This window comes from Ambystoma mexicanum, chromosome 6q, assembly GCF_040938575.1.
Source record: "Ambystoma mexicanum isolate Mex_15411 chromosome 6q, UKY_AmexF1_1, whole genome shotgun sequence".
Classification (NCBI taxonomy): Eukaryota; Metazoa; Chordata; class Amphibia; order Caudata; family Ambystomatidae; genus Ambystoma; species Ambystoma mexicanum.
The window spans coordinates 1550247319-1550391497 of NC_090937.1; positions in this window are offsets into that span (position 1 = coordinate 1550247319).

The following is a 144179-nucleotide window of genomic DNA, read 5'->3' on the forward strand; positions in this document are numbered from 1 at the left end:
CTGTGGTGTAGTGCATGCCATTGGCTATCTCCAGTTGAGGAAGTGTACTCCTTGATGTGTGTTTAACTTGGCCTTCCCTCTCACTGTCAATCTCTCTCCCTCTCTCTGTTGTGCTACTCTGCACTCACGGGCAGATCACAATCTATGCCCTTTCACCCTCTTGCACCCTGTGGTGCTTCTGCAGTGGGTGCTCTCTGCGCATTTTCATGATCGATTCATGTGTTTTCATGGATGTGCATGTTCTTTCTGTTGTTACTATGCATGCCATTGCATTTAGGGGATGTGTCTCCTGATGGGTTGCATCATATGCAAGGCAGGTGGGCACCCTGTGCAGATAAGTGAAGCACATTTCCAGATGCTTGTGTGGTGTTTGGCTGTGAGTCTTGCACTGTGTGTGATCACTTTGGATTGCTGTGGTGTTACTTGGGTGGATGGGAGTGGGTGGCAGGGCTGGCTGTTTGTGGCCTGTGACAGGTGTTGATGGTTGTGCTGGTGTGTGTCCCATTGCACTTTGACCATGTGTACCCGAGTGACACTTCACATCCCTTCCCTTGCAATGTTTATTGGGTAATGGATCAAGGGCACATTTGCCCTCTCTTGCTTAGGGTTCCACAATTATGTTGTGCAGCCCCAGTTACGAGCCACAACCATGGAACCATTGATGCACATTTTTGGGATGCTATGTTGTGAACTGGCACATTGCAGTGTTGGTGTTTTCACATGCATGTCCAATGCATGTTGCACCATGGTTGACTGCAGCTGGGTGCGTGGTACTGCTGCTTTCACCTGAATGCACAATTGGACCAATTGTATGCTATCACAATGAAGATGCATTGACCTTGCACTTTTACTTTGCATCCAACATTTAGCATGCATTTATCCTTTTTTGCAGTATCACATAGCGTTGTCTTGTCTGCTTATGTCTTCCATGGCAGTTGTCTCGGTGGCCAACCTTCCAGTCTGACATCGGCCTCTGTGAATTGATGCCTCAAGCATGATGCTACCTGCAGAGAAAGAGGTGAGTATTTGTGCACTGGCCTTCTTGTGCTTTGCATCATGGGCTCCCATTACTGTGTTCACTGCACTGTGCCAATACTACGCAGGTGATGGCATGCCTTGTCATGTCATTAATAGTCTTCCAGGGGTGTCCCTAAGTTTTTGGGGGCTCAATTATCTGCATATGTGATGTCTTATTATTTTCCTGCATCATGTTGACTGAGCCATCCGTTGTGTATGTGCCATCGTCTTGGAATGGGAATATGTGACTTGCACATTTGCTGCATGTCATTCAGGGGACAGGCAGTGTGGGGGTTGTTATTGTTTGTCAATATGTGGGTTTTGTGTGTTTGATTTGCATGCAGTGTCAGTTGTTGCTGCATGCGTGCTGGGACACATATTGATGGTTGTCTTGTGAGTTGTTGTTTGCATGTGTTGTATGTCACTGAGGGGGGCAGTGGGTCTCGAGTTGTTGGGTGCATGGATGTGTTGGCTGCACTCTGTTTCATTTTGCTCATTGTCTGCAGTTCCTTCCGTCAGTGAATGATGGCTATTTCATGGGATGAAATTTGACTGTCGACTGCATGCCAAGGGGACAGGTAAGATGTGCATTTATCTTGATCGTTAGGGAATGGTTACAATAGTTGCTGCATGTCTGGATGCAGCCATTCTGGTGTGTTACCCTCTTTGTCACAATTGTAAATTACCTCTTGTTAATTTGTGCTTTTGGGATGGGGTTTATTATGGTTGTGTTGCCCGATTGTTTCACATGTGTATTGTTACTGCACTACTGTTCTACATCCCAGAATCGGGACATGTTTGTGTGCATCATGCACATTCTAGGACATGTGTGCAGCAATATGCCATTGTGCTTGTATTTTGTGTCCATGTTAATTTTGTAGGCCATGTACAGCTTGGCATTTCAGACAAGATGATTCAGGATTTATCGCTGCTTATACATTTGACAGGTATGCTAGTTAGTCATATGGGATGTTTTTAGTGCCAAAGGGGTGATTTTATTAAATGGTTTGCATGGTGGTAGTGATGTCCTCCCTCTTCAATGGGTTTCTTTTGGAAACACAAATGAGATGTCTCATTTAGTTCTATGGGATGCACAACAATGTGCACTCCCAAGGCCACTTTCTCAGGGTGGTTTTGTGTGCACAGTGGATTGGCCCATTGTCATCATTGAATGGCACCTGGGATTTTGCAGGATCATTTGCACTCCACAGGGGAAGGATTTTAGGTGAAAAAAGATTGCACAAGCTGGGTATGTGCAGACTCTGCACGTGCCCTTTGCCCAGCCATACACAAGTGGTGTGCCTGTGGTTGTGGAAGGTGTGCCACCACCATATATACAGAGACGCCACGCCGTGTCACAACATTGTGCAGGATACATGCTGCCACAATGATCCTGCAGATTGCTGGTGGTCATATAGCGGAGTGGTCAAAGGAACGGAAATGTGACTTGAGCACTCCGAATCTGCACTTCGCTATGCCCCAAGTCGCAATATGGGCAGTATTTTACCTTACCTCGTCAGGTGTGTTGGGGTTGGGTATGGGCATCCTCATGTATGTGCTCAGAGGGTATGCACTGTCCCCTGTAGAGGTGAGAATGGTTGCCATTGTCATGTGTTGACAGTGTTTATTGGTCTTTGTGAAACATACATTCATATGCATGGCCATTCTTACTCACCAATGAGCCATGTGTTGCCATTCTTCCCAGCTTCCAGGGCCTGGTGTAGCAGAGACACCTGAAGATGTAACTAACATGTGTCCTACCAGGATAGTTGGTATCCACTTCAGTAATGATGCCCTTGGCATTACACACAACCTGAACATTGATAGAGTGCCAATGTTTCCAGGTTGCGGTAGATGTGCTATGTTGCTCTAGGTGGACGTAGAGCAACATGGGCGCAATCAATGACACCTAGCACTTTTGGGAAGCGCACCACCCCATAAAAGCCCTGGACCACGATTGCTTTTCTGATGGTGTTTTGGGCATATAGATATGCTGGTGGATAGAAGGACGTGCAGTTATGATTGCCAACACCTGGTGTAAACTGTGAGACTGTGTGGCCTGGGAGATGCCACCTGCTAAAGCGGTGGTCCGCTGTAATGAGCAAGTGGCCAAAAGATGCAGAGTAGTTAGCACCTTTTGCATGGGCTCAGTGCTTGTGAGCACATGGTGGGTGATGTGAGGTAATCTTCCCACTCCGTGAACAGGTATAGGATGATAAGGATGGGGGGGCTATACCTGCCATTGGCCTGGCCATCAGGCATCCCAAAAAGGTTGGTCCTTGGGTAGAAGATCCGGGCCCTGGCCATCCTCCTCCTGTGGTGTCCCTGGATGATTGCTGGAATAAATGGTGCATTCATCATGGTTGTATCCGTGCGTTTGTTGACCGTGTGTGATTTTTATGCATTTGTTAGTGTGTGTGTTGACATTTATGCCTGCTATCACATGGCGTAGGTGTTTCTTGTTTTTGTGCATGCTTTTTTGCAACCCGGCGTTCACAGTTCAATTCCATTAATACATTTGTTTTGTGCGCGTATGGGCGATGCGATTGTTTGACGGTGTAACGTCCCTCGTAACGCCTACATTATGCTTGTTCTTCCTCATTCCATGTGTTCTGCCCCCTTTTTAGCTGGCTGCGCAGGCCCGGCTGGCCCTTCATCGGGTTGCAGTGACGTGGTGGACCCGCGCGGTCCCGGGTAAGTCCTGCGCATTGTTTTCATGTAATTTCGTGTGCAAATCCCTTTTTTTTACCTGCAGATTATTCCATGATTCAGTCCCATACAAAGGACTGTGTAACACAAAACTCGACTGAAGCAATGACATTCAGAAAATATATTTTTGTAGGCTATAATACCTGACGCATCTAATTATAAGACAATATTGATGCATGCACTCTACCATGACTTTTTACTAGATACTCATCCCAAAAAAGGTGAGAGATGTTTCCATTTCTTTCATAATGATTACATGGTTTTATTGATTTAATTAATTTATTTTTGCATTTATAAAGCACCACAAACCTGTGGGCATCAGGGCGCTATTAATAGGGAATAGAATAGGTATAAGTCATGGGTTAAAGCTTATATCTCCATAAGCTGAACATTGAGAGAACATTATAGATAATAATTAAGTGTTGGCTAGGAACTATGAGGTGTCCTCTGATTTTTTCACTGATCACAAAGAATTTCAATATTATCCCAAAAAAAGTGCAGGGTGACTCCTGCCCCCTGTCTTTCCTGCAACCCTCTTCTATATATGAAACCCAAACTGTAGTTCTGTGGTAGAAAAATAGTGGTAAACAAATTGGCCCCAAAAGGTTCGGCAAAGTTGCACTCGGGAAAAGTGAAGAATACTGTTGGCTCAACTGATCACTTACACATCATGTACCATTTCTTTGGCATGAAATAATATTTATAATTTAGTAAAAATGAGTAACTAAGTGCATAATAATATGGTGCGCTAATTCGACATACATATTTTTGTCTAGGTATTTGATAACAAGCCAAGACCATGAAAAAAGCACACAAAGTGGAAGAAACATATTCCAAGCAGTGTGAACCAACTGTTAGGATTTAGTTAATGCAGTAGACAATCTGAAGATCAGATCAATGCAGCACAAGATCAAACTAACTGTGAGACCACCATGTAGATTCATGTATGACTTGATTAATGTCACAGAGTAAGATACAATTAATAAGTATTTGTGGGGTGCATTTACAGCCCCCAAACAGAAATCCCCTTAACCTAAAAACCGTATTAAACATTGCCTCCAAAAACGGCTGTGTTCTGCTTCCCTGGCAGATGTGTGGCGAGCATTTGAACACTTCACCAACAACGGCTCTGCATTTGCTTTTCTTTCATCTGAATAATAAGAAAGTCTGCCCTGCATTCAGAACAGCTCTGCGGTTGCTTTTCGTGCATTTGAATAACAAAAAGTATGCACTACATCCAAACCGGCCTTGTTTTACTGTTAATTCACAAGAGGGTCAAGGACTTCTACTTTGCAAACCGACACAGCTTTTTTTCCCTTTCATGTGAAACGCAATGCTCAAAACACTGCAAATGAAAAAAAACGGCTTGGCTTTTGGCTTTTCCTTTTTATTCCGTGCCAAATCAAAGAACCTTGTGCAGTACCCCTCACTGTAAATGGACGAGCAGCAGATACAAATCAAAAGAATCCCATACCCACAGAACAGCATTTCAAACGTTAGATGAAAAATGTCTTGCACACATGTTCTAAATAAAAGAAATTACTTTAAAAAACCTTTGTGAAAGGGATCTTTGCTTGCATAGAAAATGTCAGTGAAATATGCTGTGGGTGGAGCATTGAATAAAGCCATGTACATTATGTTCTCCCCCACAAGACTTCCATCACCTTGAGGCTCAGAATACCAGAAAAAACAGTTTTTGGTCTCAGGCACAATTGAAAGCCTTGCCTCCCACTGGAAGTCGCACCAATAAGTGAACCATTCCGCAGTGCCAGACTAGAAGGCAGCATTAGCAAGGAGTACGAAGAAAGCAAGTGTGGCTAGTGCATGACCAAGAGATGAGAGTTCCTCCAGCACCCACTACCAAGGACAAACTGACAAACTTCAGAGGGCGTAAAAAGTCCTTTGTTGAAAACTGAGCCAGAGGGACACATTTGGCTGTGGGGCATGAAGAACCACCCTCCCATATGTGCTAGATCCTCCAAATTGACATTAAAGCATTTTTTTCCCAGAACTCAGAATAAGAAATAATTTAGTTTCATGATATTTTTACATGTGATTTCCAGAGGGTTATACAAGGGGGAATTGTACTAGACACAGTGGACACACAGAATTCGGGGAGATAGGAGGAGGAAGGAGAGGAGGCAGCTGATCCCATCCAAGGGAGTGCAGAGACCAGATCACCTTGCCTAGCTGTCCAGAGGGTCCGGAGATCCAGCTGACTTTCCAGAATCCCAAACCAAGTCTTAATTCGTAAGTAGCAAATAACCCCAGTACCAAATTGCATACCCCTCTCCTTTTGGAACATTGCATCCCATTGAAAATCCCATTGAAAGTACCAAATTGCCAGTATAATTCATTCACCTTTCCATAGAAGAATCTGCATTAGCCTGTGTATGTTAGCATATTCATTTGATACATCTTTCAGTTGTCTGTATAAGTGCTTAGTATAATTTTGAAATAAATTAATTAATTCCCCCATTGAAATTCACACTCAAAATTGTTGCCATTCGAAATCAACAATCTCGTCGAGTGGATTTATTAACTATAGTCATTAAAGTATAGCCTCAACAGAATTAGTCTCTGTGTACCTGAAAATGAAATTTTCCCATGTATTGTGTGCAATACCCCACAAACTCCTAACTTGCATCTGTCCTATTAAAAATCATAACTGTAGTCACCTTGAGAGCAATCCCTTTTTCTAGCAGCTTACCTGCTATGTACTTCTGTCTTTGTCCGTGAAAACCAATTTCCAATTTTGACAGCTAAACCCCTTCCTTAGCTGCCTGTCATTGCAAATCCTGTGTAAAATGAATTTCCATTTGCCTTTTGTATTTTTCTTTTGCATTTACTGTCTCCCCAAATTCAATTTCCTACCTTATTTCCATGTTGTCCTGTGCACGGATGTCATGCACCTGCAGTGGCATATTTGGCAACGCTGGAAGTATCCGTACAGAACTGTACAACATGTTGGATTTGGCCCTAGAATTCATAGTGATGGTCTAGACTTCATTCAAGATGGCCGCTAAACGTCACTATATCAACACACTATGCAGTCCACGTAGTGGGTTGTATCCGTCTTGCTTCCGGGTATTCTATGCTGCTTTCTGCGGTTTCCCATCCTTCCTGCGTAGCAATCTTTCACTGTTCCTCCTCGCTCCTCTATCCTGTGCCCGTCAGCCTTCACCTCCAGCTTTTTTCTTTCCTTTCGGCTCCCTTTGATTATTCTAGTTGACGGCGAGCCGCAGCTCGTTTGCAGTTCATTCTCCTTTGGTTTCAGCTTGCCGTTTCTCCCTCGCTCCCTTCAGCTTCTACGCTACTCATAAGTAGTTACTTTTATTCTGTATATCTGTACAACCTATAACCATTCTGGTATTCTTTCTGTCACTTGCTCCGTCTGTGCTCTTTCTGCTTTACTCTGCCTACCTTTGGTTCCTTCTTCCTGTTCACCCATCGCATCAGCAGCTCCATTTACAAACCCACTGACATGTTCCTCAGTTTTGGACTAGATTTCACATGTAGAGGAATTTCAACAAACAGTGCTACCCAAGACTTAAGGATTGTGCCATCAGCAGGGTTTTTTGGTGCCATCAAGCTTTTTCCCTGCAATTTGGGTTTGGCTCCCTGGGGTTCCCTTTGGGCTAGGACTTCAGATCCTGCAAAGCTGGCCTGCGGGGGAGCCAGACCGTACCTTCACACCAAGAAGGAAAAGAAGAATTTACTGAAATACCCTACCCCTATGTAGCTTTATGTGATGTCCAACAAACATAGCCTTGTATTTGCCATGCTTACTTTGAAACAGCTTAACTCACTCAGTTATCATTGCATTGATCAGCCTCCCTCTATAAGTGCTGTGTAGTTGTTGCATGCCTCCTCTCACCTTCTTAGTATTATTGCCACTTGAGGACAGCCCTTCCCGGTCTGCTTGCCTCCTCGCGTGTATCTAGCCTTTTGTTAGATGCCTAGCCAGTCGCCGAGCAATTCCGAAGCCACCTTCACAAGCCCACTTCTCCGCCGCTACGAAAGTCAGAACTCTACGTATACTTACCCATAAGTACTTTAATGGCCATGACCTTATCTCGAATGCCGCATTTTGCTGTGCCCTACCCTTTCAAGTTGTTGCATTTGCTGCTGCCTCATTTTGATTTTCTGCACTGTATTGTATGCTACCCCATGACCCTTTATCTTTATCTCCGCATTGTGTTGCTGTCCCACTTTGAACAGATGTTGCACGGTGCTCCTGCCTTACGCTGATCTGCTGCACTGTACTAACACTTATATTGAATGCAGCTCTATGACCTTATCCTAATTCCGCATTGTATCGCTACCCTACTCTGATTAGTTGTTGCATTATATTGTAGCTCCATTTTGATTTGCTGCACTGTACCACTGCCCTATCCTGATTTGCTGCACTGTACTAATTGGTCCTATATTGAATGTTGCCGCGTGACTCTATCCTGAATGCTGTATTGTACTGCTGCCATACATCAAATGCTTTACTATACTGATGCCACTACCTCAAATGCTGTTTATGCCTAAGCACTTCTGCCACCCCTAAGAGCTGCCTCACGCTGGTACTAATACCTCTTATATTAGATCACCATTGGCCCTAGGTACCAGCTGCCTTGAAAGTGACACAATCACTAATTACTAGCATGCTTATTACAGCCACCAGCCAGACTACTGGCATTGTATGTCTCATACAGAGCCTTATATTGTACCTTATGAGACTTCACATAACATATACGACCCTTGAGAGTCTATCCATAATGGCACCCACCTATCTGTCCAGCAACACCACTACCAAACAACTCTCAGTTACGAATGACTATAAACACCTAGCAATACCGAGCAATCCCTGCACTACCAAGGCTAGGAATACTCGTCTCAGAGCTAGGTTAGCCAAATATTCGAGCCGCCTATCAGCTCACTTCCGTCCACTGTAGGAAAAAGGACACCTAAAACTCTGCCTAACCCAATGCTTCTAGCACTAATATAGCACACAACGGCCCTCCTAGGACAAAAAATTGCATAGCCCAGAACCACAAACCTAAATTCCACCCAGTTCCCCTCCCAACCACTATAACAGCCATGAGCCCTCCTATCAAAGGAGCCCTAATAAACTCTAGATCGTTAGTAGCACACGTCACGGAAATTGCTGACCTGATCTTGAGTGCCGATCTAGACTTCCTCGCCATCACCGAGACCTGGCTACACATTGCAGCAGGCCCTGACGGCTACATCATTCTGAGACAAGACAGACAAGAGTCTAGAGATGTTGCTATAATTTGAAAATGCACCTCTCTATGAGATTAGCCACCCGAATCGACACTCAATCTTATGAAGCATTATCAGTCAAAGTACCTTTGACTAATGCCCAAACCCTTAATATCCATCTGATATATCGCCCCCCAGGTCCAATGAGGACATTTGAGGAGGATATCATCACCATTCTATCCAGCAACCTTAAAAGCTCAACGCAAGTACTTCTACTTGGAGACTTCAATTTGGGCTTCAATGACCCCTCAGACCAGCCTGCATTAGCAACGGCAAATATTCTATCAGAACTTGGCTTCACTCAGAGAAGTAAAACATCCACCCACAACAAAGGTAGAATACTAGATTGGGTGGCAGACTACAACCGCCATGCCAATATCCTCTCTATCTCACTGCTAGCCTGGATTTACCACTACCTACTCTCATTCATGCTCTCTACCAACAGACCCCCGTCTATACCCGCCACCAGGGCTCCACCCACACTAACTAGAAATAAAAAGAGTATTACAGTGGATAGACTTATCCCTGCCTTACTCCCTACCCTTAACTCATTGCCCAACAGCACTGACTCAGAGAGTCTGGTCAAGGAGTACACTAAAATTATGGCCTCCTCCCTAGACCTGATCGCCCCCATCAAACTTAGACCAAGTAAACCAAAAATCCATCTGAACAAATGGCTTACAACATTTCTAAAAAACCTAAGGCAACAAAAAAGAAACTGCGAGGCTGCGTGGAAAACACTACCTTCAAAAGCCAACAAACTCAAGCTCATCAAACTGTCATCCCTCTACAAAAAAGAAATATGTCTTGCTAAACGAATATCCTACGACACTTGCATATCACAAGGGAAATCCAATATGAAGGAATTATTTACCATTCTCAAAGAAATAGAGATGCCTATAGCAATACCAGACACCTGCGCTAAGGATAGCAAATGGTGCTCAGACATCCAACATGTGCTAGCTAATAAAATATCCAACTTACAAAATAAAATATTTAATAAAAGAGCTTCTCTGAAGGACTCATCCTCACCTCAAATAATAGGGAATACCAACAAAGTCCAACCTACCCGGTTCAATTTCGCCAAAGTATCTATTCTTGAGGTGGAAAGAACCATCCTGACTCTCAAACCATGCAATTGTCAGTGTGATCTTTGTCCAGCACAGTTAATCAAGGATGCGGCTCGTGATCTATCACCATTTATAACTAAGCTTATCAATACATCCTTTGCAACCGGCACCATCCCCACCAACCTAAAACAATCATGGGTACTCCCACTCCTGAAAAAACTGACCCTAGAGCCATCCACACCTACTAAATATAGGCCAATCACAACAGTGCCCTTTCTATTAAAGATTCTGGACAAGGTGGCCTATATGCAAATACAAAAGTATCTGGAACTACACCACCTACTAGGAGCCAGACAATCAGGCTTCCGTCCACAACATGGAACGAAGACGGCCCTCATCGATCTTAAAACCCAACTCGATGAGCTTAGGGACAATGGCAAATCAGCCCTACTCCTCCTTCTAGACCTGTCAGCTGCATTCGACTTGGTTGATCATACAATTCTATGCAACCATCTCGACACTGCAGCACAATTCTCCAAGGACGCCATAACCCGGATCAGATCCTTCCTAAGTGGCAGAACAATGAGGGTCTTTTCGCCCTTAGCAGCAGCAGACCCCATACCCATCACAGGGGTCCTGTGTCTCACCCACATTGTACACCATTTTTACCAAGCCCCTTTTCGACGACCTGGACCATTTCGGTGTCAACTACACTAACTATACAGATGACACCCAGATCCTCCTCCCACTTTTAGCGGATTTGTCCTTGGTAAACAGAGTGTACATCATCATCCAGGCATGGATGGCCATGCATGGTCTATGCTTGAATGATGATAAAACAGAACTCATCATCCTGGGCACCCCTAATAACTTAAAAAAACTAGGATCAGACTATTCCTCATTCATAATTGACGGCAACTGCATTAAAGTAGCACAGAAGGTAAAACCACTAGGTTTTTATCTTGACTCTACCCTCTCCTTTGCCAAACAGGTTAACTCACTAGCTTCCACTACAGCCTATATGTGTAAACTTATTAGAACCTTTTCTCTCCAAGAGCAACTGCACTATCCTGGCCAGAGCCCTCATCCTGTCCCGCCTGGACTACTGCAACGCCCTTTACCTAGGCTCTACAAAAGCCACCGTTAGAAGAATCCAAACACTACAAAACAACGTCAGAACAACTGGCTCCGAGCTAATGACAAAATCCTCCTAAAAACCTTGTCACTCACCCATAAATCCCTGAACGAAGCTGCCCCCATCTACCTGTCTGAGAGATTCCACAAACAGACTTCCCTAAGACTATCCAGATCAGCCAATAAAGATTGCCCGTCCATCCCCAGATTCAAACTCTTTACAATTGGTGGTAACAGCTTCCCAGTGAAAGCAGCCAAATTATGGAATTCCTTACCTCCTACACTGAGATTAGACCAATCTTACCGAAACTTTAGAACCAACATTATCCTGTGGCTGAAATCTAATGAACTCTAAATTTCATGACACAGAATCCTGCAGCGTAACTATTAATGACTCTCTGCTAACGTTATATAACGACACAGCCTGCCTTGAAATACCTCTATCTTTGCGACTCACTACCAGCTAGCCCCACAATGTTAACCATAAACTTTCTACACACTACTTGTAATAGTTGTAAATATCTATGTATATCCTGTACTAACTGCAAATACCTGTATATACCATTTCTGTAAATATTTTATGTAAGTAATTGTTTTGATACTATGCTCTTGTAACTAAACTTCGCATATTCTTGTAAATGCTGCGCCCTGATACCCCTGGGTCTGAAGCACATTATAAATAATAAATAAACAAACAAACAAACAAACAAGATCAAGAAAGTTAAGGAGCCACAGAGGATACAAGACAAGTCTTCATCCGAGACTCTAAAGGTCTCCACAGAAGAAAGAGGTGAGAAGGGGTCACGGGAGACAGAATACAAAACCCGAAAACAAAGATGGCTTCCCTGGAGAAATACCAGGAGATGGTAGCCCCTATCCAAGGACTGACTGCAGAAGTCCAGAATGTACGTGCAGAAAACGCTGTATTGAAACAGCAGGTGGCCAATTGGGATGTGGCCAGAGGAGGTTTGCCTCATATCCCCTTATCATTCGGGAAGTATGATGGTAACCCTCAAGCTCTTAAGGAGTTCATAGATGCCTGTCAAGTATATTTTACTTTCTGACCCAAGACCTATGAAACTGCCAGGTCCCAAGTAAGATTTGTAGTTTCAAACCTTGCAGGTAATGCCCTGGCTTGGGCAACCCCTCTGGTAACTAGCAATGAACCAGCTCTACAGGATTTCAATCAGTTTATACAACAATTCCGTACCAGATTTGAGAAAGACCGGAAGTTCAATTTTCTTCACATGAAGCAATGCTTGACCACTGTCAAGGCACGACTGATGTCCTCACTTATGTATCAAGCTTCCAGAAGCTCGCAGTAGAGGCTGGTTGGCCGGACTCTGCTCAACAGACATTATTCCGGAGAGGTCTCCATGAGGACTTAAAGGATGAATTAGCAAGGGTGGCTGGACCGACAACTTTTCATGACCTAGTGACTCTAACTTTACATATTGAATACCGCTTAACGGAGCGTCGGCAAGAAAGAAGAGGTCGTACCTACCCTCCTATGACCAGCCTTCTCCCTCAAACCAAGGAAGGGGGCCCTCCAGATCGACCTACTGAAGAACCCATGCAGATCTGACTCACCCGGGGTCCCTTGACACCTGAAAAACATCTGCGGAGAAGAGCTGTGGGACTCTGCATGTATTGCGGATCTGCTAAACATTTATTAAGAAACTGCCCAGAAGTACCACCTAGAAGGCAGGTAAACTACAGCCCCCGATCCTATGCAGGGGAGATATCGGGGGAGACCACTGCAATCCCTGAAACCACACCCAAACAATAAGACCTGAAGAAGACATAAGATTGATGGTTTTTTCAGTAAGCTTACAGATCAACCCCAGGAGAACTATCAATGTGTTAGCCATGCTAGATTGTGGAGTGGCCATAAACTTTATAGATGTGAACTGGGTAAAGGAACAAGGCATTCCCCTAACCACTAAGCAAAGGCTGATTCCGGGATTCCACTTTCCTCCGGTCCCATCGTCATGGAGACAGAAGCCCTTCAGCTGTATATGGGAAGACATCAGGAATAACTAGGGTTCGACATCATCCGTGCGGCGCACTTTCCATTAATTTTGGGAATCCCATGGCTCCGCAAGCACAATCTCAGGATTGACTGGAAGTAGAACATCCTAAATTTTGACTCCGCCTACTGCTTTCATAACTGCCTACCTCACTCAGAGATTGAAGATAAGCATCAAGGACAAGCTGTTCCTTTGACACATCCTGTGGTATCAGCATTTCCTCCATATTACCTCCAGTTTTCAGTCTTTGAGGACAAGAAACCTAGACTGCTGCCTTCGCACAGACCTGAGGATTGCTCAATAGACCTACTGGAAGATTCTACTGTACCTTTTGGGCGGATGTACCCCATTTCTCTTCCAGAGAAGAAGGCACTCCGTGATTACCTAGATGACAACTTACAGAATGGGCTAATCACTGAGTCTAGGTGTTCAGGAGGAGCATCTCTCTTTTTCATTTAAAAAATGTGTACTACAGAACTAAGACCCTGTATAGACTACCGGGGTCTCTACAGCTTAACCAAGAGAGATCGATACACTTTGTCACTCATACGGGACATATTAGAAGCAGTGCAAGGTTCCATGATCTTTACCAAGCTGGACCTCAGGGGAGCCTACCATCTCCTGAGGATCAAAGAAGGGAACGAATGGAAGACCGCCTTTCATACCCCATTGGGTCTCTCCGAATATAGTGTAATACCTTTTGGCCTCGTAAACGCCCCTGTGATTTTCAGAGATTAATAGACAAGATCCTCTCAGACCTCTTGTTTAGATCTGTAGTGATATATCTGGACGACATACTGATCTTCTCATCTTCCGAGAAGGAACACTATGGTCATGTCACAGAGGTTTTATGGTGTCTTCTCTACAACGATCTCTATGCCAAACCTGAGAAATGACAGTTCCATGTTCCCTCAGTATCTTACTTGGGATATATCCTGTCAATTGAAGGTCTACACATGGATCCCTGTAAGGTCGATGCCATACTCGGATGGACAATACCCCAGAATGTGAAGGAAGTACAAAGGTGTCTATGCCTTGCTAAATTCTATAGACATTTCATTCCTCGCTTTTCAGAGATCGTCTTGCCTATTACAGCCCTACTTAAGAAGGGAGTGGTGTTTCACATGGATACTAATGCCTTAGAAGCTTTTCAAAGACTGAAGACCTTGTTTTCTACTGCACCAGTTCTAGTCCAACCGGATCAGTTCTGCCAGTTTATCCTGGAAACAGATGCTTCCGACAGTGCCCTGGGCGCAGTGTTACCCCAAATGACTGCGGATAAGCAAGAACATCCCATCGAGTACTACTCGAGAACCCACACAGCCAGTGAGAAGAATTACACTGTACTCGAGAAGGAGCTGCTTGCTATCAAGCCCGCCTGTGAAGAGTGGAGACATTTATTGCAGGGTACCGCCCAGCCCTTTTTGATCAGAACCGATCATCGCAATTTAAAGGTGCTTCAACAGTTGGAATGTACAAATGCGAGACATGCTAGGTTGGCCTATTATTTCTCTCAATATGACTTTCAACTTACCTGCATTCCAGGGTCCCAAAAAAAGGTGTCTAATGCTCTTTCCAGAAGCCCGAGACTGCCTATTGAGAAGACTCGGAGTGGAGAGCTACTCTTACCGGATAAGAAATTCATAATCCATGTATCAAATTTTCTTCAGGCTGTCAGAGAAAGTGTCCGTAACACTGATACTTTCTCACTTCAGCTGATCCCGAGGGATGGGTTACTGTTTCATGATTCTGCATTATACTTTCCAATCAAACCTTTGCAAGAGACTTTTCTCTCCTGGTGTCACGAGTCTCCCTTAGCAGGGCATAAGGGGCAAAAGGGTACGCTAGATCTTTTAAAACGAAGTTTCTGGTGGCCTACTGTAACTAAGGATGTTACACAATACGTTTCTTCATGTCCTATCTGTGCCTCTAGTAAGGTGGCCAGAAGACGTCCTATTGGTCAGCTACAACATCCTCCTTTACCATCTCATCCCTGTGAACATGTTTCCACTGACTTTATTGTGGACCTTCCATTCTCCAAAGGACATTGGGCCATAATGGTCACTGTAGATTCCTACAGCAAACTGGCCCATTTCTCTGCCCTACCCAGCTTACCATCAGCTCCAGAAATGGCATTTGTCTTCCTCAGAGAGATAGTCAGTTTACATGGCATTCCTAAGACTCTGGTTTCTGATAGAGGATCCCAATTCACCTCGAAATTTTGGTCAGTCTTATGTAATCAATTGGGAATCCAACGTGCCCTCTCCTCAGGATTCCATCCTCAAAGCAACAGCCAGACTGAACGTCTCAATGCTACCGTCAAGCAGTATTTACGCTGTTTTTGCAATCACAAACAGGACAATTGGTCATCATTGCTACCATTAGCAGAATTTTCATACAACAATGCCTACCATACAGCCATCCGAATGAGTCCTTTTTTTTTGCACCTTTGGCTATCACCCCCCAACGCCTTCCTTGGGAAGGATTTACCACCACAAATACACCTTCGGTGGACCAACTGCTTCATAGCATCCAAGAAGCCCATAAGGATGCCAGAACGTCTTTGGAGGAGAGCAGGAAAGGATTTAAGAATTTGGCAGATCTAAGGAGAAGGGCCAATCCGGATTGGAGTCGAGGCACACTGGTGTGGATATCAACCAAATACCTTCCCAGATGGGTGCATACCGGAAAGTTTTCTCCCAGATATATTGGTCCTTACCACACAAATGCTCGAATCAACCCAGTAGCCTATAAACATAGACTGCCAAAGTGTCTACAAAAGGTTCACCCTGTCTTCCATACGTCCCTTCTTAAGGAATATATATATTTGACCCTAACCAAAGAAGGAAGAAGACATTTATGACCAATTCCCCTGAAGAGCCTAAGGAATAGGAAGTTTCCTGGATTGTTGACTCAAGGTACCGGAGAGGTGTATTACAGTACATAATCCACTGGAAGGGGTATTCGACCTCTGATTGGACCTGGGAGCCTAAGACTCATGTTCATGCACCCCAACTATTACAACAATACCTCGTTTCACTCAAGATGGCCGCCGACATCACTATATCAACACACTATGCGGTCCACGTAGTGCGTTGTATCTGTCTTCCTTTCGGGTATTCGCTGCTGCTTTCTGCAGTTTCCCAGCCTTCCTGCATAGCAATCTTTCCCTGTTCCTCCTCACTCCTCTATCCTGTGCCCGTCAGCCTTCACCTCCAGCTTTTTTCTTATCTTTCGGCTCCCTTTGACTATTCTAGTTCACGGTGAGCTGCAGCTGTGTTTGCAGTTCATTCTCCTTCGGTTCCGGCTTGCCGTTTCTTCCACGCTCCCTTCAGCTTCTAGGCTACTCGTAAGTAGTTACTTTTATTCTGTACATCTGTACAACCTATACAAATTCTGGTATTTCTTTCTGTCACTCTCCATTGCTCCGTCTGTGCTCTTTCTGCTTTAGTCTGCCTACCTTTGGTTCCTTCTTCCTGTTCATTCATCGCATCAGCAGGTCCGTTTACAAACCCACACACATACGTGCTGTTCATCAGGTTGGACCAGATTTCACACAGAGAGTATTTTCAACAAACAGTGCTACCCAAGACTTAAGGATTGTGCTATCAGCAGGTTTTTTTTGGTGCCATCAAGTTTTTTCCCTGCAATTTGGGTTTGGCTCCCTGGGGTTCCCTTTGGGCTAGGACTTTGGATCCTGCCAAGGTGGCCTCCGGGGGACCCAGACCGTACCTTCACACCAAGAAGGAAAAGAAGATCAAGAAAGTTAAGGAGCCACGGAGGATATGACACAAGTCTTCAGTCGAGACTCTAAAGGACTCAGCAGAAGAAAGAGGTGAGAAGGGGTCACAGAAGGGTACACCTGAATCATCCAAGCAAGACAACTGATTAGTAGTTTCTAAGTTACCCTATCTCCTCAAGTGTAGCAACACACATTTCTTGTCATTCTGTTCCACCGCAGTTGTGAATAGCCGTGCGAGTAGTAAGCAAAGTCTGATTCTGCCGCTTTGCTCCAAAAACAGGTTTTCACTTTCTTTTCTGTCTTCCCATCTTGGGGTGGTGGGCTTTATTCCAAATCTGACTTTTCTCCCTCTATCCTTACTCCTTGCCACTGCCTTCCATTCAAAGGGAATTAAGCTAGCTGATGTTTGGGGGTGAGTGTTGCAGGGGGAGTGCTTAACCTCGGTGCTATCACTTGCTTTATAACTATTTTTCCTGTGCTGTCATTAAAGATCCGTGTGAACTGTGTTAGGATTTCTGAACCAATTGTTCTGTAGGAATCATTGCATTTGTGTTGCCACTACATTGGGGCTGTTGTAAAATTGTTTGATTTTTCTTTTCATTAAACCATATATTAATAAATATCTTATTGGTACACACTAGCTGGGTTCCTAGTCCATTGTGGTGTTTGTGAAGGTGGGGTGCGAAATGGGTTGGGAGCCTAGTCAAATAAAAGAACCTGTGTGTAAAGATAAAAAGCGTTTTTATTGGGCGGCACATTCATGGTCAGGGAAAGGAGTCCCTGGCTGGAGTGTGCTGTGTTATTAAACTATGACATATTGAACATTGATTTATGATGACCAATCCATTATGAAAATCTGTACATAAATATTTCAGCAGCAGTTAATTTAATGTGGTTGTTTGATTATTGTACAAGCATTAATTAATTAAACATAATTATTGAATCTAAGTTCCTTGGGATGCAACATATTTTCTGTACATGTGTTTCAGCATTATAAACAGGTGTACTGCACTCCAGCATTCCATTAGCAGGAACGTGCACATAATTCCTCTAGAATTACCAGCGCAGACTTTCACAGATCACCTGTTATTCATTTTCCTTCAGCTTTTATTGGCCCTTCCTAATCTGTCAGGTGGCGAAGCCTTGGCAGCGGTGACTAGCCACACATTGAGAATGACTGTTCAAATTCGAGCATAAGGCAGGAGTTGAGAGAACCATAACATAAAGTTGCAATCTGCTGGGGAAGCCTGCACTGGAAAATGCATAATGAGAATGTACATGCAACTGACCACTGAGAACTAGGGGTGCAAGAGCATTTCTTGGCCAAAGGGGCCGAAGTCTCTGCATTTGGAATGCACCGCTCTAGTGTGTGAGTCCAATGCTGGTCCTCTGGGAGACATCACACAGGGCTGCATTAACAATATCTCAATTCTGTCTAATTATGACATTTTCAAGACTCTATCATATTCCCTCAGCCAACCAGGAGCTGCTCAAATGTGCATGCCAGATTTTAGGTAGCTACTGCCCAGAAAAGGTTTATTGGTAGATGTAATGCCGGCTGAGCCAGAAGAGCATCAGTGACGTAATGCTTTATCTCGAGCAAGCCACCATATTATGCTGTATTATTAAGGGGCAGAATACAAAAAATATCCTGGTCATTATAAATACAAATCAAATTATGGGGCTTTACAGGAGTGGGCGCTGTGTAGACCGTTGACCCCGGTGGCATGACAAGGAGACAAGTGGTGGCGAATCGTTAGATCTCAGCACACATTGCTGTAGAAGGGATATATGGGGCCAATACACTGGAGACATGTATCAACCAAACGGCTTGTTCAGGCAATAAATAAAGAGTGTTCACTCCAAATATCACTCCCAAGTAGGGTAGGTCGACCACTTTGGAATCAGCGTGATTCTAATGCAGTGCATACGACTGGCGTTAAGCATATTTTCTATAATGATGAGATTGTAAAGACCATGACACATGTCCACTTTAAGATCACAAACATAACTCTTTCAATTGTCCATGCCTCCAATTGAATAACCTCTACTGATCCTGTCTGTATGTGTTAGTCTTAGTAACTTCTGCCACCAGACGCTAGGACAATTTCTCTTACTGCTGCATTGAGGGTATGAAAGAAAGTTCTAGCCCCAGGGAAATGGGTCCTACAAACATTCCCTATGTCGCCAAACCACAACTGTGGTCGAGCACTTAAGTTCAAATATTAGGATCGAAATTTGCCAGACACAGAATACATCTTTGACTAACGATGGAAGGCCCGCACAAAGATTTGAAACATGTTCATTAAGTCTTGTGCCAGGAAAGGATGATATTGATAAAGAGATGTGTGGGATGTCTGGCACATTAACCACCAGATGGCCGTACCCTATGGGTCAAGTTCAGGTGACTTGTTATTGATCCAATAAGGTCCCTACAGACCTGCAGAGCGAAAGAAAGCACCAGTCCTGTTATCATCGCAGACTCAACACTTATTAGACTTCACTCGTTACTGGGTGTCTCTATGGAGTGACAGAGGAAAACAAGGTCTACTGAGGGCGTATGGATTGAGGCACCCCACTGTGTTGCATAACTGTTCTCAAGTACCACATGCTACTGGCATTCTTGGTTTCAGGTGCTTCACACTCATTGTGACAGATGTACTCAGGGCAAAAACAAAGAGGTGATGGCTGGAAGGTTTAGACTGAATCTTAACCACTGGCATTGCTCGGGGCAACCCTCCAGACCATCGTTCTTCGCCTGCCAAGCCATTACAGAAGGGGAAAGACCATATGCAAATCAGGCTTGGCCCCACCCCAAAAGGGGAAGTCCAGCCCGAACTGCTAGGTCACATCCCTTCTGCACGAGACCAAGGGTGAAACATGTGCCAGTGGTTAAGATTCAGTCTAAACCTTCCAGCCATCACCTCTTTGTTTTTGCTTTGTCACCCCGAGTGGGACGGGTATGCCCAGACGTGGGTCCCGTGCCTGCTGGGCCTAGAGATCCAAGCTACTCCTCACTGATGAGCCCCAACAAGGGTGAAACATGTTTGGGGATGCTTGTGGTCTCGTGCAGAAGGGATGTGACCTAGCAGTTCGGGCTGGACTTCCCCTTTTGGGGTGGGGCCAAGCCTGATTTGCATATGGTCTTTCCCCTTCTGTAATGGCTTGGCAGGCGAAGAACGATGGTCTGGAGGGTTGCCCCGAGCAATGCCAGTGGTTAAGATTCAGTCTAAACCTTCCAGCCATCACCTCTTTGTTTTTGCTTTGTCACCCCGAGTGGGACGGGTATGCCCAGACGTGGGTCCCGTGCCTGCTGGGCCTAGAGATCCAAGCTACTCCTCACTGATGAGCCCCAACAAGGGTGAAACATGTTTGGGGATGCTTGTGGTCTCGTGCAGAAGGGATGTGACCTAGCAGTTCGGGCTGGACTTCCCCTTTTGGGGTGGGGCCAAGCCTGATTTGCATATGGTCTTTCCCCTTCTGTAATGGCTTGGCAGGCGAAGAACGATGGTCTGGAGGGTTGCCCCGAGCAATGCCAGTGGTTAAGATTCAGTCTAAACCTTCCAGCCATCACCTCTTTGTTTTTGCTTTGTCACCCCGAGTGGGACGGGTATGCCCAGACGTGGGTCCCGTGCCTGCTGGGCCTAGAGATCCAAGCTACTCCTCACTGATGAGCCCCAACAAGGGTGAAACATGTTTGGGGATGCTTGTGGTCTCGTGCAGAAGGGATGTGACCTAGCAGTTCGGGCTGGACTTCCCCTTTTGGGGTGGGGCCAAGCCTGATTTGCATATGGTCTTTCCCCTTCTGTAATGGCTTGGCAGGCGAAGAACGATGGTCTGGAGGGTTGCCCCGAGCAATGCCAGTGGTTAAGATTCAGTCTAAACCTTCCAGCCATCACCTCTTTGTTTTTGCTTTGTCACCCCGAGTGGGACGGGTATGCCCAGACGTGGGTCCCGTGCCTGCTGGGCCTAGAGATCCAAGCTACTCCTCACTGATGAGCCCCAACAAGGGTGAAACATGTTTGGGGATGCTTGTGGTCTCGTGCAGAAGGGATGTGACCTAGCAGTTCGGGCTGGACTTCCCCTTTTGGGGTGGGGCCAAGCCTGATTTGCATATGGTCTTTCCCCTTCTGTAATGGCTTGGCAGGCGAAGAACGATGGTCTGGAGGGTTGCCCCGAGCAATGCCAGTGGTTAAGATTCAGTCTAAACCTTCCAGCCATCACCTCTTTGTTTCAGATGTACTCAGGGACAAGCTAAAGCAGCAAGGTTCTTTGGGTGCAAAATCTCATTGAGCTGGCAACTTTGATGAGCTTGTCAGGGCAAAGGACATGGGCACCACAACTTTGCCTCTCTCTGGGCGATGAAGAAGATCATTAGAGGCGATGGTTTTTAGTAGAAAATATGTCCCATTGGTTTTCGCAACTATTAGATTTTTAGAAGCAATTGAGATAAGGAATATTTGAATTAATTGCATATAATTGTTTATTGTAAGCAGATTAGGTGGTAATTTAGAAGCGATCAATGAGTGAATTATTGAGTGACAAATAATGTAATGATTGACATGTTTATCTTTTTGTATTATTTTATTATACAGACATTTTATGTTCAACTATTAAATATGGTATCTATGGTAAATGTTGATTAATTGCATTTTATCCATGTTTGAAGGTGGATAATTCAGCCGTAACAATACAACAAAATTAAACAAGAAAAAGAAAACAGGACAACTCTGGGGGCCCAAATTCCACAATGCATACTTTATTTAGTGGGCCATATTGGATTCCCATATACAATGAGGTCTTTGACGAAGACTCATTGGGAAAACCTCACATCAGAGGTGCACATTAAGACTTTCATAAACTGTTTTTATAGTCGTTATAGGTGCCTCCTCCTCTTGTGAAGTATGAGTCCCGCACCATCTGTGGGAATTTTAGGGTATAAAAAGGGGATCCGTTGAGATTGACCCGGGAGCATGTCCAGGTCAACCGGGTGACAGTGCTGCAGATCATGCAACATGAAGCGCGGGGAACACTTTCCTGAGGCAAAAGGCAATCACACATGGGCAAGCAAGCAACTGTCAGGTGTGCTTAGGGATTAGCGGGTTCATAGTGGGTGGCTGTTTTGATTTAGTATCTTTGCTATTGAGCTCGAGTGGGCAATAATGGTTTGCCCATTGAGGATTGGGGTCCACAGGCCATTTCAAAATCTACCTATTAGTCAATGCCCCAATAGCAATTGCAAATTGTTATCAACCCTGTGTAGAAACAAAGCAAATATTTAATGATGCAGGTGAGCTCTGTTGTCTAGGGACATATTTTACTTGATTTAGAAATACAGAATAGTAATTTCACAAGGGAAATGGAATGTTACTCAGTGGCCACAAACTACAAAGGGAGTTTTATTGAGGCTCACAGGACTTGGCAAGCACTTAACCAGCAAACAGTGTTCTTTCATGGCACCATGTGACAAGACAAGAGTCCACAAGAGGTTAAAGCTTCTGTTATAATCCTTGGATCAGTCATCCCTCTGGCTGCCTCTATCAGTTGACACATTTCTTGGTGCTGAGTGTCAGCTTTTATTACAAAACGGAGGGTGGAGAAAACCCCGAACCCCGAATTATAAACACGTGAGCCATTCAAACATATGGCAGCCAGTCAATCATTACAGATGATCACACACCAATCTTTGCAGGACTTTCTGCAGTCAAGCAAAAGAAAAATGCTTTCCAGATGAACCCTAGACAGCCACCCCCATTTACACACCCACAAACACACCAACACATTCCTCTTGGGCTCCTGGCAGGGCTCATGCCAGAAGATGACCCTGCAATGTAATTCCCGAATAGCACACAAGGGCAACAAAGTGCAGTTGTCTGGTTACTGGATTTCACAATATTGGAGAGTCCATTTTGTGTACATCCCAAAAAAAAAGGCTTCACGTGAGATAAAAAGATTTACATTTCTTCTACCACTGTATTAAAGTACACTGGAATAAACTAGGATCAGTACAAGGTTGGTTGGTGGTTTCCCTTTCATTACAGGGTTCCATGGTGTAGAAAATGATTCAAAAGCTCGACGTTTGTGATGTTGGAGGAAACAGTGATAAGTAAAAGCGCTCAGTTTTGTAGTATATATTGGTGATTTTTAATTGCACAGTTTAGTCGACACGTGTTTCAACCCAACAAGGGTCTTTTTCAAGGTGTAGGTGGGGTGCAGGTTAGGTGGGCTTGAAAGAATAATGCTCTTAATTCAAGCCTCTGAATGGGATAGCCTTTAAGGCCCGGGGGGCCTTTGCAAACAGTTAAGCGGTCTCTGAAAAGTGATTTGTTGGGTCGAAACACATGTCGGCTAAACTGTGCAATTAACAATGGAAAATTCCTAATACAGAATCTTCTGAAGAGAAACCCATGGCATGTTCCTCTCCTGACGCCTTATCTTGCCTGTGGTTATGAATTGAGGTCCGCTGCCCCGACACCACAAAGTATTGGGGTGGGGTGAGATAGCGTCTTGAAGTGGAGACTCGGATGGTGACACTGGTGTGGGGGTACTGCTCCTCCACACTCACAGTAAAGCTGCACTCCCAAAAATTGTAATGCCACCCCCTCTACTTTCTTTTACACTTTGCTAGCAAGTACCAACCTTTTGAGAATATGTGTTGCATTTTGATAGTTTGTAGCAAACGTATTTCCATTTTAAAATTTGAGGCACTGGGGGTTGAAATAAAAGAAAATAAATGGAGCAAGAAAATAAGCTGCCGGGTCAACAAATGAATAACAATTTTAACTGAAAAAAGAATGAACTGCGTGTATCGAAGAGTGCAAGAAATGTCAGAAAAAAGAATATGTAATCAAAAACTAAAAATACAATATACCTCTCTTCCACTCCAGACAACGGAAAGTATTCAATCACAAAACATTAGCTTGTACAGATTCTTACCTTTTCCAGTAACAAATCAAAATAAAGAAAAAAGATAAAAAAGAAACAAAACAATTGGAAAATAAATTTGTACAAAAGAAAAGTTACACAACTCATAGCTCAAAGCTCCAGAGTAAATGCTACTTAATTTTAAAATGATATGAAAAATAAATTAAAATGCATTTTATGAACAATGTTGTGAAATTGAAAATGTCAAAAAAATTCACAAATTCTGTCTGCAGATTGCTGATTGAGCATTGGCTTAATGAATCAAGCTCTCATTGTTTTTCTTTCTATTGTAAGAAAGCAAACTAAAATTAAACCAACATAGACACCTTTTCTTAAGATAAAAGCATTCAACTTCAAAAAATGTCCAGTTTCTAAAACTAGATGGAGATTCAGAGTCAGATGGCTTTAGATTATGCACACAAGGTCTAGAGGATTGTGTCTCTGCCCTCCTTGCAACAGAATGGCTCCAGGCAGTAAATCATACCCCTATCTGATAATTTCCTCAACCAAGATTTAAGCTGAATCAAACCAATAAGATCATTTGACCTATTCAAGCGCTTGAGTTCTGCTTTGAAAGTGTTAAACCATTTGGCGCTTCAGAAGTTCAGATCCCAAAGGCAGGAATAGTTGGAGCCAATTGGAAGACCCTTTTTTAGTGTGGGCTATTAGATGGCGCTCTTGCGTCACCTATAAGCCGGACATATTGCATTAGGGTACAGATAGGGAGAATTGGCATATGGGGTGGGACACAAAGCTTGTAAGTGTTGTTCGTTTATTTGGCCACTCTAAACCCTATGGCCATTCCCTCCCAGTTCTTGCCCCTCCCCCCCAAAACACCTCGTCATGGGACCGCTTTGCACTACCTGCATTCAAGCCTTACTATCAAACTTCGCACTTGAATTTTCTGCCAGTGTTTTCTCAAAGCAGTCTTGTGAGAGTTAATGGTCCTAATTTACAAAGCCGTTTTCAATGGGGGTTTCCCATTCAAAAACCCTTTGGTAAATCAGGCCAAATTACTTCATTGGAGTTGTAAACGTGCGACTGGTGCAATAAAAATGTATAGACCAGGTCTGCCTCCAGCCACTCGATATATAAGCACTGTGTGTGTCCTTCACTGCAGGCCTGCTAAAAGCAAGCATTACCAAAATAAATAAAACAAACATTGGCAAAGACAACAGTTTTGGCTTGTGTATACGTATTAGGCATTTGCCAGGCACTGCTATTAGATGCCCAGGTACTCGTAACATTTGCACCTGCTACCATTAACAGCCAGTTAATGGCAGTGCTGGCAAGTGCCTTTCACTTGCCTACGCAAAAGCCCAGACTGTTGGCATTGCCAATATTTTGCTAGGCTTCGCTCATCCCTCTAAACAGCCAGGTCACCACAAAGACCAAGCAACAAATGGGGCACCCTCTTTGGTTCTAAGCCTCTGCACAGACACATGCAGCGTGGCCATTTCCAGCTATTGCAGCAATCTCTGTGTATCTGGGGCACAACCAGCGAGGAGGACCAAGCACCGATCCGTCCCGCGCCTCCCAGGAAAGGATATCTATAATGGAATCGCCACTCGCTTATGCTTTCTGTGCATTCAGTAAAGTCAGAGGGAGAGAAGAGACAACCAGCTGTGGCAGCGCAACACACTTAACCTGAAGATTCACCTCGCGACCCCCGCCGGCAATCTGATATACAGGCGAGCTGTATTGAGCTGTTGGGAGGGCGTAATCTCCCGGGAGCCATCCATCACTCTGCTCAGTGCACTCCCCGTCTCTAGGCTGCAGCTAGGTTATGAGTCCCTGGCCGGATGCACGCTTACCACACCACCCAGGGATGCGAGGGAGCGCGCTCTCGGAGGACGAATTGTTTCCTTCTTCGTGATTCTCCATCAGCGAGATTGTTTTCGTCAGTAAATCGTAGAGACGCAGGGATGTCGGACATGAGCAGACCACACCTGAGGGCCATAACTCACGCATCGTGGGGGAGCATCAGGGCGGGCTCGGTTCCTGCGAAGCCTGAAGGGAACACGAGGGCCTGGCCCACGATGTTTGAAACAAAATGCATCCATCCACTACATACAAACAGGCTTTGGCAAAGTCAACAGCGTTGGCCTCTGTGTAGGCATGGGATAGGCACTGACATAATGGCACTTCCTGGCCATAAAATGGGCAACAGCTGGAAGATGGTGTTCAGTAACAGGGCATATGACAACTTTGCCTGACAAATGGCTAATGACTATGAACAATCCGAAAACTGCTGGCGTTGACAATGCTCGCTTTTAGCAGGACTTCTGTGCAAGGAACAATTGTGAGGACACAGACAATACTTATAAATTAAGTGGATGTGTGCACCCTTGTTTAAAACATTTGTATTACACCAGTAGTGCAATTAAGCCCGTAACTCCCAGAAAACCGCTTAGAAAGAACAGTGGCCTACCCTATGCAGCACCAAATTTGATTTTACTAATTGATAATTGTTGGGTGGTGGGACAGGCAGTGGGCGGGGATGGCAGGAGTGTTAGCATGACCATGAGCAGTAAATGAATGGGTAAAGAATACCCAACATCCACAAGATGCCTGTCCGTCCGCACATCTCATCACACTCCAATCTGTACCACAATGCAATAGTTTCGACTTATAGCTGGCACTTAAGCAACACTAACAGCCAAAACTGAAAAACTAACATTTTCCTGATTGGTCAAATACACAAGGATTGGAGGCCTTCTTACCAAAGCTTTGCATTCGTACACAACCATTTACACATGGGAAATCTTTTCTACAGTTCCAAAATGCATTGAAGTGATAAATGTAAAGGGGACAATTGTTGTCCTGTTACAAATTGCAATGCAAAATCACACTGCAGCAGTAGCCATTTTCTGCAGTACAGCTCCAGATGTTATACTTACATTACAGGTGCAAATGGCAAGCATGTGTCAGGCAGTATGAGATGTGTGATTCATGCACTGAGCACACAATGCAAATGAATGAGTGACTGGATCAGTGATTGGTATGCACTTGTTTCCAGTTATTGATATGAAGTAAAGCGCAACATCTGCCATTTGCATGGCGTCTTGGAGTTGACTGTGTTTGGAGGAGAAACCTGTCTCGCTGGAAAGTAAAACTTTGACAGCAGTTCTGGTAGGGCTGCCCCCCTTTTGGTCAGACCAAGCTTGCTTTACCCTTCTGTAATTGCATGTCAGGCAGTGCTGGACATGGAAAACGTTTACTGGGGGCACTGTCAGGGGTGTGGGCTGTGGGAAGGAGGAGGCAGGACCAAAGGGCGTGACTGGCAATACAGTATCCCTTCATAGAACCCAATCCTGGCAATTTGCATAAAATCAAAGGGCATTATGGGAACATAATAATGTCTACAATTTTGCAATTTTAAATGTTAAACAAGTTCTAACAGTGATTCAAGAAGAACGCTTTTTAAGCGAATAAAGAACTCTTCTGTTTTGACTCGTTACAATACTCAGTCTAATAGAGAGATGTCTATAAATTGCAGGACATATATAAATGTTTAGACTGCTACAACCTGCGTGAAAGGTTTTCGAGGTCGCCAGTACTGAGTCTGCAGACAGTTCTTGAAAAACGTATTATTAGTGTGTATGATACTTGCGACACTGCAACTTCAGAACAGATCTACTTGGTAGTGTCCAGTGCTATATCACCTGGGTGGTCTGTGGCAGTGCTCTCTGACCTCTGTGCTGAATCTTCTGAAAGAAGTCTGCTTTTTTTGAGGTGCAGGAGGGGAGAGTCATGTGTGGAGCTGCATTCTGACAACACAATGTTTGCCGTAGTGCCACTCCATCTTGTTCTTGTCCATCTACGCTGATGTCAGGCTGAAAAACGGGGGGCTGGAGTGTTTCCAGGAGCAAATGCTTTATAACCTTCCAGCCATCATATTTTACTGTTGCATATGTCACCCAAAGTCGGATATGTATGCCCAGACTTGCGGGCCCACTGTGCCTAGAGACCTACGCTACACATCACTGTTGATGCCTTCCTTATGGTCACATAGAGAGTGGATACGATCTAGCAGTGTGGGCTGCATCGTCCCATTTGCGGCGGGACCAGTCGTGATTTGCACAAGCTCTTCTGTCATAAGGTGGCAGGCTGACCAAAGATGACCCGAAGGGTTGCACAGAGCATTTGCTAGGCAGCAACATTTAGTGTTGCAATTCTGGAAAGTGTACAATGGGCTACTGGGAGCTGGCATCCATGAGCGTGTCTCTTAGAAGCCATTCACGTAGGCAGTATTCTGTGCAGACAGATGTCGGCATTGCCTTTACGCTTGGCACTTTCTCCTGCATCAGGCCTTTGAACTGGTGAGAGAGGAAACTGCCAGAGGGACTGCCACAGCCCAGTGGACACCCTTCTCTGTATCAGAATTCAGCCACTTGTATAGCACTCACCCGGGGCGCGCATTTGGCAGGCATGCACAAACCACACACCCAAGTGGATTTGCACATGCAGTTTTGCTTCTGCGAATCAACACAACGAAAACATGTGTTTCTTTTTTTCTCAGTTTGCGTGCACATGCGAAAAAGTGCATGAATGAGCCAGGTCTCATTTTTCAGGCTGCCATTATTTTCTAAATATGTAGCTGCTGCAGTTGTCGAAGTGTACGAAAAGACGTAGTGGATCTATGTTCCCTACTGGTCTGCAGCGCGCCCCACAAACCCCATCACCACACCCCCTCCCATGCACAATACAGACCCCAAAAGACACGTGCATGGTGTGTAAGGAAACGTCCAGTGCAGTGCACTGAAAGTGCAAGTTTCAACTTCTTCCCATACTTTTATTTTACAACAAAACCATTCCGGAACGGTTTCTTTTTAAAATAAAAGTATAGGAACGGAAAAACTTAATTAAAAGAAGTAGAGGAGCACTGCTCCCGACCGCTTCCACCCACTTCGACCGCTGAGCTGCTGACTTTGAAACTGGAAGACCTTGGGCCTAATATACAAAAAAGCGCTACTGATGCACTAAAGTGTTAACGCGTGCGCTAAGATTGCACGGCGTAAATGCATAGCACGGGAAGCAGATTCACAGAAATAAGTGCGTGCAGAAACCTGCAGTGCAAAGAATTACATTTAGCGTCTGACACACCCAGCACACGTCCCCAGCACAAGCCAAAATAGCGTCATATAAGATGTTTGCACGTGTCATTGGACACGCCAAAGTCATAACAGTAATCTCTGATTACGTACAAGAAATCATTAATTCCTCCTAAACCTTCTATCCCTCGTCCCAGTACAAAAAAACGTCTCCTAAATGCACATTACACCAACAGCCACGCTTCCTCGCCCCAGTACTTCCACCAATCTGTGTCCCCCAAATGCATATCATGCCTATACCCACCCTTTCTCATCCCAGTACTTACACCAATCTGCGTCTCCCCAATCCTCATAACTCCACGGCCACACTTCCTTATCACAGTACTTGCACCAACAAGGCACCCCCCCAAATCCTCATATCTCCACATACAGACTTACTCATGACAGTGCATTTAAGGCCTTGAACAGAAATCCCTTTCACCTAAAAAACGCATTTAAACATTGCCACCAAAAACGGCTGTGCTTTGCTTCCCTGGCACATGTGTGTCAAGCATTTAAAAGTTTTACCAAGAACGGCTCTCTGTTGGCTTTTCTTTCATCTGAATAATAAGAAGTTATTCCCTGCATTCAGAACGGCCCTGCGTTTGATTTTCTTGCATCTGAATGTACTGCATCCAAAAGGGCTTCGTCACATTGTTAATTCACATGAGTGGCAAGGATTTCTACATTGCAACCCAACACGGCTTTTGTTTTCCCTTTCATTTGAACCGCAATGCTCAAAAAACTGCAAATGAAAAAAACAGCTCTGCTTTTCCTTTTCATCCCATATCAAATTAAAATAACCCTGTGCAGGGGGTCTACCCCTCTGTGTAACACAGTAAATGCACACCCACTCAAAAGGACAAATTAAAAGAAAATCCCATTGATAGGAAAGATTTCATATGTGTATGTAATTTTCCCTCCATGTGTCAACCCCCAAACTTTTTGCTGCTGTTTAGACGCCATTGACTGACTTTGCCAGTGAAGCACAGCCTTCAGCTGCACTCCTCTGGGCTTTTGCTCACTTTTTATGGGGAAACTGACATGCCCGTAAGACAGTCAGTACTAGGAGACTTTGTTTCCCTTAGTCCTTTTCTCATGTTGCAACTTTTGTGCAACATGTAACAAGTGTGCAATGTATTTTACCATACAGCACACTTGGGTCTATAGGCATTTCCAAAGGCCCTAGAATTATCTCTCTCTGGACTTTTTATGAACTGTGCAGATGTGTCATGGACAGGACTGGTGGCAGCTATCGTTTCACATTATTTTTAACCCTTTCCTGCCATATTAACTGTGTTAACCACGTTTGGCACAAATACGTGGCCTGGCTCCAAAATGGCCATGCCACAGGGTTCTTTGTCCTGTCCTTTGGCCATCTTTCCCCTTCAGTTTCCCCAGGTCGAGTCGGCCAGGCTAGTCCTTATTTGGTCATGCATTTTCCTGCCAATGCCAATGCTTTCGCGGGCTTCTGCATGCCTTGTGTGTGTGCCTCCAGGATGTGGGCTGGGATGTCTGGTTCCAATACACATCCTGGGTACCAGAGAGCCTGGAGTCTCCTGAATGCCTTGAGACCACCGTGGTCTGTGATTCGTCCACGTATGGAGTGAGTGTTTGTGAGCAGATCTCCCATTGGGTCCTCTCCATTTTGGCGCAAAGGAAACTTTGGATAAGAGGAGGCTCGAAACACCACTACCATGTTGATCTCCTGAGTTCTCACTGAACAAAGGATAGGATCCATGTATCCTGCAACTATGAAGCTGAGTCGAGGAACCGCTGGCGACCCGCTGGAAGGTTTGGCACCCTGAGCCCGCTGTCGCCCCGTGGGACCCCTCTGCATCTGGTCGTCCTAGAAGGCCTGCGAAGATGCTTCGACCCATTGGAATAGTGGGACCAACTGTTCTCGGCACCTTCACCAATTCTGCAAGTAGGCTTTCTCGGAAGTGTCCCTGGGCCAACCAGTGGGCTGACCAGCTTACGCAGGACCTTTGCTCTGTCTCCGACGTCGTTTTGAGGAGGCCCTCGAAACTTGGTATACTGCTAGCTCTTGTCCACCAGACCCTCACTCCGAATTTCGTACACTTGGCATTCCCAGATCTGAAGTGAGACGAGTGCGCCCGGACCAGAGTAAACGCAGTTACCATGTTGCCCTCCTGTGGCAACGTCCTTTGCAAGTCTGCTACATTTGTGACCTTCTTGCCCCTGAAGCTTGCTGCAGTGAAATTGGGGTGATTCATCCACCCGGAGTGGAGAAATCACCACTGTCCCATTTGGGAATCATTGCAGGATCTCAGGAACTAAACGGTGCCGAGACGTCCTTTTTGCCGCATTCAAACCTGCAACCGAATTGGACTAACCTGACGAAGTTTGGGTCTCCTTGCATCAGGGACCGGTGAGTAATCAATACCCCAACTGGTGGCCCCTGGCGCAAGAGCCCATTTTTACGCATGAGTGGCCCCTGGGTGCCCCTCTCCTGTCCACCGCTATTGCACAATAGCAACTCCATCACAAACTCTCGAACTGCCTCTGCCTTCAAGTGTAGGTCCTTCTTGAATAGTGGGAATTTATTCATCATCACCTCATCCACCTTCCTGAGCTGCTAGAGACCCCTGAAGAGACCCTGTTTTGCCCATTGGAACAACCGTGTGTGTTGGCATACATGTACTATTGAGCACAAGGCTCCCCTCTTCCTAGGGCTTGAACTGCCTCTTAGTTAGGTGAATAACTGATGTCAAACTGGGTCTAAAGATTAACTGCACTGCCTGTTTCCTTCCCCTCTAGGTTGTCAACATATTTCGTGCAGTCACCCTTTTAGACCCCCCTGGTCTTGTGTATATATATTGTATTGAGTGTGATGTATTGGTTTACTTAGTGTTACTGTGATTCTTTGCTATGGTCTATGTTACAAAGGCCTTGTAATAAATGTGTCTCTATTTTTAATATAACACCTGTCTGGAGTAATTTGTAAGTGTCCTTTCTCTGTGTGCTCATTGAGGTCCTTCATTCACCCTCACCCCTCCTGAGACTTAGTCTTGACCGCCTCCATAGCTACCCTGATTGGTCTGGCTTGTCCAGAGGTTACCCTGGACAGAGTTCAGAAATCCTTCTTAAGAAATTGGTGTAGAGCGGTGGGATAGGACTGAAGGTATTCAGTGTTGCACACTAGTGAAGGCATTTCAAGTTATTCCTACCAGGACACATAGTGAAATGTTGTAGTATAACTGAAAAAGACCATAGTCCTATCAAACAGTATGGAAACAAGTACCTTGTTAACTTTAAATGTTTCTAAATCTGAAACATAGAGAAAGATGTGTGCTGAGAGAGGTGTTTATGCTCAAGGCACAAAAACTGAAATGATCCAAAGAATCATGGACTGGCAAGAAGCTCAGCTTAGTGCCATAGCTCCTGTGGACAGTACAGAAGGAGGTGGGGCTGCTCCCACTGGCAGAACTACAGTTCTGTCGCTGCACTTGTTCATGAGACCCATGAGGATTTGGAGGATGTAATGTCTAGTGTTTCCTCTGCCAGTATTGAAGGCGAGGCCATGCTTGAATTCAAGACGCAAGAACTGCTGTTTAGACAGAAGGAGCTTGAATTTAACATGACCAAACTGAAAATAGTGCAGGCAGAAAAAGAGAAAGACAGGGATCACCAGTTGGAACTGGCCAAGCTTCACGTTTCCAATGGATCCAAGGGTCTTGGACATGGGTCTGGGGCCTCCTCTCATCCAAGGTTTCCTAAGGATCTGCTCAGTGTGTATGAGGAAAAGAATGACATTATGGACTGGCTGAATACATTTGAGTATGCATGTGAAGTTCAACAAGTGGACAATGCTGATAAAATTGCCTGGTTACTTACAGACTGCCCCATTCTGGCTTTAGTGCCATTATGGAAATGTCAAAAGCTGAGAGAGAAGATTTTGCAATGTTGAAGGAAACTCTCATCTTAAAGTTTGGAAAGACTCCTGCCCAATACTTAAAAAGGTTCAGATAGTACAAAAATAATGAATGTGGTACCTGGTATCTTATGTAACTGAATCCTTAAAAAAACGTGACTGGCTGGGTTGAAGGTTCTAAGGTTGTAAAAGAGGACAAGATATCCACTGACGGGCCCATAGGTCAGTGCTCACACTCTACTACTTGTAAGACAAGATAGCTGCACCATGTGAGGGATGGGGGTGCAGGATTCACTTACTCCAACACGACTCAATAATGAGGACTCAGTAGTTTGGCAAAGGGAAGTCCGTTTAATGACAAGTACATCAAACAGGGAAGTAGTTAGGAATCAGCATTGTTGCGACCACCCGTCTCGCTCCGACTTCCTCGAACTTCAGTTGAACAGCAATTCTTATAGGCAATATTCGTCATCATTGACGTCTAATTCTACAAAACTCAACATGCAATATAGTTGGTTAGGAAAGGTAAATTAAGTATAGGTGCTATATCTGTATGTGATAATAGAGCATGCGGATTGGATAATTCTTATCAGGTGGGCGTCTACATCCCTCCCTCTACATCACACGTGATAGACGTCACTACAAGTACAACGTCTCATTGTTTCTACGATATATAGGACCCTAGATAACTTGGTCCATTGTGATTTGGCAGGTTACACACCTAGACATACATTTCCACTTTTAATTAGCAGCATGCAGAATGGACACCCAGGTGCCTGGTGTCCCAAGTTTCACCCTGCCTCCCTTCCATCAATCAGCATCTTGGGGCTATGTGTCAATTAGTTGGCTGGGCATGGTCTCGAAACTGCAGCCTCTTATCTGGAGAAGTTATGGCACCCTTGGATCTGGGTGATATCAGACGTTGGTAATTCTTTGCGGCTGTCTTGGTCACATGTCCGTTCACCGTGAATCTGCTTCAGTTTCCAGCTTTTAGTGTATTTAATTCTGTTTTCGGCCTCGCCACCTGCATTAGCCTCCCTTATCTTGACCTTCACGGGGCAGGCTGGTATGCTCTGAAGTGTGAGTCTTGTTAGCTGACGCTCTCCTCCCTTTCTCTGGATGACCTCGATTTCCTAGGTATGAGCCGCTCTTTGTTGAGTTTCGATTCCGCTCCTTCTCTTGACTCTGGCTGGGTTAATGAAACTTGGCCGTTTAGGCCTCTGGCAGCCTGGGTACATTTCTGCTTTACAAAATGGAGTTGCACTTGTATAGCGTGCCTTATTAAGGTTGATATAGTTGGCGCTTGGCGCTCTATTCTTTTACTAAGCATTCTAATCAGTATTGTTTTCTTTAGTTTCTTGCGTTCCAAGCCTATTTACACACGTTTAACTGGGCGGTTGCTTCCATCTTGTAGAGGAGGTCCCAGATATGACCTGCACCCCTGCCCCCCAGTGCGAGTTGCCAGTAAGGTACTCACCGTGGTATGTGACGTACGTGGAACAGCTGAACCAACAAAGGGCGGCAATGGGCCGCTGCCCTGTGTACAGTAGAAGATCAATACCTGTTGAAATGCCCATAACCAGGCAACCCTGGGTAGCACGGTACCCAATCAGACAACCGTACCTGCCATTGGTACGAAACAACGAGTATTTACAGACTGTCCACGAGGATACCCCGAAGGCCTTAATGGAAGGCCAATGGAAATAGACTAAGGGCCTAGGCAGCCGCGAGAACAACCAGAAGTGGATACTGAAAGCTATGCATGACAGTATCGACAATTGCAAGGAGAATTGTAATGGACGAAGGGGAGAGGCACTGTGAAAACGTATGAGAATGGTGCCATGAGACAAGACGGAAGCAACCGCTTATTGAACGTGTGTAAATAAGCTTGAAACGCAAGATGCTAAGTAATCGATACCGCATGCAATGCTTAAGTAGAAGAATAGAGCGGCATGCGCCACCTATATATGTCTACCTCAATACAGCACAATGTACACGTGCGACTCCATTTTGTTTGAGCAGAAGAAAGCCCAGGCGGCCTGGGCCCAACTGACTGAGTTTCACATCTAGGTCCAAGCTGAGGAAAAGAGCGGGATCGAAAATTAATAAAGGATGGCTCATGCTGGGGAAATTGAGGTCAACCAGAGAAGGGGAGGTGAGCATGAGCTCACGAGGCTCCAACTTCAGAGCACGCCAGCCCGCCTGTGAAGGTCAAGATAAGAGAGGCCCATGCAGGTGGCCAATCGAACACAGAATCAAATGCACTAAAAGACTGAGAACTGAAGCAGATTCACAGTGGACCAACACGTGACCAGACAGGCGCGAAGATGTACCACCGCCTGATGTCATTCAGAACCAGAGGGTGCCATAACTTTTCCTGATAAGAGACTGCAGATCCTAGGCCATACCCCGCCAACTAATTGACACATAGCCCTAAACCACTGATTGATGGAAGGGAGGCAGGGTGAATCTTGGGACACCAGGCACCAGGGTGTCTATTCTGCATGCTGCTAATTAAAAGTGGAGATTTATGTTTAGGGGTGTAACTAGCCCAATCACAAGGGACCATGTAATCTAGGGTCCTATAGACATTGTAACCAATGAGACGTCGTACTTGTAGTGACGTCATTCACATGTGGTGTAGAGGGATGGGCATAGACACCCACCCGATAAGAGTTATCCAATCCGTATGCCTTATTTTCATATACAGATATAACACCTATACTTAAGTTACCTTTCTCAACCAATTATAATGCATGATGATATTTTTATAGAAGTGTACGTCATTGATGACGAAGTTTGCCCATAAAAGAAGCTGTTGTATTGAAGTTCGAGGAAGTGGGGGCGAGACAGGTGTTTGCGATGCTGCTGATTTCCATAAGCTGATGTTTGCATCATTAAACAGACTTCCCTTTGCCAATTTACTGAGTCCCTAGCATTGATTTGTGCTGGAGTATGTAAGTCCTGCACCCTGTCCTCATACGGTGCAGCTATCTTTTATTACAAGTTTTCGAGGGTGAGTGCTGATCAATGGGCCCGTCAGTAATTACCTCTCCTCGTCAACACTTGGTAGCAGAGGATGGTTTCGGCCATCGATTATTGATAATCAATTAATATAGTCACAAGACACCTTTAAACCAACGGCACAAAGTAACTCTGGATCTTCAGTTACATCGCAAGTCCTTTCGCTATTCCGGCTGAGTAGCCCGAGAAGCTTCCTATGGACAGTGATAGTGTATATACTCCCAAAAAATCTGCAGTGGGTCTGAAGGAACCCGCTTTTCCAAGCATAACCCTTTTCATTCCCACAGGAAGCGGATCGGATGAAAACCATAAAGCGGGAAGAGGAAGGGGCGGTGATCCCGGAGATCCAGAGAGGAAAAGAGACAATTGGTGAGTGAAACAACGAAACTCGTTACCTTGGCAAATGATTCATAGGCATTAGAGCAAGTGGGGGAATGGTAACGGAGGGTGGCGGAGAAAGATAAATTAGTTAGAGGTAGAGAAGACGGTATATATATAGTGGATTAATGACTCGAGTATAAAAGGAAGACATATATAATAGGATTGCAGGGGGGCACCTGAGCTAAAACATAATAGAATACCGGGGGGGCACCTGGGAAAGGTAAAAACGTAAAAGTATACCGGGGGCACCTGAGATTAAAAACGGTAAGGAATACCGGGGGGGCACCCGAGAGAAAACAGTAAATTCGCCTTGTTCCTGCGCTTTAAAGAGTGGTCAGAAGGAACTTGAACCCAGAGCCCACAGAGAGGGGGACGCTATGTTACAATGACATTTAAAGACGTCATAAAGGGTAGTTAAAATCCCATGACGGGGTAATAATTAGAAGGCAGGTATATGTTGACCAGCTGGTGTCTGTCTAGTCTGTCAAACGTCTGTTATAAGTGTCTTGCTATATGTGAATGCACAATAAATGTATTGATGCGAAAAATGTGTTGATGCTTGAGTGAAATGCATTTTGGTTTTTGCGATTCTGTAACTGAGAGGGGATCGCCAGTGAATTGATGGTTTCTGTTGAGTAAATTGATGGTATACATTTTTGCAGGAAAAAAGTGGATTGGAGCTTGCGGTTGTGGTGCTCGCTCATATTGGCGGAGAGACTTAAGTTAAAGTGTAAACATTGTGGGTATTGAAGTGAAAAGATGGAGGATGTCACCCCGCTTATGCATCTCTGTAAGCAATTGCCAAAACATGCAGCAAAGCTGAAGAAATACAGCCAGGAGTGGGTTAAGGGCACCACAAATAAAAAGTTAATGCCGTGGCCCCAGAGGCTGTTTTACAGCACATGACCACATTCCTGATTGCCACATATAGCGGGAAGAAACTCGAGAAACGCCTTGCTGTTCTCGAGTTATGGAAGATGTTTGAACAAACAAAGGAAGAAGAACCACCTGCAGACTGGATATTAAACGTATGTAGAGAGGGGGGGCGAGACGCCTACTGTGCCACCGGCCCCACCGGAACCAGTCATTGAGGGAAGCAGCTCAGAGGGTCTTTACCCGCTACGAGAGCTCAAAGCAGCCACGGTGTATAGCAACCCCGCGTATGAGTCACCTGCATGCAGTAGTGACGAAACTAATGAGAAGGAGCGGGAAACCGTTCCAGCCCCCGCCGTTCCGAGGGACAAGGAGAGGCACAGAGATGGACGAAAGGATCAGGTACAGACTAGTGCACCTCTCGATAAGGAGAGAGAGGGAAAGAAGCGGAGAGAGAGTGATGAGATGACATTCGCAAAGGACAAATGGATGGGAGGACAAATATTGTTAAAGTTAGATGGAAAGGGGAGTGATGATGCAAGGCCACGAGGAAGGCCTGACGAAAAGCAGAGAAGGGAAAAGGATAGGGAGACAAGGGATGAAAGAAATAGAAAGAAAGACAGGCTGAGGCGAGAACAACTTTATCACGAAGAGCAAGAAATACCGCTCACTTGCACTCAGTATGCAGCCTACGAAAAATACAGACTGAATAAGTTGAAGTTAGAGGAAGAACGTAGGGTGCATGAAAGGAAGGAAGAGATTAGAAAGGCAGAGGAACGTAGAGATGAAAGGCTGCGGGAAGTAGATAAGATTAGAGAGGACGCAAGGAAACACAAGGAAACAGATGAGCAAATAGTAGAATTGGAAGACATAGAAGAGTTCTTTCCAGCAAGTGATGCAGTACCAGGTACAAGCAGGACAATTATTGATGATGACTTCGAAACCAGAAGCATCGGGGAAGCGATTGATAAAATATATGATGAAATGGGACTGGAATGAATCCCCCAAGAGGGAAGGGAAGATGAGTGCTTAGAGAGCACTCAGTTATATGACACTGAGGATATCACCCACAGTAGTGAGAGTTGGGGACGTTCCCTAGATAGTCTAGAAGATAGGCAGAATGAAGATGATGCAAGAAGTTGTGCAAACTGGGAGTATTCGGAGTCTGACTCCAATGGGGACGCGGAAGAAGCGATGTATGACGAAGGGAGACGGTGCGAAAGGCGGCTCCCAGTTAACCGAGGGGTACAATGGTCAGAGGCTGACGAGTCCGTAAGTAGGACATCGAAGTCCGCTGGACAGTCCAGGACATGAAGAAACACCCCACGGTCAGAGGTGGGCGTCAGCACCTGTCTATACAGATAGGTTAAGGGCGCTGCCAGGTAGAAAGCAAGGTGGGAACGCCACCCCAGCAAGAGACTGAGGAGGTAAAGAAAAGGGAAAGGAGGATTGCACATTCCAATTCCCACTGCTAGAGAAAGGGGGAGTAAGACCGCAATATATTCCATGGCCACACATGGACCGGGAAAATTTAAAGAATAAGCTTCCAATGTTGACATCGGGAGCAGGGAAGTGGATACATGAGCTAGAAAAAATGACGGGGGGAGTCACTCTAGCCATAGGGGACATCAAGGGTCTCCTAATTGCTATCCTCGGAGAAAGAGCAGACGATGTGTGGAAGAGGGCAGGCTACCCTAGGGTAACCATAACTAACACCTCTCATGACAGAGCGCCATTTAATAATTGTAGAGCCGCAGTGTGGAAAGCGCTGCAAACGCTATACCCTGACACATCAGACATGGGAGCCATTATGACTCGGAAGATGAAAGAGTCAGAGGATCCGTTGCTTTATATCCAGAATTTTCAAGACGCGTGGGTGCTTGAAACGCATGAGTCTTGTACAAAATCTATCCCTGTATTCTATCATATACTGTGCCAAGGGTTACCAGAACCGGTGCAAAAACAATTAAAAAATTGGTAGGATTAGAAGCTAAACTGTGGGCCGAAATCCAGTTGACAATTGCCCATTATTGTAGGCTGTTGCAAGAAAAGAATCGAAAGAAGGAGGCACTGCGTAAGGGCGAAGAGGCGAAGCTGGTGCAAAGGAAGCTAACAAAGTATGCGCTCGAGGGAGCCATGCTAACAAGCCCAGCCGATTCAAGTGTGCAATATGCCACTAACCCGCCGCAGAACAATCAGGGTAACGCGGGATATTATCCGAGAGGAAGGGGATTTGGAGGAAGAGGATGGCAGAGTAATCAGGGAGGCTTTAGAGGTACCCAAGGAGGTTTTCAAAATGTTCAAGGTGGTATCCAGAGCGCACCATTGGGCAGTCCAGCTATGCCAGATGGACAGATGGCCCGACCACCGCCAGTGTGTTGGCTGTGTGGAGTGACAGGACATGTGGCACGCATGTGCAGAAGCCAAGGCATGTGGCAGAACAATCAAGGGATGGGGGCAGGCACAGTAAATCAACTGGCTACCCCACAACAGGGCAATGCACAAAACTATACCATGCAGCAGCAGGCAGCTGGCTTGCAGCAAGGTGCACAGCAAGGGTTTCAACCCTCGAACTTAGGGAACGGAACTTGCAACAGGGGCAACCCCAGCAGGCACCACCGCCGGTACCACAAGGGATGAACAATGGGGGTGTTCCGCAAACTTATAGTGGACCGACCCTATACATAAAATAGGACAGCTCACGGGAAACTCGGATGTGCTCTATCCTATCAGTGACACCAGAACCTAATAGGGAACCAAGGGTAAATGTCACCATAGGAGGAAAAGAGTATTCCTTCTTAGTTGACATGGGCGCGACGCGTTCGTGCATAAGAGAAGGCAAGTTTTCCTTGTCCGGCGAGGCAATAGACACGCAGAGTTTCACTGCAGCTCATAGTAGAGTTCCCTTCACAGACTGTAACCCTCATCTGATTCCCGTAGAGGCGCCGGTCTTGACTGGGCGTATACCGTATCTTCAAAGGTGATGTGTAACACACGGCTGGCTCTTTGGGCTGGACCTCTGTGCACTGTATGTTTGACTCGAAGGGTAAGATGTCTTAGGTAAGTGAACGCCGTGCTCTCCATCTGCCTCGGGGCAGGGTGCTGTAACCAGTTTCTTCACTGGATAAGGGGAGCAGGCCTCTTGACTTCAGAGGACTGCTGTCTGTCGTTTACTGCACGAACAGTAAGTTTCGAGTAATTCTAATGTCTTTAAAGTCTTTAGTAATGATGTTTCTTGTTTTGCAGGGTTCCGGCGATGGCGGATGACGGGCTGAAGTGAGTTGAAGATGGAGCCCGTGTGATGAATAGAAGCGCCTGGAAGCACGTAAGTAAGCGCTTGTTGCCTGCTTCACAATGCGCTCTAACTGTCTTTTTATTTTGCAGGTACAAGTTCGGAGCGGCATAAGGGTGCCGGAATACCCACTGGGTTAGATGTGGAAAGGAGTAATGGCACGTGAGTATTAAAGTTCCCCAATGTCTTTAAACGCACCTTGTTTTGTCTTTCAGATGCGGGATGCAGCCCCGAAGACCTCCGGAGCGTGCGAAGAGTTGGTAAGCTTTTGTCTTTCAGATGCCGGAATGCAGTGTGAAGACCTCCGGAGCGCACGAAGAGTAGGTAAGCCTTTGTCTTTCAGATGCCGGAATGCAGCGCGAGGCGTTGGTGACAGCCGATGGACCAGGTAAGTGAAGAGCTGTCACTGAAGACCGTAATGCTAACCTGTTCTTTCTTGTCTTTATAGATGTTGCTGAAGACTGGATTCAGGTTGGTAAGCCTTTTTCCTTAGGCCCAGGATCAGATGCAGAAGACACGATGAGCGTTCTGCTGCAGAGGATGCAGAATAATGCAAAGCAAGATTCATCCATCGGGTGTGGTTTAAATAGCCTCCTGTAGTGCTTAGGTGTCTCCTTCCACAGCCACGCCTAGGTAAGAAAAGAGTTCCTGCTTTCCAGAAGAGTTCCAGTGTTCTGAATCTAGGGAGTGGCTCCTGCCCCACCCAACAGGAAAAGTAGTTCCAAACAGAAGAGGATCAGAGGCTCAACTGGCAGGCAAGTAAGCAGCATGGTCTGCTGCAGGTAAGTCCACCCAAGCATTATGAGCCCGGCGCTTCCAGCGCTGGGACTGGGCATATTTATGAGCCTGGTGCCACTGGCGCCAGGACTGGGTCCAAAAGGTCCCAATTGGGACTGGTTGGCACTCGGAACCTGGGTTATGGATCTGCTTCCAAGGGAGTTGGGAAAACCCTGACCTTTTGGAAGCAGAGATCATGACAGTACCCCCCCTCAAGGCCCCTCCCAAACCGGGCTTCTCCGGGGGTTTTGGCTTGTCAGGAAATGTTCGGTGAAATCTTTTGATTAGGCGTGGAGCGTGGACATATTCAGCAGGTTCCCAGGATCTCTCTTGGTGGCCGTAGCCTTTCCAGTCAATTAGGTAAAATAGTTTAGATTTGGAGATCTTGGAGTCCAGAATGCTTTTGACTTCAAACTCGAGTTCTCCATCAACTAGGATAGGTTTTGGAGATTTAGTTAGTTGGGTTTGAGGTTGCACGGGTTTTAATAGAGAGACATGGAAGACCGGATGTATCTTCATGTGCGGGGGCAAGTCCAACTTGACCGCTACTGGGTTTACTATGGTAGTGATGGAATAGGGACCAAGGTATCTTGGGTTGAATGTGCGTGGCCCTTTTAGAGGTAGATATTTGGTGGATAACCAGACTTGATCCCCTACTTGATATTGAGGGGCTTCCTTCCGATGTTGATCTGCTCCTTTCTTGTATTGTTCTTTAGCCCTTTGAAGGTGAGAAACAGCTTCCTTAAAGGCTTGGGTGATTGTAGAATGCAGGTAGTCTACTGCTGGTGTTTCAAGATCTTGGAGGGGATCAAACTCCGAGGTTCGAGGGTGACTGCCGTACAAAAGAAAAAACTGGGTTTTCCCAGTTCCCGAATGGACAGAGTTATTGTAGGCATATTCGGCTATCCAAAGGATGTCTTTCCAAGTTTTTTCAGTTTGTTGCAGCATGCAGCGTAAATACTGTTCCAGAGTTTGATTGGTCCTCTCGGTTTGTCCGTCGGTCTGAGGGTGGTGACTGGTCGATAGTCTCACATCAATTTGAGCCGACCGACAGCAACTTCGCCAAAAATGAGAAATAAATTGACTACCTCGATCCGAAATTAGAACCGAAGGAAAACCGTGCAGTCGGACGATGTTTTCAAGAAATTCTCGGGCCAGAGTTGCTGCTGTTGGCAAGCCTTTGAGCGGAATGAAATGCGCCATCTTGGAGAATAAGTCCACGATTACTAGAATCGTATTGTATCCGGAGCATGGAGGTAGATCAGTGATGAAGTCCATAGAAAGCGTATGCCAAGGGCGAGGTGGGATGTCAATAGGGTGTAAGAGGCCTGCTGGTCTTTCCTTTTGACTCTTGTTTTGGGCGCATACTCCACAGGACATTATAAAGTCTCTGATGTCTTTTTTCCAAGACGGCCACCAGAAGTAGCGCTTGATCTTTTCTGAGGTCTTGGCCATACCGGGATGTCCTTCCATTAAAGAATCGTGATTACAAGAGATTACTTTTTTCTGTAAATCTGTGCTGGGTAGGTATAATCGTTCTTGGAAATACAATAAGTTGTCCTTTACTGCAAAGTCCTTTCCCTGCAGAGGCCAATTCTGTATGTCTGCTGGAGTTACAAGTTGCCTGGCTTTATCCTTAACTTCCTCTATGGATTCTGTGGCGATTACACCCAGAATTATTTGTTCGGGAATGATTGGTACAGGTTTAGGGTTGATCAAGTGTTCTTCCACTCCCATCTGAGAAAGGGCATCAGCTTTACCGTTCTTTGTACCAGGTCGATAGGTAATTATGAAGTCAAACTCGGCAAAGAATAATGCCCAACGGAGTTGTCTAGAGGATTGGGCTTTTGCGGTTTTCAAATATTGCAGGTTTCGGTGATCCGTAATCACAGTAACGGTATGTCGGGCCCCCAGCAGATAATGCCGCCAAGCCTTAAAGGCAGACTTGATAGCCAGAAGTTCCTTGTCAGTAATCGTGTAATTGATTTCAGGAGACGAGAATTTGCGGGACCAAAATGCCACGGGATGCAACTGATTGGTTACCGGGTCCTTTTGTGATAGAACTGCCCCCATGGCAAGGCTTGAAGCATCAGTTTCCACGATGTAGGGGAGTTCGGGGCGAGGGTGTTTTAAGATTGGTGCAGAGATAAATTTAGTCTTCAAATCCTGGAAAGCTTGTTCCGCCTCGGTAGACCATTCAAAACGTTTGTTTTTCTTTAACAAGGCAGTGATGGGCTGGACTATTCGAGAGAATTCGGTGATAAACCTGCTGTAAAAGTTAGCGAAGCCTAACATGCTTTGCACACCTTTTACGGAGGATGGTGATGGCCATTTGAGAACTGCATCGACCTTCTTTGAATCCATACGCACTCCGCCAGGTGATAATATGAATCCCAAGAATTCAACTTCAGTCACGTTGAAAACACATTTTTCCAACTTAGCGAAAAGTTTGTGTTGATGCAATCTTTCGAGGACCATTTTCACGTGTTTCCGATGTTCAGATTCCGATGAAGAATAAACGAGGATGTCGTCAATGTAAACAACAACACACACATCTATGAGCTCTCTGAGGACATTGTTCATAAAATATTGAAAGGCGGCCGGGGCATTGCAAAGTCCGAAGGGCATGACCTGATATTCAAATAGCCCATACTTGGTGCGGAAGGCCATCTTCCATTCATCGCCCTCTTTTACTCGTACCAAGTGGTAAACTCCTCTAAGATCCAGCTTTGTATATATGCATGCTTTTCTGACTTGGTCCAGGAGTTCAGGGATCAAAGGTAACGGATAGCTATTCTTAACGGTGATCTGGTTCAGGGAGCGATAATCTATACAAGTTCTAAGGTCTCCTTCCTTTTTTGGAACGAAGAACAAAGCTGAAGAAGCAGGGGACTTGGAAGGACGAATAAACCCATTTGCCAGGTATTGATCCAGGTATTGTCGAAGGTGAAGGTTCTCAGGCTCGGTGAGGGCATAAATTCTACTACAAGGAGGAGTAGATCCAGGTATCAGGTCTATCTGGCAGTCATAAAACCTATGAGGAGGTAGAGAGTTAGCCTGATCCTTCCGGAAAACATCTTGGTATTCTAGGTATTCGGGAGGTAACTGGGGAGTCTCTGAAGAAATTGATGCCAGTGCAACACCAGGTGGAGGGTGACAAGTAGAGACACATTCTGGAAACTGGACCGTTCTTGCTCGCCAATCGATCAGAGGATTGTGTTTCTCTAACCAAGGTATTCCTAGAATAATCTGAAACTGAGGGGCCTTGATCACATCGAACACGATCTTCTCATGGTGTCCATCTTGACTTACTAGCGTCACCTCTTGAGTGGTATGCGTTACTGGCCCGGAGGCTATCTCCGTACCATCCACCGTAGTAATGACGTCCTTTACAGCCTTGGGACAAAGAGTTAGATTCATCCTCAAAACCATTTCATGATCCACATAATTACCGATGGCACCGCTGTCGACGTAAGCTTCAATTGCATGTAATCGATCCGGATTATCAGGGCTAATGAGGACCATAGGTATCACGAAATGCGAGGTCACGGAACTGGTTTTCACGCTCGGCAAGAGGACCTCTATTCTTGTCGGGCGAGGTCGTTTCCCTGCTCAGAGTTTGTAACTTTGGTAACTGCAGCTCCTACTGCCTTCTTGGCAGGTTTCACCGGACAGTCTCGAAGAAAGTGCCCTGAGTTTCCGCAATAGAGGCATAATTGCAACTGTTTTCTCCTTTCCCGCTCCTTTTGTGTTAGAGGACCTTTCAGACCCCCTATTTGCATGGGTTCCCCGGAGTCTACTCCTTTGGAAGGAGTTGGCGGTTTGGAAAATACTCGAGCATCAAACTTGGAACGATCGGCCTTCCTGTTCTGCAGTCTGTGATCTATTTGAACGACTAAGTCTATATAGTCCGAACAATCTTGTGGGGGATTCACTACTTGGGCTAACACATCTTTGAGCTCTCCACGTAGACCTCTATAAAACAGCGTAATCCTTTTGTCCTCAGGCCATTGAGTTTCCACTATCAGTCTGTTGAAAGACGCAATATAAGCCAAAAGGTCTTGATTACCTTGTCGCAACGAAAGAAGCTCATTGTCCAAGGCCTGCCCCTGTGAATGTCTTGCGAACAGTTTTTCCATACTGAGCTGAAAAGCTTGAAAATCATGGAGGACCGGATCATCTTGATTTACTAGAGGGATCGACCAGTCTGCCGCATTGCCACTAAGGTACGAAAGCACGAAAGCTACTTTAGCTTGATCAGTTGGAAAGGCTGCTGGCCGGCATAAGAAATGCAACCGGCACTGATTGATAAATACTGCAAACCTCTTTGGGTCACCAGAAAATCGTTCGGGCGGAGCCAGAGGTACATTCCCAGGTAGGTTGATCTGCACTGGATTCATAGAGGATGTTGAAGGAAGATTTCCCCCAGATGCGGGTAACAGGGTCTGTCCGGCTTGTGACTGTAGCAATTGTCTAGCGAGATCATCTGTTCGCTCCTTGGAAATAATCAGTTCCCTTCTTAGAGTGTTCGTTTCCTGACGGGCTGCATGCACTTCTGCCCTTAGTTCCCCAAGTAACTGGGCTAGCTGGTCGGTATCCGAGGTTTCCATAGCGCCTGGACGGGAGTTTTGTGGTAGGCTTTGCGTTCTGTAACGCTCACCTGATTCCCGTAGAGGCGCCGGTCTTGACTGGGCGTATACCGTATCTTCAAAGGTGATGTGTAACACACGGCTGGCTCTTTGGGCTGGACCTCTGTGCACTGTATGTTTGACTCGAAGGGTAAGATGTCTTAGGTAAGTGAACGCCGTGCTCTCCATCTGCCTCGGGGCAGGGTGCTGTAACCAGTTTCTTCACTGGATAAGGGGAGCAGGCCTCTTGACTTCAGAGGACTGCTGTCCGTCGTTTACTGCACGAACGGTAAGTTTCGAGTAATTCTAATGTCTTTAAAGTCTTTAGTAATGATGTTTCTTGTTTTGCAGGGTTCCGGCGATGGCGGATGACGGGCTGAAGTGAGTTGAAGATGGAGCCCGTGTGATGAATAGAAGCGCCTGGAAGCACGTAAGTAAGCGCTTGTTGCCTGCTTCACGATGCGCTCTAACTGTCTTTTTATTTTGCAGGTACAAGTTCGGAGCGGCTGCAGGGTGCCGGAATACCCACTGGGTTAGATGTGGAAAGGAGTAATGGCACGTGAGTATTAAAGTTCCCCAATGTCTTTAAACGCACCTTGTTTTGTCTTTCAGATGCGGGATGCAGCGCCGAAGGCCTCCGGAGCGTGCGAAGAGTTGGTAAGCTTTTGTCTTTCAGATGCCGGAATGCAGTGTGAAGACCTCCGGAGCGCACGAAGAGTAGGTAAGCCTTTGTCTTTCAGATGCCAGAATGCAGCGCGAGGCGTTGGTGACAGCCGATGGACCAGGTAAGTGAAGAGCTGTCACTGAAGACCGTAATGCTAACCTGTTCTTTCTTGTCTTTATAGGTGTTGCTGAAGACTCGATTCAGGATGCTAAGCCTTTTTCCTTAGGCCCAGGATCAGATGCAGAAGACACGATGAGCGTTCTGCTGCAGAGGATGCAGAATAACGCAAAGCAAGATTCATCCATCGGGTGTGGTTTAAATAGCCTCCTGTAGTGCTTAGGTGTCTCCTTCCACAGCCACGCCTAGGTAAGAAAAGAGTTCCTGCTTTCCAGAAGAGTTCCAGTGTTCTGAATCTAGGGAGTGGCTCCTGCCCCACCCAACAGGAAAAGTAGTTCCAAACAGAAGAGGATCAGAGGCTCAACTGGCAGGCAAGTAAGCAGCATGGTCTGCTGCAGGTAAGTCCACCCAAGCATTATGAGCCCGGCGCTTCCAGCGCTGGGACTGGGCATATTTATGAGCCTGGTGCCACTGGCGCCAGGACTGGGTCCAAAAGGTCCCAATTGGGACTGGTTGGCACTCGGAACCTGGGTTATGGATCTGCTTCCAAGGGAGTTGGGAAAACCCTGACCTTTTGGAAGCAGAGATCATGACACAGACACTCTCACGGTTTCCGTGGGAGAGCATGAAATGAATGTGCCTTTACTGTACTCACGTCAGTCCCCAGTAAACATCATGGGTCGAGATCTAATGACAAAGCTGAATATGTCAATCTCATTCACTGAGGATGGCATAGTGTGCTCCACGCCAGGAATGCACTATTCCAACATATGCAAAATGATCAGAGCATACTCAGGACGTACAGTTATAAGAGCTTTACCGCTGGAGCCGGAGGTCTTCGAATATGGTGTGCGAGTGCTCATGGCGGGATTGCCGGGCCTCGCAGGCAAAACTATGAGGACCCCTGACGAGTTTCTTTTTAGACCAAGGATACCCATGCACGAAGAAGAGGGACAAATATTTCCTTTGGTAATACAGTTGCCGCAGTAAAGGGGAAGGTGGTTTTAGTAGAAGGATACGATGATGAAGGAAGGCAATGGTGGCAGTTATCGCCATTGAAGAAGGGTATCGAGTGACTGACGTCACAGATGATGATCTGTTCGAAGAGCACCCTGACTTAGAGGAGACACGGGTGGAAGTAAGTCTCATATTCTGGGTCAAAATGATCAAACGAGAAGTGCCACAGCGAATGATGCTAGTGATGGCACGACCAGAATACTTAGAGGAGGACATGGCCCATGTTCCAGTCACAGTATGGACAAAAGGGCCTAATGACGTAGGGCTCCTGAAGGGGACAGGAGAGGTGAAGATTAAACTCAAGCCTGGAGCGATTCTACCAAGAGCGCGACAATACCCCATGTCCAGAGAAGCAGACGAGGGGATTGCGAAGACAAACTCTACCATGATGGAGCAGGGCATTCTGGTAACGTCAGAATCACCTTGTAACACAGTGATCTATCTTGTCAAGAAATCGAAGGCAGGGTCTTCGCGTTTAATCCAGAATTTACGAGCATTGAATGACATAGTAGAAGCCGAGTTCCCTCTAGTCCCTAATCCATCCACTATTTTGTGCAACATACCCACGGAGGCAAAATATTTCACGGTGATCGATTTGAAGAATGCATTTTTCTCGATCCCACTGCACCGTGATTCACAAGACCTGATGTCATTTACTTTCAGACAAATGTGCCTGAAAAGTACAAGGATGCCACAGGGGTCTTGTGAATCTACGTCCATTTTTAACCGAGTCCTGCAAATGGACCTAAGTAACATTGCGGTAGACACTGTTGTTTTGCAGTATGTAGATGACATCTGATCTGCAGCACCACTGAAAAGCAATGCCGACACAACTATGTTCAGCTATTGACCATATTAGCTGGAGAAGGGATACAAGGTGGACAAGGACAAGTTGCAATTCTGCCAACAGCAGGTGTTATACATAGGGCAACTAATATCACATGAAGGGAAAAAGGTAATACCAGAGAACAAATACAGAGCTTCTTAGGCCTATGTAATTATTTCAGAGCATGGGTCTTCAATTACAGCTCATAAACCAAGCCCTTGCTCCAGGCCTGAAAGAAAGCCCAGGCAACAGAGGGAAAAATTGAATGGACTGAATAACTGGAAAACGGGTTTGCAGAACTAAAGGGGGCAATTTGTAAGGCCCCAGTTCTCGGGATCCCCAATTATGCAGAGGAATTCTATTTGTTCTCTCATACCGATGGCAATTTTATGACGGCAGTGCTCGCTCAGTGAGCATCGCTGGGGTACAAGCCCCTAGCGTATTACAGTGGGAGCTTGGACCCAGTCATGAGGGGCCACTACCCATGCGAGCAAAATTTAGCAGCCACCGCGTTTGCCATCGAGAAAGCATCATCCATTGTGATGGGATGCTCCATGACATTATATGTTGAGCACTCATTATTTGCCATATTGGGGAAGCCAAAGGGCACCTTGACGTCACAGAGAGCATCTGCATATGAGGTGATTATCTCAAATCCATCGATCAAAATAGTGGGATGCAAAACTGCGAACCCTGCTATGTTTATTGCTGAGCCAGTCACAGAGGGAGAACCTGTGCATGACTGTGCCAATTATGAAGAGTTTTATGATGAAATCCCCAGAATAAGAGAGAATGCTCTGCCAAGCGGAGAAGTCGTCTTCATTGACGGGTCATCGAGAATTGACCAAGAAAATGGGCAAAGGTACACAGGCATGGCCGTGATCAAACACATGGCAAATGGAGAGTTCCAAGTACTTGTCAGTGCACAAATACCATCCCACTATTCGGCACAGGCTGCAGAACTAGTGGCATTGATACTCGCCATCGAGAATCACGCAGACCAGGAAGTAACAGTGTACAGTGACTCCGCCTATGTGACGTCCACCGTGCACGCAGGCCTGGCACGATGAAAAGGAGGGGCTACGTCCGAGCAGATGGCACGCCAGTGCAACATGCAGCCTTGTTGGACAGGCTGATAAAAGCACTACAGCTCCCACTGTGCATAGCGGTCGTCAAGTCCGCCGCTCACACCAAGGGAACAGATTTCGTGTCACGTGGAAACCATGAAGCGGACACGAAAGCCAAGCGCATGGCATCCAAGGGTGAGACAATTATGGACGTGGAGGTGGCACGTACCCATGAGCGAATGATGATAGCCCGAGCCACTCCAGAAGCCTATAACAATATGGGGCATACACAGTTAATGGAACTCCAGGGGGAGGCACCTCAGGATGAGAAGAATTTATGGAAGCGACAAAGGTGTTCTTTAAACCCCTCTGAAGGGTTATGGAGGCAGGACAGCACTGGTAAACCAGTAATGCCTGTCACCCTCCTAAATGTAGCGTTAGAACAGCTCCACTACCCTTTCCATATGTCAAAAGAAAATCTTGCTGCAACACTCTTAGAAGACTGGTTTGCGCCGAATTTAGCGGAGCATGTTGCTTTCTTTATGGTCAATTGCATAATTTGCCAGCAATACACCTCTGGGCACACATTGAAAGTGATGAGAGGAATAATTCCCAGACCTGAAGGGCCTTTCCAGCACCTGCATATTGACTATGTCGATATGATTCAGGTTTGTAATGGGTACAGGTATTTAATTGTTGTGGTATGTCCATTCTCTAGATGGATAGAAGCGGGCCCCTGTAACACCCCCCTGTAACACCCTGACGCTGCCTGTTCCTGGTGAGGGAGGTTTTCCCCAGGTGGTGGGTGTGTGAGGTTATGAGGTCAGACAACGGGCCCCATTTCGTAAACTCAGTATTTGAGCAGATTAGCTTGTTGCTTGGTATAAAGCACAAGTTCTCGTCGGCGTATCACCCAGAAGGAAATGGCATATGTGAACACCTCAACGGCCTGTTGAAAGAGAGGATAGCCAAACTGAAGCTCACATTAAAGAAGGGATGGCTGCACTGCCTGCCACTGGCATTACATGCGCTTCGGAACCAGCCAGGCTCCGACCATCACCTCACGCCGCACAAGATTATCACTGGTAGAAGGATGAGAACCCTTCTTACCCCCCGAGATAGAGCTAGATGTGATGCCCAACCCGCTAGGGAGGTTCTGGGAGCAGAAATGAAGAATGACCTTGACTGTCTTACCTCTAGTACATCTGTCATTTCAGGCCAGCTGCAGCGACGGTGGAAAGGGGACAGCACAGCACAAACCACAACAGACAATGCTGTATGCAGGCGCAACTCTCAGCGTAGGCGCACCCCTTGTTTTCCCGGGGGACAGAGTTCTAGTGAAGAACTTTATGAGGAAGAAATGGGACGAACCATGATTTAATAGCCCTTTCATCGTAGAGGACTGCACCCCATCCGCTGTCAAGCTCCAAGGAAGAAAAGCCTGGATCTTCCTGAATGACGTCAAGCCCTTTATAGGAGAAGGCGCTCCTACTGCATCCACTGTGGAAGCTACAGACAACGGGGAAGGACCACAGCATGTGCAGACAAGGTCTAGCGTGAGGAAGAAGGACGCACAAGCAGAAAAGACAAACTGAAGAGCTCGCTGTGAAATCTGTGGCTATACATTGAACTTTTCTCTAAGCACTGAATGACATACAAGACTTTTCAAACAAACGCAATGTGCAGCTGAAGTCGCAGGGCAAAGGAAAAGGTTGCATACTTTGAACCTGAAGTGACACTGGTAACTTAAACACGTAGAGCCACAGAGTAGTGGACAAAGAACTCTAAGACTCTGGTAAGCAACAGAACCGGATATTCCTGAGAACTGAAACTGTTATCCTGAAGGACCCAGCATAAAGACTTTGTTCACAAATTTATGGTACACCCCAGCAGAAGCCTTAAGTGGGATGTACTCACCTACTTCCAATTACTGACATTGACTTATCCATCACTCATAGGGAGAGAAACAAGTGTCACAGAATTCATCCAAGATCCAGAAAATAAGAAGGTAATCAGGCAACTATTGACCGTCATCGCAGAGGTCTTCGCCAAGTTGCCTGAGAACAGTGACTCAAAGACCAATGCTCCCGCCTCAAGCAGTCATTGACGAAGTGACCTACACGTTATTCTTTCGAATCATTGAGGAGTGCCCAGAACTTGTCGGGAGGAACACAGATACACTGATATTCATCAGAGATCCCCGAAACACTTTCTAAACCAAATATGGAGTAAACTAAATAATGTGGTAGCCATCCACGCAGCAGGCAAGTGCAAAGACTGCTCAAAGCAAAAGCGAGGCGTGTGATTGAGACTCTGCAAAACGAATAAATGTCCCTGTTCCCTGAGGACAGCTTAATAGCCCACAATGTCCTCTTTGGCTTAGTTAATGACTTTCCGGAAATGGTAGGGAGACCTGCCGAGGTTGACGCCCTCACCTTCCTCAGAGACCCTGCCAACGCGAGAAAGATAGGAGCACTCTTCTATAGCATACAGCTACAAATGGAACTGTCCAGCTTTCAGAGGGAATTTCTGAGAGAATTCCAGTGAAACTTTCAGCGAGGGACAGATCGAGAAGGCAAGGACTGATCACACTACAAAAAGACCGGTGACCTAAGAGACAGAGAATCAGAGCAAATGTCATTATCACCTGAAGATAGCAGAATTGCCTTCACAGTCTTCCTTCACCTCATCGAGAACTTTCCAGAGCTAGTGGGTAGACCCATCACTTTCGACATGCCCACGTTTCTCTGTGATCCAGCAAAAAATGCACAACTCAACAGACTCCTGAGAGCTATTGCATCACAGCTGAGAAGCAATCATGGACATCCGCTGCTGAGAAGAGCCTTAGAAAGTAGAGATCCAAGATAAAACCCTTTAGAAGCCCCAGCCGGGGGCAGAGCAAGGAAACAAAAACACAGTTCTTCATGCTTCCAACGTAGAACGAATCGAAAGGGGATAACTACATCCTGAACTTCTTTTCCTATTTTTCTTATTTTTCTGTTTTTCATCATCATCCCGCAGTGGAGTAAATGGGGGGGAGAGAGACTTTGCAGCAACTCGACCTGGGAGAACCAAGCGAAAGGAGCAGAGCAAAGAACTTCACTGCCGTGTTTACTTTTTTCAACCTTTTTCTTATTTTTTCCTACCTTCTCATATGTTCACTGTTATTTTTATTTTTGTTTTTATTTTTTCAATGGTTTATCTATGCGTGATGTGCAGCAAAGCCATCCTTTTATGGTGTCACTGCAAATAAATTCCTGCATGTCCTCAGGGCCAAGACGAATTGGGAAGGGGCCCTGAAAATGCATTGTATACACAAATGCAGGAAGAATGTGATGTGCTAAAAACGGTAGTCTAACCTTTTTCCATAGTCCAGCAAACGATCTGTACTCCATAACTAGAGACTTCCTTCATCACTCGCAAGAGGGGGGACATTAAACTGCACCCACCATTTTAGTGTCTGCTGAACTTTTAAGTAACGAAATTGAAGATAAGAAAATAAATAAACTATTGGCTATGGACTTGTTCGAGATGGTGGCCCAAAACAGTAATTTAGTTGTGCCACCAGTGGAGGGGTTTCCTGGAAGGAGGTGCTGTAAGATGTCTTTCAATGCTGTCATATGTATATGCATAGTGATTATTGTAGTATTTTTGTCTCTAACTGTCAGAACTGCCTTTCTTATTGGTGCATAAAGCGGTGGTCGGTCAAAAAACCGAAAACAAAATATCGAATCACCAAAATCTCGAATCCAAAATCTCGAAAAAAAAAAATCTCAAATTATTTATTTATTTATTTATATGTATTTGTGGGTTCAGGTAAGTATAAAAAAAGGGTAAAATAAAAAAAAAAGAAAAAAGGGGGGTTGCGGGGGAAACTCCCCATTTCGAAATAAAAACGTATTAAAAAAAAAATTCGAGATTTTTGTTTTCGAGATTTTGGATTCGAGATTTTTTTTTTCGAGATTTTGTAATTCGTTTTTTTCACTATAAACCGCACAAAGCATCCCAATGTCCGTGCTTCCACCAGGTAATGAACATCTGGGGCCCACAAAAGCATCCAGACCTTATATTGTCATCCCTGTTCCAAGAAAAACTGATGATAAAACAAACGATTTACAGTTGAATCTAATTAGCAGCAACACGTACACACTTGAAGTAATGAATGGTGAGAAAGGCTGGAGACAGGGTCAGCACGGAATGAATGATAACATAGCACTGTCCACGGCAGACACCCATACATTAGGTGCACACAAACAAGGGCAAGTGTCAATGGCTACAAAACTGCAGGTCAAACTAACTGAAAGGGAGAAATCCCCGGTGGAACAAGCAGCTCCAGAAAGCAGGGAGCAAAGTGAGAAACCGAACCAAAGTGAGATAGCACAATCACTCAATGAAACGGAGGAAGCCGCAAAAGAAATCACTGAGAAAACGCATGAGAAACTACATGAGGAGTTGAGCAAGAAAACCACAGAACCTGTAATAACGAGCATGTCTGCTCCAACGCCAGAGATAAGCAACAGGCCTACAATGCCACCACGCATTGGGAAGATAACGAGCCAATGGTGGTGGGAAGAGTTCTATAACAGAGTGTACGAGGGAAAGAAAAGAAATGCAAGCCCTTCCTCTACTATGACAGTGCAGGAAGTGAGACCTGCCCCACCAAGGATAACACCCGAGAGAATGCCTGAACGAAAGAGCAGTACAGACGCATTCAGAGACATAGTGTTGGCCTACTACAGAAAAACGTTAAGAATCAAGAGAAGCCCATATGAAAGGGACACTGAACTAAACGACTACCTGGACAGCACAGCCCATCTTGGAAACAACTATGGTACCAGCACATGAAGGAAGTTGGACGAGGTAAATCAGAAGGAGAATGTTTCGTCTGTGCACTCCTGCCATATAGCATGGGCAAGTCCAAAATCTTTGTTGCAGTAGAAGTTGACGTCCCCACGGCAAACTGCATGTCACACGTAGCAATGTGCAACACCAGAGGGCAGTTTATGGGAAGAGACGCCTCACTGATATGGGCCAAGGAAAAAGACTTCCCAGATGAAGACGGTTTTGTCAAGAACATCAAAACAAGAAACAGGGCGCACACCAAGAATCACGTTATTAGATATGAAAACCCTGACGTCAAAGGATCAGGAATTAGATGGGAAATAAACTCAAGACTGAACGTCCAAGGAAAAACTGCAGAAGAGGCTCAAATCTGGAAGAACAGAGGCCAAATGCAGATCTAGGGGTCAGTGGTTTCCCCAGACGGATGGGACGAAGGAGTAGTAATCTGCCGAGCTTGGATGCTCCTTGGAGCCTGCAAGGAAGCAGTAGAAAACTCACAGAGGTTATGTAAACCTCTATGGCCAAAATTGGCAAAGCTGTTAACATGGGTCGAAGACAGAGGAGGACCCCTGAAAATAGTACCGTTGGAGAACCCGAAACTGTGTTTCAGAAATAATGGTACAAGGAAAATGGGGGAAAATCAAAACTGTGGATGAATATATGAGGCACCAGGAATGTCACAAGGAACCCCAGTCCTGATGGACCGCTATTGGGCATGTGGATCCAAAGCGTACATAGGACTGCCAAGAAATTGAGGGGGCATATGTACATTAGCACTGTCCATGTTCCCGCACTGATGATTTCAAAAAATGATCTGAATCTGGACAGCTTCCCGAAAGCAGATGCTCATCTGAGAAGGAGGAGATCCGCAGAACTAATATCCAGAATGAAGCGAGAAAACTACTTTTCTGCCAAATCAGAAGAAGCATTCTATGCGATTCCATACGAACACAGGCTGTTCAGCCTCACTTCAACAGTATTCACCACGATGCACCTGCCACACATCCAAATTGGAGTGAATGCTAAATGGTTGCAGATAACCATATGGGTGTCACTGCAGACCATCAACACCACAATAAAAGGATTCAATGCGATCAAAGAAGAGCTGAGAGCAGTTAGACTGATGACCCTCCAGAACAGATATGTACTTGACATGATCACAGTAATGGATGGAGGTGTTTGTGCAAAAACCGGGGAATCATGTTGCACATTTTTACCATCACACGACGAAGAAAATTGAACCCTCACAGAGGCCATAAGCATGTTAATGACCCTGAAAACCAGATGACTGAGGAAACAAATGAAGTAGATGATGACAGCTTGTTTGGGAACCTATTCTCATGGGTCCCGCAATGGATGGCAGATATATTCAAGTTCCTGGGAGCTTTGCTAGCAATGGTGCTGCTAGGATTCTGTGTTATCAAGATTATCATCACACAGTGCCAGAAAACTGCAAAGAAGGCCATTGCGATGAAAATTATGGTCGACGCCGAACCAGGCTGGAAGCCCAGAGACCTGACAGATGAGGAAATAAAGGACTTCATGAAGGCCAGTGAATTTTCACCAGAGGGAACAAAATTCACTTCTCCCAAGAAACGAAGAAGGTATGAAGGCAAATGGATTTACTGCAGTCCAAATGGACAATGCCAATTGATGACCTTGAACAAAGATGAGCATGTGAAACAGCAGGAAGTTTGAAAGGGGTGATAAAGATATGGACACCAAAATTGCATACTTTCACGCCATCTTGTGCAAACCCAGAAGACGATGAGCAAGAAGCTGAGGAATCAAAGAAACTGAATATAAAGGAGGAAGTAGGAGTGGTCGATGAACCGACCAGAGGGGGGAGTGTAGAGGAGGTCCCAGATATGACCTGCACCCCAGCCCCCCAGTGCAAGTTGCCAATAAGGTACTCGCCGTGGTATGTGACGTACGAGGAACAGCTGAACCAACAAAGGGCGGCAATGGGCCGCTGCCCTGTGTACATTAGAAGATCAATACCTGTTGAAATGCCCATAACCAGGCAACCCTGGGCAGCACGGTACCCAATCAGACAACCATACCTGCCATTGGTACGAAACGACGAGTATTTACAGACTGTCCACGAGGAGACACCGGAGGCCTTAATGGAAGGCCAATGGAAATAGACTAAGGGCCAAGGCAGCCCCGAGAACAACCAGAAGTGGCTACTGAAAGCTATGCATGACAGTATTGACAATTGCAAGGAGAATTGTAATGGACGAAGGGGAGAGACACTGTGAAAATGTATGAGAATAAGTTTGAAACGCACGATGCTAAGTAATCGATACCGTCTGCTTAAGTAGAAGAATAGAGCGGCATGCCCCAACTATATATGTCTACCTCAATACAGCACAATGTACACGTGCAACTCCATTTTGTTTGAGCAGAAGAAAGCCCAGACGGCCCAGGCCCAACTGGCTGAGTTTCACATCTAGGTCCAAGCTGAGGAAAAGAGCGGGATCGAAACTTAACAAAGGATGGCTCATGCCGTGGAAATCGAGGTCAACCAGAGAAGGGGAGGTGAGCATGAGCTCACAAGGCTCCAACTTCAGAGCACGCCAGCCCGCCCGTGAAGGTCAAAATAAGAGAGGCCCATGCAGGTGGCCCAGCGAACACAGAATCAAATGCACGAAAAGACTGAGTACTGAAGCAGATTCACGATGCACCAACACGTGACCAGACAGGCGCGAAGATGTACCACCGCCTGATGTCATTCAGAACCAGAGGGTGCCATAACTTTTCCTGATAAGAGACTACAGATCCGAGGCCATACCCAGCCAACTAATTGACACATAGCCCTAAACCACTGATTGATGGAAGGAAGGCAGGGTGAATCTTGGGATACCAGGCACCAGGGTGTCTATTCTCCTTGCTGCTAATTAAAAGTGGAGATTTATTTTTAGGGGTGTAACTCGCCCAATCACAAGGGACCATGTAATCTAGGGTCCTATAGACATTGTAACCAATGAGACGTCGTACTTGTAGTGAGGTCAAGTCAATCACATGTGGTGTAGAGGGATGGGCATAGACGCCCACCCGATAAGAGTTATCCAATCCGTATGCCTTATTTTCATATACAGATATGACACCTATACTTAAGTTACCTTTCCCAACCAATTATTTTGCATGATGATTTTTTATAGAAGTGAGCGTCATTGATGAAGAAGTTTGCCCATAAACGAGGCTGTTGTACTGAAGTTCGAGGAAGTCGGGGCGAGACAGGTGTTCGCGATGCTGCTGATTTCCATGAGCTGATGTATGTGTCATTAAACGGACTTCCGTTTGCCAACTTACTGAGTCCCTAGCATTGATTTGTGCTGGAGTATGTAAGTTCTGCACCCTGTCCTCACACGGTGCAGCTATCTTGTATTACAAGTTTTCGTGGGTGAGTGCTGACCAATGGGCCTGTCAGTAATTACCTCTCCTCGTCAACAATCTTGTCTCATCGCAACGTTTCTTCACGTTTTAACATTGTCTCTTCTCTGTGTCCATTACATTTATTTTCGTAGCTACTCACGCTGGCATGCTATCTTCGATGGCTGTTTTCGTTCATTCGCGATTCTGCCCAGGCACTTGTGTCATTTCCACTGGCCTTCCATTAAGACTCTTTGGGTCTCTTCATGGACCATCTGTAGATACTCTTCATTTCGTATCAGCGGCTGCTATGGCTGTCTGATAGGATACCGTGCTGCCAGGGTTTTCTGGTTATGGGTGCTTCAACAGGTATGGATCTTCTGATGTACACTGGGCAGAGCCCCAGTGCAGCTCTTTGTTGTTTCATCTGTTCCTCATACGTCACATACCTTGGCGAGTCCGTTCCTGGTACCTCGAAATGAGGGGCAGGGGTTCAGACCATGTCTGGGACCTCCTCTACACTCCCCCCTCTTGTCGGTTCATCAACCACTTCTGCAATCTCTTTTGCATTTATTCCCTTTGAGTTTTCGGTGTCATGTTCATCGTCTTCAGGGTTTGTACATGATGGTGTGAATGTGTGAGTCTTTGGAGTCCATATTTTTATCACCCCTTCAAACTCCCTGCTGTTTTCACATGTTCATCTTTGTTCCATGTCATTAGCTGACATTGTCCATTTGGACTGCAGTAGATCAATTTTCCTTCATACCTTCCTCATTTCTTAGGATATGTGAACTTTGTTCCTTCTTGCGCAAATTCACTAGCCTTCACAAAGCCTCTTATTTCTTCATCAGTCAAATCTCTGGGCTTCCATCCTGGTTCGACATTGACCATGATTTTCATCCCAATGGCTTTCTTCGCAGTTTTCTGGCAGTGTGTAATGATTATCTTGATAACACAGCATCCTAGCAGTACCATTGCTAGTAAGGCTCCGATAAACTTGAATATATCCGCCATCCATTGTGGGACCCATGAGAATAGGGCTCCAAACCAGCTGTCGTCGTCCACCTCATCACTTTCATCAATCATCTGGTTTTTTAAGGTTGTCAACATACTTATGGCCTCTGTTAGGGTTCCGTTTTCTTCATTGTGCGATGGTACAAATGTGCAACATGATTCTCTGATTTTTGCACAAACACCTCCATCCATCACTGTGATCATGTCAAGCACATATCTGTTCTGGAGGGTCATTAGTCTGATTGCTCTCAATTCTTCTTTGATCACGTTAAATCCTTTTATAGTGGTATTGATGGTCTGCAATAACTCCCATCTGGTTATCTGTATCCATTTCGTATTTACCACAACTTGGACGTGGGGCAGGAGAAGTGTTGTGAATACTGTTGAGGTGAGACTAAACAGTCTGTGCTCGTAAGGGATTGCATGGAATGCTTCTTCTGATTTGGTAGAAAAGTAATTCTCTCTCTTTATCCTGGATACCAGTTCCGCAGATCTCCTTTTACTTAGATGAGCATCTGTCTTTGGGAAACTGTCAATAGACAGGTCATTCTTAGGGATCACTAGCGCGGGAACGTGGACGTTCACCAGTGTGCATATGCCTCCCTGTTTTTCGGCAGCCTTATGTATGCCTTGGATCAACACGCCCAGTAATGATCCATAATAACTGCGGTTCCTTGTGTCATTCCTGGGGCTTCAAAGATTCTCCCGCAGTTTACATTCTCTCCCATCCTCCTCGTGCCATTACTTCTGAAGCATAGTTTTGGGCTTTCCAGTGGTACTATCTGCAGGGGTCCTCCTCGGTCTTCGACCCATGTTAGTAGCTTTACCAGTTTCAGCCATAGAGGTTTGCATAACCTCTGAGAATTCTCTATTGCTTCTCGGCAGGTTCCAAAGACCATTTAAGCTCGGCAGATTACTACTCCTTCTTCCCATCCATCTGGGGAAACCACTGCTCCCCAAATCTGCATTTGGCCTCTGTTCTTCCAGATTTGAGCCTCTTCTGCAGTTTTTCCTTGAACGTTCAATCTTGGGTTTATTACCCAACGTGTTCCAGATCATTTGACGTCAGGATTCTCCTATCTGATCACGCGATTCCTTGTGTGCACCCTGTTTCTTGTCTTAATGTCCTGGACGTAGCCATCTTCATCCAGGTAATCCTTTTCATTGGCCCATACCAACGAGGCATCTCTTCCCATAAATTGTTCTCTGGTGTTGCACATTGCTACATGTGATATACAGTGTGCTGTGGGTACATCAATTTCAACAGCCACAAAGATCTTGGATTTTCCCATGCTATATGGTAGGAGTGCACAGGCAAAGCATACTCCTTCTGACTGTCTTCGTCCTACTTCCTTCATGTGCTGGTACCGTATGTTGTTTCCGAGGTGGGCTGTGCTGTCCAGGTAATCATTGAGTTCATTGTTGTCTTCATGTAGGTTTCTCTTAATCCTCAATGTCCTTTTGTAGATAGCTATAACCACATCTCTAAATGCGTCTATATGACTCTTTCTTGTTGGAGGATTCTTGGGCATGCTTGTTAGCGGAGCAGGTTTCATTACCTGTATCTCTGTGGTAGGAGAAGGTTTTGCGTTTCTTTTCCTTTCCTTTTGTAATTTTCCATCAATGTTCTCTAACCGCCGTTGGCTCACCAACTCCCCAATGCTTGGCTGTGTCGTACGTCTGGTGCTTGTTCCTTGCGTCTGAGCTGGCGTGCTTACTGTTCTAGTCTCTGTAGTTCTATTTTTCAGCTCCTCGTGCAGTTTCCTTGCTTTGACTATGAATGGGAACAAATAGTCTATCAGTGTTTGTGTTTTCTCTGTGAGTTCCTTTGTGGCTACTTCTGTTCTTTTGAGGGATTTTGCTATGCCCTCTTTCATTGGTTTCTCGGTCGCTTCCGCTATTTTCTGGAACTGATTGTGCAGCAGGCAGTCTCCCCTTCTCTGCTGCCTTCGTTGGAGGCCCTGTAGCCATAGACACTTGCCCTTAACTGTGTGCATTCTGTGTGTGGGTGCGTGCAGTGGTCAGTGCTGCATTTTTATTCATTCCGTGCTGACCCTGTCTCCAGCTTTTCTCGTCATTTGTTACCACAAGTGTGTCTGAATCACTGCTAATTATATATAGTTTCAGTTGGTTAACTTTACCATAAGGTTTTCTTGGGACTGGGATAACTATATAGGGTGTGGGTGCTTTCGTAGGCCCAAGACGTTCATAATCTGGTGGGTGCACTGAGATCGGGACACTTCACGCACCAATTAAGACACATTTCTGATAGTCAATGATAGAAAGACAATGATAATTACTACACATATGCACATAATAGACTTATAGGATATCTGGCAGCATTTCCTTCCAGGGAAGCGGGGGCGCCCCTGTGCTGGTGGTAAAACCAGGTTACTGTTCTGTGCCCCCATTTCAAACAAGTCCATAGTCAGTTATTTATTCTTCTTTTTGCTCTGATCTCGTAGCTCAAGTGTTTATTACTACTAAATTGACGAGTACTTTTCGTGTATTCCCCCCTCCTGCGGGTGCTGTTGGTAATCTCTGTGATTAGACTAGCAACTTTGATGCATCACATACATAATGCATATTTACTGTAGGTTAAGACCCAGTGTATTCCTCGAATTTGCCTTGGTCCTGAGGACATGCTGGAACCTGTTCAATGTGAAGGAATGAAAAGATGGAACTGCTAAAAAACACACAAAAATAAAACATAGTAAAAATAAAAATAAAAATAACAGTGAGCATGAAAAAATAAAAAATAAAAATAAGGAAAAATAGAGGAAAAAGCAAAACGAAAAGATAGGATGGTGTAGCTCTTGTCTCTACTCTCCTCGATCTGTGCTGTGGCGGAAAATTGAAGAACTGTGTCTCTGTCCTCGATTTGTTCCATGACGAAAAGATAAATCACTGTCTTTCGGTCTCCACAAACTGTTCCATGGTGAAAGATTAAGCACTGTCTTTCTGTCTCCACGGCCTGTCCCACGTCAGAAAGTCTCACTGAAACCTCTTAAGGTATTCTCTCTGGAAGTTAGATAGCTCCACCTGGTGCATTATGCCGTGGAGGAATGTGCCCATATGTGGGGCGTTGGCTGGATCTCTAAGGAAGGTGACGACGTCAACATCTGCAGGCCTCCCCACCATTTCTGGATAGTCTGTGATTAGTCTGAGCAGGACGTTGTGCGCCAGCCGGGTGTTCTTGGGTGATAGGGACATTTGTCCTGTTTGGCTGGGTCCTTGTCATGAGCTTTTCTTTTGATTCGCACAGTCTCTGCACCTTCCTGTGCGTGGACTACCACAAGGTGATTTAGCTTAGTCCACAGTTTGTTCAACTGAGTTAGGTTTCTTGGGTCTCTGATGAAAGTACGTGTGTTAGTTGTTCTCCCGATGAGTCCTGGGCATTTCTTGATTATTTGAAAGAACAAAGTAAATGTGAGTTTGTCAATGTCTACTGCGGTGGAAGCATTTGTGTCTTTTTCACTGTGCTCAGGTAGCTCGGCGAAGGCTTCCACAATGACAGTCAGTAGTTGCTAGATTATTTTCTTGTTTGCAGGGTCTTGAATAAAGTCTGTGACACTGGTTTCTCTCCCTATGAGTGACGGGTATGATATGACCACCAGTTGAAAGTAGGTTAACACATCCCACTTGAGGTTTCTGCTGGGAGATACCATAAGTTCTGTGAACCAAGTCTCGACACTGGTTGCTTTCAGGACGCTGTGTTATGCTCTCAAGAAATGTCTTTCCTTTTTTTTTCTCCAGTCTATCAGAGTCTTGATTCTTTATATTACTTGAGAATGACGTTATTTCAAAAGTTCGTTTTGTCAGCGTTGGTGTGGCTTTGTGTATGCAGTTCTCTTCTTTATCCTGCAACTGTGGTGCACAGTGTGTCCGTATTATTGTTCCTTATCGCTTTTCTCTGGTTTGGGGAAATGTTCTTATTTAAAGGTCACAAATTGAAACAGAGTTCTTTTGTCATTGTTTTGCTGCTCATGCGTCCTTCTTCCTCACCATGGATCTTGTCTGCACGTGCTGAGGTTCTTCCCCGTTGTCTGTGGTTTCTTTGTGGTTGGATGCAGCTAGAGGGCTTTCTCCTATATAAGGTTTAATGTCATTCAGGAAGAGCCATGCCCTTCTGCCCTGCACTTTGACGGCTGAAGGAGTGCAGTCCTCCCCAATGAAAGGGCCATTGAATCGTGGCTCATCCTACTTCTTCCTTGTAAAGTTCCTCATGAGAACAGCGTCACGAGGGAAGACGGGTGGCGCACATAGACCTTGCGCGAGTCTGTTCCAAAACGTCCTGTTGTGTTTTATGCTGCGCTGCACCCTTTTCTTTGTCGCTGCAGCTGGCCTGAAATGACAGAGAGGCTGGATATCATACAATTCAAGTACTCCTGCATCTCTGTCCCCAGGACCTCACTGGTTGGCTGGGCATCACATCTAGCTCTATCTCGGGGGGTAACAGGGGTCCTCATCCTTCTGCCTGTGACTATCTTGTGCGGCGTGAGATGATGGTCGGAGCCTGGTTGGTTCCGAAGTGCATACAATGCCAGTGGTAGACAGTGCAACCATCCCTTTTTTAATGTGAGTTTCAGCTTGGCTATCCTCTCCTTTAACTAGCCGTTGAGCCGTTCACATATGCCATTCCCCTCCGGATGATACGCCAACGAGAACTTGTGCTTTATACCAAGCAACAAACTGATCTGCTCAAAAACTGCATTAACAAAGTGAGCCCCGTTGTCTGATCTCATTACCTCGCACACACCCCATCTAGGGAACACTCCCTCACTATAAATTTGGCAGCACAGGTAGATCTGGGTATGCAGAGGGACCTGCTTCTATCCATCTAGAGAATGGACACACCACCACAATTAAATACCTGTACCCGTTGCACACTTGGATCATGTCGACGTAGTAGATATGCCAGTGCTGGAATGGCCCATTTGGCCGGGGGATAACTCCTCTTACTACTTTTAGTGTGTGCCCAGCGGTGAATTGCTGGCAGATTATGCAGTTCACCATGAAGAATACAACATGCTCTGATAAATTTGGTGTGAACCAGTCTTCTGCGAGCGTTGCAGCGAGAGTTTCTTTTGACATGTGTATAGTGTAGTGTAATTGCTCCAATGCTACTTTCAGTAGGGTGACAGGCATTATTGGTTTACCAGTGCTGTCTTGCATCCACAACCCGTCAGAGGGGTTTAAGGAACACCCATGACGCTTCCACAAATTTTTCTCCTCCTTAGGTACCTCCCGTTGTAGCTCCATTAGCTGAGCCTGCCCCATGTTGCTATAGGCTTCGGGTGTGGCTCGTGCTACCATCGTATGCTCATGGGTACGTGCCACCTCCACGTCCATGATTGTTTCACTATTGGATGCCATGCGCTTTGCTTCCGTGTCCGCTTCATGATTTCCACGTGACACGAAATCTGTCCCTTTGGTGTGGGCGGCGCATTTCATGACCGCTATGCCCACTGGGAGTTGTAGTGCTTTTATCAACCTGTCCAATAAGGCTGCATGTTGCACTGGCCTGCCATCCGCTCGGAGGTAGCCCCTCCTTTTCCAGCGCGCTAAGCCTGCGTGCACGGTAGATGTCACATAGGCAGAGTCACTGTACACTGTTAGTTCCTGGTCTGCATGATTCTCAATGGCAAGTATCAGCGCCAATAGTTCTGCAGCTTGCGCTGAATAGTGAGATGGTATTCGTGCACTGACGAGTACCTGCAACTCTCCATTCGCTAGGTGTTTTATCACGGCCATGCCTGTGTATCTTTGTCCATCTTCTTGGTCAATTCTTGATGACGATGAACGATCTCACCACCTGCCAGTGCATTTTCCTTTACCCTGGGGATTTCATCATAGAATTCTTCATAATTTCCGCAGTTATGTGCGGGTTCTCCCTCTGTGACCGGCTCAGCTATGAACGTAGCTGGATTCACAGATTTACATTGCACTATTTTGATTGATGGGTTAGAGATAATTACTTCTTACGCGGATGCTCTCTGAGAGGTTAGCGTGCCCTTAGGCTTCTCTAGTATGGCCAACAGCGAGTGTTCATCATACAATGTCATGGAGCCTCCCATCACAATGGATGATGCCTTTTCAATGGCGAACGCAGCAGCAGCTAGATTTTGTTCGCATGGGGAGTGGCCCTTCATGACTGGGTCCAGACTCCTGCTTTAATATGCTAGGGGCTTGTACCCCAGTGAGGTTCGCTGCGCGAGCACTGCCGTCATAAAATTACCATCGGTGTGTGACAATAGGTAGAATTCCTCTGCATAATAAGAAATTCTAAGAACCGGGGCCTTACAAATTGCCCCATTGAGTTCTGCAAACCCCTTTTCCATTGCCTCGGTCCATTCGATTTTTTCCCTTGTCGCCTGGGCCTTCTTTAGGGCCTGAAGCAAGGGCTTGGTGCACGCGCTGTAGTCGAAGACCCATGCTCTGACATAATTGCACAGGCCTAAGAAGCTTTGCATTTGTTTTATCGTGAGTAGTTTAGCCGTGTTCATGATAGCTTCAGCCCTTTCTGGGGTTACCCTTTTCCCTTCGTGTGAGATTAGCTGTCCTATGTACAGCACCTCTTGTTGACAGTATTGTAGCTTTTCCTTGTCAACTTTATATCCTTTCTCAGCCAGGATAGTCAATAGCTGGACAGAGTCGCGCCTGCATTGTTCCTCAGTGGTGCTGCAGATCAGAATGTCATCCACATACTGCAAAACAACACTGTCTACTGCAACATTGCTTAGGTCCATCTGCAGGACTCTGATGAAAATGGATGGAGACTCACAGTATCGCTGTGGCAGCCTCGTGCTTTTCAGACGCATTTGCCTGAAAGTGAATGACGTCAGGTCTTGTGAGTCACAGTGCAATGGGATTGAGAAAAACGCATTTTTCAAGTCAATCACCGTGAAATATTTTGCCTCAGTGGGTATGTTGCATAGAATTGTGGATGGATTCAGGACTAGAGGGAACTCGGCTTCAAATATATTTCGTTTAATGCTCTTAAATCTTGGATTAAATGCCAAGACCCTCCTTTTGATTTCTTGACAGGGTAAATCACTGTGTTGCAAGGTGATTCTGACGTCACTAGGATGCTCTGCTCCATCATGGCGGAAATTGTCTTCGGGATCCCTTCATCTGCCTCTCTGGACATAGGATATTGTCGTGCTCTTGATAAAATTGCTCCTGGTTTCAGTTTAATTTTCACTTCACCTGCCCCCTTCAGGAGGCCTACGTCATAGGGCCCTGTAGTCCATACTATGACAGGCACTTGGGCCATGTCATCTTCGAAGTATTCTGGACGTATTAGTGCCAGCATCATTCTCTGGGGCACCTCCCGTTTGATAATTTTGACCCACAATATGAGACTCACTTCCACCCTTGTCTCTTCTAGGTCAGGGTGTTCTTCGATGGCGATGATCGCACACCATTGTCTGCCTTCATCATCATATCCTTCGACCAACACCACTTCCCCTCGCTCCCAGGTAGATTGTATCATTAAGGGAAATACTTGTCCCTCTTCTTCATGCATAGGTATTCTTGGTCTGAATAGGAACTCATCAGGTGTCCTCATAGTTCTATCAGCGAGGCCTGGCAATCCCGCCAGGAGCACCCGCACGCCATATGCGAAGACTTCTGGTTCTAATGGTATAGCTCTCATGGCTATACGTCCGGAGTATGCTCTGATCATTTCGCACACATTCGAATAATGCATTCCTGGAGTGGACCACACTATACTATTTTCGGTAAACGAGATTGTCATATTCAACTTAGTCATTAAGTCCTGACCTGGGATGTTTAATGGGGTCTGATATGAATATAATAAGGGTACATTCATTTTGCACACTCCCACGGTGACTGGGAGGGCGTCCGTAAAGGGAACTCTACTGTGAGCTCCGTGAAACTCTGAGTATCTATGGCTTCGCCGGACAAGGACAACTTGCCTCCTCATATGCACGAGCATGTTGCACCCGTGTCAACTAAGAAGGAATATTCTTTACCCCCTATGACGACATTCACCCTAGGTTCCCTGTTAGGGTCTGGTGTCACTGATAGGATAGAACACATCAGAGTCCCCCGTGAGCTGTCCTATTTCATATTTAAGTTTGACCCACTGTATACTTGCTGATTTCCCCCATTTCCAGGGTTGATTCCCCCTCCGGAGCTTGTGCCCTGAGACATTTGTGGTGGTGCCTGCTGGGATTGTCCTTGCCATACGTTCCCCATGTGCGAGGGTTGAACCACTTGCTGCGCACCTTGCTGCGAGCCTGACACCTCCTACTGCACTGTGTGATTTTGGGCACTGCCCTAGTATGGGATGGCAGGCTGATTCACCATGCCTGTTCCCATTCCTTGGCCGTTTTGCCGCATGCCTTGGCTTCCGCACATGCGCGCCACATGTTCTGTCATTCCACACAGCCAACACACTGGTGGTGGTCGGGCCATCTGTCCATCTGGCGTAGCTGGACTGCCCATCTGTGCGTTCTGAAAGCCACCTTAACTATTCTGAAAGCCTCCTTGGTTGCCTCGAAACCCACCCTGATTACTCTGCCATCCTCTTCCTCCAAAACCCCTTCCCCTCGGGTAAAATCCCAAGCTACCATGATTATTCAGCGATGGGTTAGTCGCTTGCTGTGCACGCAGTTCAGCTGGGCTTGTCAACATGGCTCCCTCGAGAGCATACTTTGAGAGTTTCTTTTGCACCAGCTTTGCCTCCTCAGCCTTACGAGTTGCCTTTTTTTTCCGATTCTTTTCTTGCAACAATCTACAGTAATGTGCAATTGTCAACTGTATTTCAGCCCATGGTTTGGCTTCTATTCCTACCAATTTATTAAGTTGTTTTTGCACTGGCTCGGGCAACCCCTGGCATAATATATGGTAGAATAAGGGATAGATTTCGTCCAAGACTCATGTGTTTCGAGCACCCACAAGTCTTGAAAATTCTGGATATAAATCAATGGATCCTCTGACTCTTGAATTTTCCGAGCCATTATAGCCCCCATACCAGAAGTGTCTGGATATAGCGTTTGCAGCGCTTTCCACACTGCTGCTCTACAATTATTAAATGGCGCTCCGTCATGGGCGGTGTTAATTAGGGTACTCTAGGGTAGCATGCCCGTTTCCAAACATCGTCCACTCTTTCACCAAGTATGACAATTAGGAGGCCCTTAATGTCCCCTATAGCTAAGGTGACACCCCCCGTCATTTTCTCTAACTCATGTATCCATTTCCCGGCTCCCGATGTCAGCATTGGAAGCTTATTTTTTAGGTTCTCTCGGTCCATGTGTGGCCAGGCAATATATTGTGGTCTTGCTCCCCCTTTTTCTAACAGCGGGAATTGGAATGCGGGGTCTTCCTTTTCCTTCCCCATAGCTCTCCTGTCAAGGCAGTGCCCTTAATCTGTCTGCATAAGCAGGTACTGGTGCCACCCTCTGATCGTGGGGTGTTCCTTAATGTCGGCCGGAAGGCACGGCAGACTTCGGTGTCCTACTTGCAGACTCCCTAGCATCTGACCATTGTATCCCTCGGTCCCCTGGGAGCCGTTTTTTGCACCGTCTCCCTTCCTCGTGTGCCTCATACTCCGTTTCCCCACCAGAGTCTGATTCTGAATACTCCCAGTTCACACAACTCCTCGCATCTTCTTCGTCCTGCCCAATCTCCAGTCTGTCTAGGGACAGACCCTGTTCCCACTACTTCGGGTGACATCCTCTGTGTCATATAGCTGAGGGCTCTCCAGGCGCTCATCATCCCTTCCCCCATGGGATCTCTGTTCTAGCCCCATCTCATCGTACATCTTATCAATCGTTTCCCCGATGCTTCTGGTGTCGAAGTCATCCTCAATATTTGTCCCACTCGTACCTGGTACCGAGTCATTTGCAGGAAAAAATTCTTCTGTGTCCTCCCACTCTACAACAGGATTGGGTTTTTGACTTCCCGCTCCAAATATTCCAGATCCCGTGCCCTCTGTCAGCGCTTACGTTCTGCTTCCTCATTTATTTCTTTGCGCTTCTTTGCTTCTTCTCTAGCCTTATCTATTTCCCTCATCCTTTCGTCTCTACGTTCCTTTGCCCTTCTAATTTCCTCATCTTCTATTCTCTTCACTTGCATGTCACGTACCCTTTGCTCTTCTTCCAACCTTTGCTTATTCTGTCTGCACTGGTCGTAGACTGCCTTCTGTTTGCGATCCAGCTTTTTCTCTTGCTCTTCGCAATATAGTTTTTCTCGCTACAGCCTATCCTTCCCTCTTGTCCTTTCATAATCACTTACTTTTCCATCTAGTTTCAGCAATATCTGCCCTCCCATCCATTCGTCTTTTGCAAATGTTATCTCATCAGTTCTACCTTCATTTTCCTTTCATTTCCTTCCCTCTCTCTCCCTAACGAGAGATGCACAACTCTGTGCCTGATCCTTTCCTTCGTCATTGCGTCTCTCCTTGTCCCTCGGGACTGCAGAGGCAATATTAGTTTCCTGGTCCTTTTCTTTAATGTTGTTGCTACTACACGTAGGCGACTCATATGCAGTGTTTGCTATACCTCATGGCTGCCTTTAGTTCTCTTAGTGGGTAGAGACCCTCTGTCTTACTACCCCCGATGGCTGGCTCAGGTGGGGCCGGTGGCACGGTAGGCGTCTCACCCCCCTTCGTGCATATGTTTAATATCCAGTCTGCAGGAGGCTCTTCCTCCTTCGTCTGCTCAAACATCTTCCATAGTTCTAGAACAGGAAGATGTATCTCTAGCTTCTTGCCTGTATATGTGCCATGTAGATAAGTCGTCATGTGCTGTAAAACGGCTTTTGATAGGGACGCATTCTGTGGCCAAGGCATAAACATCTTGTGGGCGGTACCCTTAACCCACTCTGTGCTATACTTTTTTAATTTAGGTGAATGCTTAGGTAGTTGCTTGCATAGATGCGCAAGTGGGGGGACCTCCTCCATTTCAATTCCATTACCAATAATGTTTATACAGTTTGTTATCCTTCTACTAGTATGAGCGAGCACCAGATACGCAAGCTCCAATCCAATCTTTTCCAGCCAAAATGTATACTATCAATTAACTCAAAACCATCAATTCATTGGCGATTCCCTCTTCTTCACAGAATCGCGTAAAATCAAATTTCATCTCACACAATCAACAATACAGTTCTCTTACATTCAGCATACAACAGAACACATAGGACAGACACTTGACAGACTAGACGGACACCAGCTGGTCATACATATACCTGCCTTCTAATCAATACCCCGTCATGGAGTTTAAACAAACTCTTCTAATGCGTCTTTAAACGTCATTGTAGTCTAATTGTCCCTTATTATATGAGCTCTGAGTTCACGTTTCTTCTGACCGCTGCATTAAAGTGCAGGAACAAGGCGAATCCTTACGTTTTTCTCTCGGGTGCCCCCCCGGTAACCTTACGTTTTTCTCTCGGGTGCCCCCCGGTATCTTTACGTTTTTCTCTCGGTGCCCCCTGGTATCTTTACGTTTTTCTCTCGGGTGCCCCCAGTATCTTTATGTTTTTCTCTCGGGTGCCCCCCCCCGGTATCTTTACGTTTTTCTCTCTTATACTCGAGTTATTAACCCCATATATATATACAGTCTTCTCTACTTCTAACTATTTTATTTTTTTCTCCACCACCCTCCGTTACCTTTCCCTTGCTTGTTCTAATGCCTACAAGACATTTGCCAAAGTAACGAGTTGGTTGTTTTACTCACCGATCACATCTTTTCCTTTCTGGAGCTTCGTGATCACCACCCCTTCCTCTTCAGCCTCTTGCGGTTTTTTCGTCCGATTGGCTGCCCGTGGGAATGAGAAGGGTCATGCTTGGAAAGGCGGGTTCCTTCAGACCCACTGCAGATTTTTATGGATTTACTCTATCATTGTCCACAGGAAGCTTCTCAGCCTACTCAGTCGGAATGGCGAAAGGACTTGTGATATTGCCGAAGGCCTAGAGTTACTTTGTGCTGTCGGTCTATAGGTGTCTTATAACTATATTAATCAACAATCCATAATCGATGGCCGAAACCATCCTCACGCTACCAAGTGTAAAAGAGGACAAGATATCCACTGACAGGCCCATAGGTCAGTGCTCACCCTCTAGTACTTGTAAGACAAGATAGCTGCACCACGTGAGGGATGGGGGTGCAAAATTCACTTACTCCAACACGACTCAATAATGAGGACTCAGTAGTTTGGCAAAGGGAAGTCCATTTAATGACAAGTACATCAAACAGGGAAGCAGTTAGGAATCAGTATTGTTGCAACCACCCGTCTCGCTCCGACTTCCTCGAAATTCAGTTGAACAGCAATTCTCATAGGCAATATTCGTCATCATTGACGTCTAATTCTACAAAACTCAACATGCAATATAATTGGTTAGGAAAGGTAACTTAAGTATATGTGCTATATCTGTATGTGATAACAGAGCATGCAGATTGGATAATTCTTATCGGGTGGGTGTCTATACTCCTCCCTCTATATCACACATGATAGACGTCACTACAATTACAACGTCTCATTGGTTCTACGATATATAGGACCCTAAATAACTTGGTCCATTGAGATTGGGCAGGTTACACATAAATTTCCACTTTTAATTAGCAACATGCAGAATGGACACCCAGGTGCCTAGTGTCCCAAGTTTCACCCTGCCTCCCTTCCATCAATCAGTATCTTGGGGCTGTGTGTCAATTAGTTGGCTGGGCATGGTCTTGAAACTGCAGCCTCTTAACTGGAGAAGTTACGGCTCCCTTGGATCTGGGTGACATCAGACGTTAGTAATTCTTTGCGCTTGTCTTGGTCACATGTCGGTTCACCGTGAATCTGCTTCAGTTTCCAGCTTTTAGTGTATTTAATTCTGTTTTCGGCCTCACCACCTGCATCGGCCTTCCTTATCTTGACCTAAATGGGGCAGGCTGGTATGCTCTGAAGTTTGAGTCTTGTTAGCTGACGCTCTCCTCCCTTTCTCTGGATGACCTCAATTTCCTAGGCATGAGCCGCTCTTTGTTGAGTTTAGATTCTGCTCCTTCTCTTGACTCTAGCTGGGTTCATGAAACTTGGCCTGTTATGGCTCTGGCAGCCTGGGTACATTTCTGCTTTACAAAATGGAGTCGCACTTGTATAGCGTGCCTTTTTGAGGTACATATAGTTGGCGCCTGCCGCTCTATTCTTCTACTAAGCATTGCACGCAGTATCGTTTTCTTTAGCTTCTTGTGTTCCAAGCCTATTTACACACGTTTCACTCGGTGGTTGCTTCCATCTTATCTCGTAGCTACGTTTTCTCACGTTTTAACATCGTCTCTTCTCTGTGTCCATTACATTTATTTTCGTAGCTACTCGCACCGGCGTGCTATCTTCGATGGCTGTTTTCGTTCATTCGCGAATCTGTTCAGGCCCTTGTGTCATTTCCACTGGCCTTCCATTAAGGCTCTTTGGGTCTCTTTATGGACCGTCTGTAGGTACTCTTCGTTTCGTATCAGTGGCTGGTAAGGCTGTCTGATAGGGTACCGTGCTGCCCAGGGTTGTCTGGTTATGGGCGCTTCAACAGGTATGGATCTTCTGATGTACACAGGGCAGAGCCCCAGTGCAGCTCTTTGTTGGTTCATCTGCTCCTCATACGTCACATACCTTGACGAGTCCGTTCCTGGTACCTCGAAATGAGGGGCAGGCGTGCAGGCCATGTCTGGGACCTCCTCTACAAGGTCTCTACTTTTAAAGGTATGATATGTCTTGTCATGCTTGAACAAATGTTTGCATCTTCTTCCCCTGAGCTTAAGCAGCACTTGGCAGATTCAAAGGAGATAGATCCTAAGAAGCTTGTCATAGCAGCAGACTTGTGGGTGTTACATAGGGTGTACCACAAGGACAAGACTCATCCTGGTAAGCAGGAGGAGGGGGAAAAGTCCAAAGATAAGGAAGGTGGAGAAACCGATAAAACATCCTCCCATAAGGGCCACAAAAGAAAAAATAAGGGTAAGACACAAGAGAGCTCAAAGGGTAGTCGAGGTCAGCCTCCAAAAAAGAACTCTGGTTATAGTAAGCCTCCCTATGTAAACAGACCCAGTGGATCTTGTTTTGCTGGTGGAGCAACTGACCATGTGAAGGGGGATCCCAGATGTAAGGTCAAAACCTTGGGGGTCCACTCTGCTAATCTGGCCTTCTCCTCCTATGAGGAAGAGATTACAGGGGTATCCTTCTCCTCAGACTCCTTCCCCAGTGGGACAGAACCTGAGGTAGTTTTAGTTTCCCTGGGTTCCTGGGAGCCTAAAGTATCTGAGGCCTATGCTAGGATTCCAGATAATTGTCACGCTCACCTGATATCCCCGGGGGTATCTGGAAGGCTCTGAGATCTGGAATCCTGGATGCGCAGTTGCCTAGTGCTGAATAATGAATCTGCAATTACAGAAGGGAGGATTTTTGATGTCTGTCTGTAATGGGTGAATCTACCACCTCCCTCTGACCGATTCCCTTCCCACTGGGTTTTTTCTCACCTTTGTTATTTGGAGGGTGAACTATCTGTCCTGCGTTTCTAGTGCAGGGGCGCTTGATGTTTGGTGGTGAGCTGCCCGAGTTGCTTCACTCGTGCAATACGCCTTCCTTCGGCCCAGGCCTGCTGTGATTCCAAATCAGTTGGTTGGCCGGTAGGTTTGTTAATTGTAAGTCTTTGCTCTGTTTATGGTGGGAATTTGTTAATGTCTTTATCGCCTTCTTTTCAGGTGCGAAGGTCTTGATGCTGGCGTGCCGGATGGAGAGGCACGTTTCTAGGTAAGAGAAAGCGCAAAACGTGACACCTTTATTGTCTTGTAAAGTTAACCTGTGTTTTCTTCTTCTTCTCTTCACAGGCCACTGTGAGCTGCGAGTGGATGAGAGCGCGATGAAAAACTGGCCCCAGGAATCCGTTAAAGTAAGTACAGTGCTGTGCGGTTGTTTAATATTGAAAGCGAACCTGAATATGTCTCTTTTCCTTTGCAAATGTTGCTGTGGTGCTCTGGATGGAAGCGCGGCATAGCGCGATGGAATTCAGGTAAGACCTATGGAACGGTGAGAGTCACGCTGCTGGTTGCAGAATAACGCAAAGCGTGTTCTGCAGTCAGGGTGTGGTTTATATCGCCCAGGTAAAGTAGTACCAGGGAAAGTAGTTCCAGGCCTGTCACACCTGAAACACAGACCGCATGGCTTGGTTCTTAGAACTAGGCTGTGTGGGTGCCTCCATGTTGGATTTAAAGACCGAGGCAGTCAATTGAAAGTAAGCCTGGTAAGCATCTCCTTACAGAATGTGAGCCTGGTGCCAGATGCGCCAGGACTGGCTCCAGGAGCCTTTTTGCTGTCTTGAGGCCAATAGAGTAATTGTGGGAGCTTGCTTGTGGCACAGCTTGTGGCCCCTGACAGTGGTCATGACAATAATACCAAGCACTACTTTAAAGACAGTGTGCTGATCAATGGAGTAGATACTCCAGCTCTTAGGGATAGTGGGTGCAGTCAAACTGTAGTGGATTCTACCTTGGTAGACACAGAGGAAGTTGCCAGCGCTCCTCTGGCCCCCACTAAGTTGGCTGATGGTCCACCTCTCATGTTCCCAGTAATACCTATTAATCTTACTATCAATGGTACAGCAGTCAGAATTCCAGTGAGCATACAGAGGAATGTCCCAGGAAAGGTCTTGCTGGGAAATGATCTCAGAGCTTTAGGGCTTGTGGGAGATACAGCTGAAAGACCCTGCACAAGGTCCCAAAAAAGGGCAGCACTGGCCAAGACCAATGCCATGCCCCAGCCAACGGGGACACCCAAGGCTAAAGGAGTAAGAAAATCCAAAAGAGGGAAAGAAAACATTCCCCCTAACTCACCTACCACTGAGGTGGAGGTAGTTGGTCAATCACCAGGACCTGACGAGGACGTGGTGATACCTGAAATAATTGACCCACATGACCATCCTGAATTAAATGACTTGTTAGTAGAAGGTGGTCCTGATAGGGAAGAATTTAGTAAGGGCCAACATGAGTGCCCATTTCTGGAAGGCCTAAGGAGATAGGCCTGCTCCCAGCTTGAGGGTGAACCTCCTGGGAAGCATAGGATTTATTTGGAAGGTGAGCTACTGTATAGGGAGCCTACAGAGTCTACAGAAGGAGACCATATGAGGTTGGTGGTTCCCCTTGCTGTAAGACCCTTCCTCCTGCAGCTGGCGCATGAAGTGCCCCTGGCTGGTCACCTTGGAATCAAGAGAACCAAGCAAAGGTTATCCATGCACTTCTACTGGCCCAAGACGGGGGTGCAAGTAGAAAGTCACTGCAGGAGATGTGCCTCCTGCCAGTCATCTGGAAAGAGTGGCTCAACAATCCAAGCTCCATTGGTACCACACCATTTTAGAGGGTAGGGATCGACATTGTTGGTCCCCTTGAGCCCCAAACATCCTCAGACAATAGGTTTATCCTGGTGCTGGTCGACCATGCCACCAGGTATCCTGAGGCCATCCCATTGAAAACTGTGACTGCCAAGTCAGTTGCAAAAGCCTTGCTTGGCATATTTACCAGGGTTGGCTTCCCTAAAGAAGTTGTTTCTGACAGAGGCAGCAACTTTATGTCCAATATATGCAGGCCATGTGGAAGGAATGTGGGGTCACCTATAAGTTTTCCTCTGCATATCACCCACAGACCAATGGCCTAGTTGAACGGTTTAACAGGACCTTGAAGAGCATGATTGGGGATCTGGCAGAACCACAAAGAAGAAAATTGGATCTTCTGTTATAGTTTGCCTACAGAGAGGTACCACAAGATGGTGTTGGCTTCAGCCCTTTCAACATCTGTTTGGTCACCCAGTAAGGGGATCCTTAGCCATAGTCAAGGAGGGATGGGAGATGCCCACTCCCCCACAACTACCAACATAGTGGACTATGTGCTAGTGCACAGAAAAAGGATGGTACTCCTGATGGGTCTGGCTAGTGAAAAGTTGAAGGCAGGGCAAGCTCTGGTGAAACACTGGTATGACCAGAAGGCTTCCCTCATCAATTTCACCTCTGGTGAGCAAGTCCTGATCATGAATCCTATAAGGCCTAGAGCTTTACAGGACAAGTGGTCAGGCCCTTACACAGTGGTGGAGTCACTGGGTGAGGTCAACTATTTAGTGTACCTTGGAAGGGCCGGTCAGGCTCCAAAAGTGTTCCATGTATATAGGCTGAAGGCTTTCATCCCAAGAGTTGAAATCGCAGCACTGCTGTTGCCTTCAGATGTTGAAGAAGAGCAGTCTGACCCTCTTCCTGACCTGTTTCAAAGCAGTCCTTCAGACAGCTCCATTGAGGGTGTCCAAGTGACCCCTTACCTGACTTCTGATCAACAGGCTGAGGTGAAAACTTTGCCTAGGCAGTTTTCCCCCTTGTTTTTTCACAGTCCCCTGGTTTGACACCTAGGTGCAAACATAACATTGACACAGGAGACAGTGTACCTACCAAAAGTAGGGGTTACAGAATGTCAGACAAAGTAAGGTCTTACATTAAGACAGAGGTCAATAAGATGTTGGATCTTGGGGTGATTGAACTCTGCAGTAGTCCTTCTACCAACCCAGTGGTTTTGGTTCCAAAGGCAGTTACTTCTGAACTGAGGTTCTGTGTGGATTACAGGGCTCTGAATGCTGTCACCAAGACAGATGCACACCTCTTGCCTAGAACAGATGAGCTGGTGGATACATTGGGTGCCTCCAAGTATCTCAGCATGTTTGACCTCACTGCAGGCTATTGGCAAATAGCCCTTGCAGAGTATACCAAGGAAAATACAGCTTTCTCAACACCAGAGGGTCTTTACCAGTTCAGGGTAATGCCTTCTGGGTTGAAGAATGCCCCTGCCACTTTCCAGAGGCTTGTGAATCATGTGTTGAATGGGTTGGATGAATTCTGTCTTGCATATCTGGATGATATAGCAGTTTTCAGTGCCACCTGGGAAGACCATGTGAAACACCTTGGGATTGTGTTACAGGCTCTTCAGAAGGCCCACTTGACGATAAAGGCCAGTAATTGCCAGAATGGACAAAAATCGGTGGTCAGTGGTCTACCTTGGACATGAAGTAGGTGGAGGGAGGATACAGCCTCTACCCAGTAAAGTACAAGCAGTACAAGACTGGCCTACCCCCACTACACAGACCCAAGTGAGAGCCTTTTAGGACTCACTGGGTACTACAGAAATTTCATGGCAGACTATGGTACCATAGCTACCCCTCTTACTGCTCTCACTACTCCAAAGAAACCCAAGAAGGTAACTTGGTCTGAAAAGTGGGAGAAGGCCTTCAATGGCTTAAAAGACTCCTGTGCCAGGCCCCTGTTCTCAGGGCCCCTGATTACCAAAGACCTTTTATTGTGCAGACAGATGCCTCTGACACTGGGATAGGAGCTGTACTATCACAAGTAGATGAGAAGGGTAAGGAACACCCTATTGGCTTCATTAGTCGCCAGCTTAAGGACAGAGAGCTCAGATGGTCCACATTAGAGAAAAAATGTTTCTCTGTTGTGTGGGCCCTAAGTAAGCTGAGGCCCTACCTCCATGGGACCCACTTCACTGTGCAAACTGACCATAAGCCCTTAAAGTGGCTAATGAAGATGAAGGAGAGAATCCAAAGTTACTTAGGTGGTCCATAAGTTTGCAATGCTTTGACTTCACTACTGAGCATAGGCCAGGTGTCCAACATAGCAATGCTGATGGGATGTCCAGAATATTTAACCGACCTGAACAAGAAACTCATCCAGGGGTGGATTCATTCCCCCTGTCCTTAGTCTGGGAGAGGTGAGTGTTAGGAAAGATTTCATATGTGTATGTTATTTTCCCTCAATGTGTCAACCCCCAAACATTTTGCTGCTGTTTAGACACCATTGGCTGACTTTGCCAGAGAAGCACAGCCTTCAGCTACACTCCTCTGGGCTTTCGCTCACTTTTTATGGGGAAACTGACATGCCTTTAAGACAGTCAGTACTGGGAGACTTGTCCTTAGTCCTTTTCTCATGTTGCAACTTTTGTGCAACATGTAACAAGTGTGCAATGTATCTTACCATACAGCACACTTTGGTCTATAGGCATTTTCAAAGGCCCTAGGTACTCTTGCTGGACTTTTTATGAACTGTGCAGATGTGTCATGAACAGGACTGGTGGTAGCTATCGTTTCAAATCATTTTTAACCCTTTCCTATCATGTTAACCGCGTTAACCGCTTTTGTCACGAATAGGTGGCCTGGCTCCAAAATGGCCATGCCACGAGGTTATTTGTCCTGTCCTTTGGCCATCTTGCCCCTTCATCTTCCTCAGGTCGAGTCGACCCAGGCCAGTCCTTATTTGGTCATGCATTTTCCCGCGAATGCCAATGCTTTTGCGGGCTTCTGCATGCCTTGTGTGTATGCCTCCAGGATGTGGGCTGGGATGTCTGGTCCCAATACACATCCTGGGTTCCAGTGAGTCTGGAGTGTCCTGAATGCATGAGACCACCATTGTCTGTGATTGGTCCATGCATGAAGTGAGTGCTTGTGAGCAGATCTCCCATTGGGTCTTCTCTGTTTTGGCGCGAATAGGAGGCTGGAAACACCACTACCATGTAGATCTCCTGAGTTCTCACTGAAGGATAGGATCCAAGTATCCTGCAACTACGAAGCCGAGGAACCGCTGGTGACCCGCTAGAAGGTTTGGCACCCTGGGCCAACTGTCATCCCGTGGGACCCCTCTGTACATGGTTGTCCTAGAAGGTCTGCCAAGACGCTTTGACCCATTGGAATAGTGGTACCAACGATTCTCAGCACCTTCACCAAAACCTGCAAGTAAGCTTTCTCGGAAGTGTCCCTGGGTCAACCAGTGAGCTGACCAGCTTACACAGGACCTTTGCTCTGTCTCCGCCATCCTTTTGAGGAGGCCCTCGAAACTTGGTATTCTGCTAGCTCTCTGTCCACGGCACCCTCTCACCGAATTTCATATACTTGGCATTCCCAGGTCTGAAGTGAGAGGAGTGCGCCCGGACCGGAGTAAACGCGGTTACCGTGTTGCTCTGCTTTGGCAATGTCCTTTGCAAGTCTGTTGCATTTGTGATCCTCTTGCCCCTCAAGCCTGCTGCAGTGAAACCGGGGCAATTCATCTGCCACTGTCCCATTTGGGAATCATCGCTGGATCTCAGGAACTAAACGGTGCCGAGACGTCCATTTTGCCACATTCGAACCTGCAACCGAATTGGACTAAACTGCTGAAGTTTAGGTCTCCTTGCATCAGGGACCAGTGAGAAATCAATACTCCAACTGGTGGCCCCTAGCGCAAGAGCCCATTTTTACGCACAAGTGGCCCCTCTCCTGTCCACCGCTATTGCGCAATAGCAACTCCATCCCGAACTCTCGAACTGCCTCTGCCTTCAAGTGGAGGTCCTTCTTGACGGACCTTCTAGCACCTTCCCGAGCTGCTAGAGACCCCTGAAGAGACCCTGTTTTGCCCATTGGAACACCCGTGTGCGTTGGCATACATGTAATATTGAGCACAATGCTCCCCTCTTCTTAGGGCTTGGACTGCCTCTTAGTTAGGTGAATAACTGATGTTGAACTGGGTCTAAAGGTTAACTGCACTGCCTGTTTCCTTCCCCTCTAGGTTGTCAACATATTTCGTGCAGTCACCCTTTTAGACCCCCCTGGTCTTGTATATATATATTGTATTGAGTGTGATGTATTGGTTTACTTAGTGTTACTGTGATTCTTTACTATGGTCTATCTTACAAAGGCCTTGTAATACATGTGTCTATATTTTTAATATAACACCTGTCTGGAGTAATGTGTAAGTGTCCTTGCTCTGTGTGCTCATTGAGGTCCTTCAGTCACCCTCAGCCCTCCTGAGACTTAGTCTTGACCGCCTGCCATAGCTACCCTGATTAGTCTGGCTTGTCCAGAGGTTACCCTGTTCTAAGAAACTAGGTTGGCCTTCTGAACCTATGCCCCTCCTGGACAGAGTTCAGAAATCCTTCTTAATACCCATGACCTACAAAACCATATTTCAAACATTAGATAAAATACGGCTTTCACACGTGTGAAGGAAAATAAGAAAAATTATGTTTAAAAGCCACTGTGCACCTTGGAAGAGGCTCAGAATATGAGTAAAACCAGTTTTTGGCTTAGGCAGGAAACCACTCAATTCAATGCCTTGCTTCCCACTGGACGGTCGCACCTATAAGTGAACCATTCTGCAAAGACATGTGATGTGGCTAGAGCTTGACCAAGAAGTGTGAGTTCCTACAGCACCCACTTCCAAGGCTGAACTGACAAACTTCAAAGGGTGTAATAAAAGTCTTTTGTTACAAACTGAGCCAGGGGGAGACTTTAGGCTGTGGGGAATAAAGCACCGCCCTCCCATATGTGGCAGATCCTCCAAATCGACATGAAAGGATTGATTCATTTTAGCATTTTTTTTGTCAGCATTCAGAATAAGAAATCATTTTGTTTTATGATATTTTTCAAGGTGATTTCCAGGGAGTTCTGGAGAGACTAAGTGCATGTTCCTAGGACTTTGTGGACTGAAATGGCCAGTAAAGACTTGTTTCTGGCTGATTTATAAATGGGACAAATATGAACATTGGTGGAAAGATGGAAAATGAGAGTATGAACATGCTTAATCATTTGCAGAGTTATAACTGATATTCATTTCATGAAAAGGACAAAAGGGGGCCAAGAGGCCATGCTACCTTGCACAGAGTTGGGGTTCAGCTTTCCTAATTCCATATGCCCCTCTGAAACCACCTATTTATTTCTTATGGCGGAGGCTAGTATAAGTTTGAAGTTATGATACATAACACAGTTTTGCTAAAAATTGGACCTGGGAACAAAGAACTGTAATAAATGACAAACAGACAGATGATGCTCTCTCCCTTGAACCAATAAGGCCAGAGGGCGGAGATAGGAATGGTAGGCTGTCCTATCCCAGTGTATGAGTAATTCTAGAGTACTTCCCCCAGATTGTAAAATGAATGATTTCATTTGGGCTATATGGAGAGGAGACTGTACTAGACAAAGGAACAGACAAACACAAGAATCCAGGGAGACAGGAGAAGGAGGACAGAAAGGAGGCAGCTGATCCCATCCAAGAGAGTGCAGAGACCAGACCCCTTGCCCAGCTGTCCAGGGTGCCCTGAGATCCAGCTGGCTGTCCAGAATCCTATCCAGGAGAGTGCAGAGACCAGACCCCTAGCCTGGCTGTCCAGAGAGTCCTGAGATCCAGCTGGCTGTCCAGAATCCCATCCAGAAGAGTGCAGAGACCAGACCCCTTCTCTAGCTGTCCAGATGGTCCTGAGATCCAGCTTACTTTTCAGAATCCCAAACCAAAGCCCACTTTGTAAGTAGCAAATAACCCTAGCCCTAAACTGTATAAACCTTTCCCTTTTGTAACATGGCATCCCATGAAAATCACACTGATAATCCCATTGAAAGTCCCAAATTACCAGTATAATTCATTCATCTTCCCCTAGTAGAATCTGTATTAGCCTGTGTATGTTAGTGTATTTCTTTGATAAATCGCTCAGTTGTCTGTATAAACACTTAGCAGTATTAGGAAGTAAATCAATTCATTCCTCATTGAAATGCACAGTACGAGTTGGTTAAAATTCAAAATTAACCCCATTGTGTCTAGTGTCTTTCTTTAATACCTATCGTCATTAAAGTATAGCCTCAGCAGAATTAGTCTCTGTCTAACAGACAACTGAATTTGCCCGTACATTGTGTGCATTACCCCATGAACTCCTAAATTGCATCTGTCCTATTAAATAACCCAAACAGTAGTCCCATTGTGAGTATCCCTGTTTGTCTAGAATCCTATCTGTTACGTACCTCTGTTCTTGTCCTTGAAACCCGATTTCCGATTTTGAAAGCTAAACCCCTTCCTTAGCTGCCTGTCATTGCCAATCCTGTGTAAAACGAATTTCCATTTGCCGTTTGTATTTTTTTTCTTTTACATTTGCTTTCTCCCCAAAATCGATTTTCCTATCTTGTTTCCACGCTGCCCTGGTGTACTTATTAGTAGTCTCTAAGCTTCCCTATTTCCTCAAGTGTAGCAACATGAATTCCCTTTCATTCTATCTCATATCCATGTGAGAAATAATCCAAATCCGAATCTGCCGTTTTGCTCCAAAAAACGGGGTTTCACTTTCTTTTCTGGCTTCCCATCTCGGGATGGTGGGCTTTATTTCAAATCTGAATGTTCTCCCTCTATCCTTACGCCTTTTCACTGCCGGCCATCCAAAAGAATTAAGTTAGCTGAGGTTTGGGGTGGGGAGGCTGTTGCAGGGGGGAGTGCTTAACCTTGGTGCTATCACAGGCTTTAAAACTATTCTTTTTCCTGTTTTGCCAAAAAAGATCTGTGTAAACTGTTTAAGGATTTCTGAACCAATTGTTCTGTAGGAATCATTGCATTTGTGTTGCCACATATTAGTGGCTGTTGTATTTTGAATATTTTTTTCCATTTTCATGAAATCATAAATTAATACAAAATCTTATTGATACACACCGGCCTGGTTCCAAGTCCATTGTGACACGGGGTGTTTGTGAAGGTTTGGGTGCAAGACGGGTTGGGGGCCAACTCAAATAAAAGAACCCGTGGTCTATTAAAGGTAAAAAGCGTTTTTATTGTGCATCAGATTCATTGTCAGGGGAAGGAGGCCCTGGCGAGAGTGTGCCGTGTTATAAAACTGTGACACATTACTTGCATCAACATGGCGCACCCTAAATCCTCATGACTCCACAACCAATCTACTGTGTCCCAATATTCGCATAATCAACAAATGACATCACTCTGAGCACTGACCTCTAAGCTGCTACCGAGACAGGGACAGATCTCAATTAACCACAATTCGATATGCCATAGGAATGTTTGACAGAAACCCCTCAACAAACCTAAGAAGCTTAAGAACAGGCTGTCTACCTCCCTTACTAGGATTGAGATGACACTGCTATGATGGCAACACGTGCAAGGATACTTTATAGGTATGTACGTTATTGTCACATGTGCTAAATTGCATTTCAGATCATCCTGTTGTCATACCCTGCTCTTCTATGCTGTCTCTCCCATAATGAACACTATGGAGAAATCAATGACTTACTTGATCAGGAGGCACTGGTGCCAGTGTATTCCTGTCATGCAGAAGATCTGGGAACACACCTTCACAAGTGTGATCAGGTCCGCATCTGCCAGTGGTCGTAGGTTCCTTCTGTAAATGCATGTGTCTCTCAATGATATGAAGGATCAAACTACAATGCCCTATGGGCTCAGCACTGAAGGCACGGTTATGACATAGTATGTTACATTTACAACCATACCACTTCTCTGCCATGATAGTGAAGGAAAAGGAGATGTGGCTGAGTGATCCCTGGATGAATATCAGACAACGGACTACTGCATCTGGTAGAAAATCCAGGAGGCCGGTCGGAGGTAGGATGCATACATGAAGAACATGCGGCCACTGTACAGGGATGATCACCAGTGCTCTTGACGTTACCTGACTGACTGACTGACGGCACATAAGCATTGCTTACTTCTTCAACTCCTCACTCCCATTACCCACTCGTATTGCGAGCATTGACTGCACATGTCACACCTCATCAAAGATGGCAAGCAATTGGACAAGGTAAGTGGGCAATATTTGGAAGGGTGGGACATTGTAGCGACTGTGTGTGAGTGGTCTAGTGTGTGTCATTTGTGTAATGACAAGAGTTTGAGTAGAACTACTGAGCTAACAGAGGAGGAACAAGCAAAAGGGGATGCAGAGCCAATTTAAAGGAGGGGGTCCATGGAGTGTATGTGTATGAGAGGCGTGAGCTCCAGGAGCAGAGGTATAGTAGGAGTAGCAGAATGGCAGTGGTGATAGTGTTGGCTGTAGGTGTTGAGGGAAGTGGAGATGGTGGTAGAAGATAGTAGCAGATGGTAGTAAGGGTCACTGAGTTGAACTGGCAGAAGAGGGAGAGAGCAGCAGTGAGAAATATTGAAAGTCGAAGAGAGGCAGAAGTAGTGAGAAAGTGTTGTGGTAGTGGAGGAGATGTATAAGCAAGGCGGAATCTGAGAAGGAAGGAGGAAATACAAGACAACAAAGGAGATAGACGTAGAGGGGTATTTGGATTTAAGATCAATAGTGAGAACAGGAGTACATAGAGGAGAAGTAAGATCAACGTGTGGAGGAGGAAAGATGGAGCGGGAGACTAGAGGGATGTTAGTAAGGTGGGAGAAGAACATCTTGAGGCCAGTGAACTGAAGGGTAAGGTGAGACCATGTGTGAGAGACAAGAGAGTGACACCATGTGAAAGAAGGCACCACCCCTAACTCCCAATAATACTAAGGGTTCTTGGTCAGGGATAAACTAGAAGGCACAGGGATTGCGATAGTCATCACTTCAGGCAAGTCACCAACACAAACAGATAGAATATCAAACAGATAGGTGTCCCTGCAGACAAGACCTAACATCGCTGTGAAAGAGAGCTGGTCTAGCGAGGGGTTAAACAGTCAGAAATCAGATAGAGAGTGAAAACCCTTCAGACCCTGGTAGACTTTACAGTTGCACAAATGAACCCCTTTGGGAAAAGTATCTGTAAAGTCCCACTAAACACCTTTTGAATAAATGTGGGATTCAGCATGGCCAGTGGTGGCATGCCATCCCCTGACAATATGAAAACAGTATCCTTCAAATCCGTCATGGCAATTGCAACATTGGCTATTCTTACTTCCTGGCCAATAACCAGCATCCTCTGCCCATAGTATTCACATTCAGCTCTACCGTTCTGACCTGTGAGAACTTACCAGCAACTGGATCTGGACCTGCAGGTTAAGGACCTGGCCATGAAGCACTGTGAGCATATGGCCCTTTATGAATGTGCATATGTAATGGATGGGATCAAATCGGAATAAACAGAACCAACTCAGATAGATGGAAAAGTATGGTTTTATTAACAATTATCTAAAACAGAGAGGTTACAACGAACATCAATGGACATACGCTCAGTCTCTCAATGATCTCCACACAAAATATAACTTTTATACACAAAATGCATCAGAGTGACATCATACTATGTGACAATAGTAAAAAACCTATAAAGTGTCGGTATTGGTTAAGGGAGACATCTAAGTTTACTTTTCTATAGGAGTTAGGATTGTTATTAGCTGTCCGTTATCAGGTGAACAACTTATGCCTACCTTTAAAAAATGTAATTGCAGAAGAATTAGATACACAGTCCTTCCTTATATGGACTGATATAATTGGTTGGCATGTTTGTGCCATGTCTGGGACAATTGGTTCATTTAGCAGCACGTAACACCAGACCTAGGTGCTAGATAGGACATGTAACTACCTCACCACCCAATTAGCCCAGCATCTCTCATCACCCATGCCTTATGCCATGAAATTGTCTTTGTACGTGGCCTTGCAGAACATGCTTGTCTTTGAGAATATACAGGAGTGAGGACATTCGCTATCGTGTCTGGAACTCCAAGTTCTAACTCTATTTCCATCCTTGGCTCACATGACAGGAGACCATGAGTTGCTCCATTTTGCAGCCTTTAATTGTTCTTCTTCAGAATAGATAGCTGACATTAGTTGTTTCAGTCTTGACTTCAGGCCAGACACCCTTGACATTCAGCTCCACGAGCCTACTATTATTGCTGTGACACAGTTTTCCATGTCCAGTTTTCTGTGAAATGGTGGCTTTGCCTGCATTCTATTCACTACTCATAGCTAGCTTCAATGGTGAGTTAATCTACCTGCATTTCAGCATTTGTACATTTGTTGAATGGTTGTTTTCCTGAAGAACTTGGTGCACGTGTCATCGTCTTTCTATACATTGGAAAGCTCACTCAATTCTTCACGTCAACATTAGTTTCTTCAGTATCCATACGTCATCTTCAGCCGGTTTCTCGGGACATTGTGCACACTTCTTTCTGATGTCCTTAATTTGTTAGTTAGCTTCTTTTCATACTCCTTCAAGGTTTTCCTCCTGCAGGTTATCATCACGTCGAGGGTATTTTCTGTCAAACACTTGTTGCGGAATTGGTATTATGGCTATTGTTAGGCACGCTACAATCTCATGTCTCAAACCCCTGGGAGGTAGGGGGTGGGATCTCCTGCAGATGCACACTGCTTCTCCTCTACATTCCACCCTTTGGTCGAGTCCTCAACCACTTCCTCAATTCTCCCAGTGTCCTTTTATTTTCTCTTGAAGAAATGTCTCTCCGGTGTACATATCTTCATCACCCCCCTCAGGGTGCCCGTTGTTTTGATGTGTTCATCCACACTCCAGGTCATGTAACTATACTGTCCACTTGGTGTACAGTAGACCCATCTTCCCACGTATTTCATGTGATCTTTTGTTCCTTCATGTGCTACAATGCTGGCCTTTATGTAATCTCTGATTGTGTCATCAGTCAGCTCCTTTGTTTCTGGTTCATCCTTAGCATCAATCATGATCTTCTCTTCATTCCTACTGCTTTCTTGGCAGTTTTCGTACATTGTGAAATTATTAGCCGTATCAAACATTATCCAGATATGATTATCACCAATATTGCTCCAAATAACTTGAATAAGTTTGCCATCCAAAAAGGAATCCATGAGAACAGGAAGGCGTACCAACTGTCATCTTCAATAGCTGATGTCTCGTTCACCATTTTTATGTGAAAATCTGTCAACATCGATATGGCCTCTGTCAATGTTCCGTTCTTTCCGTTATGAGATGGTATGAATGTGCAACATGACAATCTGATCGTGGCGAAAACACCTCCTTCCATAGCTGTGACCTTATCGAGGACTACCTGTTCTGGAGGGTCATCAGCATTATGGCCCTCAATTCTTCTTTTATTGCGTTAAATCTTTTCATGGTGGCATTGATTGTCTGGAGCAGCTCCCACCTGGTGATTTGTAACCACCTGGCATTTACAGTGGTCTGAACCCCAGGCATGAGCATGGATGAGAACAACACTACAGTTTTAATGAACAGTTTGTGCTCATCCGGAATGTCATCATAAGCTGGTTTTGATTTTGCTGAAAAGTCATTCAATCTCTTTCTTCGCCAGAGCTCATTGATCTTCTTCTTCTCAGGTTATCATCTACTTTTGGGAACTCTTCAATATTCAGGTCACTTTGTGCTATCACCAATGCTGGAACATGGATTTATACAAGAGAGCACACCCCACCCCAATTTCTGGGTAATTTCATATATGCTCTAGATCCGCAGGCCCAATTCCAATCCATTAGGACAGCTGTCTCTCTCCTCATTCCTGGGACGTCCATGGTGTTTTTACACCCCTTATTATGTCCGACATAGTTCTTTCCCTTCCTTTGAAAGCACATGGATGCATTTATCAATGGGACTACTGATACCTGCCCAGCTTCATCTTCTACCTGTGTCAGTAGTTTAGAGTATTTAGACCAGGACTTCAATGCTATGTTATGTTAGGTTAAGGGAACTTAATAAAGCGCACGTACACCTGAGGGCATCTTGGCACTGACGAGTGGATGGAGGACAAGTAACATAACCGCGTCAGAGACCCATACTAAAAGAGAGTAGTTTTCAGAAGTCTGCAGAAGGTGAGATGATCCGCAGTAGCACGAAGAGTGAAAGGAAGATCATTCCAAGATCTTGCAGCCACCACAGAAAAGGCTTGTCCACCCTTACGTGACAGACGGTAGCGAGGGACAGCTACAAGAAGCGCAGATTGATATCTCAGCAGGCGGGTCGGAACGTAGTGAACAAATCTGGCCTGAAGATACTCAGCACCGATGACATAAAAGGTGCAGTGCACCAAACACAGAGATTTAAACAGGATCCGGCTGGCAATAGGGAGCCAGTGCAGATTCCTCATCAGAGGAGAAAGATGGGATCCAAAAGGGGGGCGAAGTATAGAGCGGGCAGCCACATTCTGCAATAGTTGAAGCCTGTTAATGAGATAGCATGGTTGAGCCAGATAAGTTGAGTTTTAATAATCAAGGAATTTAGGACCAGAGCTGCCACCTGCCTGACATTCGGAGGAAATGAAGGGCAGGACTTTCCGCAAGATGCAGAGTTTAAAGTGCCTGGGCCTGCATTCGCTAGCCACCTGGTCATCAAGGGCAAGTGAGGCAGAGATTTTTACGCACAGGTTCCAGACCGATTAAACCAGGAGGGGGAGAGGACCTAAACTTGACGGCCAGAATTGCAAGGTCCAGAATAGTTGGGGAGATGTAGTACCCACAACCAGGACTTCAGTCTTACTGCTGTTGAACTTCAGCCAGTTTCTCATCATCCATCGCCCCAGATCCTCCAGACAGTTCCTCAGCCAAGCCGCAGTGTTGGCTTGAGTGAGATGAAGGTAAACAAGGATCTGTGCATCATCCACATAGGAGTAATAGCGAAACCCATGCACCTCAATAAGAAACAGAAGGAGTCTGATATAGATGTTAAATAAAATAGGGGAAAGTGCATAGCCCTGGGGAACACCACAAAGGAGTGTGACCAGAGGCAAATGAAAAGGAGGAAGAGAGATAGACTGGGACCGGTCGGACCAAAATAAGTGAACCAGTGGAGAACCCAGCTGGAGGGGCCAGTGTCTGAGAGACGAGAGAGCAAGATGGAGTGATCGACCATGTCGAAAGCAGCTGACTGATCTAAAAGAAGGACTGCTCCGACACCACCCTTGTCAAGCAGACAAGCCAAATCTTCCAGTACCGAGTTCAGGATGGATTCAGTGCCCCTACCCGGCCGGAACCCAGACTGGAATGAGTCAAAGAAATGAGAGGACTCAAGAAAATTGGACAAAAGGGGGGACACCAGTGCTTCCATCAGCTTCATAAGGAAGGGAAGAAGTGAGATAGGATGGTAGTTGGACAGTACATCGGGATCAAGAGAGGGCTTCTTAAGAAGTGGAACTACCAGAGCATGCTTAAGAGAACGGGGAATTACTCCACTAGAGAAGGAGATATTGACAACAGTGGTAATATGCTCGATCAGATCGACAGATGCTTCCTTTAAAAGGCCTAGGGGTATAGCATCATCGGGAGATGCAGATTTTAATTTTGAAATAGACAGCAATACATCACAATTTGAGAACCAAAGGAAGGAGGACCAGGATGCGTTTGCCGGAGGGCAATCAGTGGCAACTGTAGCAGCAGTTAGCAGGGGCAGGCCGTCCTTTATGTGGTTGCAAATAAGCAAGATGTTTTCCATAAAGAATACTGAAAGAGAGTCACATAGACCCTGCAACGGAAGGACGAGGGCCCCACTTTTCTCAGGAGAGGCAAGACATTGAACAAAACCAAAGAGGGCCTTAGGTTTGTTAAGAGCTAGTTGTAATTTATGGATGTAATAAGATTTCTTAGCAAAAGTAAGAGCCTTATAATAGGCCGAGAGAGAGCAGCTGAAGAAATCTTTACCTGTGGAGGAGTAATCAAGGTGCCACTCTCTCTCCACCTGCCTGCAGTGAAGGTTAAGTGCTCTAAGCTCTTCCAAAAACCAAGGTTCAGGTGTAAGGTTTTTTGCTTACATAGTTTAACTGGTGCCAGCAGATCGGCAGTAGCCAGGAAGGCGAACTCAAGTACAGCCAGGAAGGCGAACTCAAGTACAGGTAAAGAGCAGACCCCAGAAGAACTGCATTTGGCTAACAGGGCAGTAGTCAGGTCAGAGCTGGCTACTCTGAGCCAGCTGCGTTTAGAGGTAGTAGGTTTAGCAGGGCAAGGAGAGGAGGTCTGGAGGGGAAAAATAAATGATACCAAAAAGTGGTCAGACCATAACATGGGACTGAGGGAGATTGAGGAAAGGGCATTAGTATCGATTCACTCTGACACTGCTTACTGTTAGGAAAGATTTCATAATTGTATGTAATTTTTCCTCCATGTGTGTAACCCCAAACATTTTGCTGCTGTTTTACACCCTGATCTAGACTTTGCCAGAGAAGCGCAGCCTTCTGCAGCACTCCTCTGGGCTTTCGCTCAATTCTTATGGGGAAACTGACATGCCCTTAAAACAGTCAGTATTTGGGAGACTTTGTTTCCCTTAGTCCTTTCCTCATGTTTCAGCTTTTGTGCAACATGAAACAAGAGTGCACCGTAACTTACATTACCGCGCTCTTGGGTCTCTAGTCATTCCAAAGGCCCTAGAAACTCTCACTGGACTTATTATGAACTGTGCAGGTGTGTCACGGACGGGACTGGTGGCAGCTATCATTTCTCTTGTGTTTTGAACCCTTTTTTGCCATGTTATCCGCGCTTACCGCGGTGGGCACGAATAAGTGGCCTGGCACCCAAAATGGCCTTGCCACGAGGTTCTTTGTCCTGTCCGCTGACCGTCTTGCCCCTTCACCTTCCCCCAGGTCGAGCCGACCCAGGGCAGTCCTTATTTGGTCATGCACTTTCCCGCGAAACACAACGCTTTCGCGGGCATCTGCATGCCTTGTTTGTGCCTCCAGGATGTGGGCTTGGATGTCTGTTCCCAATACACATCCTGGGTACCAGAGATTCTGGAGTGTCCTGAATGCCTGGGACCACCGTGGTCCGTTATAGGTCCATGTATGGTGTAAGTGTTTGTGAGCAGATCTCCCATTGTGTCCTCTCCGTTTTGGCGCGAAGGGAACTTTGGATAAGAGGATGCTGAAAACACTACTACCATGTCGATCTCCTGAGTTCACACCGAACAAGGGGTAAGGAGCCAAGTATCCTGCAACAAGAAGCTGAGTTGAGGAACCGCTGGTGACACGCTGAAGGTTTGGCACCCTGAACTGCTGTCGTCCTGTGAGACCCCTCTGCATCTGATCGTCCTAGAAGGTCTGTGAAGGCGCTTCGACTCATTGGAATAGTGGGATCAACTATTCCCGGCACCTTCATCAAACCCTGCAAGTAAGCCTCTTCGGAAGCGTCCCTGGGCCAACCAGTGGGCTGACCAGCTTACACAGGACGCTTCGCTCTGTCACTGCCGCCGTTTCAGGGAAGACCTCGAAACTTGGTCTACTGCTTGCTCTGCGTCCACGGCACCCTCACACCGAATTTCGTATACTTGGCATTCCTAGGTCTGAAGTGAGACTAGTGCGCGTGGACCAGAGTAAACACGATTGCCGTGGTGCCCTGCTGCGGTAACAACCTATGCACGTCCGCTGCATTTGGGACACCCTCTACCTTACATCCTGCCACGCAGAATCTACACGGTGTCGAGACGTCCTGATCATCGCAGCTGAACCTGCCAGCAACGTGAACTGAACTGGAGAAGTCTGCCTGCGTCGGGGACCGGTGAGTAGTCCATACCCCAACCGGTGGCCCCTCGCGCAGGAGCCCGTTTCTTTTCTACCGCTGTTGCGAAATAGTGACTCTATCCCGCACTCTCATCCTGCCTCTGCCCACAAGTGGAGGCCTTGCTTGAGTAATGGGGACTTGTTCGGCCTCGCTCCATTCACCTTCCTGAACTGCCTGATATCCTCGAAGAGGCCATTTTATTGTCCATTGTCACTAGCGCGTGCAGGTACTTTTGAGCACAAGGCTCCTCTCTTCGTAGGGCTCGGACCTCCTCCTAGTTAGGTGTATTTCAGATGTCGAACTGGGTCTAATGATTACTTGCACTGCCTATTTTCCGAAGCGCAGCACCTTTATTGTCTTTTAAAGCTAACCTGTGCTTTCTTCTTCTCCTCACAGGCCGCTGTGGTGCTGCAAGTGGATGAGAGCGCGATGAAAAACAGGCCCCCGGAATCCGTCAAGGTAAGTACATCACTGTGCAGTTGTTTATTATTGAAAGCTGTGGTGCTCTGGATGGAAGCATGGCGTAGCGCTATGGAATTCAGGTAAGACTGATGGAATTCAATGTTTTGGAAGCGCGCGTTCTAATATTGTTTTTCCCTTTCTCGTTAAAGCAGGTCGCAATGTTCGAACAGCAACTGTGGTAGGGGTTCGCCGGAAGTCCTTAAACTAGTACTCACAGGTGAGTGATGTTTCTTCTTCTCTCGGTTTCCACAGATTGCAGCCCAGTTAAGATGCTGAGTGCTGGATGGTGTTTTCTCAGGTACGACAGAATAATCTTGTTCTTGTTCTTGCAGGATTACAGGAATAAGGGTGTGGTTTATATAGCCCAGGTAAAGTAGTACCAGGGAAAGTAGTTCCAGGCCTGCCACACCCAAAACACTAGCCCGCATGGCTTGGTTCTTAGAACTAGACTGTGTGGGTGCTTCCATGTTGGATTTAAAGGCCCATGTACATAAATGGGACCTATTTTGAACAACCCTTCCTTCCTACATATGAGCCTGGTGCCAAAGGCACCAGGACTGACTCCAGGAGCCCTTTTGCAGTGGTTTTAAGGCCCTCAGGGTTTTGGTGGGAGCCTGCTTGTGGCACAACTCGTGCCCCCTCACAGTGGTCATGACAATTGGGTAGTTCCTTACAGACTTTGAAAAGTTCTAGTGCTACTCTAGGCATTTCTGGTGTTAACTTCTTTGTCGGGGGAATCTTTTTTATTCTATCCAACCGTATTTCAGCGCTCTGCCTCATTTGTTTCTTGAGGACTAGACTGGCACCCAGACCTCGCTTCCTCCTATTCTGTTCTATTTTTTGATGCCTTCTCGCTTCCCTTCTAGCTTTTTCTTCCTCCTGCCTTTGTTCTTCCCTCCTTACTCCTTCCCTTCATCCATCGTCTTTTCTTCTTCTTCTCTGTAACCTTTTGTCCTTCACTCTTTTTGCTTCATCCTTCTGTCTTTCTCTCCTTCCTGTCCCTTTCTTCTATCGCTCTTTGTCTATTGCCATACTTTCTTGTTCCTCTGCCCGTCTTTCTCTTGTTCTTCTCTGTATATCTATTCCTTTCGATCCCTGCTTTTCCTACTTTGTTCATCCTCCCGCAATCTCTTCTCTCGTTCCCTGTCCTTCTTTTCTTGCTCATCCTTATCTTATCTTTGCCTCACTTCCTCAATGCTTTTCCCATCTAACTTGAGTAGTATCGCTCCTCTTATCCATTCGTTCTGTGCAAACATTACCTCGTCAGCACTATCCTTGTCTCCCTTCCATCGCTTAATTTCTCGATCTATGTCTGTCAATACATTTGACCTGTGACCTCTTTCTTCCTTATCTTGCACAAACGTACAAGTGTCTTCCTTTCTTTTACTCACTTTTGGACTGTCATCACTACTGTATGCGGGGGGTTCATATGTCGGGATACTATACCCTGCTGCTGCCTTCAACTCCTTTAAAGTATAAAATCCTATCTTTTAAGATTTACACGTTTACTTTTGGGCAAGGTAAGAGAAACTGAGGGCACAACGCCCTCTCCCATATGCTGATTAAGCATCCACTCCTCCGGTGGCGGGTCCTCTTTTTCCTCTTGGTACAAGTTTCAAAGTTCTAAAATTGCCAATATTTTCTCTAATTTCTTTCCTGTGTACGCAGCATGCACGTATGTGGTCAAGTGTTGCAATACCACTTTTGACAATGATCGCCCTTGTGGCCGTGGCATGAACATTTTATCCACTGTGCCCTTTACCCATTCTGCAGTGTACTGTTTGAGGCTGCATGCATGTTTTGGCAGTGTCTTACAAAGTTGCATGAAAAGAGTATCTTCCATAATGACAAGTCTCAATTGACAGTTGATACTTACCAGATCGTTAAATAAACCTTTTAATTCAACTCAAATCGTCACCTTTAGTGCTTTAAAACAATAAATATGAGCAAGCACCATCAATCACTGCTCAATCCTCTTTTATTTTAATGACCTGTCTATCTTTTGATTGGCGGCAATCGCTAACTGCACCTTAACTTCAAACAATGTTACTTCTATCTTTTCACAGTTCTGTCAATTCCTTAATACTTCACACAACAAACAATACTTAAAATATTCACACATTACACATTAATAACCCTGTGATCACTTCCCTTATTATTAACCGTCTATAAGAAGGGGTATACTTCTCTGGCCTCTACTTATTTTACCCTATACAGGGTTTAAGACATCACCTTTCACGTTCCTGACCGTGCATTTTCTCTTATTATCACTACTCCCATTGGAGTTTGAAATATCTTCTTCCAATTCCCTTGAACTATGATTTCAAGGCTCTATCTATGTCTACACAACATTTCCCGTTACTTAAAAAATCACAAACCGCCCCTTTATATTGCCATTTCCCTTAGTCTACTTATAAGTGTTAATCGACTCGAGGCCTTCGTTATCGACTCCGCCTTCAATCCGACCACTTCGCTTTCCATCCGCAGTGCGCTTGTGCAAACCGAGCATGGATTTTTTCAAAGAAGGACCTGCCCACCGTCTCGATACTTTTTGCAGGTTTAGTTCTATCGGCCGCTATCCACAGGAAACGCCACGATCTTCCAGCTAATGCCCGATCGTCCAAAACTCTAAGGTCAAACTATTTTAGATCTGAAACCATTCAAACTGCTACCACATGAGTTTATGGCCTTGGAACATGCATTTATAGTTTGACAGGATTACACCAGAATAATTCTGAGTCCAAATAACCAGACAAACTCAAGAAGATGGCAAGTTACTGTTTTATTAACAAATATCAAAAACAGGGATGTTTCAACGAACATCAATGGACGTACGCTCAGTCTCTCAATGATCTCCACACAAAATATAACAGAGTGACATCATACTATGTGGCAATAGTAAAACAATTATCAAGGGTTGGGATTGGTTAAGGGAGGCATCTTAGTATACTTTTCTATAGAAGTTACGATTGTTATTGGCTGTCCATTATCAGGTGGACAACTTTTGCCTTCCTCTGAAAACATGTCATTTCAGAAACATTGGACAGTTTCTCATTGGTTTTTGAACTATAAGGTCCTTTATTATATGAAAATTTCAGAGTTCGGGAGGATATCTCGCGCTCACACCAACAACTTTTTGTAAACCCTATTATCACTAATGCTACAATTCTTCTGAATAGGTACAAAAAATGTTTTCAAGTTGCATAACAGTTGTCAAATATATTATTTAATTTTGACTTCCAAAGTGTAGAACAGCCGACACGTGTTTCGACCTTTGGTCGTTATCAAGGCATGGGCTCTGCTCTTGTACTGACATGTACATAGTTGTGGTATTGGAGTGCTCTTTCCACTTTCCCCATCAGTGTCCTAGTCCATTCTTGCCAGACGACAGCAGAAGACCGGTGCTGTTCCCAAAGTAGCCCATGGAGATTGGTGGTGTCCCACGAGTGCAGCGCAGAGTGTCTTCAGTGCGTAAGAGGAGCCTCCCGCCTGGCCGCAGTTATCTCACTCCGGACAGCAAGAAGAAGAGCCCACAGTCAAAAAACGAGGATTCCCTAAGCCAGGTAATGGCATGTTTTGCAAGGGTGGGAAGTAAAGTATGATTAGCTTCTTTTTTACTCTTGAATTTGAATCTGTATGCTGTTGCCTGACATCCTGGATTGCAATGCCTGATAATGACTGGATTGTTTACGGGTAATCTTCATTACGCCTACTCGTCCCAGTACTCAAGAACAAGGCCTTGTTCAAGAGTAAAAAAGAAGCTAATCATACTTTACTTCCCACCCTTGCAAAACATGCCATTACCTGGCTTAGGGAATCCTCGTTTTTTGACTGTGGGCTCTTCTTCTTGCTGTCCGGAGTGAGATAACTGCGGCCAGGCGGGAGGCTCCTCTTACGCACTGAAGACACTCTGCGCTGCACTCGTGGGACACCACCAATCTCCATGGGCTACTTTGGGAACAGCACCGGTCTTCTGCTGTCGTCTGGCAAGAATGGACTAGGACACTGATGGGGAAAGTGGAAAGAGCACTCCAATACCACAACTATGTACATGTCAGTACAAGAGCAGAGCCCATGCCTTGATAACGACCAAAGGTCGAAACACGTGTCGGCTGTTCTACACTTTGGAAGTCAAAATTAAATAATATATTTGACAACTGTTATGCAACTTGAAAACATTTTTTGTACCTATTCAGAAGAATTGTAGCATTAGTGATAATAGGGTTTACAAAAAGTTGTTGGTGTGAGCGCGAGATATCCTCCCGAACTCTGAAATTTTTGTCTACTTTGTACAAACTTTGTGGGAAGTTTGAGGGAGTGATATCACTTTTTTTTGCCGACCCCTTCGTATTTTTATTATATATATTTTGTTTGAAATTTGAGAGTGGAAAAGAGCGCACACAACTTGGTAGCGATCCCACAATTTTTTGTATTTCCTTTATTATATGTACTGATATAATTGGTTGGCATGTTTGTGCCATGTCTGGAACATTAGGTTTATTTAGCAGGATGTAAGCCCACACCTAGGTGCAAGCATATAGTGAATGTAACTACCTCACCAACCAATTAGATCAACATCTCTCATCACCCATGCCTTCTGCCATGAAATTGTCTTTGTACTTGGCCTTGCAGAAAATCCTTGTCTTTGAGAATGTACAGGAGTGCGGGTACTCACTATCGTGTCTGGAACTCCAAGTTAAAACTCTATTTCCATCCTTGGCTCACGTGACGGGAGACCATGATATGTTCCATTTTGCAGATTTTAAATGCTCTAAATGAATTAAAGTTTTTTCATCATTTGTGTTCTATCTTGCACCTTAATGAGAGGAGCTTCATCCTCTGCATGCTTGTTCTTCCTCAGAATAGATAGCTGACCTTGGTTGTTTCAGTCTTGACTTCAGGCCAGCCAGCCTTGCCATTCAGCTCCAAGAGCCTATTATTTTTGCTGCGACACAGTTTTCCATTCCCGCTTAATTGGTTCTGGCTTACTAAATTCATGATACCAATGTCCAGTTTTCTCTGCAATGGTGACCTCACCTACATTCTTTTCACTACTCGTAGCGAGCTTCTATGATGACTTAATCTACCTTGCATTTCAGCATCTGTATATTTGTTTAACGGTTGTTTTTCGTCTGCATTTTGTGCATGTGTAGTCATCTTTCTTTACATTGGAAAGCGTACTTGATTCTTCACTTCGTCATTGGTTTCTTCAGGATCTATATGTCATCTTCAGCCTGTCTCTCGGGACGTTGTGCACACTTCTTTATCACGTAATTAATTTGTTGTTAGCTTCTTTTCATACTGCTTTATGTTTTTCCTCCTGCAGGTTATCATCATGTTGAGGATACATTCGGTAGGATTGTCTCAATGGTTATCTTATTTCAAACACTACCTGCAGTATTGGTATTATGACTGGTATTAGGCACGGTACACTCTCATGTCTCCAATACACTGGAGATAGGGGGTGGGATCTCCTACATATGCACACAGCTGATCCTATACAACTGGATTCACCTTCTCCAGTGACCAGAGCTGAAGAGACATAAATCAATGGTGGGCAGCAGAGTGCACCTGCACAGTGGGTCGTACCTCAATTACCACCCTCACTTTCATCTGGCTCCGTATTCGCATGTCATCCCAGCACTTCTTCATGTTGTCTGGGGTAGTCTCTTCCCAGATACTGCACCATCCAGAGGCTCCAAGCTGCTTCTCCGCATGGAAGAGGGACTCAAAATGTTTCAGGAGCTGTTCACCTATGATTTAATCTTCTGCTGTAGAGAGGTTGGCAGCTCTCAGCCTTTCCACCTTGGGTTTGCTGTAAGAAATGGCAGACATGGTGCAAGTAAGGCTGGTGGGGTGAAACAGGGTCCCGACTGCACCTGTACAGAGAAGTTGCCATGTTACAAGGGAAGTGTTGTTCTCCAAATGAGGCTGATAAGGTGGTCAAAGACTCTTGCAGGGAGCACACAGAGGAACATGCACTCCAAGGAAGTGGCAGCGGTCAGCAACCAGTGACAGGATGGCACACAGATGTTGCAGAGGGAAGGCAAGCAAAAGTAGGAATAGGCACCAAAAAGCAGAAAGCAGACTGACAAATAAGGCACAGGTCATCATCAGAGCTCAATTGGACAGCCTTGCCAGTTATGTGGAAGAAATGCCCTTAGCGTGTAATTTCCATGCATTACGCTGCACATGCTGCACATGCACAGTACAAATGTGGAACACGATGAATAGAGGTGCATGCGCACACTGCATTTGCGCCAAATTAATCCTAATGGCACACGTTCGCATCACACTTTGGATTTGAGGCACGTAAAGGCAGGATCTGCGGAATTTAGAACTTCAACTTTTAATTCCACCTTCATGAGTGAGAGGGGATCTGAAGGAGGTGGCGGACCAGGGAAAAAGACACCCGTGGCATCATGTGGGAAGAAGGCACCACTACCTTTACTTGGGAAGAAGGCACTGGTAGCATTACATGCTAAGAAGGTACTGGTATCACTGAGTGCAAGCAGGGCTAGAAGGGGAGAGCCTAGAGAACATCCCAGTACCCAGGAACAGCCACAGGTTCCTAAGAAGGAGCAACCAGGAAGAAGCGCTTCTCAGAAGCTGATTATGTAGATGAGCATCCGGTAGTCCTGTCAGCACTCTCTTTTGAGACCCAGCAGTGGAGGAAGTGGCAGGAGGTCACAGATGAGATAAATTCCTGTGGGGTGGAGAGGTACACAGCGGGAGAGGTCAACAAAAAGATGGGCGACCTCATGAGGCGTATTAAGGAGAAGCTCGGCTGTAATGTGGCCTCTGCCCAGGATGCTGGTGGTGGTTCACCACATGTTGAGGAGCCAACTTCATTTGAGGAGGTCACCAGTGGCCTCATCACAAGTGAGCACATGTTTGCATGGGAGGCATGAACACATATGTTGCAACATCAGGCGAGTGACATGTTGTCTTAAATATGTTATTTCTACGCAACATTACATGCACATTTCTGTGATGTTGGTTGGGGTCAGTTCTTGTTCAACCCAATTAAATCCTGAATATTTTTTCATGGGAAATCTGTTCACATGATGTGTAGTGTGGACGGTGTATGCCTGATGACCGGTTCTGTCAGTCATTGATAGTTTTCCACTCATTATTGGCTCATTAAACAATGGCAATGGCAACACACCACTGTGTGGTAAACATCTGTATGACACGTGTAATAGCACTAAAACTCAGTGTCAGGCCTGTGTATAGGGCACTTCCAATGCTGAAGTTGACTCACATGGCATTGCAATTGGCAGTGGCTGATGTCAGATTAATAAATTCACAGCTGGACAGACAGTGAACTAGTATGAAGTACAATGTCAGTGTGAGGTTGCATGGGGTGTGTACCTGACTGCTGTTCTGATACTGGGAGATACAATGAATTAAACAAAATGTGTAAACCCACAATTGGAGTGTTAACGGTTCAGTGTTCATGCAAATGCACACTGGTAATGTCCATGTCGTAGTCTCCTCAGATATGGTCAAGATGCATGTGAGCATGCCCTGCTAGAAGCATGTCCATTGCCAATATGGAGTAGCGGGTGGTGTGGATGCTGTCACCACATGTTCATGCATGCATGGCATGACAGGAGGATATGTGTCACTTTCAGTATCACAAAATATGCATGAGTGAAGTGCATGATGGGCTCTGCCATATCGTACAGGACTCCAGTAAACCCCTATTCCATGTTCAAATCACATATGTGTGTGTGTATGTTTACATAATAATCTAATCCCTGCCTTTATGTGTGCCCTAGTGTGGCCTCATGCCACTCAGTATTGCATGTTATGTACCCTTGCCTTCCACATATGCAGCTCACCTTTGTGTGTGTTTTTAGAGATGGGCAGGACTCACACACAAACATAACCACAGTGTGTAATGGTACATTGTGCAAATGAAATCATGTGCACTCCTTCCAGGGTGTACAGTGTCAGCAGTCAATGAAAGGCATAGTGTACTCTGTGATGTGCTCCCAGCAAGTGCTGGTCTTTCACAGGGTGCTGGCCCACAACACTCCAATAGGGAAATGCCATACCTACTACAGTCCACAAAAGCTCTAATTCTGTACCTTACAATTGTAACTAAACTAGAAGGTTGTGTCAATGTTCTTGGTCCAGGAGAATGACTTCCTTCTCCTTGACTAGGTGGCAAATTTCTGGTTGCAAGGTCTTAACCAGGCAGAATGACTCCTTCCCCTGGTCCCAATACTACACAAAGGACTGTCAATCCTATAACACTCTATATCTGAAGGTGCACTGTTTCTTCACTCCAGGGGAAATGACTCCCTTCCCCTGGATCACTCTTTCCCAACACAGCACTTGTCTTGCCAGGGGAATGACCCCTTTCCCGTGCCTCAAGATTCCATACTCAGTTTTCTCAATTGTCACGAGAGTGACTCCCTTCTCTTGACTGTGGCTTTTCTCCAAACTGGGGAAATGACTCCCTTATCCCAGGCTTCCTGGCTTGTGGATGTAGCACTACCAGGAGAATGCCTCCCATCTTCGGGTATCTCAGTTTCACAGTCACTTTACCCTCAGCGATACTCAAGGGAAGGATCCTTGTTTCACTATTTTCCTTCTTTCTCATTGGTTCATATACAAGTATGATTCTTAACCCACGTTCCCCAAGTGTAGCCCACTCCGTATCCTTACTTGCCAAGTACAGTCACAAGGAAGATGATTTGTATCTTTCTCCTTGTTTGGGTGTGGGTCCCAGATCCATATTTCTCTGTCTTTGTAATTTGTCAGACTTGATTCACTCTCCCGCCAAGTACTGCCACGAGGAAGATGACTTGTACTTCTTTCTTTATTTGGGTGTGGGTCCCAGGCAGTGACATCATTTCATCCAAATTCCATGGGTAGTGGAAGTCACATCACACAGCCAATGACCTCTGATGACATCACAGGAAGTGATGCCATTTGACCCCACTCCCAAGTGACATCAACGGTAGCGGTGGCACACAACCTTTCACCCCTTGACAAAACAGGAAGTGACATCACATAGCATTGTTCCTCAGTACGCTAAGATAAATATGGTTATAATATCAGAATGAATAAATATGGTTATAATATCAGAATGGATCACTATATCTAGCGTTAATATCAGTGTGTATAGGCCCATATTACCAAATTACTGTGAATGTAAGCAGCCGTCCAACACAAAAATCTGTACTATTGTATATCACTCAAACTAATCTGTAAACACACAGAGCATCTCGAAGAGGCCTACACCCAAAAGCGCAGACATACAGTGCATGCCAAGTGTCTGGCCACAGTCTAGAAGCAGCAACTGACCAACGCAAGTCCAACCAGAAGACAATCAAAGGCTGTACCACTTCATGCTTTTACACATGAACAATACGCGCAGGGATTTTCTTGCCAATTGTGCACTTTGAACTATTGTACAGCAACCCACTCTCACCAGTCACCCAAAGCCTGAATATCCCCCAAACATTTTGTCCACGGGCACCCCACCATCCACTGTGAGCCGCTAAGGTCCCTCCCTCATTGTTAGATGGGAGCTAGAGAGGACGGATGTGTTACAGATCACAGTAATAGCAGTTTTCTTTTTATTTTAAAGTGTAAACAGCAGCAGCAGCTCCATGGGATCACCCCTAGAAAGGCACATTTTATTATTTTCTTTGGTCCTTTATATCTTACTTAATACCAGCCTCCTTTAGCATCTAAGCAATGGAACAGGAACTGAACCCATGTTCCACTGCATCGTCTTGTCGCCAACGCAAGTATGATGCCCCTGAGCTTTCCTTCCAAATATATATATTTTTTGCTTGAGGAAGCAACAGATGGTTTACATCAATGGCAAAGGGCAACTTAATGTAAATTAATGATCTCACCTTGTGTCTAACTACCGTGTGCCTGTGATGCAGGTCTGGCAGATCTGAGTCAGGTCACACAGTGCCCAGGCAGGATTGGTGGCAGAAGCCACTTGGGCACCCTCCTCTCATCTCAGGCCCAGTAGCTCACTGGATGTGCAAAGTAGACAACAAGACACTGAGATTGGCGTTCCTGCTCTCTGTCATTGAGTATTTCGGGCAGCTCTTACCCAGTCCCATCTATCTGGACCTACCCCTATGCACTTCCTGTTGCTACGGAACTCTGTTAAATGATGGTGGCTTCATGGTTTTTCCTGCATCCCTGTTACTTCTCCAGCAAAGGAGATCTAGATTCCAGGTGAAAAAAGCAGTAGCACATTAAGCTGCATTTACAACATCCTTTTTCAGGGGCAACACAAATATCTGCTCTTTGCACTGCCTTTTTGTCTGGTAGCCCAGGGGTCGCAAGGAGAGGTCTAGGGATAGCAGAGGGGGATATAGTGGCGGCAGCTGCTACCCCTGGCAACCCCCAAATGACGTCCCTGGTCCCAGACCCCTATTTCTCTGCTCTGATGATTTGGCAAACTCGGTTCACTCTCCTGCCAAGTAATGCCACGAGAAAGATGACTTGCCTCTGTGTAAATGTTAGGGTTCCAGACGCTTCTTCTCTGTTTGTCCGTGTTTACCCTACCCCAGTTGTATCTATATCGTGCCACCTTAGCACCTTTCTGCCCCTCCAGTGGGCCTATAGCCACCTGCTCGCTAGTATGCCATGAGGGAGCTACATTTGCTCACCTGGAGACTTCGCCTGTGCCCCCCCAGCTTTCCCGTATTGCCTGTTACTTTTCTTCGGGACTCAGTACCTTGCCTGGGCTTCCTAAGGCTGGACTCCGCCTCTCACTGGGCTCTTGTCTGCAGCGTCTATGGTCGCCCAGTGTCTCCTGTTCTCGGGCTGCTTAGCTTCCCTTCTTCTGAGCAGTTGGTATGGCTCTCCTCCTGCAAAACCCTTCAGGAAGTCTTGTGGCTACCCACCTGCGTCCTCTGTTCCATGTCCGTTCCCGGACAGGATTCAAATCTCCCGCACTGGAGTCTAGTCCTTTGTTGACCTTTTTACTATGTTGCAAGCATACTCTAGGTAAAAGGGTTGAGTCCTTCTCCTGTTTCCTGGGTGTGATCTCCATCGTTCTCCAACCTGGGGGAATAACTTCCTTCCTCAGGCTTCTTGGCTTTTCCCTTTAGATGTAGCACTACCAGGAAAATGACTCCCCACTTCTGGTATCTTGGTTTCACAGGCACTTTACGCTCAGAAGTGACGTCGATTCATCACAAATTGTAATCCCATCTTCCTTACATAAACAAGTGATTTACCTACCACAGGAGGAGCACAGAGGTGCGGCATCAACAAACGGACTACTGCATCAGAAGGCATGGTACCCCAGGATATACCACCTGCTAGAATCAACCATGAAGGATTGCAACATATGCCAAAGCCCGCAACCACACAGACATTCAGGACCATTGCACATGAGCCCGTTGCCTGAGAAAGTCTTGGAGGAGATAGCAGTGGATTTCTTTGGACCATTATAGTTATCCTTGTACGGTGTTCTCTTGTCAGCACTGCCGAGGAGGGTGCTGAACACTGTGGAGAGTGTTCTGATCTATTCTGTTGGGGCCGGGGCTCTCACAGACTCACTGTATGTGTGCCTTGGCACCATCTCCAGCCTGCACCACATCATTTTCCTCTAGGCTGCCATCTGGTGAGAATCCTTGGCGGGTTCAATGTCTGAGATATCTGCCGAGCTAGCGACACTTCTTTCATCCAAAGGTAAAAAGAGTCAAGGCCATGTAATTTGAAAGTTAGGCTAGTATAGAATTATGCTTGTAGGAGGCTACGCAGAGTGCATCCTACCAAACCATCATCTTGGCTCCTCCATTTAGTAGTTTTGGTTTGGCCTGTTTCTTAATAGTATGTATGGCCAAACATTTTTATACTTGGATTCAAATATTCCTTTTTTAAATGAAGGTTTAGGTAAGAAGTTTGTTAAAGCTTACTTGCTTGGGGCCCTCATCTGCCATTACACCAGGTCTGAGGGAATAACCACCCAGCTCAGACGTCCACAATCTTTGGCTCTCCAGATGTTTTGTACTATTAGTCTCATGACCCTTCACCACTGACTATGCTAATTACACCAAGTCTGAGGGAATAACCACCCAGCTCAGAAGTCTACAATCTTTGGCTCTCCAGATGTTTTGTACTATTAGTCTCATGACCCTTCACCACTGACTATGCTATCAAGGGTTGATGGGAATAGTAGTTGAAAACCGTTTCGACCGAAAAGGTTGAATAAAAACGGCTGAATATGCATTTGGTGCTCGTTTGGCATGGTAAAAAAGACCAAAGCCCATAATCGAGAACAAGGAGAGGAGGGGTTGTTGGGGTCTACCCCACATATATTAAATACACAGTGGGGGACAAACAACCAAAATCCCAAAAGCTTCACTTACAAAATGCAAACAAGTGGGCTTCGCAATTTCGTAACTCAAGCTTTTGGTATTCGGTTTTTCAATGTCGATCCGTCCTAAACATCTGGCCAGCCAAATATCCCAGGTCCCAGGCCCATGGCCTAGATGAACTCGAACGTTGAACCAAATGCTATAGATGGGATTCAGCTGACATGTGGAATTTTATGGAAATCACAGCAGCGAAAATCATCACACAAACTCTCGAGTGAAAAGGAGAGGAGAGGAGGAAATTGGTGGCTAATCAGAACCCCGGAATGACTGGGGATGTTCAGCTCACGGTGACCTTGCTTTTGTTGCTTTTTGTTTGGATGCAAGTGTGGGAGTAGATGAGGAATACTCATAGCTTTTGGCCTAGAGGAGTTTTAGTAGACTTTGGTGGAGTGCAGAGCAGGTCTTCCCATGCACGTGTAGCAGGCTTTATTGAGTGTTGATACTTAGTTGTTTCTCTTTATCTGTTTGTGTGTTTATTCCACCTTTCATTTGTACCCTTACTGGCACTGATCAAAAGTTTTTTTTTTAAATCAAAAACATTTTCCCCTTTCTCTCCTGTAGTCGTTTTTCCATGTTTGTCACCTCAAAAACTGCACACCCCTTTACATAGCTAATCACATGAAGCAGTGTGCTTGCCCTGCAAAGGTTTTGTGTGACTTCTTCCATTCGTCCCCATTGTCTTTCAATTTGAAACACTGCCCCAAAAAACTAAAGAACGACAATGAATCAATCCTTCTTGTCTTTTTTACCGGATAAATACAACAATAAAACTATTTATCTTTTTTGGGTTCTAGTATATATGTAAAAGGTAAACAAACAACAATCACATATGCCAGTGAACCTGAGAACCGTTCCTTTGTTTAAGTCACATTTCTCTTTCTTTGTGTTCTTGAGCCCAAATATCAACGCCTGCAATGAGGGAGGAGGATGTGGTAGGTGCAAATGGGCCTCATTCTGAGCAGGGCAGCAAGCGTTAACGGTCACCGGTAAGGAGACCGGTGCCGTTAAACCCTTACCGCCCTACTACGAGTTCCCTTTGCGGGTCCTTCCTTAACGCCAGGGCGGGACACGCAAAGGCACTCCGGTGTCAATAACGGTACAGTAATTTACGGTACCGTTATTGCCACCTTCCCCCTTCCCATTGAGCCCTATGGGGGCTCAAATGGGAATGGGGAATGGCCCTGGTGAATGGGGAATTACTGGTCCCTCCGACCTCGGAATGGACCGGTAATTACTCCATTCACCAGGCCGGAGTTTGGACGAGTTCGGAGGCAGCCATGGCACAAATAGCGGCGTGGTTACCTCCGAACTCGGAATGAGGCCCATTGGGTCTCATTTTGAAGTCACTGGGTGCATTAAATGGGGGCAGACAAATGAGGCATGTCTCCTTTTAACTTTCTGGTCCAGTTTTAAGCAGCGACAAGACGGAGGAGGTGCATGGAGTGGAGACACGATCTCTGCCATGCTGACTTCCTCCTCTGTCTTGTCAGTAGTGTTCCATTTTACACCTGCATGACATTTTCAAGCGGCTTAAAAAGTATGGATTCCAATGGAATTCACCCAAGGTGTATTCCATAAGAATCCATAAGCAAACGCTGCCTGCAGAGCATCGTCTCCAACTTGCCCCTGCATCAAACAGGAGAAAAGAGGTAAATCAAGTCATAAAAGCATTATCTCTTGCTTTCACAACCTGATCTACCAATCCGCCCGTTCAAAATGCAGATGGAGGTGTAAAGTGGCGCACGTTTTCCTATTATGCTCCATTACATTTTCCTAAGGTTTTGTAGCTGGAGTGGCAGACAGAAGAGGAAATATGTTACCGCCTCGTTCTTCGCACTTTGGGCCTCATTATGAGTTCCTCTGAAATACCACCAAACAGATTAGGCCTCATTAGGACTCCGGCGCTAAACCATGGTGCTATTAGCACCATGGTCCATGCCGGAGTCTGCCGTGGCGGAATGGGGAATTACCACCAAATTCCGAGGTTGGTGGGGCGGTAATTCCCCATGCCGCCATGGCCCTTCCCCATTCCCATTTTTGCCCCATAGGGCTCAATGGAAATGGGGAAGGCGCTAATTACGGTACCGCAAATTGCGGTACCGTAATTAGCACCAAGGTCCCTTTGCGGGTCCCTATTTTAAGGCCGGTAAAACCAGCCGTTAAGGTCGTGTCCCGCAAAGGGACCTCGTAATTAGGCGCTAAGTGTTTAACGGCGCCGCAGCCTTTTACGGCACCATTAAACACTTAGCGCCTGGGTCATAATGAGGCCCATTTACACTTACCACCACTTGGTCAGGCTGAATTTCCGCCTGATTACAGGTGATGGTAGGGGTTTAAATCCTCATTTATTTTGGGCCATTGCACCCATTGGGGCGTTTTTGACAGGATTACTGCTACAGAATTACCAGTACAGTAATTCCATCAATTCTGCTGATTTTTGGGCATTGAGATTTACCTCCAAGGTTCTGCTGGAGGTAAATCTTCCACTCAAAGCCAAAACTCATAATTTGGCATAGTGGTAAAATTGGAGGTAACTTAATTACCTCCAATTTTACCACTTGCCCCCATACTCATGATGAGGCAAACCCCATCTATTTTAGGCCAGCAGGATATGTGCATGCTGGTGTAGAACTAGTGGATTCATACAAGGAAAGCATTCCATAGCAATACACTTGCAAATGTCATCTCCAAAGGTCATTTGCAGGAGGCCTGTTCTTTTTTACAAGCTTAAAAGTAACACTGAAGGGGTAACTGCAATTTTACCGGACATTACACTTGACATTTGCACTGAACCATAGTTGGAAAAGTAGAAAATTGCATGCAGGGTACCCAATAGCATATACGTGCTACCGTTGATGGTATCCTGCATACAATTTGCATTTCCGATAAAACACCCCCCTGTGAGTTATGACATCATTTTCTTATGAATGATAGTGATGTGTTATTTATATAGCGCCTTAAGCCAAAGTGCTTTACAGAGAGCATATTTACATACATTTATCATCCCAACCGAAGTTGATACTCATTTATCGACCTCGGAATGATGAAAGGCTGAGTTAGCCTTGCTGGGATTCGAACCTGAGACCTGTGACATAGATCGCAGCAGTGAGTGCTCAACCCACTGAGCTATCTTACTGGCTTATTAAAGGGGAGAAGTGACATGACAACTAGAGTGTGAGAAGACATCAGAGATTCTTTTCTTAGAAGTAGTTACCTCATGCAGGGGACCGCTATAGAGAGTGATGTTGGGTCCCTTGTATACAATTTTCCACTTTCACAAACAAAATGGAAAATTAAGGAAAAAACAGGCTATATCACTTTTTGCTCACAATAATTACAGCAGATTATTTTATTTTAAATGCTAATTACATGCCGCAGATCGCTGACATTAGCAGTTACATGCTGTTGGGTCCCCATGCATGCAATTTTCGACATTTGCCAGATGGAGTGCAAAATCAAAGAGTGAAATCCATTCATTGTACGCCTGCATGAAAATCTCACGCAGAGGTACAATGGGGAGGGTTTTGCTGGCGAAGCCGCAGGGATGAGGACTTAGGGGATTCATTGTCCTGTCCCTCACTACGCAGGACAGGGAACAGTGAACCAGTTGACCACTTCAGGCCATGAAAAATGGCCCTCACAATGGATTCTTATTGAATCCACCTCCTTTAAGCAAAGCTTGCATTAAATCATGCAGTATTTGAAGGTGAAGGGGAGAATCCTTCCGCAAAGCTATATCCTCTTCTGACCCCTTCTCAACCTTAACATTAAATGAAAATATCCTGACGTTAAAATTGAGGCATACACACGCTAACTTTTTGAACTTTTGGGAGTTGGAAAAGGAGCCTAGAACAAGTTGTATGCAGTTTTTACAGGGTTCCAGCAATTATAAATAGCTTAAGAATAGAAGTGACAGGAGAGAAGATTGTGTGGTGTGCAGAGAGGCACTACCCTCTGCTGTCCCAGGAAATGGCATGTGCAATCGCAGAAAGGAGGCAGGGATCAGTTGGACACGTGTTTTCGTTCTGCTGTTGGATTCATGACTCATTGTGCTGAATTTGAACACTTAAGTGTTTCAACATTGGCACTTTAGAAAAGGACCTCTTCATTAATAAATGCGCCATCATTTAATGCCAAAGGTGTATTTCTGAGCCAAGTGCGCTGCTCTCCATTGGAATCCTCGAAGGCGTGCCTTGTTCATGGAATAAAGAAGAATGCCCCCATTGCATCGGTGCAGTGCATTGTATTTGGGTTTAGCACAAGGGCTGCCATTTTGAGGAACAATCTGAGGTTATCATTCGTTATCGTATGCTGGAACCATGTCTCCAACGCTTTAAGGCTGGCCCATAAGTCATGGATGCAGTTATCAAAGCTGGCTGTTGGGAAGTGATCTAAGACTCGATCAACACAGAGAGATGACTTCAATAGGACTTCATTTTAACAATAATTCTTATAGCATCTTTTCATATTAAATGTAAATTACGTTCAGGGCAGGGGACCACCAACGTTGGCACTTGTTGGCTGTGGGGACATCCACACGCCATTTTATAAATGGACGAGGTGAAGGGGAAATGGAAAAAAGTAAAACACTCACTTTTACTCTTTCATTTTCCTATCTGCCTCTTGGACACGTAAATGCTGCCTGGGAATGATGCTTTGCAGGCTGTGGTTGCCGTTAGATTCCTACAGAATCTGTCTGCTTTTCAGCTGCTGCAAAAGTGAGGCAGACTCCATAGGGCTCCATTCGTTTTACACCCGCATTGAAATCTCATGCAGGCGTCAAACCAAACAGTTCCATGTCATTTCACGGACAGGCATGTGTACTACAAAGATGACATTTTTTGGGGGGTTCCCCTTCCAAGCCCTCTCTCTCCCACCTATTTTTAACTATTCCTGACCCTCCCAACCCATTATATGCCCTTTCCCACCCCCCCAAATTTCTATTAATTTTTCGTCATTATGGCCACGTTAAAAAGGCAGTAGTAAAAATGCCTGAGGATGAAACGGCGGTATACCAACAAAACGCGCTGATTAAACGGAGGAGGTCAGAATGGCAGAGATGTTATGTCCACTCTATTCCATGCCTCTCCTTCACCTCGTCCCTGACCCAAAATGGGGCATAGCATTAAAGGGAGGCTTACAAGGACTGTGCCATACTTTTACGGCTCCATTTAACACATTTAGCCCACTGCTCCATTTAGAATGATGCGCAATGGATCTCATTACGGGTTGGGCGACAAATATGGTGTAATTCCACGGGACAGAATTACCATTATCTGGCAGAATTAGTGCGACATTATGAGTGCACGGGAGCATGCACAAATCATCGGCGGTAACCGTAATTCCATCCGCTGGAATTACCACCAAAGGTCAACTCTGAGGGCCCGATTCTTAACTGGTGTTAAAAACATGAACAACCTTTTCGGTAGTTAAGACCTATTCTGAAGGTGGCGCATTCTTCCGAAGTCGTTATTTTACAAAAATGTGTTGCCAAGATTTCAGGATTGCCCCTGTTAAGCCAGAAACAGGTTCCCTGCTAAAGATGCACTGTTGTGCACTACGAGGACGCCCAGGTCTGCTTGAGAATAATGGTGGAGCCTGGGCGTCCTGATTTGGCGCAGTGAATCATGCTCCTTAGCACGTACACTGTGCCAAGTTAAGAACCGGGCCCGGAGTGGCAATTCCTTTTATTTCTCAGCACCATTATTGTTACTCCTGGAAATCTGGAGGAATTCCAACAGTAGAATTAGCGCTCAGTAGAAAAACATCATGCTGTAAATGGGAAGTTCAGCAGTGGCCATCTTTAAAAATACAATCCATCCTGAATCACCCATTTCATGTTGCCATCCCAGGGAAGAACTTGTGGCAACAATACCTCAAAATAAAGAGAACGGGAAAGTGCCAGAAATAAAGCAACAAAGCCACAAATTAGCAAGGTGAGGGCACGGCCTTGCAGATGAGCTTGTGATCCATGCAGAGCTTAGTTTGTGGCAAACCAATGTAAAACCATTGCCCAGAGGAAAAATACCATCTGGACTGATACGAGGCATAAGGCAGTGGCACGTGGCACTGTACCCTGTGATGACAAGGGCTCCAGGAAGCGATGGAATCACCCCAGGGCCAGGCTCAACAGGCTGCTGTCCATTCTCTGGCTGGAGACAGTTACCACAGGAGTGGGCACATCGAACCCACTCAACCTCACGCCATGGAAAGAAAAGGCAAGAAGTATCCTCCACATGGAAGGCATCAAGGACATAGAGGAACAGAAGTGGGAGCATCTAGTCAACCTGAGGCTAGTGAGTAGGAATGTCACCTCTCCAATGACAATGCATGACCTGAATCCTTAGCCTATGTATGGATATCTGCGTACTCCGAAGGGCAACATCTCAAAGTCAGTGGCCTACCAAATGGCAATGTGACCAATGGCACAGCAACAACAGTAATGTGCATTCCAAGGTGGGACACTATATCTGCATTACTCTGTAGATAGGAACATACTATTTCACATATGGACATGTGACCCCATGCAATCAGTAGACACACTCATCAAGGCAGGCCATGGCCATGTGCCAACAGAAACCCCAGAAACCCCCTGTGCCATCAAACATCCCTGACACACCTTAAAGCCAATCAACCTACACATGGAACACCAACTCCGTTGACTTGGCCGACACATGTAAATGACATGTGAACTAAGCCATCTGCTAATGAAGGCCTGCATACCTGGCAAGGAAAGTCCCCATGTCACCTCTCCCTAGTTCGACCGTGGAGAGGCAGCGTATGCCACCAGGTAAAGTACCCTGCCCATGTCCCCTGTTGACTCCACTGACCAAGCCACAAATGAGACTTAACACCATGCAACATGAAAATCAGCCATCCTATCAAGTGTGTGTGCCTTAGAGGCCATACGCTGCAATAGTAGGGTACACATCTTCAATTTGTTAATCCACGTAATCCCAGCAGCTTTGGTCAGCATCCATCACAAGGCACCCGTGTTTGCAATGCCTTGTACAAGTCTGCATGATGACTGACTGCATATCATCACCCAACAGGTACACAGTCTACCCAGGTAGATGGAGCCTGCCTCCACCACTGAACCCAGAAACCATGGCACATGCAGTAAAACACCAAAAAAACACAAATCTGGCACAAACCGCAGCAGCATGCCAGCTGCACAAACCAGCCACACTGCCACCATCACATCAAGTGTGGATCCTCACCCCATCAATATTGATGCTGTGCCAATGTTGGCCTGCCATCAGTATAGCCAGGACAGCTGTCGATGCAGCACCACTGCCTGCTGCCAAGGCCACTTCTCTGACAGCCCTTGTAGAGACATGTGACAACTACCATACCACCACTGACACCCATCAGGTGACACAGGCAAACACTATCATGGCCCCTGACTCCCCCAATTCTGCTCTGTTATTGATTCAATGACACATCATCCGTACTCTGGCATAGGGAGCTATGAAGATAGCATTGGACTAGTGGACGCAGGTGGTCGGGGGACAGGCACCTTCTTGAAAGCCCCAGCCCTGGACACTTCCCTGAGAGTGTTGCTCAGTATTCCTTGTAAGGGATATGCAGGAGGCTCACCATTTACAAACAACACAATGAACAGATTGAGAACATTGCTGAGCTGTAACTTCACCACCTGCAGGTGATCTGCACAGGGTTCATCCTGCAGCATTGCAAGGGGCATGGATCAGCAGTTCAACCACCTATCTGCAGCAACTGAAGCTAATACTGTAGTGGGCCAGAGGGTCAGGGAAATAACAGAGACAAGTTTTGCAGGTGTCAAGACCATGCAAAGCGTCCTGCTCCTCACATTAGGCCAACACGCAAGGCCGAAACCTTTGGCCTCTGCCAGTCTCAGCCACACTGCACACAATGCTACACATGCAATGCACAACACCGTCCGACCTCCAAGAGGCTAAGGCAAGCCCTCCCCAAAGGCATGCATATTCATGCACTACACAGGGGCTCCCTCGCCTAACCAGAGAGGTTTGAAGGACATTTTCAAAACAATTAGGTTGTCAAGATCCCCCACGCCACATCTTGGAAATTTGGGGAACAATTCATTAAAAAATTAAAAGGTTATTAAGAAAACCTAAAAATGCAGTTTTCAGCCTACTCCCATTTGTTTTCCCATAGAGAAAAGGTGCAGTTTGTGAACAGCTATAGTGGGAAAAGAGCTTGGTACATTTGGACCAAATAAGAAACAATTTGGGCATGAAGTGGTGACTTAATTTCGTTGACTGGTTTTTGGTCAATCCATCCTGTAGTTTTTAAAATATTCAACAGAGAACAGGATGCCTGCTGTTGCTAATAACCATTATATCGGTCTTGGTGCTTTTCAGCAGATAGGCGGATAGAGGCTAATAACTGTTGACTTGCTGGATGAATTTCGAAGAAATGTTCTAAACAAATTGTTTGTCAAGACACCCTACAACGCAAACTGGACATTTTGGGAACAATTTGTTCAAAAATGAAAATGTTATTAAGAAAACATGAACACAACGTTTTCAGCCAACTCCCATTAATTTTCCCACAGAGTAAAAGTGCAGTTTTTGAACAGCTGTAGCGTGAAAACCGCTTGGAAGATTGGGCCCAAGTAAGAAACAAGTTGGGCTCAAAGCATTGACCCATTTTCCTGGACTGGTTTGGGATCATTTTAAAATGTTCTATAGAGACCTGAGGGTGCCCCTGTTCCTTAAAACCTTCATATATATCAACTTTGTTGCTTTGAAGCTGAGAGGCATTTCAGAAATGAAAAGGCACCATTTGTTTTTGCTCGATGTGAGTGATTCCCGTGATATAACCGTGAGAAGCTGCAAATGAAAGAACTCAAAATGCTATTTGGAGTAGGAAAAGGATGCCAACAAACTTTGGAATTAACTCCTGCACGACCTTAAAGAGTCCAATAATGTTCTTGACATCAGAAATGGACTCAAAATTCTTCTGATTATGTAGTCACTCCTAGGGGAACAATTATTATATTGAAGAAAAGTGCTTAGATTGCCTGGACATAGGTACTCTTTAAATAGCAGTAGCAATAACACTCACATCTGGCTAGAGGTTGGGATGGGAAGGAAGGCACCATGTGCAGTTAGGGATTTGGGGGTGGGTGGTTTGGAGCGCCAGTTACGGGTAGAACATTTTTGGTTTATCAGGGGAAGACTGCGTGACCCTCACAAGATTACAGCAACACTCCAAAACCCGCTCAGAGAATAATGTGCATCACACGAAGCGATGAGTGATGGGGATTATGGGAGAGGGTTAGGGAGGGAAAAAGCAATTGAGTAGAGAGAGGGGCCCTGGAAAAAAGAAGGGGGACATATGTTGTGTGCCTGTGAGGACGTAGAAGATTTTTTAATTCAGAGCAATTTTTCCCATTATCTCAGGAATCAGCGACTCGCCACTGTCCTGCAGGAATTTCTGTTATTGTAAATGATAGTGTGAATAAGGAGTTAGAAAAAAAAATGGTTTATCATCTGCAATGCATGCAGCTACTGTGCAGTGGGCAATAGGTGTTTGGTAACAAATTAATGGTGTGATGTGGCTATTGGCCCTAAAGAAAGATTTTGGTGCAACACGTACAGGGGCTACGGCCAAAAGCCATAGCTAATGAGAACTCAAGAAACTATACAACATGTTTAGCCATGTCCACTGGCCTTGACTGAAGGCCATGGCCAGTGGGCCCAAAACAAAACGACTGGCACAACATGCACAGTGGCCGTGGCAGTAGGCCATGGCTAGTAGGCCTCAAGGAAACTAAGGTATAGCAAAAGCCTTGAAATTCAGTGAAAAACAATTGTAAGAGAGAGTTAAGGTGATCAGATTTAACGCAACAAAACCCTGAAATTCAGCACTCACATTTCATTCAAGTCCACCTCGGAGAAGAAAATGTGTCACACAAACCAAACAGTGATAGTGGCTAATGGTCAGGAGAGGATCAGGGAGGAGGGACAATTCAGGGGAGTGATGGGACCATGAAAAGAGGAGGGCGGCTCTTGGTGAGTGCCTGCGAGGACAGAGAAGAGTTTGGGGTTTTGAAGCGTTATCGGGGGAATACCGGAGGAATCCCCTAGGCATGGGTAGTTTAATGCACTGTATGTGTAGTTTGTTGCCATTATCACGTAAATGTAGGGGAATCCCACGGGAATGGGGAAGGACTGAAAAAAAGCTATTTTACACCAGCAGTGATCATTTCTCCTAGGCAGGGGGTAATGGGTCACTGTGCCAAAGGTCATGGCTAGTGGACACAAAGAAAGCTATTGGTGCAATATGGGCAGATGCCACAGCAAAGGCCATTGCTAGAGGGCCCCAATGAAACCTATTGGCCCAACATGTACAGTGGGCATGGACAAATTCACCAAAGCCCCTGAAATTCAACAATCACATTTTGAGCAAGTCCACCATAACTCTGCACCCCATGTTGTGCAGTGATTAACCACTGTGATGCTGGAAATGTGCTCTGAGTATCCTCCATTTTGGGATACCCAGGCCCTGCCACTGGAATCAGTTGATTCCTGATAGGAAACAAGATGGCCCCTGTGGCCTCTTGCTTTCTATTGCCTGTTACCTAGTTTTCCCAAAGTCCTGGGAAGCCCTGACTCCGTCCCTTCCCCCTGACTGGCTGTTGGGTGGAAGTTCCATGTATGGTGTTGTTGTGAAGTCCAGGCCAGACTGGCTGGAGCCTTCCCAGTGACTGTATGTTGTGGGTACACCCTGTGGGTGGGACCTGGGTGAATGGAGTGTGATCAATATGCACTTCTTGTTGTGCATGTCTGCTTTCTGGTGTTTGACACAATGACTGAGACAGCCCTGCCCGAAGCTGGTATGAATGCAGTGTGGAGTGTTGAATGGCTGGGTAATTGTCCCAATAAACTTGACTTGTTGTGAGTGTCTGGAGAGAAGTGAATGGCCTGAATGCACTATGCACCTGATTGGCTGCCTGCCTGCATGAATGCCGTTCTGACTGATTGGTTGCCTGAATGTGACCCAGCAGAATGAATGGGAGATCAACTAGTATATCTGTGGGCCTCTCACTGCTAGAATTCATGTTCAGAAGCTGAAGTAAAGAGTAACTGGAGTGAAACTGAAGCTTAACCTTGAAGCCCTGCTGGAAGAGAAGTCTTGCTGCTGCTCTACTTCATCAATCTGAAAGCTGCTGTGTCTCCAAGGACTGACCCAGAAAGGACCTGGTAAGGCGCCCTCTTCCCGAGCTACGAGGGACCATCGTGCACCAGCTCATATTTGCCACAGCTCCCTGGTAGACAGACCTACGACGGGAGACGGGGACTGCCGCGGAATCCCAAAGAGAAGCGTTCGGACTGTTGTCGGCCACCGTCGACGACCGCTGTCGCCGACCGGAGCCGCCATGCTCCCATTGTCTTAGAACTTCATTTGATCCAAGGACGCTCTCGCCTGCACCGCCACCCGCCTTATCCTGCCGGAGAAGGCTAGGCCGTCGATGCACAGAGGAGCATCCGCCGGTGGGTTTACTGCCACCCAAAGACCACAGAGATGCCGACGACTCAACGCCCTTGCTGGGCCACAGTTCTTCAAACTCTTTGCGGTCCAGAACTATCGACATAGAGGTGCCCCGCATGCCTCTTCCCTGCTGGACATTTACGCTTCCCCGTCGGTGAGCACCACTAGGAACGAAGCTGCCACATCACCGCCGTAGTTCACCGTGTTCATCGCCGGACGTTCGATGACCCGTGGCTCCTGCCTTAAAGGGAGTGCACTCAAGAAGGCCCGTCGATTTCACGACAAGGAACTCTACAATACCAGGTACTTTGGGGTTGCTGAACTATTGGGAAGACTCTTGTGAACAATATATGGACTGGGCTCGTGATATATATTTATTCTACAGGTTGCCCAGGTTGGGGGGATCTCCACACAGAACTGTGTCTAGGTAAACGGGGCCAGTATTCTGCCTATTGTTCTAACCAACTGCTTTCCTCTTATATCTATTGTTAGTTTCCTTCACAAACTAATTTGAGTCACATTTAACCGTACAGTTGATGCACTTTCATGAGATCTAATAGTGATAGTGCTACCACGTAGAACTGTATATTTGCCATTATGGATAACCAAGTACAAAGTGAGTTATGGTGATATTGTATATAACCTTGAATATTCATTATATAAAGACTGTGTTTTAACTGCCCGCGGCGGGGCAAGGGCGCGGTGTTTGGCGCCGCTTGTGGACTCCGGGGACTTCCTGGTTCGTGGCCCCGCCCCCCTGGGCTTATTAGCGCCTCGCTAGCCCCGCAGCGGTGAAGCCCGCGGCGGGGCAAGGGCGCGGTGTTTGGCGCCGCTTGTGGACTCCGGGGACTTCCTGGTTCGTGGCCCCGCCCCCCTGGGCTTATTAGCGCCTCGCTAGCCCCGCAGCGGTGAAGCCCGCGGCGGGGCAAGGGCGCGGTGTTTGGCGCCGCTTGTGGACTCCGGGGACTTCCTGGTTCGTGGCCCCGCCCCCCTGGGCTTATTAGCGCCTCGCTAGCCCCGCAGCGGTGAAGCCCGCGGCGGGGCAAGGGCGCGGTGTTTGGCGCCGCTTGGTGTTCGGCGCTGCTGGAGTCCAGCCACTGGACTGGACATTGATAACAGAGGTGAGCTGGGGAGGCGGATTACGATGGAGGTGTGTGGTGTGCCCCTCCATAAGTATCTGGACATGGAAACCTCTCAAGTTTCGGCTATGGCGCAGCCGACTACTGACCCCTTATCCCCGCTCCCCCCACTCCTTTTTTGCCCCCAACTCATTGACCATGACCCCCCCTGCAGAAATTCCAGCGTAAGACTGTGGTATTGAGGAGACAGCGACCACAGGGGGGGGTACCCTCAGTAACTACCATGGGTACTACTTTGGGGGCCACTGGGACATGTGCCATCAAGCCCATTGTAAATCAGTCCCTGTCTATATCCGGCACTCTAGCAGCGACACTAATTCCATCACCAGTAATGGGTCAGCAGCACATGGGGAGCCAAGTAACCCTGCATAGTAACCAGGGTGGTCTGTTCAAGCTGTTTCCGGATGCCAGTGGAAAAGCTGGTGGCGAGCCGGAACCAAGTCTCCCCCTGTCGCAAAGCACGTCTTCGGCCCTGACCACAGCCACAACCATCGAACCCCTCTCCCATGGATCCCCCTCAACACTTGTGTCATCTCTCCTGGCTGTAGGGGACAGTCTGGAACAAATTGTCCTAAGGGGCAAATCCTCCTCCAGCTCCCATAACAGTTTGTGGAGTGATGTTCTCTCATCTACGAGCTCTGGGGCCAGTCCTTCCCCCTGTTTGACCCTACCCCGGATGGTTGAGACCATCAATCAACCAACTGCCGCCAGTAATCATGAGTGTAACTTGTCCACTGACCGACTCCCAGAGGAGGCTTTGTTACATAGGGGGTGTGGGTGTAATCAAGTTCTGGCGGAACTGGCCATCATCAAGGCTCTCTTGCTATCTGTACTAGAGGCCCAATTGAAGGGTGGTGGAATTGTCCAGGGGGAGCCCATGGTGACCGCTTCAGCTGCCGTGGGGTATAAGGCCCTATCCTTGGAAAGCCCCTTGGAAAGTTTACTTGTTCAGGTCCCCCCAGTCCTGACCACCCCCAAAGGGTCTGCCGTCCCCCTTAACTTGGCATTAGGAGAATCATTCTCTAACAACGGGCCCTGTGTTCCCCCTGCCGTTACCAGGGCGAGCAGGAAGGTCTCTAACTTTAGTTTAATGTCTCTGCCTTCGGTGGCCCAGTCCTCCGCTATCTTGGGCTCTGTGTGTTCTGAGTCCAAAGACCAGGGCCTGTGGAAGTCTGGGGGTCAGCATAAACCCTTAGAACAGGGAAAGCCCAAACGCCCTATTGTCTTCTTACAGGGGGTTCCCAAACTGGCAGCAAACAAGTCTGAACCAAAGGATGCCCTACTTAACAAATGTTTATTTTGGCTGAACACTTCTGGAGGTTGCCCATTTGTACGCAGAGAAGCTCTGGCGGGCTGTTGCAGAATTCCAAGTATGGGCATGAACACCATGGATAGCATCAAACTTTTTTTTTGGGACCAGAGTACGGCTAACCGGGTTTTGGAAGGTTGGGGGCGGGCAGGCCAACAAGCTATGAGTGGGATCTCAATCAGCATGCGCCCTTTTCTAAACTCTGCTGCCCCTCCTAGATCTGCCAGAGTAAACACTGGGGTTTTTTCCAACAACAGCCCCCTTTCAGGGGCAAATCTGACCACCTTGGGCCGGAGGCGCCATGGGACATGGCTGAAGTAAGGGGATGGTGGGCCTAGATCATTGTTTCAAAGAACTGTCTAGGGTCTCTTTTTGGAGGGGTGGCATGTTCGTACTGCCCTGTTGTTTTCTTTAATGTTGTTTCCCTGTAACTTTGTTTTCAATTTGCACCCCTATTTCTGTAAACGGAGTTTACACCATGGTGGTAAAGTTGGTGCACTTAGCACCAAGGTTGTAATGAGGCCCATAGTCTCACTAATGTAAATAAATTAGTGATAACAGCCATAGGCGGCACTCTATGTGAAAATTGTGGTAACCATAAAATGTAGGACCAAGGTCTCTCTAGTGATCACACGAACAGACCAAGCAAGAAGAAGGGGGTTTTGTATATTGGGGACCACAAGTAGAACAGAAAATCATGCTCATCACTATACCACAACGAAATGTATACCAACCAAATGTATCTGTGTACTGAAATAATGCATAGCCACTATACCATTATAATACCAAACCCAATCTAAATGCAAGGAGTGATTATTGCTAAATTATTTTTGTTTTTGGCGGTAAGAAAATACCGCTGGGCCCTAAATCTACACAAAATACCCTATAGTCCCCAGCCACCAAGTTTATGAACAATTTGGTTGGTGTGTTTGTGGAGGGTTCTGATGTCCTCCAGTGGATTGAAGCATTTGAAATGGCTTGTGCAATTCACGATGTTGATAAGAGAGATTGGGCTAAGTGTTTGTTAAGCAGAGTGCCTCAAACTGGGTATGACTGTATTCTGAAACTGAGTGTGGAAGAAAGGGGTCAGTATGAGTGCATGATGTCTGCTTTGATTGCCAAGTTTGGCAAGACACCTACCCAATACCTTAACAGGTTCAGGGAATTTAAGAAAAGAGAGAATGTGTCTTGGGTTGACTGGGTGAGTGCTGCGCACATGAACATGATGAGGTGGATTGATGGATACATGGTGAAAACTTTTGTGGAATTGTCCCACCTTTTGTTTTTTGAGCATTTTTCTGGAGCCTGTTCACCAGATATGCATCAGTATGTTGCTGACCAGAACATTTTGGATCCCTTTAAGCTGGCTAGGTTGGCTGACAAGTGGGTCTCCCACCGGGTGTCTCCTAAGGACTCAAGTGGGAAGGACAAGGACAAAGAAAATGGGACCTCTCAGAAAGCTGAGGAGTCCCAGAAGCAATCACAGTTGAGTAAACCAAAACCTTCCTCTCCTAAGACCCAAACATCTAGTGGGGATAAGTCATCTGTGGGTGGGAATAAGAGTACTGGTCCACCTACTGAAAAGCAGGCTCCCAGTGGTTCCAGTACCGTAACCCACATTCTTGGCACTTCTTGGGACTATGGGGCTATGGATCACAAGAGGGGTGACCCCAAGTGTAAAGGTAAGGCACTTGGAGTCCAGGCTGTCAGCCTGACCTACCCTTAGCCCATGTCTGAGGTGGAGGCCACTGTCCTCCCCTCCTCTACAGGGACCACATTTGATGCTCCTGAGAAGATTTATTTAGTGTCCCTTTGTGTCTGGGACCAGTACGCAGAAGTACTGGCGACTATCCCACAGAACACCCGTAGGTTTTTGAGAAGTGTCCTCTTGAATGGCCAGCCTTCTACTGGCTTGAGAGACACTGGGGCAAGCATGACAGTGGTGGACAGGACCCTGCTCAAGCCAGCGGACTATGTAGGAGCTCCTCTGAGAACCACCAGGTTAGCTGGTGGGTCTCCCAAATTATCGCTTGTAGCCTTAGTGACAATCATGATTGGAGACAAGACAGCAAAGCTTCCTGTCCTGGTTCAGTACAATGTCCCTGCTAACATTTTGTTAGGCAACAATCTAGTAGAGTTGGGGTTGATCTCTGATGGTCTCCCCATGACTGCTGCTGCAGTCACTATGTCACAGGTGACACAGGATCTGGCTGTGAGTCAGGTACCCGAGCTAAAGGCGAGGCCTAAGGCAAGAAGACGGAAGAACAAGAAGGCTACCTCTGTGACAGGGCTCCTTATCTACCTGCTGTTCCTACAGCACCCATTGGGATCTATCCTCCGGACGGGCTAGGTCCAGTGGAAAACCCAAACTCAACTCCTGAGGGAGAAGAGGCAGGAGACTCTCCTGTGGGAGAGGTTCCCAACCCGGAGGACCACCGTGACCTTCAATGCCTGCTGGCTGAAGGGGGACCCTCCTGGGCGGACTTCTCTAAGGGACACAGAGAGTGCCACTCTCTTGAGGGTCTGAGGAAACAGGCCTTGTCCTAGGCACAAGAAGAAGTGACTAGGACATTCTGAATCTATTGGGAGGATGAGCTCCTTCTTAGTGAGCCCACTAAGCCTGAACCTGGAGCCCTCAAGAGTTTGGTGGTACCCCAGGTTTACCGGCCCTTCCTGCTGCAGTTGGCGCATGAGGTGCCCTTAGGTGATCATCTTGGTACCAAGAAGACGAAGCAGAGGCTCTATGCCCATTTCTACTGGCCTCGGATGGGAGTAGAAGTGGACTCCCACTGCAGGACATGCCCAACTTGCCAGTTGTCTGGTAAGACTGGAGGCAGTGTCATTGCCCCACTGCAGCCATTGCCAGTGGCTGGCACACCATTTGAGAGGGTGGGCATCGACATTGTCGGTCCCCTTGACACTCCCACTTCAGGTGGACATCGGTTCATCCTGGTCTTGATTGATCATACCACCAGGTACCCTGAGGCTATACCCCTTCGGACTGTTACTGCCAAGGTGGTTGCCAGGGCTCTCCTGGGCATTTACACCTGTGTTGGATTCCTTAAGGAGGTTGTCTCTGACAGAGGACCCAACTTGATGTCTAGTTACATGAAAACCATGTGGTAAGAGTGTGGGGTAACCTAAAAGTTCTTCACCTCTTACCATCCCCAGACCAATGGTCTGGTTGAGAGGTTTAATAAAACTCTCAAGGGCATGCTAGTTGCTTCAGAAGAGCCCCTAAGGAGGAAATGGGATCTCCTCCTGCCATGCCTGGTGTTTGCTTACAGAAAGGTACCTCAAGAGGGTGTTGGTTTCAGTCCCTTTGAGTTACTCTTTGGACATCCCATGAGGGGGGCCCATTGCCTTGATCAGAGAAGGTTTGGAAGCCACCCCTCTAGGTCCCGCCAAGCAAGTGGGGGACTATGTGTTAGGCTCCAGACGGAGGATGACACAGATGATGGGTCAGGTGACAGTGAATTTCAAGGCCAGCCAGGAACTGAACAAGTACTGGCAAAAGCCTTGCAAGTGGATCGGACTCCGGGACTGGAAATCCTTGTGATGGAGCGTATCAAGCCTAGAGTTTTGGCAGACAAGTGGACTGGACCCTTCAGTATCATCTCCAAGATGGGCGAAGTCAATTATCTGGTTGACATGGGAGCCCCTGGGGTAGCCCCTCAGGTATTCCATGTTAACAGTTTCAAGCTTTTCCACAGGCAAGCAGAAGTCTCATGTCTCTTTCTAGCCTCAGAGCAAGAAAAGGACGAGAGTGAGCCCCTTTCTGATTTGCTGCATAGCAACCCTCAGGATGTCTCAGTGGAGGGAGTACATCTCTCTCCCGATCTGACGACAGAGCAGCAGAGGGCCTGCAGGACTTTGCTCCGGCAGTTGGCCTCTCTGTTTTTACTGACACCAGGCCTTACACCATGGTATAGACACAAAATTGACACTGTTGACAGTGTGCCTGTCAAAAGCAGGTGCTACTGTATGACAGATACAGTTAAGAACCACATCCAGGCTGAGGTCACCAAGATGTTGGATCTGGGTGTTATTGAACCCTCAACCAGTCCCTGGTCCAGTCCAGTGGTCCTTGTCCCCAAGGCAAGTTCCCAGGCAGGTACTAAGGATTGGAGGTTCTGTGTGGACTACCGAGGAGTCAATGCCGTCACCAAAACTGACGCGCAACCATTGCCCAGGGCTGATGAGCTTGTAGACACCATAGGTGCTGCCAAATTTGTGAGCACCTTTGACCTTACCTCAGGCTATTAGCAAATAGCTCTGACTGTCCATACCAAGGAAAAGATGGCATTCTCAACACCTGAGGGACTCTACCAGTTTAGGGTCATGCCTTTTGGGTTGAAGAATGCCCCTCCCACCTTCCAGAGATTGGTCAATCATGCGCTCAGTGGGCTGGAGGCCTTTTGTTTGGCCTACTTAGACGACATTGCTGTCTACAGTTCCACCTGGGAAGAGCATTTGACACATCTGGATAAGGTGTTGCAGGCCTTGAAAAGGGCTAACCTCACTATCAAGGCCACCAAGTGCTAGATAGCTCAGGGGAAAGTCACCTATCTTGGTCATGAGGTGGGAGGGGGTCAAATCCAACCTCTCGGCAGGAAAGTACAGGATGTACAGGACTGGGAGACTTCCACTACTCAAACCCAGGTGAGAGCCTTTTTGGGTTTCACTGGGTATTATCGCAATTTCATGGCAGAAGATGGAACCATAGCTGCACCCCTGACAGCTCTGACTTCACCCAAACAGCCTAGGAAGGTTAATTGGACTGAAGACTGTCAGAGGGCCTTTGATGGCTTGAAATAAAGTCTGTTTAGGCGCCTGTGTTGTGTGCGCCTGATTACAGCAAGCCCTTTATCATTCAAACTGACGCCTGTGACACAGGAATTGGAGCTGTCTTGTCCCAGTTAGATGACAATGGGAGGGAACATCTGATCATATTCATCAGTAGACAACATGTTGAAAATGAATGTTTCAGTATAGTTTGGAGCCTTAGGAGTTTTAGGCCCTACCTTGCGGGGTCTACCTTCAAGGTCGAAACAGATCATAAGCCCCTGAAATGGCTTATGCAGATGAAGGGTGAGATCCCGAAACTGCTCAGGAGGCCCATTAGCCTGCCAGGGCTAGACTTCACCATAGAGCATAGACCAGGGAAGAGTCACAATAATGCAGATGGCCTTTCCAGAAGGTGTGTTCACCGTCTGGATGAGGGTGTCTATCTCGTGGGAGATTAGGCACCCTAACCTCAGTCTGGGGGCGGGGGGCGACTGTGATGCTGGAAATGCATCGGAGGGACAGGGCCTCCGTATCCTTGTCCTTTACTGACTTTTATCGTGTGTTCTGTTGTGTTTTCTGCGCAGGAGTTCAGGTGGGACTCCTGGCGGTGCATCTCTCTCTTTTGGTTTTGGTGACCAGACCCATGGGATACCCGTATGGCACTCATGGGTGCGGGTACAGCCCTGTGCCATTAGTGTATGTTTTTGGGCACCTGTGTGTGGCCCACAGAGCAGGGTATAGGCTGGTGGAAGCTCCATGCTGACTTTGACAGGTGCTCTGGGTGTCCTCCATTTTGTGATACCCAGGCCCTGCCATTGGAATTAGTTGATTCCTGATAGGAAACACGATGGCCCCTGTGGCCTCTTGCTTTCTATTGCCTGTTAACTTATTTTCCCAAAGTCCTGGGAATCCCTGACTCTGTACCATCCCCCTGACTGGCTGTTGGGTACAAGTTCCTTATATGGTGGTGTTGTGAAGTCTAGGCCAGACTAGCTGGAGCCTTCCCAGTGACTGTATGTTGTGTGTGACCAATATGCATTTCTTGTTGTGGATGTCTGGTTTCTGGTGTTTGACACAATGTGCCTCATTACAAGTTTGGAGGTAGCCATGGTGGTATTAGCACCATGGCTGCCTCCAAAATCGTGTCTGGGTCCGGGTTCCTTGAATTTGGAATTACCGGGTCATTCCAACCTTGGAGGACCTGGTAATTCCTCATTCAAAAAAACAATCCCCATTACCATGTGAGCCCCCATAGGGCTCAATGTAAATGGGGATGGAGCAAATAACGGGCCCGTTAATAACAGGCCCATTATTAGCTCCCTGGTCCACTTGCAAGGGAACCTCGTAATAGGGCGGAATGGGTTTACCGGCACCATTACCGGTGCCAGTATACCCATTCTGCCAACCTCGTAATGAGGCACAATGACTGAGCCAGCCCTGCCTGAAACTGGTATGAATGCAGTGTGGAGTGTTGAATGGCTGGGTACTTGTCCCAATACACATAACTTGTTGTAAGTGTCTGGAGAGAAGTGAATGGCCTGAATGCACTATGCACCTGATTGGCTGCCTGCCTGCATGAATGCCATTCTTGTTAGGCCCTAAAGACCCTTCGCATATGGAAACAAGGCATAATCATCATACACTAGTGATACGACAGACACGAGGTTCAGTTTCCAAGTACTAGGGTTTATTGCAAAGCAAATATATTCTCAGTCGGCCGACTGGATCTAACGTCTCGCAACGTGTCACCCAGACCCCGTGAGACGCAAGAGAACGAACATTCTACAACAGTATTATATATATAAAAAGACAATCACACAATCTCTTTGTGACACATCAAAACTGCCCATAATGTATCTTCTTGAGGCAGAGTTCGGTAATTGACAATTATGACAAATATGACACATTATGACACATTTCTTACTCAATCTATATTACTCATTTTAGCAACAGTTGCAATTTGCAGTAAGCAGACATAGATCTTTGTTATGAAGAACATAAGGCAAGGATACTGTGTTCGTAGGAGAGACACATTCCAAAGCGTGTTATCTACTGGTTTCTATTCGTGAACTAGGGGTCAGCCTGATCTAAAAAGACCCCGAAGCAGGCCCGCTAGGAAAGTATAATTCATGTTTAACGGCCTATTTCTTCAGTTTCAGCGAGACCAGATGGCACCTGGGCCGCTGATTAAATGCCTTTTTGCTTGCCTTCAAGGACTTGTGAGGGAGGAAAACAATGTATTTCTGTACTGTTTGGCGTCTCTGTCTGGCCGGTCTCTCAACATGTAGACTGTGGCCTCACTCAGTTCATGAGCTTTCGGCAGAATAAAATACATTTTGCAAAGCGTTGAACAGAAAGGAAGAGAAAGCAAATGGGGCATGTTACAGCAAAAAATGGACGCCCTATGGTTATGCTGACGATTCTCTATTGGCGATGTAGGGCATATGATGCGATTGGCTTTCGGCCAACATAATATACCTTATATACTTCGTTAGGGTAGTTTCTAGACTTACAACCCCTCCTTTTGGCAAGAACATCATGTTCTTTTAGCCAAGAGCATCATCATACATCGCATCTTCATCTGACCATGCATCTTGTTCTGAACTATGCATGCTACTGTAATCGTCATCATCAATATTAATGGACATGAATTATTTCATTGTTTCTATTTTGTTGTTTGCATTCGTATTCAACTTGGAGGTTCTTTTTTCTGTTACCATGTGTACACATTCATTTGTTATTTCAGAGCAAAGGATTGGTAGGCAGTGTATGCAACAACATGACGATTCCAAGTATTGTTACTAGAATTGAAATTAGTTTCCATCCCCATGAGCCCAGTAACTCCCAAAACCATGAACTTATATTCAGCTCCCAACCGCCTGTCGGGGTATGAATGTCAGAACACAAAATGTGCAATTTCTTGATTGCCTCAAAAAACCGTAGGGGAGGAGTCACTTACAAATACAGAGCACGCTGACCCCACGATTTTATACACACCTCCACGGTCAGCCAAGATTATATCAAGGGCCATTCTATTTTGAAGTGTCATTAATCTAGCTGCCTTTTCTTCTAATGTCATATTATATAATATGTCAGTTGTTCCATTTATCATTTTTTCTAATATCCTGGACAGACTACGTATATTCCAGGAGTTTATGGCCTACCCCCAAAATGGGATAAATGATTTTGCTATGTCCTCCGCAATTAATCCTGTGTCATCCTGCCGTGGCCTAGGTCTGGATAATTTGCATATGTCCGAAGTTTTGGAAAGGAATACACCAGGAAAAAGGATCCCTAAGTAACAGGTCCCTCCCCAATTTCTAGGCAACCAGGGATAAACTTTTTCCCCACATATAAAATAAACAGGATCACCTACATATATTGGTTCTTCTTCTTTCTCAAGTACTGCTATATTCATGTATCTCATGAACGTCCCTACTAAATAGGGAACCTTTTTCGTAAGCAAAATGGGACAGTGCGCGGGCTATAATTAATAGTATAGGAGGGGAGCACAACGTCTTTGTTCCCTACTGGATTCATGTGAAAAGTGATTACAGATGATTTATAAGGCACATAAAGTCTATCTACTGGTCTTACCACTGGTTTGATTACCCTTGCTGGTTCTATTATCACCTCTCAAACTCGTCTATGTTTGTTCCATCTAATTGACCTTTATCACTCTTATTCCATTTCCCATAAAAAAGTGCACTCAGTGATACATAATATGCCGTATTAAGGAGTAATGGTTGTACATACCAACCCATTTCTTTCCCGCCATGCTGGGGTAAATGGGAGCAGACCCAGCAATTTGTTCTATTCAGGACAGAGTGAGTCATATTCATTATCAAAAGCAATGTGTTATTATCATACCCTCTTCTGTGTCTTTCTTCTAGTGGAGGGTGAGTATAAGAGAGTACATGGACTGGGCTGTCGGTGGCAGGTGCATTGGTAGCAGGCAAAAGAGAACTTAATGGATGCAAGCTCTCCAGATACCAGAATACTGTGATCAGTGTACCAAGAGTAGAAAGTAGTGTTATAATCATTTGCATCAATTTCCTACAGAAAATCCTTGTAGACATCTTTATAGTCTCTATATCTATAATGTCATCAGCGTTGGTGCAGGAGGGAACAGAAGTGAGTATGGGCAATGTCTGCAATTCTTCTCTCGGCAATGTTTGTCGCAAATAATTTCTTTACAGCAGCATCTGTTTAAGCAGCAAAGCGTCCAAAGAAATCAGCAAAGCGTCTAGGCCAGTTCTCGTTAGCCTGCTTTATGAAGAAGTAGCAAGCTTATTGTGGCTCGGCACAGTGATCCAAAACGTTGGATCAAGCATCAGTTGTGTTGGTACCATATGCGCCCGCTTGTTCGCACGGGGTGATCAACATAGGCCATTCATTCTTTTTTTTTTCAAAGATAGCACCGGGAAGCCGCGTTCCAGAGCTTTCAAGTTGATGCAGATTGATACAGCTCCCACGCTCCACTTCCCTAGGCCTCCGATTTCCAATTCACCCGTGTCGGGAATCGAGGAAAAACAAAACATGCAAATCAGATCACTTCCGATTTTGAGAACGTAGGTTGTACCTTATCGCTCCAGGTACTGTGTGATCCATGAATAATGCAGTTCCACTTCCGGATGCAGGCTCAGTGCCAGCCTGTGATGTAGCAAGTGATGATGCAGCCGCAGCTAGGAAAGGTTGAGGAGGCACCTCTGGTCCTCTTTTCCTCATTGCAATTTCCCCAGGCCATTTCCCGTGCTTGGGCAGCACTTTTGGCAGAGAACTGGCGATTGTGTCTTTCTGATCAAGTGCAGCTTTTTCTTTTTCTTTTTCTTTTTCTTTTTCGATGTCTGGATCAGGCAGCTCTTTCAACGGGAATGGAATTCTTTTCATGTGAGTGGCATGGATCCAAGCCTTTCAACCATCCACTCAGACTGCAGTCTTTGTGGCCAGGAGGATCTGGTAGGGGCCTCTCCAATGAGGTGCAAGTGAAGACCTTCTTTCAAAATTCTTTACCAGAACCCATTCTCCTGGCAGCAGACAATGCCCTGGGCCAGTGTATCTGACAGGAAGAGCCTCCTGCACCTGCTGATGAATCAAACACAGTTTTTGAGTTAACAAGTTACAATAAGTGCTGAGCAAAAGGTATTCAATGTCATTCTAACGGTTGTATACGAATTGATCGTTTTACAACTGCTCGAATGACAATTGACCTTTTCACAATTGACCGAATTTTGAAGGTCAATTGTACCATATATGTGGGGGGAAACCCCCCACAACCCCTCACCCAACGCCAAACCCTCAAAACCCATATATATATATATATGTCATCCATGTAACTGACTTGCCATCAGTCATTCGAGGAGCACTCGCCTTCGGATATTACTTCAGAGATTTACATCACTCTCAGCATGTCTTTTATAACCTCTTTATTGGTTAAAAGTTGGCATCCACGTATATAATATGCCTTGCATTTCGGCTTTCCCAACAAAAAGTTGACGCGTTTCGCGGCGTTACTCGCCGCTTGCTCACAACACCAGTATCCTATCACCATAATGTTTAAATACAAAGCAATACAACTGTAGGCATTTAGTGGAAATAAAGAAGGGTCTTGCATGTTAGTAGCTAGTTAGTTGTGTGCCGGTGATGATGTGTTTTATCTCGTTAGAGTTTATTCATGTGAAGTCAGTGATTGAATAATCATTACCGACTATCGTGATACCCAGTACTGTCATTAGTGAACTATTAATAACTTCTTAATGATATGGTCTCTCCTACGGCACACTTTGTACTAGTCTTGCCGATGTTGGGTGTGTTAAAATAGAGAGCATAGTGCCTGCAACTTATTCGAATGATGTTCCACTTGATACGAGTAATGTGGTAATGCATAGCTTGCATCTAGTTCCTTGTTTTCTTTATTTAAAGTGTCTTGTGCCTTAACGTAAAGTGCATAGTGCATTCGACATTTGTCAAATAAAGTGCCTAGTGCAGTTTGTCAAAGTTCCAGGTGCTTACGTGCATAAAGACTTAATTGTCCATAAAGTGCTTGGTGCTCAGTTCTTAGCAACCTCAGATCAGATTAATTTTTTGACAATATCCCAATTGATGTTACCTGCATGTCTCCGTGGCCGTGGCAGTAGGCCATGGCTAGTAGGCCTCAAGGAAACTAAGGTATAGCAAAAGCCTTGAAATTCAGTGAAAAACAATTGTAAGAGAGAGTTAAGGTGATCAGATTTAACGCAACAAAACCCTGAAATTCAGCACTCACATTTCATTCAAGTCCACCTCGGAGAAGAAAATGTGTCACACAAACCAAACAGTGATAGTGGCTAATGGTCAGGAGAGGATCAGGGAGGAGGGACAATTCAGGGGAGTGATGGGACCATGAAAAGAGGAGGGCGGCTCTTGGTGAGTGCCTGCGAGGACAGAGAAGAGTTTGGGGTTTTGAAGCGTTATCGGGGGAATACCGGAGGAATCCCCTAGGCATGGGTAGTTTAATGCACTGTATGTGTAGTTTGTTGCCATTATCACGTAAATGTAGGGGAATCCCACGGGAATGGGGAAGGACTGAAAAAAAGCTATTTTACACCAGCAGTGATCATTTCTCCTAGGCAGGGGGTAATGGGTCACTGTGCCAAAGGTCATGGCTAGTGGACACAAAGAAAGCTATTGGTGCAATATGGGCAGATGCCACAGCAAAGGCCATTGCTAGAGGGCCCCAATGAAACCTATTGGCCCAACATGTACAGTGGGCATGGACAAATTCACCAAAGCCCCTGAAATTCAACAATCACATTTTGAGCAAGTCCACCATAACTCTGCACCCCATGTTGTGCAGTGATTAACCACTGTGATGCTGGAAATGTGCTCTGAGTATCCTCCATTTTGGGATACCCAGGCCCTGCCACTGGAATCAGTTGATTCCTGATAGGAAACAAGATGGCCCCTGTGGCCTCTTGCTTTCTATTGCCTGTTACCTAGTTTTCCCAAAGTCCTGGGAAGCCCTGACTCCGTCCCTTCCCCCTGACTGGCTGTTGGGTGGAAGTTCCATGTATGGTGTTGTTGTGAAGTCCAGGCCAGACTGGCTGGAGCCTTCCCAGTGACTGTATGTTGTGGGTACACCCTGTGGGTGGGACCTGGGTGAATGGAGTGTGATCAATATGCACTTCTTGTTGTGCATGTCTGCTTTCTGGTGTTTGACACAATGACTGAGACAGCCCTGCCCGAAGCTGGTATGAATGCAGTGTGGAGTGTTGAATGGCTGGGTAATTGTCCCAATAAACTTGACTTGTTGTGAGTGTCTGGAGAGAAGTGAATGGCCTGAATGCACTATGCACCTGATTGGCTGCCTGCCTGCATGAATGCCGTTCTGACTGATTGGTTGCCTGAATGTGACCCAGCAGAATGAATGGGAGATCAACTAGTATATCTGTGGGCCTCTCACTGCTAGAATTCATGTTCAGAAGCTGAAGTAAAGAGTAACTGGAGTGAAACTGAAGCTTAACCTTGAAGCCCTGCTGGAAGAGAAGTCTTGCTGCTGCTCTACTTCATCAATCTGAAAGCTGCTGTGTCTCCAAGGACTGACCCAGAAAGGACCTGGTAAGGCGCCCTCTTCCCGAGCTACGAGGGACCATCGTGCACCAGCTCATATTTGCCACAGCTCCCTGGTAGACAGACCTACGACGGGAGACGGGGACTGCCGCGGAATCCCAAAGAGAAGCGTTCGGACTGTTGTCGGCCACCGTCGACGACCGCTGTCGCCGACCGGAGCCGCCATGCTCCCATTGTCTTAGAACTTCATTTGATCCAAGGACGCTCTCGCCTGCACCGCCACCCGCCTTATCCTGCCGGAGAAGGCTAGGCCGTCGATGCACAGAGGAGCATCCGCCGGTGGGTTTACTGCCACCCAAAGACCACAGAGATGCCGACGACTCAACGCCCTTGCTGGGCCACAGTTCTTCAAACTCTTTGCGGTCCAGAACTATCGACATAGAGGTGCCCCGCATGCCTCTTCCCTGCTGGACATTTACGCTTCCCCGTCGGTGAGCACCACTAGGAACGAAGCTGCCACATCACCGCCGTAGTTCACCGTGTTCATCGCCGGACGTTCGATGACCCGTGGCTCCTGCCTTAAAGGGAGTGCACTCAAGAAGGCCCGTCGATTTCACGACAAGGAACTCTACAATACCAGGTACTTTGGGGTTGCTGAACTATTGGGAAGACTCTTGTGAACAATATATGGACTGGGCTCGTGATATATATTTATTCTACAGGTTGCCCAGGTTGGGGGGATCTCCACACAGAACTGTGTCTAGGTAAACGGGGCCAGTATTCTGCCTATTGTTCTAACCAACTGCTTTCCTCTTATATCTATTGTTAGTTTCCTTCACAAACTAATTTGAGTCACATTTAACCGTACAGTTGATGCACTTTCATGAGATCTAATAGTGATAGTGCTACCACGTAGAACTGTATATTTGCCATTATGGATAACCAAGTACAAAGTGAGTTATGGTGATATTGTATATAACCTTGAATATTCATTATATAAAGACTGTGTTTTAACTGCCCGCGGCGGGGCAAGGGCGCGGTGTTTGGCGCCGCTTGTGGACTCCGGGGACTTCCTGGTTCGTGGCCCCGCCCCCCTGGGCTTATTAGCGCCTCGCTAGCCCCGCAGCGGTGAAGCCCGCGGCGGGGCAAGGGCGCGGTGTTTGGCGCCGCTTGTGGACTCCGGGGACTTCCTGGTTCGTGGCCCCGCCCCCCTGGGCTTATTAGCGCCTCGCTAGCCCCGCAGCGGTGAAGCCCGCGGCGGGGCAAGGGCGCGGTGTTTGGCGCCGCTTGTGGACTCCGGGGACTTCCTGGTTCGTGGCCCCGCCCCCCTGGGCTTATTAGCGCCTCGCTAGCCCCGCAGCGGTGAAGCCCGCGGCGGGGCAAGGGCGCGGTGTTTGGCGCCGCTTGGTGTTCGGCGCTGCTGGAGTCCAGCCACTGGACTGGACATTGATAACAGAGGTGAGCTGGGGAGGCGGATTACGATGGAGGTGTGTGGTGTGCCCCTCCATAAGTATCTGGACATGGAAACCTCTCAAGTTTCGGCTATGGCGCAGCCGACTACTGACCCCTTATCCCCGCTCCCCCCACTCCTTTTTTGCCCCCAACTCATTGACCATGACCCCCCCTGCAGAAATTCCAGCGTAAGACTGTGGTATTGAGGAGACAGCGACCACAGGGGGGGGTACCCTCAGTAACTACCATGGGTACTACTTTGGGGGCCACTGGGACATGTGCCATCAAGCCCATTGTAAATCAGTCCCTGTCTATATCCGGCACTCTAGCAGCGACACTAATTCCATCACCAGTAATGGGTCAGCAGCACATGGGGAGCCAAGTAACCCTGCATAGTAACCAGGGTGGTCTGTTCAAGCTGTTTCCGGATGCCAGTGGAAAAGCTGGTGGCGAGCCGGAACCAAGTCTCCCCCTGTCGCAAAGCACGTCTTCGGCCCTGACCACAGCCACAACCATCGAACCCCTCTCCCATGGATCCCCCTCAACACTTGTGTCATCTCTCCTGGCTGTAGGGGACAGTCTGGAACAAATTGTCCTAAGGGGCAAATCCTCCTCCAGCTCCCATAACAGTTTGTGGAGTGATGTTCTCTCATCTACGAGCTCTGGGGCCAGTCCTTCCCCCTGTTTGACCCTACCCCGGATGGTTGAGACCATCAATCAACCAACTGCCGCCAGTAATCATGAGTGTAACTTGTCCACTGACCGACTCCCAGAGGAGGCTTTGTTACATAGGGGGTGTGGGTGTAATCAAGTTCTGGCGGAACTGGCCATCATCAAGGCTCTCTTGCTATCTGTACTAGAGGCCCAATTGAAGGGTGGTGGAATTGTCCAGGGGGAGCCCATGGTGACCGCTTCAGCTGCCGTGGGGTATAAGGCCCTATCCTTGGAAAGCCCCTTGGAAAGTTTACTTGTTCAGGTCCCCCCAGTCCTGACCACCCCCAAAGGGTCTGCCGTCCCCCTTAACTTGGCATTAGGAGAATCATTCTCTAACAACGGGCCCTGTGTTCCCCCTGCCGTTACCAGGGCGAGCAGGAAGGTCTCTAACTTTAGTTTAATGTCTCTGCCTTCGGTGGCCCAGTCCTCCGCTATCTTGGGCTCTGTGTGTTCTGAGTCCAAAGACCAGGGCCTGTGGAAGTCTGGGGGTCAGCATAAACCCTTAGAACAGGGAAAGCCCAAACGCCCTATTGTCTTCTTACAGGGGGTTCCCAAACTGGCAGCAAACAAGTCTGAACCAAAGGATGCCCTACTTAACAAATGTTTATTTTGGCTGAACACTTCTGGAGGTTGCCCATTTGTACGCAGAGAAGCTCTGGCGGGCTGTTGCAGAATTCCAAGTATGGGCATGAACACCATGGATAGCATCAAACTTTTTTTTTGGGACCAGAGTACGGCTAACCGGGTTTTGGAAGGTTGGGGGCGGGCAGGCCAACAAGCTATGAGTGGGATCTCAATCAGCATGCGCCCTTTTCTAAACTCTGCTGCCCCTCCTAGATCTGCCAGAGTAAACACTGGGGTTTTTTCCAACAACAGCCCCCTTTCAGGGGCAAATCTGACCACCTTGGGCCGGAGGCGCCATGGGACATGGCTGAAGTAAGGGGATGGTGGGCCTAGATCATTGTTTCAAAGAACTGTCTAGGGTCTCTTTTTGGAGGGGTGGCATGTTCGTACTGCCCTGTTGTTTTCTTTAATGTTGTTTCCCTGTAACTTTGTTTTCAATTTGCACCCCTATTTCTGTAAACGGAGTTTACACCATGGTGGTAAAGTTGGTGCACTTAGCACCAAGGTTGTAATGAGGCCCATAGTCTCACTAATGTAAATAAATTAGTGATAACAGCCATAGGCGGCACTCTATGTGAAAATTGTGGTAACCATAAAATGTAGGACCAAGGTCTCTCTAGTGATCACACGAACAGACCAAGCAAGAAGAAGGGGGTTTTGTATATTGGGGACCACAAGTAGAACAGAAAATCATGCTCATCACTATACCACAACGAAATGTATACCAACCAAATGTATCTGTGTACTGAAATAATGCATAGCCACTATACCATTATAATACCAAACCCAATCTAAATGCAAGGAGTGATTATTGCTAAATTATTTTTGTTTTTGGCGGTAAGAAAATACCGCTGGGCCCTAAATCTACACAAAATACCCTATAGTCCCCAGCCACCAAGTTTATGAACAATTTGGTTGGTGTGTTTGTGGAGGGTTCTGATGTCCTCCAGTGGATTGAAGCATTTGAAATGGCTTGTGCAATTCACGATGTTGATAAGAGAGATTGGGCTAAGTGTTTGTTAAGCAGAGTGCCTCAAACTGGGTATGACTGTATTCTGAAACTGAGTGTGGAAGAAAGGGGTCAGTATGAGTGCATGATGTCTGCTTTGATTGCCAAGTTTGGCAAGACACCTACCCAATACCTTAACAGGTTCAGGGAATTTAAGAAAAGAGAGAATGTGTCTTGGGTTGACTGGGTGAGTGCTGCGCACATGAACATGATGAGGTGGATTGATGGATACATGGTGAAAACTTTTGTGGAATTGTCCCACCTTTTGTTTTTTGAGCATTTTTCTGGAGCCTGTTCACCAGATATGCATCAGTATGTTGCTGACCAGAACATTTTGGATCCCTTTAAGCTGGCTAGGTTGGCTGACAAGTGGGTCTCCCACCGGGTGTCTCCTAAGGACTCAAGTGGGAAGGACAAGGACAAAGAAAATGGGACCTCTCAGAAAGCTGAGGAGTCCCAGAAGCAATCACAGTTGAGTAAACCAAAACCTTCCTCTCCTAAGACCCAAACATCTAGTGGGGATAAGTCATCTGTGGGTGGGAATAAGAGTACTGGTCCACCTACTGAAAAGCAGGCTCCCAGTGGTTCCAGTACCGTAACCCACATTCTTGGCACTTCTTGGGACTATGGGGCTATGGATCACAAGAGGGGTGACCCCAAGTGTAAAGGTAAGGCACTTGGAGTCCAGGCTGTCAGCCTGACCTACCCTTAGCCCATGTCTGAGGTGGAGGCCACTGTCCTCCCCTCCTCTACAGGGACCACATTTGATGCTCCTGAGAAGATTTATTTAGTGTCCCTTTGTGTCTGGGACCAGTACGCAGAAGTACTGGCGACTATCCCACAGAACACCCGTAGGTTTTTGAGAAGTGTCCTCTTGAATGGCCAGCCTTCTACTGGCTTGAGAGACACTGGGGCAAGCATGACAGTGGTGGACAGGACCCTGCTCAAGCCAGCGGACTATGTAGGAGCTCCTCTGAGAACCACCAGGTTAGCTGGTGGGTCTCCCAAATTATCGCTTGTAGCCTTAGTGACAATCATGATTGGAGACAAGACAGCAAAGCTTCCTGTCCTGGTTCAGTACAATGTCCCTGCTAACATTTTGTTAGGCAACAATCTAGTAGAGTTGGGGTTGATCTCTGATGGTCTCCCCATGACTGCTGCTGCAGTCACTATGTCACAGGTGACACAGGATCTGGCTGTGAGTCAGGTACCCGAGCTAAAGGCGAGGCCTAAGGCAAGAAGACGGAAGAACAAGAAGGCTACCTCTGTGACAGGGCTCCTTATCTACCTGCTGTTCCTACAGCACCCATTGGGATCTATCCTCCGGACGGGCTAGGTCCAGTGGAAAACCCAAACTCAACTCCTGAGGGAGAAGAGGCAGGAGACTCTCCTGTGGGAGAGGTTCCCAACCCGGAGGACCACCGTGACCTTCAATGCCTGCTGGCTGAAGGGGGACCCTCCTGGGCGGACTTCTCTAAGGGACACAGAGAGTGCCACTCTCTTGAGGGTCTGAGGAAACAGGCCTTGTCCTAGGCACAAGAAGAAGTGACTAGGACATTCTGAATCTATTGGGAGGATGAGCTCCTTCTTAGTGAGCCCACTAAGCCTGAACCTGGAGCCCTCAAGAGTTTGGTGGTACCCCAGGTTTACCGGCCCTTCCTGCTGCAGTTGGCGCATGAGGTGCCCTTAGGTGATCATCTTGGTACCAAGAAGACGAAGCAGAGGCTCTATGCCCATTTCTACTGGCCTCGGATGGGAGTAGAAGTGGACTCCCACTGCAGGACATGCCCAACTTGCCAGTTGTCTGGTAAGACTGGAGGCAGTGTCATTGCCCCACTGCAGCCATTGCCAGTGGCTGGCACACCATTTGAGAGGGTGGGCATCGACATTGTCGGTCCCCTTGACACTCCCACTTCAGGTGGACATCGGTTCATCCTGGTCTTGATTGATCATACCACCAGGTACCCTGAGGCTATACCCCTTCGGACTGTTACTGCCAAGGTGGTTGCCAGGGCTCTCCTGGGCATTTACACCTGTGTTGGATTCCTTAAGGAGGTTGTCTCTGACAGAGGACCCAACTTGATGTCTAGTTACATGAAAACCATGTGGTAAGAGTGTGGGGTAACCTAAAAGTTCTTCACCTCTTACCATCCCCAGACCAATGGTCTGGTTGAGAGGTTTAATAAAACTCTCAAGGGCATGCTAGTTGCTTCAGAAGAGCCCCTAAGGAGGAAATGGGATCTCCTCCTGCCATGCCTGGTGTTTGCTTACAGAAAGGTACCTCAAGAGGGTGTTGGTTTCAGTCCCTTTGAGTTACTCTTTGGACATCCCATGAGGGGGGCCCATTGCCTTGATCAGAGAAGGTTTGGAAGCCACCCCTCTAGGTCCCGCCAAGCAAGTGGGGGACTATGTGTTAGGCTCCAGACGGAGGATGACACAGATGATGGGTCAGGTGACAGTGAATTTCAAGGCCAGCCAGGAACTGAACAAGTACTGGCAAAAGCCTTGCAAGTGGATCGGACTCCGGGACTGGAAATCCTTGTGATGGAGCGTATCAAGCCTAGAGTTTTGGCAGACAAGTGGACTGGACCCTTCAGTATCATCTCCAAGATGGGCGAAGTCAATTATCTGGTTGACATGGGAGCCCCTGGGGTAGCCCCTCAGGTATTCCATGTTAACAGTTTCAAGCTTTTCCACAGGCAAGCAGAAGTCTCATGTCTCTTTCTAGCCTCAGAGCAAGAAAAGGACGAGAGTGAGCCCCTTTCTGATTTGCTGCATAGCAACCCTCAGGATGTCTCAGTGGAGGGAGTACATCTCTCTCCCGATCTGACGACAGAGCAGCAGAGGGCCTGCAGGACTTTGCTCCGGCAGTTGGCCTCTCTGTTTTTACTGACACCAGGCCTTACACCATGGTATAGACACAAAATTGACACTGTTGACAGTGTGCCTGTCAAAAGCAGGTGCTACTGTATGACAGATACAGTTAAGAACCACATCCAGGCTGAGGTCACCAAGATGTTGGATCTGGGTGTTATTGAACCCTCAACCAGTCCCTGGTCCAGTCCAGTGGTCCTTGTCCCCAAGGCAAGTTCCCAGGCAGGTACTAAGGATTGGAGGTTCTGTGTGGACTACCGAGGAGTCAATGCCGTCACCAAAACTGACGCGCAACCATTGCCCAGGGCTGATGAGCTTGTAGACACCATAGGTGCTGCCAAATTTGTGAGCACCTTTGACCTTACCTCAGGCTATTAGCAAATAGCTCTGACTGTCCATACCAAGGAAAAGATGGCATTCTCAACACCTGAGGGACTCTACCAGTTTAGGGTCATGCCTTTTGGGTTGAAGAATGCCCCTCCCACCTTCCAGAGATTGGTCAATCATGCGCTCAGTGGGCTGGAGGCCTTTTGTTTGGCCTACTTAGACGACATTGCTGTCTACAGTTCCACCTGGGAAGAGCATTTGACACATCTGGATAAGGTGTTGCAGGCCTTGAAAAGGGCTAACCTCACTATCAAGGCCACCAAGTGCTAGATAGCTCAGGGGAAAGTCACCTATCTTGGTCATGAGGTGGGAGGGGGTCAAATCCAACCTCTCGGCAGGAAAGTACAGGATGTACAGGACTGGGAGACTTCCACTACTCAAACCCAGGTGAGAGCCTTTTTGGGTTTCACTGGGTATTATCGCAATTTCATGGCAGAAGATGGAACCATAGCTGCACCCCTGACAGCTCTGACTTCACCCAAACAGCCTAGGAAGGTTAATTGGACTGAAGACTGTCAGAGGGCCTTTGATGGCTTGAAATAAAGTCTGTTTAGGCGCCTGTGTTGTGTGCGCCTGATTACAGCAAGCCCTTTATCATTCAAACTGACGCCTGTGACACAGGAATTGGAGCTGTCTTGTCCCAGTTAGATGACAATGGGAGGGAACATCTGATCATATTCATCAGTAGACAACATGTTGAAAATGAATGTTTCAGTATAGTTTGGAGCCTTAGGAGTTTTAGGCCCTACCTTGCGGGGTCTACCTTCAAGGTCGAAACAGATCATAAGCCCCTGAAATGGCTTATGCAGATGAAGGGTGAGATCCCGAAACTGCTCAGGAGGCCCATTAGCCTGCCAGGGCTAGACTTCACCATAGAGCATAGACCAGGGAAGAGTCACAATAATGCAGATGGCCTTTCCAGAAGGTGTGTTCACCGTCTGGATGAGGGTGTCTATCTCGTGGGAGATTAGGCACCCTAACCTCAGTCTGGGGGCGGGGGGCGACTGTGATGCTGGAAATGCATCGGAGGGACAGGGCCTCCGTATCCTTGTCCTTTACTGACTTTTATCGTGTGTTCTGTTGTGTTTTCTGCGCAGGAGTTCAGGTGGGACTCCTGGCGGTGCATCTCTCTCTTTTGGTTTTGGTGACCAGACCCATGGGATACCCGTATGGCACTCATGGGTGCGGGTACAGCCCTGTGCCATTAGTGTATGTTTTTGGGCACCTGTGTGTGGCCCACAGAGCAGGGTATAGGCTGGTGGAAGCTCCATGCTGACTTTGACAGGTGCTCTGGGTGTCCTCCATTTTGTGATACCCAGGCCCTGCCATTGGAATTAGTTGATTCCTGATAGGAAACACGATGGCCCCTGTGGCCTCTTGCTTTCTATTGCCTGTTAACTTATTTTCCCAAAGTCCTGGGAATCCCTGACTCTGTACCATCCCCCTGACTGGCTGTTGGGTACAAGTTCCTTATATGGTGGTGTTGTGAAGTCTAGGCCAGACTAGCTGGAGCCTTCCCAGTGACTGTATGTTGTGTGTGACCAATATGCATTTCTTGTTGTGGATGTCTGGTTTCTGGTGTTTGACACAATGTGCCTCATTACAAGTTTGGAGGTAGCCATGGTGGTATTAGCACCATGGCTGCCTCCAAAATCGTGTCTGGGTCCGGGTTCCTTGAATTTGGAATTACCGGGTCATTCCAACCTTGGAGGACCTGGTAATTCCTCATTCAAAAAAACAATCCCCATTACCATGTGAGCCCCCATAGGGCTCAATGTAAATGGGGATGGAGCAAATAACGGGCCCGTTAATAACAGGCCCATTATTAGCTCCCTGGTCCACTTGCAAGGGAACCTCGTAATAGGGCGGAATGGGTTTACCGGCACCATTACCGGTGCCAGTATACCCATTCTGCCAACCTCGTAATGAGGCACAATGACTGAGCCAGCCCTGCCTGAAACTGGTATGAATGCAGTGTGGAGTGTTGAATGGCTGGGTACTTGTCCCAATACACATAACTTGTTGTAAGTGTCTGGAGAGAAGTGAATGGCCTGAATGCACTATGCACCTGATTGGCTGCCTGCCTGCATGAATGCCATTCTTGTTAGGCCCTAAAGACCCTTCGCATATGGAAACAAGGCATAATCATCATACACTAGTGATACGACAGACACGAGGTTCAGTTTCCAAGTACTAGGGTTTATTGCAAAGCAAATATATTCTCAGTCGGCCGACTGGATCTAACGTCTCGCAACGTGTCACCCAGACCCCGTGAGACGCAAGAGAACGAACATTCTACAACAGTATTATATATATAAAAAGACAATCACACAATCTCTTTGTGACACATCAAAACTGCCCATAATGTATCTTCTTGAGGCAGAGTTCGGTAATTGACAATTATGACAAATATGACACATTATGACACATTTCTTACTCAATCTATATTACTCATTTTAGCAACAGTTGCAATTTGCAGTAAGCAGACATAGATCTTTGTTATGAAGAACATAAGGCAAGGATACTGTGTTCGTAGGAGAGACACATTCCAAAGCGTGTTATCTACTGGTTTCTATTCGTGAACTAGGGGTCAGCCTGATCTAAAAAGACCCCGAAGCAGGCCCGCTAGGAAAGTATAATTCATGTTTAACGGCCTATTTCTTCAGTTTCAGCGAGACCAGATGGCACCTGGGCCGCTGATTAAATGCCTTTTTGCTTGCCTTCAAGGACTTGTGAGGGAGGAAAACAATGTATTTCTGTACTGTTTGGCGTCTCTGTCTGGCCGGTCTCTCAACATGTAGACTGTGGCCTCACTCAGTTCATGAGCTTTCGGCAGAATAAAATACATTTTGCAAAGCGTTGAACAGAAAGGAAGAGAAAGCAAATGGGGCATGTTACAGCAAAAAATGGACGCCCTATGGTTATGCTGACGATTCTCTATTGGCGATGTAGGGCATATGATGCGATTGGCTTTCGGCCAACATAATATACCTTATATACTTCGTTAGGGTAGTTTCTAGACTTACAACCCCTCCTTTTGGCAAGAACATCATGTTCTTTTAGCCAAGAGCATCATCATACATCGCATCTTCATCTGACCATGCATCTTGTTCTGAACTATGCATGCTACTGTAATCGTCATCATCAATATTAATGGACATGAATTATTTCATTGTTTCTATTTTGTTGTTTGCATTCGTATTCAACTTGGAGGTTCTTTTTTCTGTTACCATGTGTACACATTCATTTGTTATTTCAGAGCAAAGGATTGGTAGGCAGTGTATGCAACAACATGACGATTCCAAGTATTGTTACTAGAATTGAAATTAGTTTCCATCCCCATGAGCCCAGTAACTCCCAAAACCATGAACTTATATTCAGCTCCCAACCGCCTGTCGGGGTATGAATGTCAGAACACAAAATGTGCAATTTCTTGATTGCCTCAAAAAACCGTAGGGGAGGAGTCACTTACAAATACAGAGCACGCTGACCCCACGATTTTATACACACCTCCACGGTCAGCCAAGATTATATCAAGGGCCATTCTATTTTGAAGTGTCATTAATCTAGCTGCCTTTTCTTCTAATGTCATATTATATAATATGTCAGTTGTTCCATTTATCATTTTTTCTAATATCCTGGACAGACTACGTATATTCCAGGAGTTTATGGCCTACCCCCAAAATGGGATAAATGATTTTGCTATGTCCTCCGCAATTAATCCTGTGTCATCCTGCCGTGGCCTAGGTCTGGATAATTTGCATATGTCCGAAGTTTTGGAAAGGAATACACCAGGAAAAAGGATCCCTAAGTAACAGGTCCCTCCCCAATTTCTAGGCAACCAGGGATAAACTTTTTCCCCACATATAAAATAAACAGGATCACCTACATATATTGGTTCTTCTTCTTTCTCAAGTACTGCTATATTCATGTATCTCATGAACGTCCCTACTAAATAGGGAACCTTTTTCGTAAGCAAAATGGGACAGTGCGCGGGCTATAATTAATAGTATAGGAGGGGAGCACAACGTCTTTGTTCCCTACTGGATTCATGTGAAAAGTGATTACAGATGATTTATAAGGCACATAAAGTCTATCTACTGGTCTTACCACTGGTTTGATTACCCTTGCTGGTTCTATTATCACCTCTCAAACTCGTCTATGTTTGTTCCATCTAATTGACCTTTATCACTCTTATTCCATTTCCCATAAAAAAGTGCACTCAGTGATACATAATATGCCGTATTAAGGAGTAATGGTTGTACATACCAACCCATTTCTTTCCCGCCATGCTGGGGTAAATGGGAGCAGACCCAGCAATTTGTTCTATTCAGGACAGAGTGAGTCATATTCATTATCAAAAGCAATGTGTTATTATCATACCCTCTTCTGTGTCTTTCTTCTAGTGGAGGGTGAGTATAAGAGAGTACATGGACTGGGCTGTCGGTGGCAGGTGCATTGGTAGCAGGCAAAAGAGAACTTAATGGATGCAAGCTCTCCAGATACCAGAATACTGTGATCAGTGTACCAAGAGTAGAAAGTAGTGTTATAATCATTTGCATCAATTTCCTACAGAAAATCCTTGTAGACATCTTTATAGTCTCTATATCTATAATGTCATCAGCGTTGGTGCAGGAGGGAACAGAAGTGAGTATGGGCAATGTCTGCAATTCTTCTCTCGGCAATGTTTGTCGCAAATAATTTCTTTACAGCAGCATCTGTTTAAGCAGCAAAGCGTCCAAAGAAATCAGCAAAGCGTCTAGGCCAGTTCTCGTTAGCCTGCTTTATGAAGAAGTAGCAAGCTTATTGTGGCTCGGCACAGTGATCCAAAACGTTGGATCAAGCATCAGTTGTGTTGGTACCATATGCGCCCGCTTGTTCGCACGGGGTGATCAACATAGGCCATTCATTCTTTTTTTTTTCAAAGATAGCACCGGGAAGCCGCGTTCCAGAGCTTTCAAGTTGATGCAGATTGATACAGCTCCCACGCTCCACTTCCCTAGGCCTCCGATTTCCAATTCACCCGTGTCGGGAATCGAGGAAAAACAAAACATGCAAATCAGATCACTTCCGATTTTGAGAACGTAGGTTGTACCTTATCGCTCCAGGTACTGTGTGATCCATGAATAATGCAGTTCCACTTCCGGATGCAGGCTCAGTGCCAGCCTGTGATGTAGCAAGTGATGATGCAGCCGCAGCTAGGAAAGGTTGAGGAGGCACCTCTGGTCCTCTTTTCCTCATTGCAATTTCCCCAGGCCATTTCCCGTGCTTGGGCAGCACTTTTGGCAGAGAACTGGCGATTGTGTCTTTCTGATCAAGTGCAGCTTTTTCTTTTTCTTTTTCTTTTTCTTTTTCGATGTCTGGATCAGGCAGCTCTTTCAACGGGAATGGAATTCTTTTCATGTGAGTGGCATGGATCCAAGCCTTTCAACCATCCACTCAGACTGCAGTCTTTGTGGCCAGGAGGATCTGGTAGGGGCCTCTCCAATGAGGTGCAAGTGAAGACCTTCTTTCAAAATTCTTTACCAGAACCCATTCTCCTGGCAGCAGACAATGCCCTGGGCCAGTGTATCTGACAGGAAGAGCCTCCTGCACCTGCTGATGAATCAAACACAGTTTTTGAGTTAACAAGTTACAATAAGTGCTGAGCAAAAGGTATTCAATGTCATTCTAACGGTTGTATACGAATTGATCGTTTTACAACTGCTCGAATGACAATTGACCTTTTCACAATTGACCGAATTTTGAAGGTCAATTGTACCATATATGTGGGGGGAAACCCCCCACAACCCCTCACCCAACGCCAAACCCTCAAAACCCATATATATATATATATGTCATCCATGTAACTGACTTGCCATCAGTCATTCGAGGAGCACTCGCCTTCGGATATTACTTCAGAGATTTACATCACTCTCAGCATGTCTTTTATAACCTCTTTATTGGTTAAAAGTTGGCATCCACGTATATAATATGCCTTGCATTTCGGCTTTCCCAACAAAAAGTTGACGCGTTTCGCGGCGTTACTCGCCGCTTGCTCACAACACCAGTATCCTATCACCATAATGTTTAAATACAAAGCAATACAACTGTAGGCATTTAGTGGAAATAAAGAAGGGTCTTGCATGTTAGTAGCTAGTTAGTTGTGTGCCGGTGATGATGTGTTTTATCTCGTTAGAGTTTATTCATGTGAAGTCAGTGATTGAATAATCATTACCGACTATCGTGATACCCAGTACTGTCATTAGTGAACTATTAATAACTTCTTAATGATATGGTCTCTCCTACGGCACACTTTGTACTAGTCTTGCCGATGTTGGGTGTGTTAAAATAGAGAGCATAGTGCCTGCAACTTATTCGAATGATGTTCCACTTGATACGAGTAATGTGGTAATGCATAGCTTGCATCTAGTTCCTTGTTTTCTTTATTTAAAGTGTCTTGTGCCTTAACGTAAAGTGCATAGTGCATTCGACATTTGTCAAATAAAGTGCCTAGTGCAGTTTGTCAAAGTTCCAGGTGCTTACGTGCATAAAGACTTAATTGTCCATAAAGTGCTTGGTGCTCAGTTCTTAGCAACCTCAGATCAGATTAATTTTTTGACAATATCCCAATTGATGTTACCTGCATGTCTCTAGCCTACATTATGTGTCAGTTCATACTGGTCCAAATATTAAAAATATACACCACTCCACAATCGTGGCTCTCCACAAAAAAGCACACAAATACCCATCACCACGACACATGTAATCAACATTTAGTTAAAATCTGCAACAAAACTTGGTTCATACTTATTTGGAACCCAGTTTATGAAATTACTTCAAATCAGTTATGTATCAGACATAAGGACCATTGATCATAACAATCAATGTCCTAGAAAGGTATAAAGTTCATGTTGTGGCCCCTTGGCTGTTTTGTTTCGAAATCTAGAATGCAACGGGTTTCTTGTTGTCATAGCTTTTTCTCTCGGTCTCCTCCTCTAGGACCATTTTCAATGGCATGGATTCCGAAGAATG